Below are 144179 nucleotides of genomic sequence, written 5' to 3' on the forward strand. Positions count from 1 at the left end.
TTAAATCTACTGTACCCTTGTTGATCTTGTGTCCTATTGATCTGTCTATTTCTGAGAGTGGAGTATTGAAGTCCCCCAGTACTATTGTATTGGGGTCTAAGTCTCCCTTTAAGTCCCTTAACAAATCTTTTAGATAAACTGGTGCCCTGTAGTTAGGTGCATATACATTGATAATTGTTATATCTTCTTGTTTTATTGATCCCTTAATCATTATATAGTGTCCGTCTTTGTCACTCTTAATAGTTTTTGTGGTAAAGTTTATGTTGTCCAATATTAAGATGGCTATGCCCGCTCTTTTTTCATTTCTGTTGGCATGGTATATCTTTTTCCAGCCTTTCACTTTCAGTCTGTATGGATCTTTGTTGGAAAGATGTGTTTCTTGTAAGCAACAAATAGATGGGTTTTGTTCCTTAACCCAATCAGCCAATCGGTGTCTTTTAACTGGACAGTTCAGTCCATTAACGTTCAATGTGACTAATGAAAAGTGGTAACTTTGCCCTGCCATTTGCCAAAGATAAGTTCTAATATATGCTTTGAATTCCCTGTGATCTTTTGCCGTGAGCTTTCCTTCCTTTACCTTCTTTCATATTGATGACCGTGTTTCTGTGTTTCTGTGTGTAATACATCTTTAAGCATCTGTTGCAGGGCTGGATGAGTGGCGACAAATTCTTTCAATTTCTGTTTGCTATGAAAAGTCTTTATTTCACCTTCATTCACAAATGATAGCTTTGCAGGATATAATATTCTGGGCTGGCAGTTGTTCTCTCTTAGTACCTGGGCTATATCTCGCCATTCCCTCCTAGCTTATAGAGTTTCTGATGAGAAGTCAGCTGTGAGTCTGATTGGAGATCCTCTGAGAGTAATCTGACGTTTCTCTCTTGCATATTTTAGGATCTTTTCTTTATGTTTCACTGTGGAGAGTTTAATTACAATGTGTCGTGGTGAGGATCTCTTTTGGTCGTGTTTATTAGGGGTTCTGTGAGCTTCCTGTACTAGGATTTCTCTGTCCTTCTCCAAACCTGGGAAATTTTCTGCTAGTATCTCACTAGAAAGGCCTTCTAAACCTTTCTCTCTCTCCATGCCTTCAGGAACTCCTAGAACCCGAATGTTGGGTTTTTTAATAGTATCCTGTAGATTCCTGACAATATGTTTTAGATTTCTAATTTCCTCTTCTTTTCTTTGGTCTGACTGTATCCTTTCCTGTTCTCTGTCTTCTAAGTCCGATATTCTCTCTTCTGCTTCACCCATTCTGTTTTTAAGGCTCTCTATTGTGTTTTTCATTTGATCTATTGAATTCTTCACTTCAGTCACTATCCCAGTTTCCTGTTGTACTAGTTGTTTCGTTTCATTTTGATTCCTCCTTAATATTTCGTTTTCACGAGAGAGATTTTCTATCTTGTCCATTAAGGATTTCTGTAGTTCAAGAATTTGTTTTTGAGAACTTCTTAATGTTCTTATCAATTTTTTTGAGATCTGCTTCTTGCATTTCTTCTATGTCATCATCTTCATAATCTTGAATTGGGGTGTCTTTTTCATTTGAGGGCGTCATGGTGACTTCCTTGTTTTTATTACCTCGGTTTTTGCGTTTGTTATTTGTCATATTGGAGATATTTGGTTTCTTCACTGTGGTGCTTTTTCTTGTTATACTATGACTCTAGATTAAGTGGACTATCTGTTTTTGATGGAGCCTTAGGGCTTGAGATGGGTGGCCTGAGAGCTCTGTTGTGCCAAAGTTGACACTCCCAGGTTAGGTGTGGTAAATCTCTCTCTCTCTCTCTCTTTCTTTTTTTTTTTGATTCAAAAGGGAAGTAATTCTGCACAGCTGAACGAAGTTGGAGGTAGTTAGCAGGCAAATGATATACCCACAGGAGCCAGAGATCGGAAGCTCTTTCCCAAGGACCACACAGGGAATCTGTTTGGCCCTCAGAGTGGGCTCAAATTCTCCTTCAGTCTCCCACTGGGTTGCCAAAGTTACGGAATTGTAGCATCTCTGGAGAGTGCTCACATGAATTCCGTGAGTTCTCTCCCCCACCATCTCTTTTTTCACAGTCTCAGTTCAGTAGCACCACAAATTCACTAAGTCCTAATCTCCTGTTAATTCGCTCCACCCAGAGTCAGGTTTTTCTGCTAGGCTCAGGGCCGGTGCAGACCTGAGGTCACCCTGCTTATGACGTATGTCCAAGATGGCGCCTGCTCCTTTTCTTGCTCGCCCTTGAGAGGTGAGCGGAGAGAGAGAAACCCGTGTCCGTACCAGTCACTTTTTTTTTCTCTCTCTCTCTTCCAGTTAGCCTGGTGAACTTTGCCCCCCAGGGGGTCGTTCCCTCTAGTCTCCTCTCTCCACTTGCCTGCCGGTGTCTTGGGCTATTGAGGTTCGGTTCACCTCGCGTTCCAGCGCTGGTGTGTTGAGTCTGCCGCTGGTGTCCCGAACTCTGGGCTCCCACGCTCTCCACGCAGGTCCGCTGTGAATCACGCCTTCCAAAAGAGTTTCTTCTGCTGTTTCCTCCCCTACTCTTCCTTGAACCTGCAGTATCTCCACTTTTATTCAACTATCTCTCCCCGGACTATCAGTGTGCTCCCTTCCTATTCCGCCATCTTGCCTCCACCTCGCAAATTCACATTCTATTCAATGGCCATTGTCTTATATATGTCAATATGTCAACAGTTGCAATAATTGTTTTGAATCTGATGAAAAACACATACTTTAAGTTGTATTTATTCAATTTCTAAATGAATTAAACATCTTACTGAGTTTGCTGATAATTATATATATTATACATAGTTATTTATATTATATTATATTTAAGATATATATAGTCCAATGTGATATATTCTAACATATAATTATATGTTATTATAAATTATATAATTATGTTTATTATATATGTTATGTAACTATATAACTATGTTATATATTATATAACTATATAATATATAATATAATATATGCTTATATGTGTGTATATCTATACACACACACACACACACTCATAGATTTGTTTATTTATTTTTTTGACAGGCAGAGTTAGACAGTGAGAGAGAGAGAGAGAGAGAGACAGAGAGAAAGGTCTTCCTTCCATTGCTTCAACCCCTAAATGGCCACCATGGCCGGCCCGCTGAGCCGATTTGAAGTCAGGAGCCAGGTGCTTCCTCCTGATCTCCCATGTGCATGCAGGGCCCAAGCATTTGGGCCATCCTCCACTGCCTTCCTGGGCCACAGCAGAGAGCTGGACTGGAAGAGGAGCAACCGGGACAGATTTTGGTGCCCCAACAGGGACTAGAACCCAGGGTGCCTGCGCTGCAGGCAGAGGATTAGCCTAGTGAGCCATGGCACTGGCCACAGAGATTTATTGTATTTGAAAGGCAGAGTTACAGAGAGAAGAGATCTTCCATTCACTGGTTCACTTCCTAAATGGTGGCAACAGCCAGGGCCATGACCAAGCCAGGAGCCAGGGTATTCTTCTGAGTCTCCACATGGATGCAGGGGCCCAAGCACTTGGCCATCCTCTGCTGCTTTCCCAGGTGCATTAGCAGGGAGCTGGATGGGAAATGCAGCAGCAGGGTCTCCAACAGTGTCTCAAGTGGAGGCTTAACCAGCTACTCCACAAAGCTGCCCCCAGTGCTAAGCATTTTACAGTCACAAACTACAGTTCCATGAAGGCCCATTCTTCAGGCAGCAGCTCAACCCACTAAGCCACAGTGCTGACCTCTGATAATTTATTTTAAATTTAAAAAAAAAAATTTTTCTTTATTTATTTTGACAGGCAGAGTGGACAGTGAGAGAGAGAGACAGAGAGAAAGGTCTTCCTTTTTTTTTCCGTTGGTTCACTCCCCATTGGCCGCTATGGCCCGTGTGCTGCACCGATCCAAAGCCAGGAGCCAGGTGCTTCTCCTGGTCTCCCATGTGGGTGCAGGGCCCAAGCACTTGGGCCATCCTCCACTGCCTTCCTGGCCACAGCAGAGAGCTGGACTGGAAGAGGAGCAACCAGAATAGAATCCAGTGCCCCAACCGGGACTAGAACCCGGTGTGCCAGCACCAGAGGTGGAGGATTAGCCTATTGAGCCGCAGAGCAGGCTGATAATTGTATTTTAAACATCATTGATCATATCCCTAATTTTTTTTCAGTAGTGATGTTCAGATTTCTTAGATAAGAAATTTTAAAATATCACATATATTTACTATTTACTTGTTATATATTACACATTTGTAAAATTATAATGTTAAAAATGATCAACTTTCTACTTTGACAAAAAAACTAGGAAAGTACTTAGTTGCATTTTTGTTTAGACAGATAACAGGTCATTGAAAAGTCCACAAAAAATGCTGATTTTTTTTACTTTTATTTAGTAAATATAAATTTCCAAAGTACAGTTTATGGATTACAATGGCTTCCCCCCCCATAACTTCCCTCCCACCCGCACCCCTCCCCTTATCCACACCCTCTCCCATTCCATTCACATCAAGATTCATTTTCAATTATCTTTATATACAGAAGATCAATTCAGTATATATTAAGTAAAGATTTCATCTGTTTGCACCCACACAGAACATAAAGTGTAAAATACTCTTTCAATACTAGTTATAGCATTAATTCACATTGGACAACACATTAAGGACAGAGATCCTACACAAGGAGTAAGTACACAGTACTCCTGTTGTTGACTTAACAATTTGACACTCTTGTTTATGGCGTCAGTAATCTCCCTAGGCTCTAGTCATGAGTTGCCAAGGCTATGGAAGCCTTTTGATTTCGCCGACTTTGATCTTATTTAGACAAGGTCATAGTCAAAGTGGAAGTTCTCTCCTGCCTTCAGAGAAAGGTACCTCCTTCTTTGATGGCCTGTTCTTTCTACTGGGATCTTATTCACAGAGATCTTTCATTTAGGTCCTCTTTTTTTTTTTTTTTTTTTTTTGTCAAAGGGATCACATAAATAAGACTAGTTAATACTAACTGATAGGATAAAAAAGGGAGAAAATGGTCCAACATGGGAAGCAGGATACACAGCAGACTCATAGAAGGGCAGATGTCCTAAACAGCACTCTGGCCTCAGAATCAGTCCTTAAGGCATTCGTATCTGGCTGAAGAGGCCATGCGAGGATTTTAGGCATGGAAAGCCAAGACACTCTGGCAAAAAAAAAAAAAAAAGACCTAAATGATTATCTTTTTTATAAAAAAGTAACCATGCTACAGTTATTTACAGTAGTATATAAACACATGTTTATTATCCTATTATGTGAAATATTACTAGATAGATAATACATTGTCTCTTATAAATAATTTTAAGCAATTTGAGTTGTCTGTATTAATCTTTCTAACCAATAATACAATTAATAATTTAATAATGACTTAAGTACTCTCAATTTTTTTTTTTTATTTGAGAGAAGACAGAGAGAGGGAGGGAGAAATTAACCATCTGCTGGTGTACTCTCCAAATTCCTCAACACTCAGAGTTGGTCCAGGCTGAAGGCGGGAGTCAGATCTCAGTCTGGGTCTCCCATATGGTTGACAAGGTCCCAAGAGATGGGCTATTACCTGCTGACTTCCAGGGTGCAAATTGGCAGGGAGCTGGAATCTGGATCCACAGCCAGAAATTAAATATGAATTGAACTGAATTAAGACACACCTTAACTGGGGTATTAAGTGCTAGGCTAAATGCTCACCCTTGTCCAAGATAATTTTTAATGAAGATGTTCAAAATTAAAGGAAGGTCTTCTGGAGCTGCCATCATAATGCAGTGTGTTAAGCTGCCACTTGCATGCTAGCAACCCATGGAAGACTGCCTGCTGGAGTCCTGGCTGCTCTGCTTTGGATCCATCTTCCTGCCAATGTGCCTGGGAAGGCAGCAGGGCATGGATCTAAGTACAATGGACCTTACCAACCAAGTGGGAGACCAAGATGAGTTCCTGGCTCCTGGCCTTGGACTGGCCATGCCCTCGATTTTGTGGCCATTTGGGGAGTAAACTAGCATATAGAAGATCTCTTTGTTTCTCCCCGTTGACCCCATCCCATTCTGTCTAAAGCTCAACCTTTCAAATAAACATGGAAACCTTTAAATAAAAGAGAAAGCTTGTCTTCAGTTTAAAAAACAAAGTACAAATAAATCTGTATGGACCAGAACTGGAGTTTCTATGGGGATACTTGGGCAGGAGGACACAGGAACCCTGTGGCCCTGGATTAACCTTTAGGGAAAACCAGAGAAGCCAGCTGTTTCTCCTGCTCTCCAGGCCTCTCTTGCAGTGTGTAGTCAGTCCTTCACAATGCAGCCAGAGTGGATCTCTAGATGCAAACCACATTATTAAGTACCTTGTGGTGACTTTAGCAAATTTAAAATTTACACATTTGTGCCTGTGCCATGGCCCAATAAGCTAATCCTCCACCTGCGGCATGGGCACACCTGGTTCTAGTCCTGGTTGGGGCATCAGATTCTATCCCGGTTGCTCCTCTTCCTGTCCAGCTCTCTGCTGTGGCCTGGGAGTACAGTGGATGATGGCCCAAGTACTTGGGCCCTGAACCCACATGGGAGACCAGGAGAAGCACCTGGTTCCTGGCTTCAGATCAGCACAGTGCGCTGGTTGCAGCACACTGGCCACAGTGGCCATTGGGGAGTGAACCAATGACAAAGGAAGACCTTTCTCTCTGTCTCTCTCTCTCACTATCCACTCTGCCTGTCATTTGTTCACCTGTTGGCCAAGACAGAGCATTTCATGGCCCTTCCTTTGCAGAGAAATCCCAATAGTGTAGAATAATCTCCAGATGTTGACCTGGGCTTCAAGATGCTATCAAATGGTTACACCCTGGTCACACATCTTTTCTACACAAAAGTTTTGAAAGCCATATGTAGAAGGATCTCCAAGAAGTTCATGGAGAATGTATGCAATGCACAAACTGCATGGATTTCAACTTTTTTTTCTCCAAAGCAGTCACTTCTTAATTGCTTTTTCTATGAACTTTTTGAAGTGCCCTAGTGCAACCATTGACTGTACCTGAGAGTTTGCAGTGATCAGTAAACATTTTTGAATAAATACATGAATGAAAAGATGTGAGATCATCTAAGGAAATTATTTTAAATCCCTGTTAATATAGTTGAAAAATGGAGTGCTACAACATTTTAAATTGGCAGTGTTATAGGCATCACTAAATTTAAACAAAAATGTGGTTATGAGCACAAATTGCAGTAATAATGCACTAAGAAGAGAAGAAATAAAAAAGTGAAGAACAGGTTTTAACATACGTTCATATACAATTTGGAAGAGAAGGAACATTTTCCTTCCACTCCGATGTCTGTCTTGATTTTCTCACAATTTTTGCGGATGATTTGGTTGGTTTCCAACTCCATCATTGCTTGTCTGGTATGAAGAATGCCATCTGTGCCATGTGGATGTGCCTTTGTAAAAATGCACTACTAATTATGCTCTGGGAAGGCACTGTTTAAGTGAAATCAGGTGTCAAGCTTACAATTGCCTAAAATGACTATGCTGTGCTGAGAAAGAATGACACACCATATTGTAAAATGGAATTTAAGCATGGTGTGCAAACATTCCATTTTTGGTGAGCTGCAAAGGTCAGATTGAAGAGGAAAGTTGTAAAGATTGCAAATGACTTTTCACCATCAACAGTGTAAGCAAGCTTTACTTTCAAGCAAGGATAGACACAAGATCAATGTTGTACTTCCCTCATTAAAAAATCTTTCCAAGAATGGGCCATCAAAGAATGAGGTACCATTCTCTGAAGGGAGAACTTCCATTTCTGACTATGCCCTTGTCTAAATAAGATCGGAGTTGGCAAACTCAAGAGGTTTCCATAGCCTTGGCAGCTCATGACAAGAGCCTTGGGTGAATACTGATGTCATAAATAAGAGGGTCAATTGTTAAATCAACAATAGGAGTCACTGTGCACCTGCTCCCCATGTAGGATCTCTGTCCTTAATGTGTTGTACTATGTGAATTAATGGTAAAACTACTACTCAAACAGTACTTTATACTTTGTGTGTCTGTGTGGGTGCAGTCTGTTGAAATCTTTACTTAGTATATACTAAGTTTGATATTCTGTATATAAAGATAATTGAAAATGAATCTTGATGTGAATGGAATGGGAGAGGGAGTGGGAGATGGGATGGTTGTGGGTGGGAGGCAGATGATGGGGGAAAGCCACTATAATCCAAAAGTTGTACCTTGGAAATTTATATTTATTAAATAAAAGTTGAAAAAAATCTTTTCAATTATATGTATATTTTTTCTGAAAATGTGAAGGAGAAATAGTGAGCTGAAAAGCATGGCAAAGAATTCCAAAATTCATGAATCAATTTTGAAAAAAGTCAAAATCAGTCCCATTGTTACCAATTTGAATTCATTATATAATTTTAGTATATAGGCTTCAATGGACCAAGAATATTTAGTTCCTTTCAGGACAATATGAACAAGTTACTTTCTTTAAGTACATTTATTAGCAGTATTGCAGATTTTGCCATGATGATTCATTTGACACTGTTCTTATTCATATAAAGGTACATAAAGTTTAATTATAAATATTGCCACAATGATAAATCACTCATTATCATTATATGTATTTAACTTTGCTACTGCAAAGTTATGTTTGATCTATTGCTATTTGTATTTTGAGTAATGCATTAATCACTTGATCCTTACAGAAGCTGTGCTAGTTAGATCTGCTAGCTAGGTCTTCAGGTCATCCCAGGCTTGTAAGTTAAAGGATGTTCCATGCTAGTAATCAACAGAGTTGGGACATAAGTCTGCACTGGTGAATCTTGAATCCTGTGTTTAACTATTCCAAAGTTGACCTCTTCTCATAACAAGTATATTAGGTGGAGGCTTTCTCCTCATTAGTCATATAACATTAAGAGTGTATAAAATAATGAAAACTGGAGCACAGAGAAGATAGAACATTCTACATGTAAGTCATGAAGTTGGATATAGGAGAGCATTTCAGGCAAAGTGAAAACATTGCCAGGACTTATGAGAGAGAGAAGGATAGGGGTGGACATTTGGCCTGGCAGTTATGAAACCTTGAACCATATTCCAGTACCTGGGTTGGATAACTGCCTTCTGACTCCAGGTTCTCACTAATTTAGATCTGGAGAGGCAGTGTTGATGGTTCAAATAATTGAGTTCTTGATACCTATTGTATGCGAACTGAATTGAATTCCCAGATCCCTGCTGGCTGGCTCTGGGGCAGTAAACCACAGAATGAGACATCACCTATATCTTTCAAGTAAATTGCTGATTTTATCTTAAAATATTCAACTAGGTTGGAATTAGTCTTAACTGTTAAGACAACCACATCCCATACTGGGTGTACCTGTTTGTGCTCTGAATTACAGATTCCTGCTAATGCAGGTAACTGGGTGCAGCAGTGATGAACCAGGTAGTTCAGTTCCTGTTTCCCAAATGGGGTATGTGGATTGAGTTCTTGATTCCTAGTTTCAGCATCAGTTGAGGACCGAAATGCAGGCATTTTTGAAATGAACTAGCAGATAGGAGTTTTCTTTTTCTCACTCTCAAACTCACTCTCTCTTCTTCTATCCCTATCAAGTAAGTATATATTAAAACTCAATTAAAAGGCTGGCACCATGGCTCAATAGGCTAATCCTCCACCTTCAGCACCAGCACCCCAGATTCTAGTCCCAGTGGGGCATCAGATTCTGTCCTGGTCACTCCTCTTCCTGTCCAGCTCTCTGCTGTGGCCCTGGAGTACAGTGGAGGATGGCCCAAGTGCTTGGGCCCTGCACCCCATGGGAGACCAGGAGAAGCACCTGGCTCCTGGCTTTGGATCAGTGTAGTGCACCAGCCACAGCATGCTGGCTACAGCGGGTCCATTGGGGGTGAACCAACAGAAAAGGAAGACCTTTCTCTTTGTCTCTATCTCTCACTGTCCACTCTGCCTGTTAAAAATAAAAAAAAACTCAATTAAAAGATGAAGCATTTCCAAGATAAATAAATATTTATTTATTTTAAGTGAATTTTCTTTTATTTTATAAAATACTGATATTCATGTTTGCATATAATAGGTTGATATAATTATTTATAGTCATTTTCTAATCACAAATATATTATGCTTATTTTACCACTGTTAATATAGTATTACTACACTATCCTTCAGCAGAGGAGATAGTATATTTTTACACTTAAAATAGTGTATTTGTTATCCTTTTACATATTTGAGTTTGCTAAAAAATTCAGTAGTTTATTTTTTGGTATAGGTAACTAAAGGATTAATTTTCCAAGAAATTTGCCTTTATTCTTGTTTAAAATTGAGGTTGCTCAAGAATTCAAAAATTTATCTGTGATAGTATCTAAATAAATTTTCAATAATTTTTACTTTATTTTTTAAAAAGAAGCTGAACACTTATAGGTATATATTTGTTTAGTAAAAAACAAAAAAAAGCAAAAAGTAATAACTATACATAAGAAATATTGACCAACACACAAACCAGTAAATATAACTGTTGATGGGCATAAAGCATGTTTCCTTTCTTCCTAGTGCAGATTGAGATTAAATTAAATCAATGCAATTTAATGACTATCATTTTAAAGTTTCATTGTGGTTTTTGAAATATTTATTTATTTATTTGAAAGGCAGAGTTACACAGAGGCAGAGGCAGAGAGAGAGAGAGAGAGAGGTCTTCCATCCACTGGTTCACTCCCCATTGGCCGCAATGACCAGAGCTGCACGGATCCGAAGCCAGGAGCCAAGTGCTTCTTCCCTGTCTCCTATGTGGGTGCAGGGGCCCAAGGACTTGGGCCATCTTCTACTACTTTCCCAGGCCATAGCTTAGAGTTGGGTCAAAATTGGGCAGATGGGAATTGAATTGGCACCCACCTGGGATGCTGGCACTGCAGGAAGCAGCTTTACTCGCTATGCCACAGCACTGACCCCAATTACTATCATATTTTGTCTTAGAATTTTTGTCTGATTATAGAAGAAATAGGTATAGGTGTATTTTTGTAACAATTTTCATGTAATGTAATTATAGCACACATTTTGTTAACATATTTTCAACAAGTGAATCATAGCAGATAAAATGTACATTTAAACAATCATCAGAACTCAAAATATCCATTTCACTCCAAGACATTAGATTTTAGGTTCTCTATTAGATTGTTTACAACCATTGTCTCTACTGGTGAGGAACAATTTTTTCTTTCTTCATTCTATTTGTTGAATTCAGTGTAGGGTTAATCTTATGAATAAAAAGTAAACTGAAAATAGATTTTTGCAAAAATTGAGAGTGGGAATATGAGAGGGAGGAGTAAGTGTTGGAGCATGGTCAGGAGGGAGGCTAGTGTGTGAATTATCACTGTATTCCTAAATCTATATATATGAAGCACATGAAATCTGTATACCTTAAAAATGTAAATTTAATTTTTTATAATGTGACTTTTATTACATGTCATGTAGAATTCATGTATCTATATTTGGTTTTCATTGTATCTGAAGATCCCTTGTTTGTTTTTTAAGGATTTACTTACTTAAAGGTATAATAACAAGAAAGTAGAGACAGAAGCAGATATATATTTTATGTGCTGTTTCACTCCCTGAAATGCCTGTGACAACTATGGCTGTGTGAGGCTGAAGCCAGGAGCCAGAAACTCCATTCAAATCTGAGTAGGTAGGGAGGAACCCAAAAATATGAGCTACTCTCTGTTGCCTTTCATGTCCATTTGCAGGAAACCATCAGAGAAATGGCATCTCTAGGACTGAAATCAGGCACAAGGATATATGATACAGGTGTCCCAAGCACTAGCTTAAAACATTGCACCATCATGCCCACCCCATGAGGATCACTTAATCTTAATGCATAACTTAATATATTCAGGATTATAAGCTTATTTCTTTGTATACTTTGTTTTATTTGAGTTACTTTTGTTCCCTATTTTTTGATGAATTACAGTTCTCTCCTATTTTCTTCCTGTATTTTTGCTTTGTTTACATTATTTCAAGCTATGATCCTCTATTGAATTATTATATTCATTGTTTTTTTATTAAAAAGAAAATACGGTAATGACATATTTTACACATTTATTAAATTATAAGTTCAAGAATGATACACTTTAATACTAATGCTGCTCTGTTAGTTTACACTGGTATTTATTTATTACAACTCATGTATATTTTTTAGCATTTACATTTTTCTTCATCTTTCTCTTCATGAATTTTGTCTTATATTTTTTCCTTTCCTCTACCATAAAAATTATTGACATTAATAATGGAAAATTAGGCTGGCGCCGCGGCTCACTAGGCTAATCCTCCGCCTAGTGGCGCCGGCACACCGGGTTCTAGTCCCGGTCGGGGCGCCGGATTCTGTCCCGGTTGCCCCTCTTCCAGGCCAGCCCTCTGCTGTGGCCAGGGAGTGCAGTGGAGGATGGCCCAGGTGCTTGGGCCCTGCACCCCATGGGAGACCAGGAAAAGCACCTGGCTCCTGGCTCCTGGCTCCTGCCATCGGATCAGCGTGGTGCACCGGCCGCAGTGGCCATTGGAGAGTGAACCAACGGTAAAGGAAGACCTTTCCCTCTGTCTCTCTCTCTCACTGTCCACTCTGCCTGTCAAAAAAAAAATGGAAAATTAGCCTCTGAAATTCATTCCTTACATTTATTGAGTTTCCAATATGTTCTTTTAGATGTTGACATATATATATATATATATATATATATATATATATAGCTTCCTTTAAGTTGAATATTTTCAGAAGCTCTATAAGAAGTACAACCCTAGTTTTTCATAATTCTTATATTAAACTTTCTTTTGATATGGATGATTGTTCCTATGAACCTCCTTCCTGGACCTGATTTTACCATTCTGAATTTCCAATCTTACGTCTTAAGATGGTTTTGAATATCTTTTTATATGGTTGGCCTGGTCATTGGGAACACTGGTGGTATTGGTTCACCTTGGGTGACTAGCCTATACAGCATCATTCCTGAGCTCTATTTGCCTACAAAACATCTTGGAGATGGGTCTTCCATGGGACTCTGTAGTTGCTATGGGCATTTGGAGGTCTTCTGTCCAAAAGTATTCAGCTCTGAAAAGTCTGGATTATTTCATCAGGGAAACAGCCGTAAGTATGATAGGAGCCTTCTGAAGACAAAGGGAATAACAGACTGGAGAGTGGAATAAGGGAATTATGAATATGAGTCATTTCTCCAGTTGCAGAAATGCAATTGAAATTATATAAGTATTTCCAAACTTTGGATATTAAATTTATATGTATGCTTATATACATGTGTTTATATGTTGATATATAAATATATGAATGTTTACAAGAGTATACACACACATATATATTTGTTTTCTTATGTACTATTCTCTTATGTAACACAAATTACATCAAATTTAAATGTCTTTAAATGTTACTAACTTAGGGAGTCGGCGCCAGGGCTCACTTGGTTAATCCTCCGCCTGCGGTGCTGGCATCCCATATGGGCACCAGGTTCCAGTCCTGGTTGCTCCTCTTCCAGTCCAGCTCTCTGCAGTGGCCCGGGAGGGCAGTGGAGGATGGTCCAATTCCTTGGGCTCCTGCACCTGCGTGGGAGACCAAGCAGAAGCACCTGGCTCCTGGTTTCGGATCAGTGCAGCACCAGCCATAGCAGCCATTTGAGGAGTAAACCAACAGAAGGAAGACCTTTCTCTCGCTCTCGCTCTTGCTCTCTCTCTCTCTCTCTCTCTCTAACTCTACCTGTCAAATAATAATAAAAATGTTACTAACTTAAAACAACTATACATATTTATATTGCACCATGTTTTTTCCTAAAGTATCAATCTCTTCAAATATTTGTGATTTCTTATGAGCAAAACATGTAGACTCTATTTTTTAAGAAAAAATAGATGGTCCATTATCATCACCATAGTCACCCTACTCTATCATTCAAAGGAACACCAGAACTTCTTCCTCTTACATATAGCTGTTTCTTAAGATGTATTTATTTATTTGAAAGGCAAAGTTACAGATATAGAGGGAGAGAAAGAGAGAGAGAGGTCTTCCATTTCCTGGTCCACTCCCCAAATGGTAGCAACAGCAGGGGGTTGGAGCTTCCTTTAGGTATCCCAAGTGGGAAGAGGGGCTCAAACACTTGGGTCATCTGCTGCTGCTTTCCCAGGCACATTAGCATGTGGAGCATGCAGGACATGAACCTGCACTCATATGGGATGCTGGTGCTGCAACTGGTGGCTTTACCTGCTACCCTACAGTGCTGGCCCACCTAGTACCTGTTAAACAACTTTTCCCAAGCAATTTCTCATTCCTACTCTTCCCTGTTTCTGTTAGCCACCATCATACTCTGAGCATCTATGAGAAGCACTTTGTTAGAGTCCACATATGACTGAGACTATGTTGCTCATGTCTTTTTGGGTTTGGCATATTTTTCATATGATGAGTCTCACATCCATCCATACTGTTGTAAATGAACGTGTCCTCCATTTCCATCAAATAGCTTTCCTTTGTGTGCATGCACATTTTCTTTTTCCATTCATCATTTTGTAGATACTTAGTTTTTTTTCCATTTCTTGAATATAAAGATGGTATGCCAAATTAATTTTCTTTAGATATATATACGCAGGAGTGGGACTGCTAGATTGTATAATCTTTCTATTGCAGGGGTAGTAAGGGGTATAAAGGAGCAAAAAGAAATTATAAATTATAAAAATCGATTTCTAAGTCATAAAATATGACTATATTGGATGATTATATACAGAGGTAATCAATAAAAACAAATACAACTGGTAAAAGACATTACTATTAATACCAATCATATACATATATATATATATTCATAGTCTTAATCACTAAGTACAAGCAAGAAACAAAGAAAATATTAAAGCACAGTAGTCAGACTAGAAAAAAATTTGCAAGAGAAATGGGAAAAAAAGGATTAAATTATGTGATATCTTTATACATTCTTTAAATTCATAATAAAAAATAACACAGAGGACTCAACATAAAAATGTGTTCCACATATGAATAAGAATGGCTCTGAGCCAATAAACAGCCATTAAATTGTAACTGACCTGAAGGAGGTTCCTGCAACACCCAATAGGGTCTTTTCCAGAAAGAGGTGGGAGGGAGTCCAGCAGTTGGCAGGACCAGGGAGGAGAAACTCCCTCCCACTACAGGGAGGCTGGAGCCAAAGAGGATGCAGTTTTGGAAATGAACCTGACTCCTCTTATTTTTTCCATCTGGCACGACCTGAACTCGTGTGTCAGCACTGTGAAGGATTCTGATTGGCTGCGTCTTTTAGACGTTGTGCACACACACGGCAATGCAAGCTGTTCAGTCAGATGTGGTGGTGTAAATGCTACGTAATCCCGCAGGATCTTGATGCCACAGTAGTCTTCCAGTTCTGAGGTGGAGGGAGGTTCTAGGAGTGGGCTCCGTTGTTGGGAATCTCTAAAGGCAGTCAGCGTTTGCTGCTCTCTGTCCGCTGTTTTCTGACCATCTTCCATTGAAGAACGCCACCCACCTCGGACACTGGAAATGGTGAGTGTGTGGGGCGGGGCTTGAGGAGAGGGGAAGGCAGACTTCGTGGAAGTTGTCAGAAAAGGCTGACAGGTTGCCGGCTTCACAGAGGTCATCTCTAGTCCGTAGGCCCCATCTTGCTGCTGGAATGACACTTCCCTTGGCCCTCTCTGGTCTGCAGTGTGGGGACTTCAGGTGTCCTGTCCGTTTCTTGCTCACAGCCTAGGGGCCATCTCTGGGCAGCTGCTGGCAGCAGCCCCCTGCCTTCCCCATTTATGCAGAGGGGACGGGTGGTCATTATGGGGAACGTGGGCTGTGTGTGGAGTGTTCATGAAGTGAGGAGCTGTTGTTTAAGGGGTCCTCAGTTGCTCTTTTTACTCCAGGGGTGACATGAATCCACAAGTTTTCTGAATATGTCAGAAGCCGGTCGTAATTCACGGACCCTGATCTGTCAGCATAGCCCATTCTGGAGGTCTGACCTCATTTTCTGTTGGAAATAACAGTGTCATAGACAGTAAGTTAAAAACAAAGTAGTTTTATTTCACTCAGTGTTTTGGTTCAGGTTTTAGGGGGACAGGAGCACACTGTAATTTGGTACTCGGGTGTCATCTTTGCCCTTACACGTTCCCTTGATAGGCTGTTGGCTGTCTTTGACCTTTCAAATAGAAAGTTTAGCTCGTTACATTTCTGGGTGTTTTAAAAACTATTTCTCTTCCATGACAACCTTCCCAACCCCAAAAATATAAGCCTAGATTTCTAAGTTTTAATTTTTATTTTGATATAGGGTGATTTTTCAAGGTTATTGGGATAAAATTGACAAAATTTGTGTATATTCAAGGCCTGCAATCTGATGTTATTTGAGGTGCTTTTAAGTCTACGGGAAATTCACTTTATCATTTAATCTAGTTTTTCACTAAATTTTTGGAATCCCCTTTTACATATGTATTATGAGATGATTAAGACAACTAACATATCCATATCACCTTGCATAGTCTTTAAAATAATACTTAAGATCTTAATAAGTTGTGAGTATTGAATAGTGTATTGATATTATTTCTGTGCTGTATATTAGGTCTCAAGGAGTTAATTTATCTCCTAACATCTTCACACTTCCTCCACTCTCAGCCCCTAGAAACCACTATTCTGTTCTGTGATTAAGTTTGATTTTCTTAATTCCACAAATTCAGGAGATTATGTGGTATTTATCTTTCTGTGTCATACTTCATGCAGCCTGATGTCCACATTAATTTATTTGGATCCATGTTGTGATAAAATGCTAGAATTTCTCTTTTGTTGTTGGATGTGATTCCATTGTGTGCATGTGTATCATGTTTTTCTCTATTCATCTATTGACCATGTTATTTCCATTTCTTGTTCTTGTGAATAATGCTCATATGAACATGGATGTGCCAGTGTACCTTTGAGATAGTGATTTTATTTCCTTTGGATACACATCCAGTAGTGGGATTACTTTGTCACGTGTTCCATTTTTAATTTTATTTGGGATACTTCCATAGTGCTTTTATGTTTTTTTCTTTCTTTTTTTTTTCTTTTTTTGACAGAATGGACAGTGAGAGAGAGAGACAGAGAGAAAGGTCTTCCTTTGCCGTTGGTTCATCTTCCAATGGCCGCTGCAGCCGGCACACTGCGGCCGGCCGCACCACGCTGATCTGAAGGCAGGAGCCAGGTGCTTATCCTGGTCTCCCATGGGGTGCAGGGCCCAAGAACTTGGGCCATCCTCCACTGCACTCCCTGGCCAGAGCAGAGAGCTGGCCTGGAAAAGGGGAAACCCGGACAGAATCCGGCGCCCCGACCAGGACTAGAACCTGGTGTGCCGGTGCCGCTAGGCGGAGGATTAGCCTGTTGAGCTGTGGCGCTGGCCCCATAGTGTTTTCCATAGTGAATTTACCAATTTACATTTCCTCAGACAATTTATGTGTTATTTTTTCTAAAGATCTGATTCAGTACTTGTTATATTTTTAGTTTTTGATAATAGCCATTTCTACATATGTGAGGTGATAATATTGTGGTATTGGTTAGCAGTGCGGCCCCTTTTAAAATACCTGTTGGGTGCTTTCATATCTTGATTGGAAAAACTATCTGATTCTTTGTCCAATTTTATTTATAGTTATGAGTGTATTTCTTCGTATTACTCCCTTAATCATACTATGTTTGCCAACTTTTTCTCCCATTCTTTGTTTTCTCTGTTTAGTTTTCCTTTTAGTACACAGATTTTTTTTTGTCTTTTAGTTTTTTTGCAGTCTTACTTCCTTTTGTCACCTGTGCATTTCATGTCATATCTGAATCATTGTTGAGATACAATATATCCAAAGCTGTTTTAGGCATTTGTGATGGGAATATTCTCAGTGGAAGGGAATATTCTCTTTCCCTGTCTGTGTGTATGTGCGTTTGTCTTTTTTTCTTTCAATCTAATTAATTAAGAAGCTTGTAAAAACTACTTGGAGCGCTTTGTACCAAATCAGAGTTAGATTATAGGATTAAGGTCTTAGTATTACATAAAATAGTGGGGTGACCATAGTTTACAGTAATACATTCATTATTTTATGAGCAAATAGAAGGAAGATATTCCAAGGCTCTGATTATGAGGTGTAATGTCATAGAAGGGAAAATGTATCTTGATTTGATCATTACACATTGTATATGTGATTAAAATTTCACACTGTTACCTGTAGATATGTCTAATTATTGTCAACAAATTATGAACCCAGAACAGCATCTTACTGGGTGTATAGTATTAAGGGATGTCAAAATATTTAAATTAGTGTCATAACTACTATTAGTATCTTTGGAAATATTTTATTAAGACAAAGATAATCTGAAAATAACTGAATTGGTATTTTCCCAGGAAAAGTGGAGCAATTAGGAGGCAGTATTTTAGCTTAAATTTGCAATTAATAACCTTTGAATTGTTTCTCATAAGCAAAATGAAGTGGTTCTCTAAGTGTGTATGGTATTAATTTGAATTAGGACAATATCAAACAAGAAATAATGAACTAAATAGCAGATTAATTTTGGGGAAAAATTCCTTGAAACATGCATATTATTTCATTCTAAACATTGTCTATGAATTGTAAGGCTCCTCATATTTATGGTTTTAAGTAGTTTTGAACCAAAGTGAGTATATTAATTTCATGTTCCACAAAATAGGTGAAACTCTCCCATATTTGTTGGTATTCAGTTTCTTCTGTGAAGCCCAAACTTAAGAGTTTATCTGCTCAGTCCTAACTGTCCCTTGATTTAGGTGAATGTTCTTTGCTTTGTACTGTACTGGCAGTATACATAATCATAACCATATTATAATATTAACATGTTTTCATTAATCCCGCAATTCTTCATATTACTTACAGTAAAGTTTCATTTACCATCAGCCCCAGACAGGCACTAATCTAAAATCTATCTCCATAGATTGGCCTTTTATGGACATATCCTATAATTGAAATTTGTACAATGTTGCAGTATGTGGGGTTTTGCTTCTAATTTCTTCTCTTGAGTTTTTACTTTTGTAGTTGGTAATTTGTTAATTAATTTTTATTGCCAAATAGTGTACCATTATAAAAGATATATTACACACTGTTATTCTTACATTCAGTATTTGAGTTGATTTCACATTTGGCTTTCATAAATACTGCTGCAGTGAGCAGACGTGAGCAAGTGGATTTTTTATCTTTTGGCATACAGGAGAGAAACTGCTGAGTTAAGAAATAATCCTATGTAGAACTTGCTAAGAAACTGCAAATTATTTTTCACAATGGTTGCACTACTGAAAGTGTATGAGGGTTCCATGTTGTCCATCTATCTCAGTCAGCATTTATCTGTGGCTGAATCAGAATCATCCTACTGAATATTAAGTGATATCTTTAGGTTTTGTTTGCATTTACCCAATGACTAATAGTAATCATATCTTTTTGCATTATTAAATGTCTTATTGAAGTAACTGATTTTAAAAATTATATGTTCCTATATTTTTTATTTTTCCATTACAAAATTCAGTGTTTTTATTTTTAAATTTCTTAGTGGAATTTTCACTTTGATGCTATCTTGAATGTTAATTATATTTCATAATGTTCATTGCTACTATACAGAAATGTAATTATATTTGTATCTTTATCCTATATTCTGCTACATTGTGAATTTTTTTTTGTGAATTCCTCAGGATATGTTTCAATTACAATATTATGCTTTTTTTCAAATAAAAACACTTTGTTCTTCAAAATTTAAAAAAAATTAAAGACTTTTTAAAATTTATTTGAAAGGCAGAGTTACAGAGAGAGAGAGCGAGAGAGCGAGCGAGCGAGAGAGAAACTTTGCATGCATTGGTTCAATGCTCAAATGGCCTCAATGGCTGGGGCTATGCCAGGCTAAAGCCAGGAATCAGGAGCTTGGAGCTGCTTAGGTTTTTCAAGTGTATCTGTTTTTATGCTAATACTACAGTTTTTGATTACTTTTGCTTTTCAATTAAGGGAATGTGAAACATCCCACTTTGATCTTATTTTTAATAATATTTTGGATATTTGGATCTTTGACATGCCATAGAGTTTTCCGTATATTCTATTTTATTTTCTACAAAAATAACTATTGGAGTGTTATAAAGAATCATTTCAATCTCTAAATCACTTAGGATCATATTGATTTATTTTATATACTTTATAATCCATGAACACAGTATTTATTTCCATTTATTTGTATGAGCATTGATTCCTTTCAGTAATCCTTTATTGTTCTCAGATTTTAGATATTTTATTCCCTTGGTTATGTTTTTTCTAAGTGCTTTATTCTTTTTGTTTCTATTTAAAATCCAATTATTCTATAAAATTTTTCATAAGGTGAACCAATTTCATGTGTTTCATATATACAGGCTTAGGAGCATGATACTTCTCACCCTACCATTCACCTATCCATAGTCCCAACATTTTACCCTCTATCCTTTTTCATGTTCCTTTTAACTTTTACAATAACATACTTTCAGTTTATGTTATAATCACAAGTTTAATCACAAGTTTCCACCAAGTAAAAATTCAACAATTGATAAATAGAAAAAAATACCATAAAAATACTATTCCTCAAGACCATAGACAAGGGCTGTAACAATAATCAAATCTCAAAATGTCAGTTTTATTCATATATATTTTATTTTTGTACTCTGTATATTAGTTACCAGAAATCAGGGAAAACATAGATATGTGTATTTTTTGGGAGTAGCTTATTTCATTGAGTATAATGATTTGTAGTTCCATGCATTTTATTGCCAAAGATAGGATTTCATTATTTTTTTAAGGTCCAGTACTGTTCAACAGTGTATATATAACTTATTTTCTTATCACATGATCAGTTGATTGACATCTAGTTTGATTCCACATATTAGCTTTTGTAAAGAGAGCTGCAATAAACATGTGGATACAGATAACACTTTCATGGCTGATTTCATTTCCCTTGCTTAAATTTCCAGGAGTGGATATCAGTGTCATAAGGTAGATATATTGTCAGATTGCTGAGGAATCTCCGTATTGTCTCCAATAATGGTTGTGCTACTTTACATTCCCATAAATAGTGTATTATTGTGTATTTTCCTCTACATACTCATCAGCACTTACCTTTTCTTGATTTTTGGATGATATAGTCTCAAACTACGATGAGGCAATTCCTCATTGTTCTTTTTTAAAAATATTTATTTATTTGAAAGTCAGAATTACAGAGAGGCAGAGGCAGAGGCAGAGAGAGAGAGAGAGAGAGAGAAAGTCTTCCATTCACTAGTTCACTTTCCAGAGAGAGAGAGAAAGAAAGAAGTCTTCTTCTACTAGTTCACTTTCCAGATGGCCACAATGGCCAGAGCTGCACCAATCTGAAACCATGATCCAGGAGCTTCTTCCAGGTCTCCCACATGGGTGAAGGGGCTCAAGGACTTGGGCCATCTTCTGCTGCTTCCCCAGGCCATAACAGACAGCTGGATCAGAAGTGGAGCTTCTGAGACTCGAACTGGTGCCCATATAGGATGCTAGCACTGCAAGTGGCAGCTCTACCTACTATGTCACAGCACTGGCTCCCTATTGTAGTTATTTTTAAAGATTTATTTGAAAGTCAGAATTACATTGAAGGAAGAGCAGAAGCAGAGGGAGAGTCTTCCATCTATTTGTTCACTCCCCAAATAGTTCCAATGGTCAGGACTGAGACAGGTCAAAGGCAGGAGCCAGGGGCTTCATGTGGACCTTCCACATAATATAGAGGTTCAAGGACATAAGAGAGCTTCCATTGCTTTCCCAGGTACATTAGCAGGGAGCTGGATCAGAAATGCACCAACAGGGACTCAAAGTGGTGACCATAGGGATGCTCACTTTGCAGGCAGTGGCTTTACACACTATGTTACAGTGCTACCCTTTCATTGTGGTTTTTATTTGCATTTCCCTGATGGCTAGTGATCCTGAGCATTTTTTCATCATTGGCCATTTCGTCCTTGGAAAAGTAACTGTTTATGTCCTTTGGCCATTTCTTATCTGGATTTTTTGTTTTGTTGTTGAGTTTCTTGGGTTCTTAATAAATTCTGGATATTGGTCTTTTATTGCATAATTTCAAAAAATTTTTCCCATTCTGTCAGTTGTCTTTCATGTTTTTGAGTGTTTCCTTTGCAGTGCAGAAACTTCCTAGCTTAACATAATCTCAATTTTTTATATTTTTGCTTTTACTGACTGTGCTTCTGAGGCTTTTTTAATGAAGTTTTTGCTTATGCCAATGCATTGAAGAGTTTAACCAATATTTTCCTCTAGTAATGTGGTGGTATCAGGTCTTAGATTTAGGTCTTTGGTCCATTTTGAGTTAATTTTTGTATAAGGTGTAAGGTAGGGTCTTGCTTCACACTTCTATATGTGTAGATCTAATGTTTTCAGCACCATTTGGTGAAGAGACTGTCTTTTCTCCAGGGGCTAATTTTAGCTCATTTGTGAAAGATTAGTTGGTTGTAGATGTGTGAGTTAGTTTCTTGTATTTTTATTCTTTTTCATTTGTCAACATTTCTATTTTTGTTCTAGTACCAGGCTGTTTTGGTTATAACTACCCTGTATATTCTGTATTGAAATCTGGTATTTTGATGCCACCAGTCTTGTTTTAGTTGTTTAGGCTATCCAGTGATTCATAAAATTTCCTTTCTCCTATTTACATTGTGTTTAATTTGTTTTCTTCTTTATATTTTAAGGTTGATGGACACATTTTCAATTTTAAAACATTGATTTTTCAAATGATTGAATTGAAAATTTTATCTTTAGTCAAAGATCCCTTCAACAAAGGGTTTTACCCAAAAACCTTTTATTTAAGGAATAAAAACTTCATTTCATAAATCCAACTTTAGGAACATAGTGATTCTTATCACCCTGCTGGCCCTCCCACCCATTTTTTTACCTTTCTTTTTCCTCCTCCCTCTCCTATTCCCATTCTTATTGTTTTAATAACATTCATTTTCAATTAACTTAATGCACATAAGATTAACTCTATACTAAGTAAGGAGTTCAATAAATAGTATGAAGAAAAAAATCTTCCTCAACAGTTGAGACAAGGACTCTTCAAAGTGATCACATCTTAAAGTGTAAATTTCACTTCTAAAGATTAACTTTTAGGTGCTCTACTTGTTACCACAAATCAGGGAAAACATTCGCTATTTGTCCTTTTGAGAGTGGCTTATTTCATTAAGTATAATGTTTTCCAATTTCATCCATTGTTGCAAATGACAGGATTTCATTTTTTTACTGCTCTGTAATACTCTGTGGTGTACAGGTTGAATGGGTAAAAGTTCAAAGCATTCCCACTAAGATCTGGAACCAGACAAGGATGCTCACTCTCACCATTGCTATTCAGGATGAGGGTCAAGGTTAGTTAAGAGTTCATTCTGGAATTAATGTAAAGATTAGGATTAGTGCTAGGATGAAAGCTAGGAAGAGGGTAAGGATTTGTTTTAGAATAAGAGTTATAGGGGCTGGCATTGTGGCTCATTTGGCTAATCCTCTGCCTACGGTGCTGGCAGCCCATATGGGTGCCGGGTTCTAATCCTTGTTGCTCCTCTTCCAGTCCAGCTCTCTGCTGTGGCCCAGGAAGGTAGTGGAGGATGGCCCAAGTGCTTGGGTGCCTGCACCCATGTGGGAGACCAGGAGGAAGCACCTGGCTCCTGGCTTTGGATCAGCATAGCTCCTGCTGTAGCAGCCATGTGGGGCTGAACCACTAGAAGGAAGACCTTTCTCTCTGTCTCTCTCTCACTGTCTAACTTTCCTGTCAAATAAAAAAAAAGAATAAGAGTTATGAATATGGTTATGGTTAGGGATAGGGACAGAGCAGGATCAGGGTTAAAATTAGGTTTTGGTCTGTGGTTAAGATAGATGTTAGGCCAGCACCATGGCTCACTAGGCTAATCCTCCACCTTGTGGCACCGGCACACTGGGTTCTAGTCCCGGTCGGGGCGCCGGATTCTGTCCCGGTAGCCCCTCTTCCAGGCCAGCTCTCTGCTGTGGCCAGGGAGTGCAGTGGAGGATGGCCCAAGTGCTTGGGTCCTGCACCCCATGGGAGACCAGGATAAGTACCTGACTCCTGCCATTGGATCAGCACGGTGTGCTGGCTGCAGCATGCCAGCCGCGGCGGCCATTGGAGGGTGAACCAACAGCAAAGGAATACCTTTCTCTCTGTCTCTCTCTCTCACTGTCCACTCTGCCTGTCAAAAAAAGAGAGAGAGAGAGAGAGAGAGAGAGAGAGAGAGAGAGAGAGAGAGATGTTAAAGTTATTAACATTTGGATTAAGTTTAGGATGAGTATTAGTGCTAGGTTTTTAGTTTAGTTTTAGCATTATGGGTTAGATTTATTACTGTGGTAGCCTGGGCCAGGTTTGAATGAGATTTTGGTTTCTAGATAGATCTAGGGTAGGTGCTATGGTTTGGGTTAGGGTTAAACCTAACACTAATGCTAGGGTTTGCTTATATTTAGGGTTAGGGTTATAAGTAGGACTAGATTTATGCATAGTACTGGGGTTAGGGTTAGAGCTCGGTTTAGGTTGAATATGAGGGTTATGGCTAGAACTAGGTTTTGTCGGAGGCTAGGGAAATGACTGTCTTTAGTGTTAGGGTTAGTGTTAGTATCACATTAGGTATAAATTTAGATTTGGGCTTAATGCTATGGCTATGGCTAGACCTAGTACTAGGTTTAGAGTCATTGTGAAAGCTAGGTCTAAGGTTAGGTCTAGGCTTTAGGATGAGGATTATTACTGGAAATAGGGTAGACTTTAGAGTTGTGTATAGGGCTAGGACTGGGGTAAAGCTTAGGGATCAAGATAGGGTTAGCATTACTCCTAGGATTAGATTTACAACTATGGTTAGGACTGGTGATAGTTGTAGGCATCAAGCTAGGGTCAGAGGGCTAGGGTTAGTTTTATTAGCATTATGGGTAGAGGGAAGATAAATATTACTATTGGGTTTAGGATTTGGTTTAGTGTTGGCATTATGGCTAAGGTTAGGATTATGCCTACTATAACCCTATGAGTAGGTTTAGGAGTTGGGTTAAAGCCACTGATAAGGTTAGGTTTATGCTTTGCAACAGGTGTAGCATTGAAATTGAATCCATGATTATAATTAGGGCTAAGGCTACAGTTAGGGTTAGGGTTACTGTTCAAGCTATTGTAAATTCAAAACTAGTGATTAGAGTTAGGGTTGGGGCTAGAAATTAGCACTATGCTATGACTTTGGTGAGGTTCTGGGCTAGAGACAATGTTATGATTATGGTTAGAATTACAGTTAGGGTCATTATTTGAAATGCAATTCAGATTATGTTTTGGGTCAGTGCTAAGGCTGTGGATAGGGGGCTGGCACTGTGGCGTGGCAGGTAAAGCCATCACCTGCAGTGCTGGCATCCCATATGGGCACTGGTTCTAGTCCTGGCTGCTCCATTTATGATCCAGCTCTCTGCTCTGGTCTGGGAAAGCAGTAGAAGATGGCCCAAGTACTTAGGCCCCTGCACCCATGTAGGAGAGAGACCTGAAAGAAGCTCCTGGCTCCTGGCTTCAGATTGCCACATCTCTGGCCATTGCAGCCAATTTGGGAGTGAACCAGTGGATGGAAGACCTCTCTCTTTCTCTCTGCACCTCCTTCTCTCTCTGTGTATCTCTGACTTTCAAATAAGTAAATAAGAATCTTTTCTTTAAAAAAAGGCTGTGGTTAGGGTTTGGGTAAAGGTTAAGTATACATTTAGGGTTAGAGCTAGAGATCTGATTACACCTAGAGTTGGGGTTGCAATTGAAATACAATTTGAAATACATTTAGTTTTAGAGTTAGGAATAGGTTAACACTGTGGTAAGTAATAGGATTACAATTGCAGTTAGGTTAAGGTAGGGCTAGTGTTAGATTAATGACTAGTGCTAGGGTTAGGTTAGGGAGTAGGATTAGTTTTATGGATAGTAGGTTGGATAGAGTTCTGTTATATATTATAACCTGTTATTGCTAGGATTTGGCCTACAACTAAGATTATATCTATTGCTATGGTGGTGTTAGAGTTAGTATTAGGTTTGGAGATAGGATTGGAGTTAAGATTAGAGTTAGGTGGCAACACTGTCGTGTAGCGGGTAAAAGCTGTTGCCTGCAGTGCTGACAGCTCATATAGGCACTGTTTTGCATCCCAGCTGCTCCACTTTCTGATCCAGCTCTCTGTTGTGGTCTAGGAAAGCAGTAGAAAATGGTCCAGGTCCTTTGGCCCCTGCACTCATGTGGAAGACCCAGAATTGAAGAAGCTCATGCCTCCTGGCTTCAGATTGGCCCAGCTCTGACCATTGCAGCCATTCAGGGAGTGAGCCAGCATATGGAATATTTCTCTCTCTCTCTCTCTCTCTCTCTCCCCCCTGCCCCTGCTTCCCTGTAACTCTGTCTTTCAAATAAATAGATAATTAAAGAAAAATTACAGTGGTGCCGGCGCTATGGCTCACTTGGCTAATCCTCTGCCTGCAGCACTGGCATCCCATATGGGCACCAGGTTCTAGTCCCGGTTGCTCCTCTTCCAGTCTAGCTCTCTGCAGTGGCCTGGGAAGGCAGTGGAGGATGGCCCAAGTGCTTGGGTACCTGTACCCACATGGGAGACCAGGGAGAAGCACCTGGCTCCTGGCTTCGAATTGGCATAGCTCCAGGCGTAGCAGCCATTTGGGGCATGAACCAATGGAAGGAAGACCTTTCTCTCTCTGTCTAACTGTCAAATGAATTTAAAAAAATATTAGAGTAAGTATTTGGGTTAAGACTAGGTTTGGGCTAGGGATAGGCTTTGGCTTAGTGTTGTTGCTAGTGTTAGAGTTAGGGACATGATTCATGTCAAGGCTAGGGTAATGTCTAGGATAGAACTATTCTTTTTTTTTTTGCTTTCAAACTTTTATTTAATGAATATAAATTTCCAAAGTACAGCTTATGGATTACAATGGCTTCCCCCCCATGACATCCCTCCCACCCGCAACCCTCCCCTTTCCCACTCCCTCTCCCCTTCCACTCACATCAAGATTCATTTTCAGGATAGAACTATTCTTAACAATACCAGTGAAACTTGTGTTACAATTATTTATGTTTAGGGTTTACACTGCTTCAAACACCATAACTGTTGTGCTTTAAGTACTTTCAAAAAGTAGAGTTAGTTTCTCATTTAGATCAGCAATGCCACAATGAATTTTCTGTTGATTGATTGCTTTAGGTACTGAGGCCTTCACAGGCAACACTGTGCTTAGTATGTAGATGTTTAATGTTTCAAATGTCATGTACATGAGCCACATTACAAAACCTATTGTGACTGATGTCACTTCAAAGAATATTATTACTCAATAAGAACATTGTTGCTATACTGAGATTTCTGTATATGTTCATGGTTGCTTTAGGTATATAGGCTGCATTTAACAATACATATATCAACAATATGTATATGAATGTTTCTAAAAATGCTGATTTTGTTGAAGATATCTCTAGGTCTGGAGTTTATATCTAGTTTATTACAGGATTACAATATTAGTTTTCATTTTGTCTTAACACTAGCTGCACTGAGTAAGCAATGTGATTCCAGTGCTTCAAATAGCATAAACATAAATTGTAATATATATATATATAATATATATATATAATAGATATAGCTATTGTGCCTGAATTTATTTAAAGGAATAGAATTAACTACTCACATAGACTTTTATTGCTCCATTGATTTCTGTCTGTATTTGCTTTAGTTACACAGACCCTCAAATGCAGTAAGTTTATACAGTTAACCATAGAGGAGAATTGAATGCTAATGGAAAGGAGTGTTTTCCCTCAATTTTTGTCAAGGAATGGAATTTATGCCAGTGTAGTAGGAGGGTTCATTAATTTCCCTTGCCAACTCATGAGAAAGCTCAACAATAAATGTCCTTGGTAAGCACTGTGCTGTCCAGTAAAGAAATGTAATGTACATGTGTTATACCAGAAAGATATGCTAAGTTTAAAGGTACTACAAAGAATGCAGTTAAATATACATTATGCCAGGCTTACAATTTTTGTTTTCCTAAAAATATTAAATAAATTCCCTACTTTAAGTACATAGGCATCAATAATAAAACATTTTCAATGTTTCAAATGCAGAGTAGTTGAATCATACTTGAAAGAGTAGTGGTACCTGAAGTTACCAGAATTTATGTCTCAATTGGAACCCACTAGCAACACTGAGATTTCTTTGTAGGTTCTTTGTTATCTCTCTCTCTCTCTCTCTCCCTTCCTTCCTCCCCCTCTCCCTCCCTCCCTCCCTCTCTCCTTTCTCTCTATATTCATAAGCAATAATTGTACAAATGTCAGAATGTGGTTCATGTGAGTGTTGATTCAAAGGAGTGTTTTGCCTGAACTACTCTCAAGAAGTGGAGTGTATACCCTGTTTACACCTTGTTTAATATAAGCTTACAAGGTTTGGTTTCAATGCCAATTTAAGGGAATGCTTGCCTTAACCATATGAACACTTCAAATATGAAGACACACACACATGTGGAATACTTGAAAGATGTGGTGTGGATGAAATTGGCATCATAGATTTGCAGTGCACATCAGGACACACTTACAAAATCATTTTTCTTGAAAAAGATTAACTGAATTCTCTTCTTTCACTACACAGTGGTTAATAAATAACACGTTTTCCATTATTCAAACATTGGTTAAATAAATCATACTTGAAAGTTCTGTTTTGCCTTAAGTTATAATAGCAACAGGATTAGTTTCTCAATTTGAATACAGTAGGTATATTCATTATTTTTGAATATTCATTAATTGGCTTATAAATGAATATAAACTTTAATATGTGACAAGAACACAAAGAATTAAGAGGAAATGAGTATTACTGGAAAACAGTGTTTTGCTTGAAGTTATCTAAAGGAATGAAGATTCTCCCCAGTGTAATACAAGCTGACACCATTATAATACACCATTAGTATTTCACGCTGAAGTAAGGGAATGCTTAACACTGCATGCACTTAGACTTGGGCTTTCCATATGAAAATACACTGTATGTAATACATTAAAGACACATTATATGAACTTGGCACTGGAAGGCAGTTGCAATACACACCCAAGAAAGTTGCCTTTCCTGGATAAGATAACTTTAATCTCTGTTATCTGCACAGGCCTTCATATTCAAAATATTTTAATGTGTTTTTAATGATTGAAACATAAAGTAGATGAATTGTACATAAAAGAGTTATTGTGCCTGCAGTTATAAAAGAAACAGAGTTGATTTCTCAAATAGAGCATCGTTGCTGCATTGTGTTTTCTCTGTTCCTTGTGTGCTTTACTTACAGATACCTTCATAAGCAAATACACCCACTAATATGAGAATGTAAGCAAAATGAATGTTACTGGAAAAGGCTATAATTCCTTGAATTTATCTGAAGAAAAGGGATTTGTACAGATTTTATTATATGCTTGCTTTATACTTCCAGGAAATCATAATTGAATTCCTGACTCAGCTCTAGTTTGCTTAATAATCACTGTTTTTCAAGAATGAGAATATCATATATTTGAGCACTACCTGAAGGAACTCTTACATTTGAATCTGGGTCAAGGAATGGATTTGAGATACACATTAGTACAGAATTACAATGCTGATCTTGCTAGGAATGTTAACTACATTCCTTTAATACTATATGTTGTAATCAGCAATCCATTTTTAATTCTTCAAACATGGAAGAATTATACTTCAAAGAACAGTGGTGCTAGAAGGTATCAACAGGACAAGACTTCATGTCTAAACCAGAATATTTGAATATTCTGTTTCTATATATATATATATATATATATATATATATAGTGTGTGTGTGTATATATGTATGTGTATATATGTATATATACATACATATATATATATTCAGGATATACAAATTTCATGTTTTTCATATATACAGACTTAGAAACATGCTACTTGTCACCCTATGTCTCTTCTTACCATGCTGTCACGCTTGTTCTTCATCCCTCTCCTATTCCCACTCTTAATATTTACAAAGATCTATTTTCAATTTACTTTATTCTCATAAGATTAACCCTACACTAAGTAAAGAATTCAACAAAGTATGATGAAAAAAGCACTGTTCCTCAACAGTAGAGACAAAGGATACAAATAGTCCTTAAATCTCAAAATGTGCATTTCTCTGCAATACATTACATTTTAGATAGCCTGTTAGTTACTACAGATCAGGCAAAACATATCATACCTGTCTTTTGGAGACTGGCTTATTTCACTAAGTATGATGGTTTCCAGTTGCATCCATTTTTTTTTTGGTAGCAGGATTGCATTGTTTTTATGGCTGATTAGTATTCCATAGTCTCTCATATGTATATATATGTATATATATAATTTATATATACATATATTTGTATGGTATATATGATATATATATATATAAATTTCATAATTTCTTTATCCATTCATCAACTGATGAATATCTGAGTTGATTCCATATCTTAGCTATTGTGAATTGTGCTACAATGAACATGCAGGAACAGATAATTCTTTCATATCCTGATTTCATTTTGTTTGGATAATTCCCAAGTGTGGAATTGCCAGGTCAAATGGTAGATCTACTTTCAGATTTCTGAGGTATCTCCATACTGTGTTTTACAATGGCTGCAGTAGTTTACATTCCCACCAATAGGGGATTATTGTACCTTCTCCCCACATTCTCTCCAGCATTTATGGTTTGTTAATAGATATATGAGAGTCATTCTTACTGTGGTGAGGTGGGACCTCTTGGTGGCTTTGATTTGCATTTCCTTGTTGGCTAGAATCCTGGGCATTTTTTTTAAATATATCTGTTGGCCATTTGAATTTCATCTCTTGAAAAATGCCTGTTCAAGTCTTTTGCCCATTCTGGTTTTTTTTTAAATATTTAATTATTTTTATTTGAAAGTCATAGTTATACAGAGAGAAAAGGAGAGGCCGAGAGAGAGAGAGAGAGAGGTCCTCCATCCACTGGTTCATTCCCCAATCAGCCACAACAACTGGAGCTGCACTGATCTAAAGCCAGGAGCTTCCTCCAGGTACCTCATGTGGGTTCAGGGGCCCAAGGACTTGGACCATTCTCCACTGCCATCCCAGGCCACAGCAAAGAGCTGTACCGAAAGTGGAGCAGCCAGAACCCAAACCGCACCAACATGGGGTGCTGGCACTGCAGGCAGTGGCCCCACCTGTCATGCCACAGTGCTTGCCCCTGCCCATTTCTTTACTATATAGTTTGTTTTGTTGTTGTGGAGTTTCTTGACTTCTTTATAGATTCTGGATAATAATCTTTTATTAGTTTCATAGTTTGCAATTATTTTCTTCCATTCTGTCAGTTGCATATTGACATTACTAAATGTTTCTTCTGCAGTTCAGAAGCCTCACAACTTGATGTAATCTCATTTGTCAATATTGGTTTTGATTGTCTGTGTTTCTTGGGTCTTTTCCAAGAAGCCCTTGCTTATGCAAATATCTTGCAGCAGTTCCCCAATGTTCTCCCATAATTTGATGGTTTTGGTTCATAGATTTAGGTCTTTGATCCATGTTGGGTTCATTCTGATCTAAGGTATAATGTAGTAGTCTTGTTTCATACTTCTACATGTGGAGATAGAGTTTTCCAGGCACCACTTATTGAGGACACTGTCCTTTCTCCAGGGACTGATTTTAATTCCTTTGTCAAAGGTTAGTTGGCTGTAGATCTTTTAATTGAGTTTCTATTCTGCCCTGTTGTTCTACATGTCTATTTCTTGCAAGTACCAGGCTGTCTAGATTATAAGTGTCTTGTAGTATGTCTTGAAATGTGGTATTGTGATACCTCCAGTTTTGTTTTCGTTATTTTGTGTCTAGTGTTTCCATATAAATTTCAGCTTTTTTTGTCTTAGAATAGTGTCATTGGTATTTTAATTAGGATAACATTGAATCTGCAATTTGATTTGGGTAGTATGAACATTTTGAAGATATGATATTAATTCTGCCAATTCATGAACATGGATGATTTTTTTCTATTTGTTTTGACTGCTGTATCTTTCTTTAGTGCTTTATAATTTTAATCATATAGATCTTTGAATTCCTTGGTTTAATTTATTTTGAGGTATTTAATGTTTTGCAGTTATTGTGAGTGGAATGGATCTTAGTTCATTTTCAGCCAAAACATTGTCCATGTAAACATAGGCTATTGCTTTTTGTGTGTCAATGTTATATCCTGTCAGTTTACCAAACTCCTTTATGAAGTCCAATAGTCTCATAGTGGAGTCTTTTGGTTTCCCTTAGGTAGCATCATGTCATCTGCAAATAGGGATAGTTTGATTTCCTCCATTCCAATTTGTAACATTTGATTTCTTTTTCTTGCCTAGTGACTCTGGCTAAACTTCTTGACTATAATGAATAGCAGTGGTGAGAGTGGCCATCCTTTTCTGGCTCTGGATCTTTGTTGGAATGCCTCCAACTTTCTGCATTCAATAAGATGCTATCTGTGGGTTTGAAATAAATTGCCGAGATTGATGAGAAATGTTGATTCTATAGCCAGTTTGCTTAAGGTTTTTATCATGAAAGGATGTTTTGTTTTATCAAATGCTTTCTTGCATATATTGAAATAATCATATGATTTTTATTCAGTTTGTTAATGATTTATCACATTTTTGATTTTCAAATTTTGAACCATTACTGCATACAGATACTTTCTCAAGGTGAATGCTATTTCTGATGTGTTGTTCTTAGCTGGTATTTTTGCTTCTATGTTCATCAGGGATACCAGACTATAGTTCTCTTTCTCTGTTGTATCTTTTCCTGGTTTAGGAATTAGGGTGATGTTGGCTTCATAGAAATAGTTTGAGATGATTCTCTCCCTTTTAATTGTTTTGAATAACTTGAGAAACTATTGTAATTAGTTCATTAAATGTCTGGTAGAATTCAGTATGGAAGCCATTCTTGGACTTTTCTTTGTTGCGAGAGCCTTTATGACTAATTCAATCTCTGTCTGGATATTGGCTTGTTTAGGTTTCCTAATTCTTCATGACTCAGTTTATTAGATTGTGTGTGTCCAGAAATCTGTTTATCCTAGATTTTCCAATTTGTTGGCATATAGTTCTTTATAAGTGATTCCTGATTATCATTTTTATTTCTGTGATATCTCTTGTTACATTTACTTTTTCATCTCTTAGTCCAATAGTCTCATAGTGGAGTCTTTTGGTTTCCCTTAGGGTAGCATCATGTCATCTGCAAATAGGGATAATTTGATTTGGGTCTATCCCTCCCCCCCATTTTGGTTAGTTTGCCCAATGATGCATCAACTTTATTTTTTTCAAGTAAATAACTCTTCATTTCATTGTTTTTATACTGCTTTTTGGTTTGAATTTTGATTACTTCTTCTCTAATTTTTATTTTTTCCTCCTATTAATTTTGGGTTTGGTTTGTTGTTTTTTTTTTACATCCTTAGATGCATTGATAGCTTATTTAATTAGTGCCTTCCCAATTTTGAGGTAGGCACCAATTGCTGTAATGTTTCCTCTTAACACTGCTTTTACTTTTACATATTGTTGATATGCTGTATTGCTATCCTCATTTGTTTATAGCATTTTTGTTTCTCTTTTATTTATTTTTTATTTTATATATTTTTAAAAGATTTATTTATTCACTTTTTTGAAAGGAAGAGTTACAGAGCAGCAGAGGCAGAGAGAGAGAGAGAGAGAGAGAGAGAGAGAGAGAGAGAGAAGGCTTTCATTCAATGGTTCACTCCCCCAAATGGCAACGATGGCCAGAGTTGGACTGGTGTGAAGCCAGGATCCATCCAGGAGCTTCTTCTGGGTCTTCCACATGGGTGCAGGGTCCCAAGCACTTCAACCATCCTCATTGATCTCCTTGGCTATTGTAGAGAGCTGGATCAGAAGTGGAAAAGCCAGGACTTGAACCAGCACCCACATAGGATGCTGACACTGCACACTATGCCATGGTGATGACCTGCTGTTTCTTTTTTGATTTCTTCTATGATCCACTGTTCTTTCCAGAGCGTCTTGTTCAGTCTTCATGTGTTTATGTATGTTCTTGATATTCTTGAGATTTTAATTTCCAGTTTCATTCAGTTGTGGTCAGAAAAGTTTCATGATTTGTTTGATCATTTTGAATTTGCTGAGATTTACTTTATGGCCTAGCATATGATCTATCCTGGAGAAAGTTGCATGCCCTGATGAATAGAAAGTATATTCTGTACTATCTATGACATTTTCTATAGATACCAGTTAGGTCTTTTGGTCTACAGTGTAGATTAGCTCTGCTGTTTTTGGTGATTTTCTGTCTAGTTGATCTGTACATTGAAGGAGGTGGGGTGTTGAATTTCCTCATTATTATTGTATTGGAGTCCATGTCTCCCTTTAGATCAATTAACATTTGTGGTAAATAGCCAGGTACCCTGTAATTGGGTAGATTTACATTTATTATACTCACATCTTCCTGTTGAATTGATTTCTTAATCATTACATATTGCCTTTTTCTCTTTTACCCATTTTTGTTAAGTCTATTTTAATTGATATTAAGATACCTACAGCTGTTTGTTTCTACTTTCCATTAACATGTGATATCTCTTTCCTTCCTTTCACTTTCAGTTTGTGTGTATCTTTGTGGGGCATGTTTCTTGTAGGCACAAAGCACATGGTTGTGTTAACACAATATGTACATAGTAAGCATTGTGCTTTCAAATACAAAAACACCCTGTACATGTAGAATACCTGAAAGGTATGTTATTGATGTAATTGGCAGAAAAAGAAGATATGCAGTACACAGTAGGACAGACTTAAAACCTTACTTTCCTGGGAAATATTACTTGAACTCTCTGATTTAGCTACAGAGGCCCAATTGAAAATATATTCCCAATGCTTCAAGCATCAATTGTGTGTATATATATATATATACACACACACACACACACACACACATTACTTTAAAGAGATACTGGGCTTGACATCATAATAAAAAAAGTTCTAGTGTGTCATTGAGACATGTTGCTATATACAGTTTTCCATGTATTTTCATGTGTTGGTTCATATACATAGGCCTTAGTATGCAAAAAGTATACAAACATGGTGTTGCTGCAGAAATGAACTACTGTAAAGGAGTATTTTGCATAAATTCTATATAGGAATGGAATTTCTATATAGTTTAGTGTGAATTTATAAAATTAGGTTTCCTTCCAAGGAATGTTTGTATTAAAACTCTGCACTTAGTAAGCATTGTGCTTTCCAATAAAGAAACACACTCTACATATATAATGAAAAATATATTATGTTTCAAGCTGGTACAGATTAGATTAGGCTGACAGCTTTTTCCTAAGAAATATTAATTGAATTTTATACTTTAACAACCAAGGCCATAATAAACAATGCATTCTCAATGTTTCAAATATCATGTTGGTGCCTGAAGTTATTTGAAGGAATTGAACTGGCTTCTCAATTAGAACACATTGGCTGCATTGAGTTTTCTCTGTGTGTACAACTGATTGCTTGATATACATAGGACTTAATACATTATAAGTATACAATATGAGAACGTAGTGAAAGAGTACTGTTTAAAAGGGATATTTTGTTTCAATTTCCCTCAAGAAAGTGAATTTATATCCAACTCAGTATGAGCTTAAGCATTAGGTTTCCTGGAAACTTAAGATGATGTTTCTTTTACACTGTATGCACTTAGTAAGCATTACACTATACATGTGTAATATCTGAAAGATATGATACACCTAAAGTTGGTGCACAGAACACAATTGTAGTACACACTAGGACCGGCTTAAAATGTTGCTTTTCCTGAGAGGATAATAATTTAATAAATGAATTCCTGGCTTTTCCTAATTTGCATAGCAAGCATTTTTATTTCAAGCATGAGAACACACTGTGCATTAGCAACCCTCAAAAGAGCTGCTAAATCTGAAGTTCAGAGAAGGAAGGGGATTCAGACTCAAATAAGTCCAGGCAGACAACATGGATTTTCCTCAGACAGTTAAGCATATTGTCTGCAATAACTACAATGCCCTTAAAAAGCAATGCAGCTTCAATGCTTCCAACATAGAAATTATTTGTACTTGAAACAGTAGGTGTGCCTGAAGTACCAGAAGAACTAGAGATAGAGTATCAAATAGAAGCCTCTTGCAGCATTTCATTTTCTAACCCTAACCATTACTCTAAACCTAACTCTAATCCTAAAGGCTATCCTCATTCCAAATTCTAACATTAACCCTAGCCTTATCCCTAACTCAAGTCTCAAAGACAGTGTTATCCATAGTCCAAGTACAAAACCTAGTGCTATCCCTAGCATAAAACTTGTCCATAGCCCTATTAATAGCTTGGAAAATAACCCTAGCCCCTCACCATCAACCTAAACTCAGCCCTAACCACAGTTGTAGCCCTAAGTCTAACCCAGTCACAAACCTAGCCCTAACCTAACTCCAACCATAACCTAGGCAAAGCCTTACTCATAAACCTAACACTAATCCCTTCCCTAACACTAATCTAATCTCTAACTCTAACCCTAACATTAATTGTAACCCTAAGCCTATCTTATCCCTAAATATAACCTAACCTGAAACTTAGGCTGGGCCCCAAACCTACTCAACATTATAACCCTAAATCTACACTCAATTTTAACCCTAGGTTTACCCAAGCCCAGGACCTAACCAAAAAATAACAAAAAACAAACACTGGCAAGAATTTTCTAATGTTTACTCTAGCCCTACCACTAATGCTACCCATTCTCATAAATATAACCATAGCCATAGCTCTACTCTAAACTTAACAATAGACTTGGTGATTTCAATAGTTCTAACCATAATTAGAAACAACCCTAATCCAAGCTCTAACTCTAGCCTTGGTCATGGCTCTAATGCTAAATATAGATCTAACACTAAACCTAGTCCTATCCTCATACTAACAGTACTATAAACAAAGCCCTAGACCAAAACCTATCCATAGTTTACACCCTATCCCTAAATGTAATGCTTGCTCTACCACTGATCCTAGTCTATGTCCTCTATGTAATTTAAGCCCTAAATTTAAGCCAACCATAGCCCTAAATGTAGCTATTGACCTAGCACTCAAACTAATCCAAGCCACAATAGAATACTAACCAAATTTAACTCTAACTCTAACCCTAGCCCAGGTCTTAATGTTAACACTAAGACAAATCCTGATTCTAATCTTTTTTTTTAATAAGTTGTAAGGGTTTCCATATTATTAGGTACAGTTATTTGTTCATCAAGGGCTTTTAAAAATTGAAATTGTTCATTTAACAAACATTTATTGAGTAGTTCATATGTTATTTTTTTTTAATTTTTTTAATCTTTTATTTAATGAATATAAATTTCCAAAGTACGACTCATGGGTTACAATGGCTTCCCCCCCATACCGTCCCTCCCACCCACAACCCTCCCCTTTCCCACTCCCTCTCCCCTTCCATTCACATCAAGATTCATTTTCGATTATCTTAATATACAGAAGATCAGCTTAGTATACCTTAAGTAAGGATTTCAACAGTTTGCTCCCACACAGAAACATAAAGTGAAAAATAATAGATGATTTTTTTTAAATGATGATGAAATCAGATCAGACCTATTGTCATGTTTAATCCCAGTGAGAGTCAAGTTGGGAATTGATAATTTCTTTTCTTTTTTTTTTTTTACAGAAGATCAGTTTAGTGTACATTAAGTAAAGATTTCAATCGTTTGCACCCCCATAGAAATACAAAGTGAAATATACTGTTTGAGTACTCATTATAGCATTAAGCCTCAGTGTATAGCACATTAAGGACAGAGATCCTACATGAGGAGTAAGTGCACAGTGACTCCTGTTATTGACTTTACAAATTGACACTCCTGTTTATGGCATCAGTAACCTCCCTATGCACCAGTCATGAGTTTCCAAGGCTATGGAAGCCCCTTGAGTTCTCCGACTCTTATCTTGTTTAGACACAGTCATAGTCAAAGTGGAGGTTCTCTCCTCCCTTCAGAGAAAGGCACCTCCCTCTTTGAAGACCTGTTCTTTCCACTGGGATCTCACTCACAGAGATCTTTTTGCCAGAGTGTCTTGGCTTTCCATGCCTGAAATACTCTCATGGGCTTTTCAGCCAGATCCGAGTGCCTTTAGGGCTGATTCTGAGGCCAGAGTGCTATTTAGGACATCCGCCATTCTATGAGTCTGCTGAGTATCTCACTTCCCATGTTGGATCACTCTCCCCTTTATTTATTCTATCGGTTAGTGTTAGCAGATACTAGACTTGTTTATGTGCTCCCTTTGACTCTTAGTCCTTTCATTATGATCAATTGTGAACTGAAATTGATCACTTGGAATAGTGAGATGGCATTGGCACATGCCACCTTGATGGGATTGAATTGGAATCCCCTGGTATGTTTCCAACTCTACCAATTGGGGCAAGTCAGCCCGAGCATGCCCCAAATTATACATCTCTTCCCTCTCTTATTCCCACTCTTATGTTTAACAGGGATCACATTTCAGTTAATTTTCAGCACTTAAGAATAACTGTGTGATAATTACAGAATTAAACCAGTCATATTAAGTAGAACAGACAAAAAAACTACTAAGAGGGATAATGTATTAAGTTGTCCATTAGCAGTCAGGGCTATGCTGATCAAGTCACCATTTCTCATAGTGTCCATTTCACTTCAGGAGGTTTCCTTTTTGGTGTTCAGTCAGTTGTCACCGATCAGGGAGAACATATGGTATTTCTTCTCAAACTATTCAGAACAATCGAAAAAGAGGGAATCCTCCCAAATTCTTTCTATGAAGCCAGCATCACCTTAATCCCTAAGCCAGAGAAAGATGCAGCACTGAAAGAAAATTACAGACCAATATCCCTGATTAACATAGACGCAAAAATCCTCAATAAAATTCTCACCAATAGAATACAACAACACATCAGGAAAATCATCCACCCAGACCAAGTGGGATTCATCCCTGGTATGCAGGGATGGTTCAACATTCGCAAATCAATCAATGTGATTCACCACATTAACAGACTGCAGAAGAAAAACCATATGATTATCTCAATTGATGCAGAGAAAGCATTTGATAAAATTCAACACCCTTTCATGATGAAAACTCTAAGCAAATTCCTCAATATAATCAAAGCAATTTATAAAAAACTCACAGCCAGCATCCTATTGAATGGGGAAAAGTTGGAAGCATTTCCACTGAAATCTGGCACCAGGCAGGGATGCCCACTCTCACCACTGCTATTTAACATAGTTCTGGAAGTTTTAGCCAGAGCCATCAGACAAGAAAAAGAAATCAAAGGAATACAAATTGAGAAGGAAAAAGTCAAAGTATCCCTCTTTGCAGACGATATGATTCTTTACTTAGAGGATCCAAAGAACTCTACTAAGAGACTATTGGAACTCATAGAGGAGTTTGGCAAAGTGGCAGGATTCTAATCTTTAACATAACCCTAACCCTAGTCATAACACTAACCATAAGCCTAAATGTAAACCTAGTACTACCCCAACCCTAACACTAAACCTAACTATAGCCCTAGCCCTAATCCTAACTGTAGCTCTAGACATGAGTCTAGCCCCAAATATCATCAATCTAACCCCAACACAATTTTGACCATAAAACTATAACCCTAACATTAAACCTAACAGAGCTTTGAACCTATCCCTCTGCCTAATCCTAACCATACCCAAATGCCATGCCTAGTTCAAAAACTAGACCTAACCATAACCCAACCCTAACCCTTACTCTAATCTTAGCACTTAAACCTAACCCTGGCTCTATCCCTATTCTAGCAATAAACCTAAACATAGCTTTAGGCAGAACCTTAGCAATGACAGGAAGAATACTCTTTTTTTAATTTTTTTTTAATTTTGAAAGGCAGAGTGGACAGTGAGAGAGAGAGAGACAGAGAGAAAGGTCTTCCTTTACCATTGGTTCACCCTGAAGCCAGTGCACTGCGCTGATCCGAAGCCAGGAGCCAGGTGCTTCTCCTGGTCTCCCATGCGGGTGCAGGACCCAAGGACTTGGGCCATCCTCCACTGCACTCCTGGGCCATAGCAGGGAGCTGGCCTGGAAGAGGAGAACCAGAACAGAATCCAGCACCCCGACCGGGACTAGAACCTGGGGTGCTGGCACCGCAGGGAGAGGATTAGCCTATTGAGCCATGGCGCCAGGTAGGAAGACTACTCTTACACCTTCCCTGGCCCTAACATTAAGCTTAACCCTACATAAAATTTTGACCCTAGTATTCTTCCTAATTTTAGTACTAACCCTAACCCTAATTTAAACATTAATTCTAGCAATAACTCTATCCCTAGCACCTAAACCTAAATATAAACATAGCTCTAAACCTCACTGTAATAAACACTATAACCCAAGATCTAGTCTGAGCTTTAACACTAAGCAGAGTCCAGCTATTACTCATAGATTTAGTCATAGTCCTATCACTAACCCAAAATGTAAATGTAACCATATTTTTATGCATGATGATATCCCTAATTAAGTCCATAATAATAAACTTTTCTGTAGCTTTAAACCACATAAAAGCCCTATATTTATGGTTTTTTCTAGCAATAGCCCTAACTGGAACCTAACCTTAGACCAGAACCTTGACCTAGCTCTAAAGTTAACCTTAGCCCTAGCCATCATACAATCTCTAAGCCTAACCCTTGCTGTGTTAGAGCCCAGTCCTTAATGATAGTATCAACACTAAACCTAGAGCTAAGTTTAACTATAAACCTAACCCTATTATAGTCCTAAGCATAATCTTTCAGTAATCCATAACTTAAGCCTAAGCTTAGAGCTTGTTCTAATCCTAACATTAGCCTGAATCCCAAACCCTTTAGCCAAACCATAGTCCTAGATGTAACACTAAACATAGATAAATACCTAAAATGAGCCCTGATGCAACCATAACATTATTCCTAAGAATAGCTCTAACCCTACCTCTAACTCTGTCTTTATTCATAACTCTAACCCTCACTCTAGAACTAATCCTCATCCTAACCCTAAACCTGATAGTAGCTCTATCCATTCCTTTAAGCATATATATATAAAAAAAACCTGAACGCTATCCCTATACCTAAATGTAAACCTAGACCTAACTCTAGGCCTAATCCTAACCGTAGGTCAAAATTGAAACCAAAATATAGCCTTAATCAAAATATAGTCCTGGCTCTACAGCTAACATTAGACCCTATCACAGCCCTGGCCCCAACTCTTAAACTAATAATCACCCTAACCTTACACATAATGGTAAAGTTAACCCTAGATGCAGCCCTAATCCTAGTCTTAAACCTAGATTCAACAATAATCATAGCCTTCACACTAACCCTAAAAATAAATCTAGTTATAGTTCTACCCATGTCCTAACACTAATTCTAACTATAACCATAAACATATCCCTAGCCTTAAACCTCACCAAAATTCAATCCATATTGCTAACCCTAGGCCTAACTCCAAGCATAACAATAATACAACACCAGGCCATAGACATAAACCTAAACCTAACACTAGCTCTGAGCCTCGCAAAATATCTAACTTAATAAACATTTACTCTAAACTTTACATAAGTCTTGTCCCAAATGTTAACACTAATTCTAACCCTATTCCTAAGTTTGCTTCTAACTGAAACCTAACCCCAAACCTAAGAGTAATTGTAACTCTAATCAGAAACCTAACTGTAAACCTAGCACTAGTTTTGACTCTAATTGTTGCCTAAATCCTGTGATAACACTAACTGTAGCTCTTGCACTACACCTAAACAGATCAAGCCCTAGCACTTGCCCTGATGCAAAGCATAAGTCTGAACTTAACAGTAATTCAAACCCTAGCTATCTGTAGCCATAACCCTAAAACTAGCCCTAATCTTAACTCTAAACCTGGTCCTCTACTAATTCCAACACTAAACCAAACAGCAGCATTAAACCTACCCCTACATCTACACTTAGCCATTAAGATAATCTCAGCCATAACTCTAACCTAACTTGAGTATAACCCTAGCTCTAACCCAGAACTCAAATGTAGTTATAATTGTAACTCCAGCTCTACCCTTAAACCTAGTCCTAACCTGAGCCCTCTCCTACCTCTAAACACTGCTTGACCTTCAACCTATCTATAACTGTAAACATAACTCTAGGTACAATTCTACTCCCAACCATAGCCCTAGACCAAACCCTAGCACTAACCCTACACCTTGCTATCACCCTAGCCATAAACCTAATCCTAAGCCTAGCCCCAGCCATTTCACTACACCTAAGTCTAAATATAGACCTACCCAAGATCCTAACTCTAACCCTATAATGCTCTTCTAACTCTAACCCTAAACACAGGCTAAGAACAGGCCAGACCAACCTAGCCCAAAACCTCATTCCAGGCCTAGCTCTCACCCTCAATAACTTCAATTGAATCCTAACCCTAGCTCTAGGCATATCCCTATCCCTTCCCAATAAATATGTAACCATAAACCTAACTAGACTAGCTTCTGGCCCTAATCTTAACACTGCTACTTCCTCAGATCTAAAAGTAATTCTCACTCTAAAGCTACTTTAGGATCTACCATTAAATGTAACCCTAATCCTAATACTAAATTCTAACACTAGAAATAACCACAACCCTAGTCTTAACTCTATTACAAACTTAAATATAACACTATACCATGCCATATTACTAATCATGGTTATAGCAGTTATTTAAAAATTAACACTAACCCAATTCCTAATGCTAATGCAAAGCATAATTCTAACACTAAGTACAACAATGCCCTACTGCAATCCCCTCCCCCCAATAATCCTAGCCTGAGTCATAATACCAGTGCTAACATTAAACATAATCCTAACCCTAATCATAACAATAACAGTAACCAAAATCCTACCCATACCAAAAAAAAAAATCTATCCCTAAACCCAATCCTATCCATAACATTTACCCTAATCCTACCTCTAGGCCTAACTACTCTAATTGCATGATAGCAGTAAACCTAATCATAAACTTAGTTCAAACATTAGCAATAACAGAAGGACTAACTTTACCCTTCCTTTAGAACTAATTCTAACCCTAACCCTAGCCCTAAATATAAAGCTCTAGCACTAACCATAACTGAAAATCCCACTCTAGGGGCCAACATTGTTGTGTAGCCTCCACCTGTGTTGCTAGTATCCCATATGGGTACCAGTTCTAGTCCTGGCTGCTACTCTTCTGATCCAGCCCTCTGGTATGGTCTGGGAAAGTAGTAAAGATGGCCCAAGTCCTTGGGCTGCTATACTCACATGGGAGACCCACAGGAAGCTCCTAGCTTCTGGCTTTGGATCACCTCACCTCAAGGGTTGTGGCCATTTGGGGAATGAACCAGCAGATGGAAGACATTTGTCCCTCCATCTCTGTGTCTGTGACTCTACCTTTCAAATAAATTAATTAATTAATTAAACTTATAAAAAAATTCAACTCTATCCCCAGCAATAAACATAGTACTAAATTTAGGCCTTATCTTAAATCAAAATGTAGTAATAACACAGACCCTAATCATACTCCTAACCCTAAATTACTGACCCATGGTTTAGTCTAAAACCTAAAATAACCCTATGCCTATATCTAACACTAACCTAACCATGGCCCTAACACTAATCCTAATCATAGTTCTAAAATTTCCCCTAATTCTAGCCATAATTTTTTAAAAAAGAACCTAGCTTTAGCTTTATACCTCATCAAGGCCTAGGGCTAATTCTATAGACCTAGGGCTAATTCTACCCAAACCCTGACTCTAACAGCAATGCTAGGCAACTGCCTTGAAATTAGCCTAATCCTAACTGTAGTCCTAATCCGCACACAGTCCTTAAATCTATCATTTACTCTACACTTAACACAAGCCAGGGCCCTAATTCTAGCATTAATCCTAATCTCAGTCCTGTCCAACTGTGGCAGAAAATGTAGGCAAAACACAAACCACAGGGGATGGCACTGTGGTGCAGCAGGTTAACATCCTGGCCTGAAATGCTGGTATCCATATGGGCACTGGTTTGGGACCCGGCTACTCCTCTTCCAATCCAGCTCTCTGCTATGGCTTGAGAAGGCAGTAGAAGATGGTTCAAGTCCTTTGGCCCCTGTACCTACATGGGACACCTGGAAGAATCTCCTGGATCCTGGCTTCAGATCAGTGCAGCTTTGGCCATTGTGGCCAATTGGGCAGTGAACCATCAGATGGAAGACCTTCTCTCTCTCTCTGTCTCTCTCTCTCTCTCTCTCTCTGACTCTCCTCTTTCTGTGTAACTATGACTTCCAAATAACTAAATAAATATAAAAAACGCACAAACCACAGTAGTAACCCTAACCAGAAAACTAATCCTAACCTTAGCACGAGTCATCACCCTAACACTTAACCAAACCATAGCCCAAGCCCTAACCCTAATAAGTATAGCCCTAACCATAACATGGATGCAAACCGCATCCTAACATTAATAGTAGCTCTAACTCTACACCTTACCCTAAACTTAACCCTAACCCTAGCCTACACGTTAACCTAAGCTTAACCCTAAAACTAACAGTAGTTCTATTCTTTCCTCTATATCTCATCTCAACAACAAATCTAACTCTACCTCTAATTGTAATACTAATGGTAACCCAAGCTCTAGCCTGAAACTTAAAATTAGTCATAGCCCTATCACTAGCTCTAAACTTAACAATAGGCCTAGGGATAGAAGTAACGCTAAGCTTTACCCAATACTAGCCCAAAACATAGTGTGAATGATAACCTTAGAATAGCCTTAATCCTATTCATAATTCTAGCTCTAGCTCTTACCCTAATCCTAGACATAGCTTTCAACCTTCTTCTGTGGGAAAAGATACCCACAGAATCAAAGTGAAAGAATGGAAAAGATATTCCATGCTAAGAGAAATCAAAAACAGAAGATGTAACCACCTTATTATCAGAAAGAGATAGAATTTAATGAAAAAACTGCTAAAAGAAAAAAAGTATGTATTGATTAAATGATCAATTGTACAGGAAGATGTGGCTATGGAAAATGTATATGCACACAATTCCAGCATGCATTCCTATTTAAAACAAATGTTAATAGTTCTAAAGAGACACATAGGCTCCAATACAATAATAACGAGGGTCTTCAACATCTTATTTTCATCAATGTGCAGATCAACTAGAGATAAAATCAACAAATAGTCAACATAATTCATCTATACTATGGGTCAAATGGATATAAATGTATATACAGAATGTTTCACCCACATCTGCAGAACATGTATTCTTTTTGTCAGTGCATGAGAATTTCTTTAGGACAGAACATATACTAGGCCATAAGGCAAGTCTAAGCAAATTCAAAATAATTGAAATCATACTATTTATCTTTTTTAACACAATGTATTGGAGCTGAAAATCAACAATATAGAAAATATGCAATCATATGGAGACTGAACAACAAGCTTATAATATACAGTGGGGCATAGAAGAAATAAGAGAAAAATATCTTGGAAATGAATGAAGATGACAACACAACATATCAAAACTTATGGGATACAGCAAAAGCCATGTTAAGAAGGATGTTTATAGCAATTATTGACAACATCAAGAAATTTTAAAGGCATCAAATAAATGATCTAACAATACATGTCAAGGCCCTAGAGATATAATAACAAAACAAATCATAATTAGCAGGAAGAAAAGTAATTAAAATTGGAAATGAAATAAAGTAAAATAAAAAGAAATAAAATTGAAATTGCTCTATGCCAACAAATTGGAAAATCTCAAATAAATGGAAGGTATATATTTTTGGATATGCACAATCTACCAAAATTGATTAATGAAGAGATAGAAAACCTAAACATACAAGTATCCAAGACAGATTGAATCAGTAATAAAGATACTTCTAAAGGCCGGTGCCGCGGCTCACTAGGCTAATCCTCCGCCTTGTGGCGCCGGCACACCGGGTTCTAGTCCCACTCAGGGCGCCAGATTCTGTCCCGGTTGCCCCTCTTCCAGGCCAGCTCTCTGCTGTGGCCCGGAGTGCAGTGGATGATGGCCCAAGTGCTTGGGCCCTGCACCCCATGGGAGGCCAGGATAAGTACCTGGCTCCTGCCATCGGATCAGCATGGTGCGCTGACCGCAGCGTGCCAGCAATGGCAGCCATTGGAGGGTGAACCAATGGCAAAGGAAGACCTTTCTCTCTCTCTCTCTCCTCACTGTCCACTCTGCCTGTCAAAAAAAAGGAGATACTTCTAAGAAAGAAATGCCCAGGGGGCCAGTGCTGTGGTGCAGTGGGTTAATGCCCTGGCCTGAGGTGCCAGCATCCAATAAGGGTGCCAGTTCGAGACCCAGCTACTCCACTTCCAATCTAGCTCTCTGCTGTGGCCTGGGAAGGCAGTGGAAGATGGCCCAGGTCCTTGGGTTCATGCACCCATGTGGGAGGTCTGGAAGAGGCTCCTGGCTCCTGGCTTTGGATCAGTGCAGCACTGGCCATTGTAGCCATCTTGAGAGTAAAGCATTGGATGTAGGATCCCCCCCCTGCCTTTCCTCTCTCTAACTCTCAATTTCAAATAAGTAGATAAATCTTTAAAAAATTTTAAAAAAATAAGATTACGTCTTTGCAAAAGCTGATGTAAGAAGACAGGGGAAGGAGGGAGGAGTTTGATGGAAAACAGAAGGGAGGGCAGTGTGGTATTCTACTTTAACTTTACTTGAACATGGTAAATGTATGACATCTGTTTTCTTAATATCCAGAGAAAACACCATTGAATTGTCACAAGGCTTCAATTTTGATGTCATAAACCAATCATTATCTGTTCATAATCACTTGGGATATCCCCAGACACCATTGATGGCATAATACTTTGTGGTGTCAATCAATTGTCATGTCATAAAAAATATTATGATGTCATAAACCAAAATTTATATATCATGAGCCTACCCTTTTGTTGTATTTTGAGAACATTTGTGTTTTCCTAAACAATTTTTAAATCAACAATCTATTGGAATGTCCTTCATTCGTGTTGTAATGATCAATAGCAACATTATAAACCACCACTTTGGTGCCATCAATCATGGTGTTATTAAACTGTTGTGATTTTGTAACCAATTTTGATGTCATAAATATATATTTAGATGTCATAAACAAACATTGTGATGTCATGAAATATCTCTATGGTGTCATAATCAGTTATGATGCCATGAACCTTTGTTGTGGCGTCATGTTCAACTGTGATGTCATAGACCACATTGCAATGACAATAAATCGTGATGATAACAAAAAACATTGTGTTGTCATTAACCACCATTGTGATCTCATAAGACAACCATTAAGATGTCATAACCAAAACATTTTATTATTAGAAGCAGCTATTAAGTCATAAATCCACATCCTGTTACTATAAATCAAATAGTGCTGACATTATCAATTGTGATGATATTAACTACCATTATTATACTAACATTTTATCACTGTGATGTCAGAAACTGACTGCTGTGTTGTCATAGTCAATTATGATGTCCTAAACCACCATTGTATCATTATCATGTCAATTTTGACATCCTAAACCTAATGTGATATTATTGACCACCATTATGATGTTGTAAAGCTACTGTCATGTTATCTCAATCAACTGTGATGTCCAAAACATCCATTGTGATATCATAATGAATTATGATTCCTTAAAAGCAATTGTGATATCATTTTCAATGTGAGTGATAAAATCCATTGTGATGTCAAAGTTTATCATTGTTATATTCTAAATCTGGCATGGTTTTGACTTAATCAATTGTGATGACATAAAACATCATTGTGATAATATAACTGTCATGAATCTTCCATCATTATGACATGAAAACAATTATGATGTCACAATTGTGATATCCGGATAACCACTGTGATGTCTTAATTCTACCGTTTAATGGGCAAAATCAATTGTTAAGTAAAATGAAACCCATTGTAATATTTATAAAGCCGGCATTCTGATATTATGATCTAGTGTTTAAACTGGCATCATGATGTCATAATAAGTGATTGTGATGCTGTAAACCAATATTGTGATGCCATAAACTTACGTTGTGATTTCATACACCAACCATTGTGTTCTCACAATAAATTGTGAATATAAACAATGATTGAGATGCCATAAACCACCATAGTGAGTTACAATTAGTGTGATGTCATATACAAACCTGTTGTTTCTCATAATAAATGTTGATGTACTAAGCCATGGTTTTGATGTCATCAACCTACATTGTACATGACAATAAATTATTATGTAGAAAACCACCTTTGTGATGTCATAATCTGAAATAGTGATGTCATAGTCACTTGTGATATCAATAAGACCATTTTAGTATTACAAACAGAAATTTTAAGATCACAAATCTAGAAATGTGATGTCAACATCAATTGTGAAGTCATAAACTGAATTGTGATGCCATGAAGTAACCATTGTTGGGATAGAATCAGTTGTACAGACATATAATTCACTGTGATCTCATAAATCTACCATAGTTATATCACAATCATTTGGAATGTCATAAACAACTATTGTGGTTTCATAATTAATTATGATGCCATAAAACTTTTTGATGTCATACATAGACCTTTGAAATGTGATAAAACAATCTTTGTTTTCATAATTAATTGTGGTGTCATAAACTACAATTGTGATATTTAAGCAATTGTGAAACCTTAAAAATATCATGTCAAACCTTTTGTCATGTCAGTGAGCAATGATATGTTATAATCACCTGTGATGTCACAAAAGATTACAATGCCAAAATCTATTGTGATGCCATAAACTAACACTGTGGTGTCATAATCAATTGTGATTTCAAAAATATCCATTGTGATGTCATAAGCAACATGAAGTCATGAAATGTTATGTCATGGGGCTGGCGCTGTGGCTCACTTGGTTAATCCTCTGCCTCCAGTGCCAGCATCCCATATGGACACCGGATTCTAGTTCCAGTTGCTCCTCTTCCAGTCCAGCTCTCTGCTGTGGCCCAGGAAGGCAGTGGAGGATGGCCCAAGTGCTTGGGCGTCTGAACCCATGTGGGAGCCCAGGAAGAAGCACCTGGTTCCTGGCTTCAGATCGGTGTAGCTCCGGCCATAGCGGCCGTTTGGGGAGTGAACCAATGGAAGGAAGTCCTTTCTCTCTGTCTCTCTAAATGCCTAACTCTGTCAAATAAATAAATTAAAAAAAATAAGCAATGCAAAGTCATAAAATGTTATGTCATAAACCTAATATTGTTGTATATCCACCCGTATTTTGTCATATTCAATTTTGATGCCATTAACAAAATTGTGATATTATAAACTACCATTGTGATAACAGAACTTAATTTTTAGCTCCAAAATCCATTTTGATGTCATAAACAATTGGTTTATAACATGTCACCATCATGAAAACAAAAACCTATCTCTATCATGTTATAACCAATTCTGAGGTTATTGGTCTGCATTTGTGACTTCATGATCAATCACATAAAACAGCATCATGATGTCATAATCATGTGTCATGTCATGAAACATTTCTATGACATAAATCTACCATTTGATGTCATAAATCAATCATTTTGTCATCAATTGGCTTTTCATAACTAATATTATGGTGTCAGAAGCCACTACTGTGTTATAATAAATCATGATGTCCTAAAATCACTGTGATATTTTCATGCATTGTCATGTAAAATAAAACATACTGTTATTATAAACATCAATTATGTGGTCACAAAAACAATTTTGATGCCAGTATCAATTGTAACATCATGATAAACCAGTGTGATATAAAGCTAATATTGTGGTGTCAAAATCTATTTTAATTTCATAAAAATGTTTAATGTCATTATCAATTTGGATGTGATAAACAACCATTGTGATATTATAAATGTACCAAGTGATATACTCACTACTGATGTCATAAAGCATTATTGTGATGTCATAATCAATTGTGATAACATTCTGATAATCATCCAATTGCAATGTAATGAAATGGTGTTATAAACCAATTTTATGCCATAAACCTTCCATCATGATGTGAAGATCAATTGTGATGAATACAAAATTCACTCTGATGTCAAAATCAATTGTGATGTCATGAAAGCACTGTGATATGATAATCAATTGAGAATGCAAAAATCTATGTGACATAATATACTATCATTGTGATGACATAATCAATAGGGTATCAGTAAAAACTATTATGATGTCATAAACAACAACATTGAGAAGACATAAGCCTAAAAGTCCAATATAATAAACACCATGGTGTTTTCATAATCAATTTTGATGTTATGAAAACATTGTTATGTCATATACTAATAAGTGATCACATAAACCTATCACTGCGATATAATAAGCAAACCATGGTCATGATATATTTTTCTGTTGTAAATGTTTAGATGTCATCAAACCATTCTGATGTCATAAAACATCACTGTAATGTCACATCCAAGTGTATATCATAAACCACTATTGTGATATCATCATACATTTTGAGGTCATAAGTCACTATTATGATGTAATAATCAACTTTGATGCCATATACTATCATTGTTATGCCATAAAACCACACCACAATTATGATGTTGTAAATCAACCATTATGTCAACATAAAGAATTTTGATATCATAAACCACCTTTGTGTGGTCATAAAACAATATGATCATTTCACCATTCTGATATCAAATAGCTACCATCCTGATATACTCCTCTGTGATGTAATAAACTAATCATTATATCATCATTAGGAATGGTAATGTCATACACCAACCATTGTATTGTCACAAAAACATAGTGATGTCATAAACCTTTCTCATACTGTAAATATAACTTTATTATGTCAGTATCCCTCTGAGGTCATGAATGAAGCAATTTGCCATCAAAATCAATTTTGATGTCATATCATTATTTTGTTTTTATAATATCATTGTATTGTAGTATTGATTTTTGATAGTATTTGTGATAGTATTGATTTGTGATAAATCATCATCACCATACATTTGTGATAAATATATCATACTAAGAAGGGGCCATCAAAGAAGGAGGTACCTTTCTCTGGAGTGAGGAGAGAACTTCCACTTTGATTATGGCCCTGTCTAAATAATGTCAGTTTGTGGAATCTAAAGGCTTCCATAGCCTTAGCAGATCATGACAAAAGCCTCTGGTGATCACTGATGTCATAAATAAGTGTGTCAATTGTTAAATCAACAACAGGAATCACTGTGCACTTGTTCCCCATATAAGACCTCTGTCCTTAGTGAGTTGTACTATGAAAATTAATGGTAAAACTAGTTTTCAAACAGTACTTTATACTTTGTGTGTCTGTGTGGGTGCAAACTGTTGAAATGTTTACTAAGAGCTGATCTTCTATATAAAAAGGTAATTAAAGGGGCCAGCACGGTGGCATAGTGGGTAAAGCTGCCACCTGCAATGCCAGCATCCCACATGGACACCAGTTCAAGTCCCGGCTACTCTACTTCCAATCCAGCTCTCTGGTGTAGCCTGGGAAGGCAGTTAAAGACGCCCCAAGTCCTTGGGCCCCTGCACTCATGTGGGAGACCTGGAAGAGGCTCCTGGATCCTGGATCTAGATTGGTGCAGTTCTGGCCATCATGGTCAATTAGGGAGTGAACCAGTGGGTGGAAAACCTCTATCTCTCCCCCTCCCCCCATCTTCCTCTCCTCTCTGTGTAACTCTAACTTCCAAGTAAATAAATAAATCTTTAAAAAACAAAGAATTAAAAATGAATCATAATGGAGAATGGGAGGTGGGAGGGAGTGTGTGGGGGGAAGAACTGCTATAATCCAAAAGCTGTACCTATTAAATTTATATTAAATAAAAGCTTTATTAAAACAAAAATATATCATACTCCCATGGTAAGCTCCTAATGATACCATTGTGCAATCATTAAAATTGTGATGTCATAATACAACCATTGTAATTTCATAATAAATTTTGATGTCATAAATCAAAATTGTAATGCCATTTAATGCATTGTGATGTTGTAACTAATAGGTTTACTTTAAATCACAATTCTGATGTCACATACTACAAATACTGTGCTGCTATAATCAATGTTGATGTCATAAATAACTTTTTTTAAAAAAAGATTTGTTTTTTTTTAAAGTCAGAGTTACACAGAAAGGGAAGGAGAGGCAGAGTGAGAGAGAGAGAGAGGTCTTCCACCCGCTGATTCATTCCCTCAACTGGCTGCAACAGCCAGAGATGTGCGGATCCGAAGCCACATTGTACAACACATTAAGTACAGAGATCCTACATGAGGAGTAAGTGCACAGTGACTCCTGATGTTGATTTAGCAAATTGACACTCTTGTTTATGGCGTCAGTAATCACCAGAGGCTCTTGTCATGAGTTGCCAAGGCTATGGAAGCATTTTGAATTTGCCAACTCTGATCTTATTTAGGCAAGGTCATAGTCAAAGTGGAAGTTCTCTCTTCCCTTCAGAGAAAGGTACTTCCTTCTTTGATGCCCGTTCTTTCCACTGGGATCTCACTCACAGAGATTTTTTTTTTTTTGCCAGAGTGTCTTGGCTTTCCATGCCTAAAATACTCTCATAGGCTCTTCAGCCAGATCTGAATGCCTTAAGGGCTAATTCTGAGGCAAGAGTCTGTTTAGGCCATCTGCCATTCTATGAATCTGCTGTGTATCCCGCTTCCCATGTTGGATCTAAACTCCCTTTCTGATTTAAGCTTACCATTGTGCTATCATAATTAATTGTGATATCATACATCAAAATGTGCTATCATAATCAAAATTATATTGTCATAATACAACATTGTACTGCCATAATTACATAGTGATGACATTTTGGTATCACAAACCTACTATTGTGATGTCACAGTCAAGTGTGTTGTCAAAAACCATCTATTATGCCATCCTAACCAATTGTCCTGTCATAGACCACCATAAAATATTTCAGAAGTGTGATGTCCTAATCAATATATGCTATGCCACTATTGTGATATAATAAACTTACTGGTGTGCCATCACAAATAGTTATGATGACATAAAACTACTGTGTGCCATCATAATCAATTTTGATGTTATAAACTGACATTTAATATCATAACATTGAGATATCATAAACTATTTTCTGATAAACCACATTTTTATATCATAAACATACCATTGTGATGTCATTATCAATTGTGATGTCATACATAAACTATGTCATCATAACCAATTTTGATAAACAAACACAACCATTGTATTGTGATAAAAAACATAATATAATCTATGTTCTGTGATAAACTGCCATTCTGATACTATAATGCTATAACTGTGATGTCAAAACTAATTCTGATGTAATATACCAATTGTTAAGATGTCATCATAGGGACTGGCACTGTGGCGTAGCAGGTAAAGCTGCTGCCTGCAGTGCCAGCATCCCATATGGGCACTGGTTCAAGTCCTAGCTGCTCCACTTCCCATCCAGCTCTCTGCGATGGCCTGGGAAAGCAGTGGAAGTTGCCCCAAGTCCTCAGGCTCCTGCACCCATGGGGGAGACCTGGAAAAATCTCCTAGCTCCTGGCTTCAGATCAGTGCTACTCTGGCCATTGTGGCCAATTGGGAAGTGAACCAAAAGATGGAAGACCTCCCTCTTTCTCTCTCCCTCTCTGCCTCTCCTTCTTTCTCTGTGTAACTATGACTTTCAAATAAATCTATAAATAAATAAATAAACAACCAAACAAATCTTTAAAAAGAGATGTCATCATAAATGTTGGTGTTATAAGTCATCCAATGTGATATCATAATCAATTGTGATGTCAAAAATTAACTGTTTTGTCATAAAATTGTGATATCATAATCAATTGGTATCTGACAGCCATTCTGTAATTATAAATTTACCAATGTGATACCCTATAGTTTGTGATGTCATAAACTAAACAATGTCCCATCATAATCAATTTTAATAAAATAAAACATCATATTGACCTAGAAATCTGTTGTGAAAAGCATTTTGTGGAGCTGGCACTGTGTTGTAGTGGGTAAATTTGCCTCTTGAAGTGTTGGCATTCTGTATGGGTGCCAGTTTGAGTCCTGGTTGCTCCACTTCTGATCCAGCTCTCTGTTATGGCCTGGGAAAGCAGTAAAAGGTGACCCAAGTCCTTGGGCCCTTGCACCTACATCAGAGACCTGGAAGAAGCTCTTGGTTCCTGGATTTGAGTTGGCCCAGCTCTGGCAGTTGCAGCCATTTGGGGAGTGAACCAGTGGATGGAAGATCCCCTCTGGTAACTCTGCCTTTCAAATAATAAATAAATGAATCTTTTTTTAAAAAAATCAATTGATCAGCCCTTGTCCTGACTGTCAAGGAACAACTTAATACTTTATTCTTTTTAGTATTTTTTTTGTTTTACTTAATACCATTGGTTGAACTCTTTAATTAACACAAAATTATTCTTAGGTATTTAAATTTAACTGAAAAGTGATTCCTGTTAAATATAAGAGTGGGAACAAGAGGAGGAGATGTACAGTTCAGCACATGCTAAATCGTACTTGCCCCTAATACTAATGGTAGAGTTAGAAACGTGCAAGGGATTCCAATTCAATCCTATCAAGGTGGCATGTACCAATGCCATGTCACTAGTCAAAAGGATCAGTTTCAGTTCATAATTGATCATAATAATAGGATTAAAAGTCAAAGGGACCACATAAACAAGGCTAGTGTCTGCTAATACTGATAGAATTAAAAAGGAGAGAACAATCCAACATGGGATGCGGGATACACAGCAGACTCATAGAATGGCAGATGTCCTAAACAACACTCTGGCCTCAGAATCAGCCCTTAAGGCATTGAGAGCTAGCTAGAAAGCCGATGAGAGTATTTCAGACATGGAAAGCCAAGGCACTATGGCAAAAGAAATGACCTAAATGAAAGATCTCTGTGAGTGAGATTGCAGAGGAAAGAACGGGCCATCAAAGAAGGAGGTACTTTTCTCTGGAGGGAGGAGAGAACTTCCACTTTGTGCACTTGTCTAAATAAATTGGAGTTGCTGAACTCAAGAGGCTTCCCTAGCCTTGGCAGCTCATGACAAGAGCCTCGGGTGATTACTGACATCATAAATAAGTGTGTCAATTGTTAAATCAACAACAGGAGTCACTGTGCACTTACTCCTCATGTAGGATCTCTGTCCTTAATGTGTTGTACTATGTGAATTAGTGGTATAACTAGTACTCAAACAGTACTTTATACTTTGTGTTTCTGTGTGGGTGAAAATTGTTGAAATCTTTACTTAGTATATACTAAGTTGATCTTCTGTATATAAAGATAATTAAAAATGAATCTTGAGGAAGAATGGGATGGGAGAGGGAGTCAGAGATGGGATGGTTTGTGGGTGGGAGGGTGGTTATGGGGGGGAAGCAGCTATAATCCAAAAGTTCACTTTGAAAATTTATATTCATTAAATAAAAGTTAATAAAAAGCAATTGGTATGTGATAAATGATTCTGGTATTATAGATGAGCATTGTGCTGTCATAATCAATTGTGATATCATAGTCCTACCATTGTGCCATCATAACCCGTCATCATACTGTCATAAAACACACTATGATATCATAATAAATTTTCAAATGATGAACCACCATTCTGATAACATAAGAATTCCCTTTTGCCAATATAATCAATTCTGATGTAAAAGCCTGCTGTTGCTGTAATAAAGTACCATGATGCAATCAGCCAGAGCATTATGGCATCAAAATTAATTTTGATGCTGTTAATCACAATTGTTATCATAAGAAATTTTGATGTTATAATCAATTGCTATGTGGTAAACCATGATTCTGATATAAAATACCATTGTGATGTCAATTACTATGCCATTAAACTACCATTGTGCCATCATAAAAATTGTGATGTTATAAACCAATCATCTTGCTACATCTACCAATTTTGATGTCATAAACCACTGTTGTATTTTCATTTAACACATTGGAAGATTATGTTTGTTATGTTAAACCTCATTTCTGTTATCATGATCCTGTCATTGATATCATAATCAATGGTGTTATCATAATGAAAACAATATGCCATCATAAGAAATTGTGATGTCATAGATCAACATTATATTGTCATAATAACATTGTAGTATAATCAAATGATCTGAGTAAAAAACCATTCTGATATCATAAACCTACATTTGTGATATCATCATCAAAAGTGATATAATCTTTTCTGCCTTCATACCAATATTGATGTCATGTACCACCTTTATTGTCATAAAACATCATGATATAATCTATTGGTTTGTGATAAGCTGTCATTCTGATACCATAATTTTGCATTTGTGATTGTGATGTCAACAAATCTGTTGTCATATCTCATATATTGTGATGTCATAATTAATGAATTCATAAATTTACTACTGTGATATGATACCAATTTTGATATGGTCGTGATGTCATAATAAATTTTGATATTATAAACTTACCATTTTGGTGTCCTAAATGATTGTGATTCAATAATCCACATTGTGAAATCATAGTTAATTTTGATGTTATAATTGATTGACTTCTGATAAACATTCATTCTGATATCATAAACCTACCATTGTGAAGTCCTAATAATTTGTGATGTCATAATCCAAATTTTATGACATCATAATGAATTTTGAAATCATAAACTGCCATTGTATTATCAAAAAACATTATGTTGTCATAACCAGTTGATACATGATCAATTATAGTTCTGATAGTATAAACATACCAATGTGCTATTGTAACAAATTGTGATATCATAAACCTACCATTGTTCTTTCATAAACTTTGGTGTCATCATGATATTGTCATAAGACACATTGTGAAACTGTTATCAATTTTTATGTTATTATCTACCATTCTGATATCAACCTAACATTCTATCATAATCAATTCTGATATTAAAAATGTTTCTGATGCCATAATTAGTTGTGATGTCATAAACATTATACCATATAATCAATTTGAATGTAATAAACCCCTTTATATTGCCATAATAATATAGTATCATACATTCTGATATCAGAAACATACCCTTAATATGTCATTGTCATAACATTGTTTTGTCATAATCAATTTTGATGTAATAAAGCTACCATTTTTCTTTCATAAAATTTTTTGTTAAATCATCACACATTGTGTCATAATAAAATTTGATGTCACAAATACCCTTGCTTTGTCAAAAAAAGTAATGTTGAAATAAAATGTTAAGTGATAAAACACCACTCTGAGGACTGGCGCTATGACACAGTGTGTTAATCATCTTCCTGTGGTGCCGGCATCCCATATGGGTGCCCATTAGAATCCTGGCTGCTCCTCTTCCAATCCAGCTCTCTGCTATGGCCTGGGAAGGCAGTGGAAGATGGCTCAAGTCCTTGGGCCCCTACAACCACATGGGAGACTGGAAGAAGCTCCTGGCTTCTGGCTTCAGATCAGCTGGAATTGCAGTCATTTGGGGAGTGACCCAGTGGATGGAAGACCTTTCTCTCTGTCTCTCCCTCTCACTGTCTATAACTCTACCTCTCAAATAATTAAAATCTTTAAAAAAGCCCACCATTCTTCTATCATAAAACTGTCTTTGTGAATCAGTTGTGATTTTATCAAGTGTTCCATAATAACTAATTTTGATGGCATATACTTTCTTTGCATTATCATAGAAAAAATTGTGGAGGCAGGCATTGTAGCATAATGGATTAAATTGCCATGTGGCAAGACAACGTTTCATATGGGCACTGGTTCAAATCCTGGTTGCCCCAGTTCCAATCTGTCTCTCTGCTAATGAGCTTGGGAAGGCAGCAGAGGACAGTCCAAGTCCTCAGTCCCTGTTCCCATGTGAGAGACCAGGATAAAGCTCCTGGCTCCTGTCTTCAAACTCATACAGCTTTGGCCATTTTAGCCACTTGAGGGAATGAATATCCTTCTCTACTTCTGCCTTTCAAAAAATTAAATAAATATTTTTTAACTTTTATTTAATGAATATAAATTTCCAAAGTACAGCTTATGGATTACAATGGCGTCACCCCCCCCTATAAATTCCCTCCTACCAGCAACCCTCCCCTTTCCCACTCCCTCTCCCCTTCCATTCACATCAAGATTCATTTTCGATTCTCTTTATATACAGAAGATCAGTTTAGCATATATTAAGTAAAGATTTCAACAGTTTGCACCCACATAGAAACACAAAGTGAAAACTACTGTTTGAGTACTAGTTATAGCATTAAATCACAATGTAATACCGCACGGCATGGCTGTGCAGAATTCAACATGGGAAGTGAGATATTCAGCAACTCATAGAATGGCAGATGTCCTAAATAGCACTCTGGCCTCAGAATCAGCCCTAAAGCACTCGGATCTGGCTGAAAAGCCCATGAGAGTATTTCAGGCATGGAAAGCCAAGACACTCTGGCAAAAAGATCTCTGTGAGTGAGATCCCAGTGGAAAGAACAGGTCTTCAAAGAAGGAGGTACCTTTCTCTGAAGGGAGGAGAGAACCTCCACTTTGACTATGACCTTGTATAAACAAGATAAGAGTCGGAGAACTCAGAGGGCTTCCATAGCCTTGGAAACTCATGACTGGAGCATAGGGAGATATCTGATGCCATAGACAGGAGTGTCAATTGGTAAAGTCAACAACAGGAGTCACTGTGCACTTACTCCTCATGTAGGATCTCTGTCCTTAATGTGCTGTGCATTGAGATTTAATGCTATAACGAGTACTCAAACAATATATTTCACTTTGTGTTTCTATGGGGGTGCAAACTGTTGAAATCTTTACTTAATGCATACTAAACTGATCCTCTGTAAAAAAAAAAAAGAAATTATCAATTCCCAACTTGACTCTCACTGGGATTAAACATGACAATAAGTCTGATCTGATTTCATCATCATTTAAAAAATCATCTATTATTTTTCACTTTATGTTTCTGTGTGGGAGCAAACTGTTGAATTCCTTACTTAATGTATACTAAGCTGATCTTCTGTATATTAAGATATTTGAAAATGAATCTTGATGTGAATGGAAGGGGAGAGGGAGTGGGAAAGGGGAGGGTTGTGGGTGGGAGGGACGGTATGGTGGGGAAGCCATTGTAATACATAAGTCGTACTTTGGAAATTCATATTCTTTAAATAAAAGTTAAAAAAATCACAATGTACAGCACATTAAGGACAGAGATTCTACATGAGGAGTAAGTGCACAGTGACTCCTGTTGTTGACTTAACAAATTGACACTCTTGTTTATGGCATCAGTAATCACCGTAGACAAGAGTGTCAAAATAAATATTTTTTTTAAAATTGTTATATCAGTCTATTAGTTTGGATAAGCCACCCTTCTAATATCATAAAGCTACGTTTTTGTTGCCATAGTCAAATTGTGATGACATAAAGCTACCTCATGCCATCATAATCAATTTTGATGTCATAAATGACCATTTTATTGTCATAAAACACTGTAATGTGATTCTTACAACCTTACCCTCCACCCTCCCTCACACCCACATTCCCACACTTCTTCCTCCTCTCTCTCCTATTCTTATTCTTATTTTTTGCAAAGATCTATTTGTTTTTTTTAAATTTGTATTTATTTGAGAGATAGAGTTACAAACAGTTTGTGGGAGAAACAGAGAGAAAGGTCTTCTGTCCACTGGTTCACTCCCCAAATGGCTGCAGTGATCAGAGCTGGACCAATCCGAAGCCCCAGGCCATAGCCATAGCAGAGACACTGGATTGGAAAAAGGAGCAGCTGGGACTAGAACTGGTGCCCATAGGGGATGCTGGTGCTGCAGGTGGAGGATTAGCATACTGCACCACAGCACCAGCCCCTCAACTTTATACTCATAAGATTAACCCTACAATATATAAGAGTTCTACAAATAGTATGAAAAAATTATCTCCAAACAATTGTGACAAGAGCTGTTTAAAACCATTGCATCTAAAAGTGGCAACTTCACTTCTATAGATTACCTTTTAGGTACTCTATTAGTTTCCACAGATCAGGGAGAAAATATGGTATTTGTCCTCTTGTGGCTGGCTTATTTCATTAAGTATAATGGTTTCCAGTTTCATCCATTTTGTTGCATTATTTTAAATCACTGTGTAGTATTCCATAGTGTATATAAAAATAATTTATTTATATAGTCTTTAGTTGATGGACACCTGTGTTTATTCCATATCTTAGCTATTATGAACTGAGCTACAATGACCAAACACTGCCATCACAATCAATGTGGTTGTCATAAACCATGATAGTCTGTGTAGCCATAATCAGTTGTTATGTGATAAAACAACATTATCATATCATAAACCATTGTGCCATCTTTGTCAATTGTGCTGCCATAAAAATAATATCATGCCCTATTGTGCCATCACAATATGTTGCGATGTCATAAACCAAGGAACCATCGTGAAATCATCAATATTGATATCATTAAACACCATTGGATTATAATAAAAATTTTGATGTGAAAATCATTTTGTGATAAACCACCATTCTGATGACATAAAACTACCTCTATGATGTCATAATGTATTGTGTTGTTATAAAAACCATTTTGGCATCATAATCAATTTTGATACCATAACCATCATTGCAATATCAAAGTCAATTGTGGTGCCATAATACCATTGTGATGCCCTATTCAATTGTGATGTCATAGTACATTGTAGTCATAAACTAATGTTGAGATGCCACAAATTATCATTGTCATAAACCAACCATTGTAATATCATAATCAAATTTGAAGTAAAAAAATGATGACATCAATTTTGATGTATTAACCATCATTGTGATATTTTAGCCAATTGTGATGATAGAAAACCATTGTGATACCATAATGTGAAGTCATAAAAACATTTTTGATGTCATAAACTAAGTTAGATGCAATATGCAAAACTTTGTCATATAATAAACCATTTATAATGAACACACAAAAGAACTGAACTCATAAACTTATCATTGACATAAACTGAGCACTGTGATGACCTAAACCTTAAACGACACTACACCCCAAATGGATCTAACAGATATCTATGGAACTTTTCATCCTACACTTAAAGAATTTACATTCTTCTCAGCAGTACATGGAACCTTCTCTAGGATTGATCACATACTAGGCCATAAAGCAAGTCTCAGCAAATTCAAAAGAATTAGAATCATACCATGAAGCTTCTCAGACCATAGGGGAATGAAGTTGGAAATTAGCAACTCAGGAATCCCTAGGGCATATGCAAACACATGAAGATTTAACAACATGCTCCTGAATGAACGCTGGGTCATAGAATAAATCAAAAGAGAAATCAAAAATCTTCTGGAAGTAAATGAGTATAACAGCACAACATACCAAAACAAATGGGATACAGCAAAAACAGTTAAGAGGAAAGTTTATAGCAATAGGTGCCTACATCAAGAAATTGGAAAGGCACCAAATAGATGAGCTTTCAGTTCATCTCAAGGATCTAGAAAATCTGCAGCAAACCAGACCCAAATCTAGTAGGAGAAGAAAAATAATTAAAATCAGAGAAGAAATCAACAGGATTGAATCCAAAAAACATTACAAAAAATCAGCCAAACAAGGAGCTGGTGTCTTGAAAAAATAAACAAAATTGACACCCCATTGGCCCAACTAACTAAAAAAAGAAGAGAAAAAACCCAAATCAATAAAATCAGAGATGAAAAAGGAAATGTAAAAACAGACACCACAGAAATAAAAAGAATCATCAGAAATTACTACAAGGACTTGTATGCCAGCAAACAGGGAAACCTATCAGAAATGGATAGATTCCTGGACACATGCAACCTTCCTAAATTGAGCCAGGAAGACATAGAAAACCTAAACAGACCCATAACTGATACAGAAATTGAAACAGTAATAAAGGCCCTCCCAACAAAGAAACGCCCAGGACCAGATGGATTCACTGCTGAATTCTACCAGACATTTAAAGAAGAACTAACTCAAATTCTTCTCAAACTATTCAAAACAATCGAAAAAAGAGGGAATCCTCCCAAATTCTTTCTATGAAGTCAGCATCACCTTAATTCCTAAGCCTGAAAAAGATGCAGCATTGAAAGAGAATTAGAGACCAATATCCCTGATGAACATAGACGCAAAAATCCTCAATAAAATTCTGGACAATAGAATGCAACAACACATCAGTAAGATCATCCTCCCAGAGCAATTGTGATTTATCCCTGGTATGCAGAGATGGATCAATGTTCACATTAACAGACTGCAGAAGAAAAACCATATGATTATCTCAATAGACGCCGAGAAAGCATTCGATAAAATATAACACCCTTTCATGATGAAAACTCTAAGCAAACTGGGTTTGGAAGGAACATTCCTCAATACAATCAAAGCAATCTATGAAAAACCCACAGCCAACATCCTATTGAATGGGGAAAAGCTGGAAGCATTTCCACTGAGATCTGGTACCAGACAGGGATGCCCACTCTCACCACTGCTAATCCATATAGTTCTGGAAGTTCTAGCCAGAGCTGTTAGGCAAGAAAAATAAATTAAAGGGATACAAATTGGGAAGGAAGAACTCATACTATCCCTCTTTGCAGATGCTATGATTCTTTATTTAGGGGACCCAAAGAACTCTACTAAGAGATTATTGGAACTCATAGAAGATTTTGGCAAAGTAGCAGGGTATAAAATCAATGCACAAAAATCAACAGCCTTTGTATACACAGGCAATGCCATGGCTGAGGAAGAACTTCTAAGATCAATCCCATTTACAATAGCTACAAAAACGATCAAATGCCTTGGAATAAACTTAACCAAGGATGTTCAAGATCTCTATGATGAAAATTACAAAACCTTAAAGAAAGAAATAGAAGAGGATACCAAGAAATGAAAAATCTTCCATGCTCATGGATTGGAAGATCAATATCATCAAAATGTCCATTCTCCCAAAAGCAATTTATAGATTCAATGCAATACCAATCAAGATACCGAAGACCTTCTTCTCAGATCTAGAAAAAATGATGCTGAAATTCATATGGAGTCACAGGAGACCTAGAATAGTTAAAGCATTCTTGTACAACAAAAACAAAGCCAGAGGCATCACAATACCAGATTTGAGGATATACTACAGGGCAGTTGTTATCAAAACAGCACGGTACTGGTACAGAAACAGATGGATAGATCAATGGAACAGAATAGAAACACCAGAAATCAACCCAAACATCTACAGCCAACTTATATTTGATCAAGGATCCAAAACCAATCCCTGGAGTAAGGACAGTCTATTCAATAAATGGTGCTGGGAAAACTGGATTTCCACGTGCAGAATCATGAAGCGAGACCCCTTCCTTTCACCTTACACAAAAATTCAATCAACCTGGATTAAAGACTTAAATCTATGACCTGACACCATCAAATTATTAGAGAGCATTGGAAAAACCCTGCAAGATATAGGTACCGGCAATGACTTCTTGGAAAACACCCCAGAAGCACAGGCAGTCAAAGCCAAAATCAACTATTGGGATTGCATCAAATTGAGAAGTTTCTGTACAGCAAAAGAAACAGTCAGGAGAGTGAAGAGACAACTGACAGAATGGGAAAAAATATTTGCAAACTATGCAACAGATAAAGGGTTAATAACCAGAATCTACAAAGAGATCAAGAAACTCCACAACATGAAAACAAACAACCCACTTAAGAGATGGGCCAAGGACCTCAATAGACATTTTTCAAAAGAGGAAATCCAAATGGCCAACAGGCACATGAAAAAATGTTCAAGATCACTAGCAATCAGGGAAATGCAAATCAAAAGCACAATGAGGTTTCACCTCACCCCGGTTAGAATGGCTCACATGCAGAAATCTACCAACAACAGATGCTGGTGAGGATGTGGGGAAAAAGGGACACTAACCCACTGTTGGTGGGAATGCAAACTGGTAAAGCCACTATGGAAGTCATTCTGGACATTCCTCAGAAATCTGAAGATAACCCTACCATACAACCCAGTCATCCCACTCCTTGGAATTTACCCAAAGGAAATGAAATTGGCAAACAAACAAGCTGTCTGCACCTTAATGTTTATTGCAGCTCAATTCACAATAGCTAAGACCTGGAACCAACCCAAATTCCCATCAAGAGTAGACTGGATAAAGAAATTATGGAACATGTACTCCATAGAATACTATACAGCAGTCAAAAACAATGAAACCCTGTCATTTTCAACAAGATGGAGGAATTTGGAAAACATCATGCTGAGTGAATTGAGCCAGTCGCAAAGGGACAAATATCATATGTTCTCCCTGATCGGCGACTACTAACTGAGCACCAAGGGGGAAACTTGTTGAAATGAAATGGACACTATGAGAAACAGTGACTTGATCAGCTCTTGTCCTGACTGTTGACGTACAATGTAATACTTTATCCATTTTAGTATTTTTTTTTGTTCTAGTACCATTGGTTGAACTCTGTAATTAACACACAATTATTTTAGGTGTTTAAATTTTAACTGAAAAGTGCTCCCTGTTAGGAATTTGGAAAACATTATGCTGAGTGTAATAAGCCAATCCCAAAGGGACAAATACCACTTGTTCTCCTTGATAGGTGACAACTAACTGAGCACCAAAAAGGAAACCTGTTAAAGTGAAATGAACACTAGGAGAAATGGTGACTTGATCAGCCCTCACCCTGACTGTTGATGAGCAACTTGATATGTTATCCCTCTTAGTATTTTTTTTTTGTTTGTTCTACTTAATACTTTTGGTTGAATACTATAATCAATACACAATTCTTCTTAAGTGCTGAAACTTAACTGAAAAGTGATCACTGTGAAATATAAGAGTGGGAATAAGAGAGGGAAGAGATGTGCAATTCGGGACATGCTCAAGCTGACTTACCTCAAATGGTAGAGTTAGAAACATACCAGGGGATTCCAATTCAGTCCCATCAAGGTGGCATGTACCAATGCCATCTCACTAGTCCCAGTGATCAAGTTCTGTTCACAATTGATCATAATGATAGGACTAAGAACCAAAGGGATCACATAAACAAGAATAGTGTCTGCAAATACTAGCTGATAGAATAAAAAAGGGAGAGAATGGTCCAACATGGGAAGTGAGATACACAGCAGACCCATAGAATGGCAAATGTCCTAAACAACACTCTGGCCTCAGAATCAGCCCTTAAGGCATGCGGATCCGGCTGAAATGCCCATGAGAGTATTTCAGGCATGGAAAGCCAAGACACTCTGGGGGAAAAAAAAAGAAGACCTAAATGAAAGATCTCTGTGAGATCCCAGTGGAAAGAATGGGTCATCAAAGAAGGAGGTACCTTTCTCTGAAGGGAAGAGAGAACTTCCACTTTGACCATGGCCTTGTCTAAATATGATGAGAGTCAGTGAACTCAGGGGGCTTCCATAGCCTTGGCAGCTCATGACAAGAGCCTAGGGTGATTACTGAGGCCATAAACAAGAGTGTCAATTTGTTAAGTCAGCAACAGGAGTCACTGTGCACTTACTCCTCATGTAGGATCTTTGTCCTTAGTGTGCTGTACATTGAGATTTAATGCTCTAACTAGTACTCAAACAGTATTTTTCACTTTATGTTTCTGTGTGGGAGCAAACTGTTGAAATCTTTACTTAATGTATGCTAAACTGATCTCTATATAAAGAGAAATGAAAATGAATCTTGATGTGAATGGAAGGGGAGAGGGAGTGGGAAAGGGGAGGGTTGCGGGTAGGAGGGACGTTATGGGGGGGAAGCCATTGTAATCCATAAGCTGTGCTTTGGAAATTTATATTCATTAAATAAAAGTTTGAAAGTAAAAAAAATATATATATATATTCTGATGTAATAAATAAACCTAACATTGTGATGTCATATTCAGTTGTGATGTAATAAAATAATTGTGGTGTCATAAGCTTTCCATTGTTTATTCATAATTATGGTGTCCTAAACCATGATAGTGATGTATAAAACCACTATTGTGATATCATATCAATTCTGATATCATGAACCATCATTGAATTATAATCAAAAAATCTCTGCGGTCATAATATATTGTGATAAACTTTCATTGCAGTGTCATAATACAAACCATGGTAATGTTAAAATCAATTGTGATATTATAAATCTACAGGAAAAATGATGCTTGAATTCATGTAAACATGAGACCCCAAATATATGAAACAATTTTAAACAACAAGGATAATACCATATTTCAAGACATACCACAGGGTGGTTATATATTATATATAAAAAGCCTGGTACTGGCACAATAAACATATCCTGGCTGGCTTTGAGGAGCTTGGACTGGAAGAGCTTCCCATCAAAATACATCCGTGGACAATAGTGCTCCCAGGGGATGGGCTGTCCACACGCGTCATTTATGAATAGCACCATGTCCACCCCACTCATGAAGAGAGCTGACAGTTGAATCCCTTGGGGGTCAAGGTTCTCAATCTTGAGCTCCTGTAGCTGATCTGGCTCATAGAGCTTGGGGAACAGCGACTGGGCCAGGAAGGCATTTAGTTCCTGATGCTGCAGTATTCAAGCTCCTGGCCACTGCACCATATACTGCAAGACACAGCAGAGCACCATGAGGTGGGTGGGCACTTTGGCAGGGTTCAGCATGGCAGGAGTGTTTGACCGCATGCAGGCAGGAAGGCCCTCATCCTGCGGTTCTTGTCCTCCACTGCCTTGCCCAGCCAAAGCCTCTTCAAGTAGGGCAGGTACATTCCCTGAAGGCCAGGGCTTCCATCAGTTCTGGAGTTTGAGGAGACTTCCCTTTCTAAGCTGCCCATCCCTTAATGATCACCGGTGAGAATTCTGATGGAAGTCTGTTCTTTCTAAAAGCAAGTCTCTCAGTTTTTTTTTCTGCTTTCTGCCAAGCTTAACAGGACTCTGTAAACATACTGATGAACTGGCCTATAGAGAAGGGTGGCCAGAGGCAGGTCTTTGTTGGCTTCATTTTCAATAGAAACAGCAATTTTGATTTCACCCTTGGTCATGACATGGAAGATGCAGGGGTACATCAGCCCCTTCTTGTGCCTGTGCTCAGCCACTCTTAGCACCTCAGGTGCAATAGGGGCAGGGGAGGGGTAGTGATGTCCATGTGGTTCCTGGTGGGCATCAACAGGAGCCACAGGTTCAGCTGGACTGTGCCCATCTGACTCCCTTTGCATTACACTGTCTGGCTTCCTGAAGAGGCAGTGGGTGAACTTTCTGCCTTTGGTCTCCTGCATCCCCCCATGCCTGAGGCTCTGCATGGCTTCCTGTCTTCTCCCAGCCAATCTTATTCCCGCTGATGTGGTTTGTTGCCCCTGCACTGCCCTCATCACTGTCTGAAGACGATGAAGTGGAAGAACTAGGGAAGTAGGTAGAATCCACATGGTTGGGGCTGCCACCCTGGGCTGGATTAATGGGTGAGGAGCACTCATACAGCAGCATATGCTTCCCCTCATGCAGAATGTTGCTGTAGCTGTTCTGTTCCACCAGGGCCTTCCCGCTCCTGTCCAGACCATAGGGGTATGATCCCTGGCCCGGGGTGCCCCCTGGGCCAGGCACCTGTGGGGCCATGGGCTTCACTTGCATAGAGGTCTGTGGAATGTTGAGCATCTGAGGGGAACATAGGGCAGCAGCATCACAAGAAATTTTGGATTTGGTCCGTCTAAGTAATGTGGTGGGTGAAATGACACAGGCTTAGTAGTTGCTGAGTAATATCTAATTGCTCTCTTAAATCAAGTAACTTTGTCACCTGCTCTAGACTATTAGTGCTGGAAAACATCTTTAGCTATGGCATCCAGGTCAGAGCTGTCCTGAATGTTGTGGATGTAGTCGGAGACAGCTGTGCTCACTACGTCACAGGGTGGCAAGACCAGCTGCTGGGCCTGGACCTTTAGTGAGGCTAGTGGATGTTCAGGACCTAGCAGATTCCAATGAAATGATGCCAGATCCTCATCAGGTAGAATGTGATTTCCTAGCAGAGAAGCAAAAACACAAAACGGTTTGGATTCAGGTCTAGCTGCTTGGCAATATCGTACATCAGGTACTGGCTCATGGTAAGGCTCTTTCCCTTGCAGCTCAGTTTGAGAGCATGGGCGCTGAAGTAACAAGGGATGTTGCACAGGGCATAGTGAGAGTCTTATGCCACCAGGCCATGGAAGCCATTCTCTCTGCAGAAGCCAATCACCTCCTGATGGTTATCCTCAATGCTCTGTGCGACCTTGACATGGAAGCGGATGAGCACCAGGCAGATGCAGTGGGCCATGCAGAGGGGCAGCAGGAACCAGACCTTGGGTGGCAGCTTATGATCTGCTGCACCATCTGGCACTCATTTCCCTGCCACTTGATCCACTCCTGCAGCTGCATCTTCTCCAGCATGCCATTGAAGAACACCAGCAGCTCGATGTTGCCCCTAGAGTAGGCCTTGGCCAGCACCTCTAGGTAGCTGAGCATGTGGCTCCACTGGCTGCCGCTAACCCAGTCAGTGTAGAAGCGCTGTATAGGCAATTCAGGCAGTCATTCGCATTCACAGGCAAGCAAAGCAGGGTCTGTGGGGGCTGCTGCCACCCACCGCCCACCAAGCTGCCCTGGGCCAGCTTCTGCAGCTCCACTGGCACCACAGCGCTCTGGCAGTGCTTGTCGATGTAGTCCTGGAAGCCCTGCATGCCCGTGGCAGCAGGGCCCTGGCACAGTGGTGGCAGCCTCTAGGCCGGGCTGGGGTAGGTTGGGGTGTGCTCATGGCTGCCATGGCAGCCATGTGTTACCGCCTCCCTGGGCCAAGTCTGGGAGGGACCTGCTGCTACCGCTGCTGCCACACTGATAGGCCAGGCAGGCAGGCAGGAGGGGACTATTATAGACTTGATCTTCTGTGCATAAAGGTAATTGAAAGTAGATCTTTGGATAAAATAAAATGGGAGTGAGGGAGAGGGGAAAGGTAGAATGGTAAGTATCACTATAGTCTTAAAGCTGAATATATGAAGTACATGAAATCTGTGCCTTTTAGTTTTTTAAAAAGTAAAAAAGTAGAATAAATCAATCAATCTCAACAATCAGTCCCCAGTTCAAATCATTGGACGAGTGAATTTAATTATAACTCATAGACTCTCAATAAAGCTTTGTTTATTCTTTCTAATTGAGACTGACAGGGGGCAAATTGCTGGAACAATCAAATTAGGATACAAGAGATGTTTGTGTCTCTAGAACGACAATGCAATATAAAAGTCATGTTAACATTTCTTTTTTTTTAAAGAATTTTTTTATTTTTTTATTTTTATTTATTTATTTTTTTGACAGGCAGAGTGGACAGTGAGAGAGAGAGACAGAGAGAAAGGTCTTCCTTTGCCGTTGGTTCACCCTCCAATGGCCGCCGCGGCCAGTGTGCTGCGGCCGGCACACCGCGCTGATCCGATGGCAGGAGCCAGGTACTTCTGGTCTCCCATGGGGTGCAGGGCCCAAGCACTTGGGCCATCCCCCACTGCACTCCCTGGCCACAGCAGAGAGCTGGCCTGGATGAGGAGCAACCGGGACAGAATCTGGCGCCCCGACAGGGACTAGAACCCGGTGTGCCGGCGCCGCAAGGCAGAGGATTAGCCTAGTGAGCCGCGGCACCGGCCTAAAAGTCATGTTAACATTTCACCATGGATGGACTTACAGTCAAATCACATGCTTTTCTTGCATGAAACAAGAAGGGTTTTGCTGATCATTTATTATTCATTGTGGATACAAATTTAAGGCTGATAATGTGGGACCAACATTGTAGTGCAGTAAATAAAGCCACCACCTGCAATGCCAGCATAAAATATGAGCACCAGTTTGAGTACTGGATGCTTCACTTCTGATCCAGCTCCCTGCAAATGTACCCAGGAAATCAGTGGAAGATAGGCTCCTGCACCCAAGTGAGAGAATCAGAAGAATCCCCTGGCTCTTGGCCTTGGTCTGCCCCAGCCCTGGCTGTTACAGCCATTTGGGGAGTGAACCAGTAGATGGAAGATATTCTCTCTCTCTCTCTCTCTCTCTCTCTCACACACACACACACACACACACACGCACGCACTGCCTTTAAAATAAATAAAAATAGCTTAAAACACTTACGATGCAGAACATTAACTGGGGGGAAATAAGCAAAAATGCACCTAAGTGGGTCCCAGTTTGTAACTGTAAAATAGACTCATAAAAATCATATGAAAGTACCCTCAAAAATTTGTTGAAAATGGAATTCAAAGATAAGTTCATTTTGGTAAAAATATTTTTAAATATATACATAGTTTTTTTTTAATAATATGCACTTCCATAAACTTTTTACAGACCCTTCATACACAAGAAAAAGAAAAGGAAACAAATATTTATGTAGAATAGTGGGCCTAAAAAACTTGAGTGTAGAGCTGAGGTTTCAACTTCTTTAGAGAGGTTTTCAACACTGACAGGAGAAGCCCAAATGGACAATTTTCCTTATTATCTCCTTTCAGTGTCAGGTGAAATTTCCTCATACACACTTTCACTGAGGATGTAGCCATTTGATGGTGTTGGCTTTAGCAGCTGTCTCATTTCTGTAGCCCAGAAGCTACAGGGATGTATTTTACCTCCATATGGCTGGTAAAATCCAGTCCTCTGAGTAATGGAAGACAACAAAGAAAAAGAAGACTGTCTCTCCCTGCAGCTTCCTGTTCTTATTTTTATTTAAAATTTTTATTTATTTATTTTCATTGTATTTGAAAAGCAGATTGACTGAGAGATGAGGGGAGGAGATCGTCCATATGCTGGTTCACTTCCCAGGTGCCTGCAACAGCTGGGACTAGACCAGGCTAAAGCCAGGAGCCCCGAACTCAACCCAAGTCACCAAATGGTTGACAGGGACCCAGGTAGTTGAGGCATCAGCTGTTGCTTCCCTGGGTGTGCATTAGCAAGAAGCTAGAATCAGAACCAGAGCTAGTACTCAAAGTCAGGCACTCAGATATAGGATGCAGGTGCCCCAAGTAGCAGCTTACCTGCTTTTCCAAATGCCCTCATTCCTCTTCTCTGACTCCAGAGAAACCCTTTAAACTCAGCAATGCTTTTAAAAGGATATTTGATATACTTAACTCCAATGCACTAAATGAATTGTAATTGAAACTGTTTCAGATTATCTAAATTATTAAATTGCTAGAAAGGTAAGTACTCCCCCAAAAATATTAAATATAAGATTACTTAATAAATATACATGTTAGCTCTTCATTTAAAATAACAGAAATGAATCTGTATAGTCTCATTTGTTCATGTGATGAATATAAATATATCTAAATATCTGTGTGTCAGGGGCTGATGCTATGGTGTAGTAGGCTGGGCCTCAGCCTGCAATACCTGCATCCCATTTGTGCACTGGTTTTTGTCCTGGCCACTCTTCCAATTTAGCTCTTTGCTATGGCCTGGAAAGGCAGCTGAAGATGGTCCAGGTGCTTGGCCCTCTGCACCTGTGTGGGGGACCCGAAAGAAGCCCCCTGGCTCCTGGCTTTAGATCGATCCAGTTCTGACTGTTGCAGCCATTCAGGAAGTGAGCCAGTGGATGCAGTATATCTCTGTCTCTCCATCTCTTTCAAATATATAAATCTTAAAAAAACTTAGAAGTGTGAATACTCAAGCCAAAGCCCAGGATTCTCACTGTAATGTGTGTATGTATGGTTCTGTATGTGTGCATGTGTCTTTGTAAATGTTTGTGTATGTGTCTGTGCATGTTTATGCATGTGTGTTTGTGTGTATGTTTATTACATATCCACATATAGTTATTGCAATAAAATTTACTGCATAATTCAAAAAATAAATAAATAAAATAGTTGGAAATGGAGGCATTTCCAATGATAGCTTTTCGTTCTTCTAAGTATGCAAGATAATATCCTTTTCTAATAATTCATGAATGTATAGACCTGTTCCAAATTAAGAAAGTTAATACAGTTATACCTCACATATCAACTAAAAGTGCTATACATTATTTTTCTATTTGAATTGATTTTGAAAATGACATTTAAGAGTTTGGTAGAAATAAGAGATCCACAGATGGCATTTAACAACCAGCATTAAACTTACTTATTCACTAACTCCTGCTTTACACAAGTGCAGATGAGATAGTGCCAGATAAACAGTAAGTATTTGATACTAGGCATGGTGCTGGTCATGAGTGAGGAGTAAGACTGCTGTTGTTATGCCTTCCAGATGGGCAGTCAGTATCAATAAGCACATGAGGGTGTGAGCACAAGTGATAGGTGGTTTGAAAGGTAGAGTTCATATGCAAGGGCACTGAATAATGCGAGAAGCTGTCCTGTATCAAGAGGGTAAAAAAAGACTACAGAAAAGAGTTATGCTCCACTTCAAAGTGAATAAGAGTTATTACAGGAAGAAAGGGGTGTAAGTGTGTTCTTCTAAAGGAAACAGAATGGGCAAAAGCTCTGAGGTAGAAGAAATCCATGGTATCATCCTATCAGATATTGTCAGCCAGACTCTAGAGGTTGTTAGGATTTAAATTTTAACTGAAAAGTGGTCCCTGTTAGGAATTTGGAAAACATTATGCTGAGTGAAATAAGCCAATCCCAAAGGGACAAATACCACTTGTTCTCCTTGATAGGTGACAACTAACTGAGCACCAAAAAGGAAACCTGTTAAAGTAAAATGAACACTATGAGAAACGGTGACTTGATCAGCCCTCACCCTGACTGTTGATGAGCAGTTTAATATGTTATCCCTCTTAGTATTTTTTTTGTTTGTTCTACTTAATACTTTTGGTTGAATACTGTAATCAATACACAATTCTTCTTAAGTGCTGAAACTTAACTGAAAAGTGATCGCTGTTAAATATAAGAGTGGGAATAAGAGAGGGAAGAGATGTGCAATTCGGGACATGCTCAAGCTGACTTACCTCAAACGGTAGAGTTAGAAACATACCAGGGGATTCGAATTCAATCCCATCGAGGTGGCACGTACCAATGCCATCTCACTAGTCCCAGTGATCAAGTTCTGTTCACAATTGATCATAATGATAGGACTAAGAACCAAAGGGATCACATAAACAAGAATAGTGTCTGCAAATACTAGCTGATAGAATAAAAAAGGGAGAGAATGGTCCAACATGGGAAGTGAGATACACAGCAGACCCATAGAATGGCAAATGTCCTAAACAACACTCTGGCCTCAGAATCAGCCCTTAAGGCATGCAGATCCGGCTGAAATGCCCATGAGAGTATTTCAGGCATGGAAAGCCAAGACACTCTGGGGGAAAAAAAAAAACCTAAATGAAAGATCTCCACGAGTAAGATCCTAGTGGAAAGAAAGGGTCATCAAAGAAGGAGGTACCTTTCTCTGAAGGGAGAAGAGAACTTCCACTTTGACCATGGCCTTGTCTAAAAATGATGATTGTCAGTGAACTCAGGGGGCTTCCATAGCCTTGGCAACTCATGACAAGAGCCTAGGGTGATTACTGAGGCCATAAACAAGAGTGTCAATTTGTTAAGTCAGCAACAGGAGTCACTGTGCACTTACTCCTCATGTAGGATCTTTGTCCTTAGTGTGCTGTACATTGAGATTTAATGCTCTAACTAGTACTCAAACAGTATTTTTCACTTTATGTTTCTGTGTGGGAGCAAACTGTTGAAATCTTTACTTAATGTATGCTAAACTGATCTTCTGTATATAAAGAGAATCGAAAATGAATCTTGACATGAATGGAAGGGGAGAGGGAGTGGATAAGGGGAAGGTTGCGGGTTGGAGGGACGTTATGGGGGGGGAAGTCATTGTAATCAATATTCTGTACTTTGGAAATTTATATTCATTAAATAAAAGTAAAAAAAAAAACACAATAAATTGGTGTTTCATGCTTAGAAATTTACAGGCAAAAAAAAAAAAAAGGATTCAAATTCTACCTCTACCGGCTGACACCGTGGCTCAATTGGCTAATCCTCTGCCTGCAGTGCTGGCATCCCAGGTTCTAGTCTGGTTGGGGTGCCAGCTACTAGCCCCAGTTGCTCCTCTTCCAGTCCAGCTCTCTGCTGTGGCCTGGGAGGGTACTGGAGGATGGCCCAAGTGCTTGGGTCCCTGCACCTGCATGGGAGACCAGGAAGAAGCACCCAGCTCCTGGCTTTGGATTGGCACAGCACCGGCCATACTGGCCATTTGGGGAGTGAACCAATGGAAGGAAGAGCTTTCTCTCTGTCTATCTCTCTCACTGTCTAACACTGCCTGTCAAAAAAATCAAATTGTACCTCTACCAACTACAATTTGTGTTACCTTAGGCAAAATATAAAACCATGATAACTGTCCTTCTTCTGTAAAATGAAGACGATTATTGTACTTCATAGGCAGGTTGGATCAAGCAAATTAACATATAGACAGCACATATCTAGTAGTAGTGTTAGTATTATTGTCAGATATTATTTATATATATTATATAATATGATTTGATATTTTATATTACTTGTCTAGATAGAATTAAAACATTGAATATTCTTTCTTCTGTTAAAGGTAAAAAGAGTGTGCATACATTTGCTTTAATTTTTAGATTGAAATTAAAGTTTGTGTATATCATATACATAAAATAATCATACATTCTAACAATACTGTTCAATGACTTTTGGTAAATGTATACAGGTGGGTAACCATTGCCACAATCCAGCTTTAGGAAAGTCCCATCACTCCAAAAGTTCTTACAAGCATTTTTGAAGTCTTTCTCCAATTTTACCAATTTTACCCAGCAGACCCATGTAAGTCATAAACTGCTATCTCTCCATATATATTTGCCATTTCTATACAAATGGAATTATAGAATATGTAAAAAAAAGACTTTGGTAGAATGAGGTGTGTGGTTGAAGAAGGCTTGGAGGGGCAATGGTTTTATGCTGTGCAGTGCTCCAATGAAGAGAAAAATCAGTAGAATTTCAACTTATTCTTTCCTCCATTTTGGAATCTCCCAAATCCACATTCAATAAAACCATGAGATTGCAACCATTATATTATTTTCACAGCAACATGTTGTAAGCAATGACCAGAATCACAAAACCATCTTTGAGAATTGTGGTGTTTACTTTGAAATATGAAAGGAAAATATTCCATAATGCAGTTCCAAGGATACAAAATAACAGTTAATGTCAATTAACTGACATGAAAGATCTAGAACATATTTTAAGTACAAAGGCCATCATACATTTTAAATAGAAATCTATTATGCTCCTTGATTCATTCAATAATCCTATAAACTCCTAAAGTACAGGACTGAATTCATAGACTACACTTGTTACACTACAGGTATGGATAGACACACATATTTTCAATAAATTCTTTCTGAGTTTATGAGTGAACTTTACAAAGAAGCTAAGAAAACACAGTTTTCTGATTATATCAAGCATTGAGAAATCTGATTGGGATGATTTGCGTGATGCACCTGGCCTTACATGTCAGTATTACTCTTTCTTGAGAGGTATAGAAATTTTCCATAGCAGCTCTCTAATGAAAATTGCAAGTGAGGTGGAATCCAGTGTTAATTCTAAGAAACAGTAAAACAGCTTTGTAGGATCAACATTAGAATAGAGTCCTATTGCCACAACACGTGTGTCACATTATATTTTGATTACCAAGAAAAACATAGAGAGTATACTCATTCTAAAACTAGTAAGAAAATATGTAAATGAGCTATTTAGCCAGCAAACTTTCCAATAATTCATTTTGCAAAAGTTTCTCCATTCCTTCTGGTTCCCATCTGCCTCTGGGTTTATGTTGCCACATATTCAGTCCATCCCAATCTTGCTTTACATGTGAAAATAGAATGAGGATCTTTCTAATGTAATTGGACCTAGATATTTACATATTAAAATATATTATTCATTAAACACTTACTGTTTACCTATTTTAAATCATCATTTGAGATATGTGGGATAGATGAATAAAACTGATACAAATCAGTGGATTTGTAAACCTTACATTGTATGAGAACCACAGTTTGTCAGACACTGAATTGTATGAGAACCAGTTTGTCAGACACAGAATCATTTTGTTTTTATTTATTTAAAAGGCAAAGTAAAAGATAAAGAAGGTGGTAAAGAGAGATGGGGAAGAGTGTGATGAGGGAGAACAGAGGGAGAAAGCATCCAACCACTGGATCAATCATCGAGTGCCCATCTTTAAGACTGAATCAGTCCAAAGTCAAGAGCCAGGAACTCCATCCAAGCCTCCCAGAGGTGTGGCAGGACACAAGCCCTTGGACCATCCTCTACCACTTTCCCAAGTACATCAATAGCTAGCTGAATGGTGGTTGCTAGCATTCAATGCAGCACTCCAATATGAGATGTGAGCATTCCAAGCTGTGGCTTAACCTGCTGAGATGCAATGCCTACCACACACTGAATTATTTTACACAAGTGTCACATCCCTCACAACAAGGAGGCAGGTGCCTTTATCATCCACACTTTATAATAAGTTGTAATAAATGTTTAAATGCATGGCTACATGTCCAGTTTTACACACACAGGAATGATTCCAATCCATGCATCTAACTCCAAAGCATACAGACTTAATCATGACAAAACCCCACACTTTATGAAATGCTGGTAGCACACAAATATGTAGAAAGAGAGGCATACTATACAATTATTCCCTAGCATGCTAATTTGTAATTGTCCCAATTATGTTTACTTCCCACAAGAAAGGATGCTTTATGAGCCAAGCAGGCCTTAGAATACAGGAGTTAAGGGAACACCTTACTGTTTGTTGTCCAGCTACTTGGCCTCTTTTGGCCTCAGTTTCCTTATGGATAAAAAAACCCACAATGTCCAACTCACAGAGTAACAGAGAGAATGAAAAACAAATGTGTGCAGAATGCTTGGCTCACAAGAAGCACAATAAATTGCTGCTGCTATCAGTATTCCTAGACACAGTACTGGCTCCCACAGCATGAAGCCAAAGCTGGGTATACAGTAAATCACTGAAAAAATATAGGTTTTTGGGTATTTCTCATATCTTCCAGGTTCCTTGGATATTTCTATCAATTCAACAAACATTTGAGCAGCTTCTATTCCATGTCAAGCTGTTCAAAGGGTTAAACCAAACAGAAAAGTTGTCTACTAATCATTACATAATGCTATGGTTGTCACCCCCTAACTTGCCTTCCTTCCTAATACAAAATTAGAAGGCAGGCACTCTCTCTAGGCAAATTTACCAACATATTAAACATCTAACCCTAATGTCACTAGAATTATTTTACCATATTCTTGCAAATCAGTGCAGTCCAAAAATGATTTCTTTTTTTAACCTGTAAAAATAGGCTGGTTGGAATTATGATTGTGAGGCAGAATGTTAAGCTTCCACCTGAAATAAGTTACAAATACAAATTTCAAAACACATATTTCCATTATGTGGTGATTAACTGAGGCAAATTCTACTATGGCCTTGCTTGAGTGTTGATGCTGCAGAGGTAATTGAGGAAATGCACAGGCCCTTTGTCAGCATACCCCATCTGTACAAAGCATTAGCCTTGGTGGAGAAGATATTCCAGACTGTCCATGCCAACCAAGGATGAGAAACCGTAAATGAGAAGTGGGGAGAAACAATACCAGGGTTCATGGTAAAAGGAAGAGTCCCGCCTTAATATGTTGACCATGCAGGTATACTAAGGACTTGTACTCCTTTTCGCCAATGACCCAGCAGGCTGGTTCACCACACTGATGAAGTAATACCTGATTCAGTGTCCAAGAGGTCACAATTATCTAGGCTATGAGCCCAGTAAACAGATGACTGTCACCCACAAAGGTGCCTGTGGGGTGCATGAACTACTGTGCCAAGGGACCTACTATGGAGACTATCTGGGGGGATGAGCCATATCAGTGCCAAGGAGTGTCTGAAGCAACATATGAAGTTTATCTGAAATGAGACAACTTGGGATCCCCCTTCAACACAGCATCTAATAGTGACCACTTTGATGTGGATGGCCAGATGTGGTATCAGCTTGTGGAAAGTGGATGAAGAGGTGTCAGGCAGAACAGCACCTGACGGCACACCTTTAGCTTCATAGTTCTGAGTGACAAGCACAGCAGGAAGCTGCTGCTGTGAACACTCCATTGCGTGGATGTACTTGGGTTTTTCTAGAGTGTTGAGGGTCTGCACAGCTTAACTTCAGGGACTATGACCATCAGGGCCAGGAGAGTTGGTTTGGACTGTTGTAGGAGTCCTCAAAATAACAGAGGGGTGAGCATTGGGGAACAGCATGTAAGATGGCTCTTTCGAGACCCACATCCTATATTAGAGTGTGTAGGTTTGAGTCCCACTCCACTTCCAATCCAGCTTCCTACTAAAGTGCATCCTAGGAGGCAGCATATAATAGCTCAGATACTTGGGTCTGTGCCACCCACACCGAGTTCTGGGATTTTCACTTCATAAAACCTGATGTTTTCACATCAAAACCTGGCTGAATTCCAGCTATTGTGAATATCTGGAGAGAACAGTGGATGAGAGATCGCTGTGCCTTTAATGTGAATAAAATTAATTTTCAAAATTTAAATAAACCTCCTGCATCCATGTGGTCAGACTGGGACTATTCCAGTTGGGCCCCTTCCCTGTGGGGATGGCAGCTGCATAGACTAATTGAAAAAAATGCCTGAATACCTCAGTGGCCTCCTTTTCTCAGTTGTGCATCATTGTTTGACATACAAAGTTCATGATGGAGTGTTATTTTCCAGATCACCAACACACATTGCAGCAAAGGAACACCTTATGTTCATCCACTCTGCATGGAGGACCCCATCAGCTCTGCTTCCCAGATGATACGAGTCTCTCATGTGGGTTACAGGGACCCACATACTTCAGCCATCACTCCCTCCAAAAGTGCATATTAGCATAAAGCTGGAATTGAGAGTTGTGACTGTAACCTAGGCATGCCAATATAGGATGTGGACATACTAAGCAGGGTTGTAACACATGCCAAATGTCAATCCCTCAGGGAATTTTTGAAGTGCCTCTGTATATCCAAGGCTTTCAGAGAAAGGAGACAGAGCCTTCTGGGCCCTGCCCCTTTACTACATAGTTTCTGCTTCTCCCCAACATTGCACACTGCTTCATGTGTCTCTCTCTGTGCATGCTCACTTCTGAGGTCTCTTCAGGCAGACAGGGAAGAGCAGCAGAGCACAGAAGAGTGGGTCTGGGAGACAAGGCAGATTAGGGAAAAACTGGACTGTGACAGTTTCTGCCTGGATCCTGCCACTTAGTGTTTAGTGACCACATCTGAAGCAGAGGAAAATTGGACATCTACATGGCAAAAACTGAAATATAATATCTTTATATTACCCCAGGCATGAAAGTCAAATCAAAATGAATTGAAGGCTTACATAAAAGGTCTGAGAATATAAAACCCCTTACAAATGGAAGCAAATTCATTGATATAAGTCTCAACAATGATTGTTTGATATGACACTAAGTGCATAGGTGACAAAAGCAAAGACTGAAAGAAATCTAAGAAATATTCTGCATATGATAGGAAAAACAAAACAGATAAAGCAAGGAATGAAGAAAACATTGGACAACCTGAGTTTGAACACAAACAACTCAAAAACAAATATTGTAATAAAAATTGCACAAAGGATTGATCAGTTTTCCATTGAATATATACAAGTAGCCAACAGGTAACTTAAAAGGGGTTCAGAAACAGCTAATGAAGACTACAATGCTAATTAAGACCACAGTGATTATCATCTCATATATGTTAAAATAATTATCCAAAAGTAAAAAGATAACATTGGCCCAGGGTGGAAAAAAGGAATATAAAAATTGTTGCTGAGAAAGTAAATTGTTACATCCAATACAGAAAACATTATGTAGGTCTTCAATCGAAATTAAACAAAGAACATGACAAAGCAATCTCACAACTGCGTGTATATCCAAAGGAAATCAAATCAGTATCTCAAATAGATACCTTTATCTCCACACTACTGGCAGCATTATCTACAAGAACAAGATATGGAAACAACCCCACTGTCAACATATGAATAAAGAAAATGTGATAAACACACATACACAGGAATCGCAGACAACCTTAATAAGGAAATTCTTCCATTTTGTCAGGATGTGGATCCAAAAATATGAATGTGGACATTAGGCTATTTGAAATAAGGCACAGAAAGATAAATGCCACACAATATCACTCATATGTGTAAGCTAAGAAAGTCGCACTTAATCACAGAATAGAATGGTGGTTGTCATGGGCTGAGAGTGAAGGACATGGGAAAATGTTAGCTGAACACACATTTGCAGCTATGAGGTAAATCAACAAAATTAACACCTCAAGACCTTAATATTCAACACAGTAAATAGTTGATTATGATATCACATACTCACAACTTGCTAATATCTTACATATTCTTTAATAACACAGGGATGTAATGTGATGGATATGTTAGATTGTCTCAATCATTTCATAATGTATATGTACAAGAGGATTCCAGAAAGTTTATGAAAAAATGTAATCAAAAGATAATGTGAATTGTCCATACTTTTTAACGTCCCTCACATAGCAAAATATCAGTTTTCATACCTTGAGGATACACAAATTGTGTCAGTCATACTCTGACAATCTTGAAAAAATTAAAACAAGCAAAACTAAACAGGCTCCTATATTAAAATATAAATCCAAAATAACTTAGTAAACTAGACATATCTACAGGATTTGGAAGACTTTCATGCAAGAAAAATCATTTTTAAAACACATAAATTTGAGTGGTCAAAATTTCTATTTTGAAAGTGCAAATAGAGATGGCACCCTGTACAGAGAAAGTGTAAGTGCTAAGACGATGCCCAAATACCAAATTACAGGGTCTTTCTGCTTCTCTAAAACCTGGGTGAAAACCCCAAGCCAAATAAAACTTCTGTCTCTACCTTACTCAGTCTATGTTACTGTGATATTGGAAACATATGAAGGAGTGAGACATCCTAGAAACAGCTGTGTAAAGAGGTCAATGCCCTGGAAAATACCCTGCAGGCCACATATTGAGAAAACTCGGGGGAACCAGGTGCCTGTGGGGAGGGAAGCAGGAACCAACAGCGCCTGTCCTGCATGAACCGCATACACACAGCCCACATTCTCCCTAGAGACCACCCAGTCCCCACTGCACAATCGGGGGAGACGTGGAGCTACTGCCACACAGCTGGCCTGCTATGACTCTGGGCTGAGGCTGAGAAGTCTCACCCAAGCAGGGAAGGGGCAGGACCTCGGGGGTGCTGGGTGCCAGTAAAGCCCCCAACCCACAGGTCTGAGGGGACCGAGGGGAAGCCCTGTGCCAGCGCCAATATGGAGCCCACAGATGCCGGAGGCCTGTGTCCTCCTGGCCTTCGGCTCCGTTTTCCCCTCTCGATACAACCAGGTCCACACACTCACCATGTCGCGGTTGTCAGCTTCCGAGGTGCCCAGCGTCCCTGGTGAGTGAAGATGGAGAGCTGCAGAGGTCGACTTCGCTTGGGAGCCTCCTGGCGGCGGAGCTGTCTCCCAGGAGTTCACTCTGCAGGCAAAACTCTGAGAAGATTGTGACGTCCAGGCCCCGCGTGCTGATGCACTGTGGACGTCACCTTGCCTGATTGGACAGTTTGCCAGCTTTGAGTGCACGGAACGTCACAAAGCACGGAGCCAATCAGCGTCCCCCATAGCAAGGACCCCTAACTTCAAGTTGTCCTGGATGGGAACAGCGAGAGACAGACCTGGGTTCAGGTCTGAAATGGCCGCCCCTGGGCTCTGCCTCCCCGCGGCTGGAGGGCTCTCACCTCCGAGCTCCTGCTACCCACTGGCCTCGCCCTGGGTCCCCGTCCTTCTCCCTGCGGATGCTGCCTGGAGTTGGAGGTAACCTGTTGCAGTGAGTTACAGTTCTGTTTATCCACTTTCGGCGCTTTCATTTTCCTTGTATTTCTGCTCATTCTGTTGGGTCGTTTCTATTACTTTTTAATATTGATTTGAATAACACTTAGATATAACATAATTTAATTTTTTTCTTTTCTTCTGTTTTCCACTCTGCCTATTGATCTTTTATATTTTCTAGTTATTTCTTGCTGGCACTTGGTAAGCTAATGGATTTTTAAAACATTGATCTTTCCCACAACATTAAATTCATTTATCAGTTTATTTGTTTTTAGATTTTATGGATTCTCCCTAAATAAATATCTCCAATATATTGGCAATTTATTGTTAAGAAATTGATCTTTACATCTTATTTCATTTCTTTTTGCTCTCCCCCTCGCCCCCAACTACTCCTCCAATAAGAAGTTGGCACTAGTGGAGACTTCCTGGTCTAGGTTTACTTCCAGGGTAAAAGCTGTCAATGATTCTGTATTAATCATGGTTTTTATTGTAGGATCCTTTTAAAAAATTTTGATCTGAATAAGAAAGCCATTGCTCTTTTTTACTATATTGCAAGCAGTTTTTAAAAATTACATGCTGATTTCTAAATGTTTTTGAACATTAAATTGTCATGTGATTTTCTCCTTGAATTTTTCACCTACCTGGAAAATTTACATGCCTTGTTAAGAAATGTTAACCACCTCTTGTATTTTTTATTATATGTGACTTGTTATTCATTATATTTTCATATGTGCTTTCATTTATTATAAAAATACTAAGGATTTATACATCTGTATATGAAAGAGAGGTTTATACTTAATTTATATTGAAAGTTCTAGTCAACCTGGCATCATTATAAATGTAATGCTGGCTTTCTAAAAGAAATCTGAAAATATGCTTTGCTTATTTATACTTTGGTACATCTGAGAAATATAGGTGTTTTATTTCTTAAATGTTTGAAATATTTTGTGTTTCTATAACTGAAGTTTTGCTTCTCTGTTTTATTGGTTGGTGGCCTTCAAATTGAGATTCAACTTGCTTGTTTTAATTTGGAGTTTTCCTATTTTATACTTCTTATATTGGGTTTTAGGAATTTATATTTGTGTTTGGGAATTTGATTTTCAAAGTATAGTGGATTTTTATCTCTAGTCAAGTTTTTACCCTAAGAGTTGTTTTTTTTTTTTTTTTTGACATGCAGTGTTAGGTGGTGAGAGAGACAGAGAGAAAGGTCTTCCTTCCATTGGTTCAACCCCCAAATGGCTGCGACAGCCGGAGATACACCAATCCGAAGCCAGGAGCCAGGTGCTTCCTCCTGGTCTTCCTTACGGGTGCAGGACCCCAGGACTTGGGCCATCCTCCCCTGCCTTCCCGGGCTACAGCAGAAAGCTGGACTGGAAGAGGAGCAACCGGGACAGAATCCGGTGCCCCAACCAGGATTAGAACTCTGGGTACTGGCACCACAGGTGGAGGATTAGCCTAGTGAGCTGCGGCACCGGCCTTACCCCTAAGAGTTTTACAATATTTTTTTCTGATCTTGACAAGGCTCTTCTCTCTGTAAACAATTGTTTTAATACATGAAAATGGACACTATTGTTACTTTCCCCTGTGTTTCCTCAATTACTTTTATTCATAGTTTATTAATTTTGTTAAAATTAAAAGGTATATCCTGGGGCTGATGCTATGGCATAGTTGGTAAAGCCACCACCTGCAGTGCTGGCATCCCATATGGGCCCCAGTTCAAGTCCCAGGTACGCCCCTTCATATCTAGCTCTTTGCTATGGCCTGGGAAAGCAGTAGAAGACGGCCCAAGTCCTTGGGCCTCTACAACCATGTGAGAGACCTAGAAGAAGCTCCTGAATTCAGATAAGGGCAGCTCTTGCTGTTGCAGCCATCTGGAGAGTGAACCAGTAGATGGAAGACCTTTTTCTCTCTCTGCCTCTGCCTCTCTGTAACTCTGCCTTTCAAATATATAAATAAATCTTAAAAAATATTTCCAGAAATGAATGATAAGATCCTCTAGGCACACCAGGGTTAGAACAAAGCATGTGTGAAGCATCCCAGATTGCAGAGATGCATACAAATTGAACTTGGTGAGTCATAACATCGATTGTGTTCACCTTTGAATAAAGGCATCTGTGAATGAAGGTTCACTACAACAATCATACCCAAGACCAAACATTCTCAGCTTTGGTGACTATTACAATCATCTAGGCAGCTTTTAAAACACATTTATCTCCAGGGTAAACCTGGGACCAATATAATCAGTCCCTGGAGGTGGGAAACTAGGCATAGTATTTTTAAAATCTGTCCTGTGTGATTCCAATATGTAGTCAGGGTTGAGAGCAGCTGATGATGACAGTCACACTGCTTCCTTTCCAGATGCATTTTAGATTTCCTATTATGCACATTCCAGATTTCCAAGATGATATACATTCTCAGATTTAAATCCCTGTGAAGGTCTCACATGTAACTGTTGAATATTGCTGCATAAGAGAAATGACAGTTCCTTATTCATATTGGTCAGAGTTTGGGGAGAGATGAGGGAGAACAGAAGAGATTGAACAATGAGAAGCAGAACTGAAATGCATTTTTGGCAGCGCATGGTTTGCCACCCTGAGGTTGAGCAGCTTTCCTGCCAGCCTCACTGATGCCCAGGAGAATGTGGTGCCAAGGAACTGAATTTCTGTATTTCCAGAGTGCACATTTCTCTCACCTGCAGATGGCTTGATTGTGCTCTATATTTGAGGGAAAGAGTGAATTACACAAAATTCAGTTGAAACAAGGACTTTTAATTCTTGCAAATCAGAAGTCAGGTTGGCCACACAGTTACAGAGCTCAGTAAATAGGCCCAGTAAATAGGCCCATTCAAGCCAATGTTGGGTGGTAAAATGGAACATGTACTCAACCAGCTGGGATTTCATTCTGTCTCTGTCAGTTTCTTATTCCTTAGCCAGATTATTTAATGAATCCCAGTTTTATTCTGTGAAAAATGGGAGTAACAAAAGCTGTGATTCCTCGGATTTATGTGAGAAATAAAGAAGTTAATCTTTCTAAAGTGCTTGAAAAGAGGCTAGCATGCACTTAGTTCTCAATAAGCTTTAAGAACACATTTAATTCACCTTATGTGGAACATATTATTGAACGTATATATTGAACTACCACCATTGGTGTTGGAATGGAGTGAGGGATGCTGCAAGATAAGAAAGGGTGCAAGTGGCTTCTTCTCTTACATAACTGGAAGTTATCTGGGGGAAGTCAATGCTTAAAAAATAACCAACACTGCTAGTAGATAAGTGGCATTTTAAGGAATGACAGTTTTAACAATTTTTTAAAAAACCCGCTGTACATTGTTTTTTTTTAAATAATTTTTAAATTTATTAAATGTGAATAAATTTCATGTATTTCATATATATGTAGATTTAGTTGTATTCTCATCATACCCACACTACCTTTCCTCATCATTCCTTACTTATTCTTTTAATTTTTACAATGATATATACTTCAGTTTATTTTATAATCATAAACTTAACCCTCTACTAAGAAAACAATTCAACAAGTAATAATAAGGAGAAAAAAAACCCAAAACACTGTTCTTCAACAGCAGAGACTTGTGTTGTAAACAATAATCAAATCACAAAATGTCAATTTCACTCATACATTAAATTTCGGTACTCTATTAGTTATTACAAATCAGGAAAAATATTTTTCTTACTGGAACTTGTTTATTTCACTAGGTATAATGCTTTCCAATTTTATCCATTTTGCTGCAAACAGCAGACTTTCAATGTTTTTATAGCTGAATAGTATTCCATAGTGTGCATATGCCACATTTTTTTAACTATTGGTCGATGGACATTTGCCTGGATTTCATTTCTTAGCTACAGTGAATTGAACTGGAGTAAACATAGAGGTACCAATAAGTCTTCCATATGCTGATTTCACTTTGTTTGAGTATATTCTAAGAAGTAGGATGGCTGGGTCATATGGTAGACATATTTCCAGATTCCTGAGCTATCTTTCACAGTTGCTGGACCAGTTTACATTTAAAGCAACAATGGATTGGGGAACCTTTTCCCTCACAACCTCACCAACATTTATTGTTTTTTGATATCTTATGAAAGCTGTTCTAATTGGGGTGAGGTGAAATCTCATTGTGCTTGTTGTTTGCGTTTACTTGATGGATAGTTATCTTGAGAATTTTTTCATGTGTCTATTGGTTATTTAGATTTCATCATTTGAAAAATGCCTCATCAAGTCCTTTACTCATTTCTTAACTGGGTTGTTTGTTTTCTTGTTGTTGAGTTCCTTGAGCTCTTTATAGATTCTGGATATTAATCCCTTTTAAGTTGCATAGTTTGCAAATAATTTCTTCCATTCTCTCAGTTGCTTCTTCACTTTGATGAGTATTCCCTTTGCAGTGCAGAAGATTCTTAGCGTGAGGTAATCCCATGTTTCTATTTTTTGCTTTTATTGCCTGTGATTCTGGGGTCTTTTCAAAGAAGTCTTTGCCTATGCCAGTGTGTTGCAGTTTCCCCATTTTCCCCTAGTAATCTGATTATATCAGTTTGTATATTTAGATCCATGATCTATTTTGAGCTGATTTTTGTATAAGTTGTTATATAGCCATTTTGTTTCATACTTCTGCATTTGGAGATACAATAATCTTACAACCCTTTGTTGAAGAGACTGTCCTTTCTCCAAGGATTAATGTTAGCTCCTTTGTCAAATATTAGTTGGTTTTAGAAGTGTGGATTTATTTATTGGGTTTCTATTCTGTTCCCTTCATCTTCATGTGTAGTTTTGTGCCCATACCAGGTGGTTTGATTGTAACTGCCCTGTAGGATGTTTTCAAATCTGGTATTGTGCTGGAACTAGCTTTGATTTTCTTGTGTAAAATTGTTGTAGCTATTCAGGGTCTCTTGTCTTCTCTAATAATTTTAGCATTGTTTCTTATTATTTGCATCATTTTGAATATGTAAATTGATATGCATAGTATGAGTACTTTGATTAAATTAATTATTCCTATCCATGAAAATAGAAGATTTTTTTGTGTATTCTTTGATTTCTTGCTTTAATATGTTGTAATTTTCATTGCAAAGATTTTTGACATCCTTGGTTAAATTTATTCCAAGGTACTTAAATATTTTGTTGCTGTTGTGAATGGTACTGACCTTACAAGTCCTTACTTAGCCATGGCATTTTCTGTGACTACAAAGGTATTGATTTTTTGCATGATGATTTTATATCTCAGTATAGAAATAAAGAGCTAAGTTCAAGAGTGCAAAGCCAAAGTGAGTTTATTGTGTAGAAAGCTGTACAGAGTCCTACGAGACAGGAGAGGCCCAGAGTTTGGAGACCATTATCAGTGAGGTGAACCTGTTGTTTGTGTCTTCAGTTTTAGTCTTTAATATTCTCCCATGGGACATGTTTTGTTGGGACATGCAGAGGTTCCTGTTTTAGAATGATTCTTGGAAAATCTCTATGCCTTCCTCTTAATTTTAATAGGATCTTAAGATGTCTCTAAAAATAAAAAGATCCATACAAAATTTTGATGGCATAACCCAAAAATGTAGTGAAGCAATAAATGAGTTCAGTAAAGTTAGAAAATACAAAATCTCAAAAGTACATGCATGGGGGAGCCAGAGCAGAGGGGGGTAGTCTTTGCCTCTGCCTATGGCGCTGCCATCCCATATGGGCACCAGCTTCTGTCTTGCTCCTCTTCCTATGCAAATCTCTGTTATGGCCTGGGAAAGCAGTAGAAGAAGGCCCAAGTGCTTATGCCCCTGCACTCATGTGGGAGACCCAAAATAAGATCCTGACCTCTGGTTTTGGATTACCCCAGATGAGGCTGTTGCTGCCATTTGGGGAGTGAACCAACTGATGGAAACTCTTTCTCCCTGTATCTCCCTTTGTGACTCTGCCTTTCAAAAAATAAAATATTAACAAAAAGTACATGCAGGTACCCCTAAGTGATGCACAACAACCCATTAGGTTGTGGAGAGAATTAAATAGAATTTGTGATTTTTTTTTTTACCTTTAAAGGTACAAGTATAACCTGCTATGTATGCTTTTAACTTAAATGTGTCTGTCTTTTATGTAAGTATGAGAATACTATACACATCTATAGAGCTTTGCATGCATGGCAGAGCAAGGCCTTATTGACAAGGGTGTTTAATCTCCACCTGGTATTGGGGCAACATCCTCAACCCTGATAATATCCTGGCCTATTTAGCCCTAACATGGTTTGCCTTTATTAATTTTTAAAAATATTTTTATTAATTTGTTAGAGCAGGAGAGAGGAAGGACGAAAGGAAGCCAGCAAGGGAATTGGGAGACAAACGAAAGAGAAAAGAGAGTGCTCCCACCTATTGGTTCACTTTCAAAATGCCTGCAACAGCTGGGAATGGACCAGGACAAAGCTAGGAGCCTGGAATTCCTTCTGGTTCTCTCAAAATCTCAATTTGAGGGAGAAGTCTTCATTCATGTCATTCATGGATTTCTTTAATTTTTGAACTTTTTTTCTTATTGCTTCTGAATAATCCTTAAATTAATTTTTTTGAGTTCCATTTCAGGCACTTCATAAATCTCTTCATCTTCAAAGTCTAATATTGGAATGTTTTTGTATTCCTTTGGGGAACTCGTGTTGTCTTCCTTATTCTTGTTTCTTGAATTTCTGAGTTTATTTTTAGGCATTTGTGGAGACACTTGTTGGATCTTTCCTCTGATGGCTTTTATTTTTCTGCTATGCCTGTGTGGCTTCTGCTCTATTAGTGAATACCCAGATGCTTGAGCTGGCTGTGGCCTGAGGGCTCTAGTCTGTGCTCCAGAGTGGGGTGAGTATCCAGGGTGACACCCATGTTGGATGCGGTATGTTTTCCTTATTGTCAGCAATGGGGAGTGGATGATCACCTATGCTGGCATCATCACACACCTCCCCCTCTTCTAAGGTGATCAGTGCCTGAGTATTAGGCCTCAGTGGATGCATCCTTCCACCATGCTGATTCATGAGCTGCACAAAGGATCTGTGCAGTCCTCAGGATGAGCACTGATCCTCTGGGATATCCCACCCCAATCAGGGAGCTCAGAATGTGTGGATCTGTAAACAATGATTGCCCAGAAACCCAGAAACACCTTGCACCCACTCAGTCACAGAGTTCACACAGTGTCAGCCCATGGGGCAGGCACAGACATGTTGTGCAGAGGATCCACTCTGCCCCACTAGCCTGGTCCTATTCATGGAGAGGTAGAGATGTTCCCAGAGCCAACTGCATGTGAATATTCTGCCTAGGCAATTTGAGCTTCAGAGCCAGTGATGTGTTGAGAGGCTAGGGGCACCTTGCACTTGTACATGGGAGCCCAGCCCCCTGTCAATCATCCCAACAGACTCAAAGTCTATTGAGAACATGTATTTTTCCCTCTGGTAAAATACTGGATCCCAAACATGCACAATGCATGCTGGACACAGCCTTACTTGTTTCAAAATGATGACTTCTGCCCACCAGTTGTTGGGCACATGCAAGAGATTCTGCATCCAGTACTGATGTCATAATGTCACTGTATCTGCACCCATTGCTGGGAGCTGGCACAATGACATCTGTCCTTGCCAGTTGCTGGGCAAGTACAGACGAGCTGCTGTAGCTGATATGTACTTATGTACAAAATGACACCCACCCTCTTTCACCTGGTTGCCAGGCACTGTTGTGGGGAGGAAGTAGAGATGAATAGAAAGAATAATGCCCCCTTTTTTTCCTGGGTGGGTGTGCATCCTGTTTCCCTCAGGGCTCCAGGCCAGACACAAAGTGTAGGCCTCTAGGCTCTCACTCTGGCTTTATCACCAGTAGCATGGGGTGCTGCAGTCTGATCTAACCTCACTCTCCAAAGCTGATTCTTTCTCCAGCTCTCGACTTCTGGGGTTGTGTGTTATGTCTGTGATCACTGCTGCACATCTGCACCTTCCACACACAGATCCACAACATCTCCTCCTTCTGCAGAATCTCCACTGCAGCCAGGGGACGTTGCGCCCGCTGCCACCAAGGTGAGCAGAGAGGAAGGGGCAGTGGTGGCGGAAGCGACGTGGTGATGAGCAGAGCGGTGCCTGATTAGGTACAACTCCACTTGGAACTTCTGGGCCAACACCAAGCCTCTGCCGCTGTCTTCGCCACTGCTGCGGGCGCGAAGACCTCTCTCGCCTTCTCGCTAGACCATGTTCCCGATGTGTGTGAGGCGCTGCAGCAGGGGGCAACCTGGACCACCTGGCTAGGTTCCTGTGGCCACTGCCCCAGAGCAACCTGCTACATGGCAACGAGAGCCTGCTGAAGGGGCGGGCGCTCCTGACCTTCCACCAGGGCATCTTCCCAGATGCCTGGATAAGAAACAGCATCCTGGAGAGCCACAGCTTCAACTCAGCCAACCACCTGCTGCTGCAGCAGCTCTGGTACAAGGTGCGCTACACCGGGAAGGTGCACCAAGAAGGCGGCCTAGGCCGAGGGACCCTGCGGCTGTGTGCCATAGGCAACTACCAGCTGCACAGGACATTGCCCCTGCTCTGCACCATCTGGGACTGGGAGGAGATGGTGTATTGTTTCAAGGAAAAGTTGCACAACATGCTCAAGGAGCTCTACAAGCAGAATCACTACCCCTCGCCCTCCAAGAAGCAGCACCTGGCCAAGATCACCATCTTCTCCTTCACCCAGGTCAACAACTGATTCAAAAACCAACAGCACTGAGCCTGGAACCCGTTGGAGAGCCAGTCCAAAAGTGAGTCAGATGGCAATTCCAGCAATGAAGGTGAGTCCAGCAAAGGACAGGAGGATCTGTTTCCTTACCCTCTCCAGAGTTCCTCTTATGGTGTCACCAACCTCAGCTTGTCCAGTCACATGGAGCCCGCGAATTGGAAATAATGAGATATCCTTAAGTGGCTGGTGCTGTGGGCTCAGCAGATTAACGCCCTTGCCTGAAGCACTGGTATCCCATATGGGCACCAGTTCGAGACCTGGCTGCTCCACTTTTGATCCAGCTCTCTGCTATGATCTGGGAAAGGAGTAGAAGATGACCCAAGTCCTTGGGCCCCTGCACCCACGTGGGAGACCCAGAAGAAGCTCCTGGCTTCGGATTGATGCAGCTCCAGCTGTTTTGACCAATTGGGGAGTGAACCATCCATTGGATAGAAGACCTCTCTCTCTCTCTCTCTCTCTCTCTCCCCCTCTCTCTGTCTCTATCTCTATTCCTGTCTCTATCTATCTCTCTGCCTCTCCTCTCTCTGTGTAACTCTGACTTGCAATAAAGAAATAAATCTTTAAAAAAAAGATATCCTTAAGCTATTCTGGAGTTTTGTTGAATGGAAGCTTAGTACCTGCAATTACTTCGCCTGTTTTCCTTAATGGTAACTATTTCATTCAGAGACCCAGTGGAGTCATCCTAAATGGATTAAATGTGAGAAATACACAGTGTCCTTAGCCCACCAAAAATGTCAACCAACATTGTGAACAATGGTATCTCCATGATGGACATCCTGGGGCCTACCTCCCAGGATGTGAAGGATTTCAATGTGCTGCAGTGTTCTGCAGCCAACTCGGCATCCACCACCTCCTACAGCCCCAGTGTCCAAGTGTCATTCCCAGGGCTGATCCCCAGTGCTGAGATGAAAAGAGAAGACATTCAAACAGTGGCTTCCCTGGAGGGAAGCTCTGTGGTGACATTCACTACTCCAGTGCAAATCAACCAGTACGGCATTGTCCAGATCCCCAATTCCAGAGCCAAGGGCCAGTTTCTTAATTGGAGCATTGAATTCTCTCCACTTCAGATGCTGCCTGTCTCAGTGGCAGCTTCACCAAGTAACAGTTCCATAAATTCAAGCACTTCAGACTGGAGCACATTCATCAGCAAGTCCACCCCAGTGCAGCAAGGCAAGGTTTTCTTGAGCTGTCTCACTCCAAGTGCAGTGGTATACACTGTTGGTATTTCTGGCCAGACACTGGGATCTGTGAAACAGGAAGGCTTAGAAAGGAGCCTGGTGTTTTCTCAGTTGATGGCCGTCCATCAGAATGCTCAGGAAATGCAAACCTGCCATCTGAAAATCCCTCAAGGAGTGGCCTTCACCCTCTGGCCTCTTTGTTGGTGAATGTGTCCCTAACTCAGTTTTTCCCTGACTCCACCTGCACTGCTAACTTCCACTGAGCTCAACCCTGACATCACTGATAACCAGCCAATGCCTGCACCTGTGGCAGGCAAATCCGCAGGGGTGGCGGTCAGCAGTGCTAACTATGCAACTCTTCAGAACTGCTCCCTCATTACTGGCCAGGACCTGTTGTCCATGCCCTGGGGGAAATTGTTCCTACCTCTGAAGACCAGATGGGCCATGCCTCCATAGCAGTGCACCAGAATTTTGTCAGAGAACACCATTTGGTTCTGCAATCAGTAGCTAACCTAAAAGAGAACCTCTTATCAGATTCTGAGAACAAAGCAACAAGCAGCCTAATTATGCTGGACACCAAATCTAAATATGTCCTAGATGGCATGATTGAGACTGTGTGTGAAGACCTGGAAACAGACAAAATAGAGCTTGCTATGCTCCAAACTGTCCAGTTGGATGAAGATATACAAGGCTTATAAACTTCGTGTGCCCCTCCTCTCCCTTTTTGGCATCAGAGGCAGATGTTGTCCTGAAGCCCTGAGAACACAAAGAATTTTCCCATTCAAAGGAAAACTCTGCTTTTACAAGCATATGCATTCAAGAGACTTTAGATCTGCACAAAGATCACAGTTAATTATATAGAGTAGAACTGCATTACTGCAGCCTTTTTGTTCAGATACAATGATCTCTTTTAAATTGATGGAGACAAAAGAATCAGATGAAATATCTCAAGGCAAAGTTTTACCCTTTATTGACAATATCATTCTAAAGTGAAAATGGAATTTAATAATTTTTTAAATTAAAAATGTTTACATGTAACACAGAAAACTAAATACAGCTGCAGACCATTAGAAACAATGCAATTATTTTTGTTTACCTTTATACCATGGCCATTGATAAAATTAAGCATAAATTGTACTCCAAACTGTTCTAAGGGTGTCTTTTTAAAGTTCAGTGGATTAATTATATATTTGTGTGTAGGTAGAGAGAGACACACTTCTCTTTTTCAGCATTTTTGGCTTAGGTCTCTGCACATTTGCAAATGTGATTGCTTATAGCTCAGTGTAGCTGAGCAAGTTGGAAACTCCAAGAAAAACTCAAACTTCACTGTGAATGTAAATATATGAGTTCTACATGCAGGCTTTGAGTAATTGCAGTGAATTTTATTTATATTATATATTTTCCTCTTACACTTCAGGCACTATGAATTGAAAAGAGAAATGTTTTCTTACTGTTTATTGTTATTGTTTGAACAGGAAGTGAACATAGTTGCTTCCAACAAAGTTTTACTTTTTATAGGATTTTAAAAGCAATGACTTTTTTATCAGGAGTCTCTTAAGGTCAATATTAATAACATTGAAATCAGAAATCTAACATCTAATGTTGGAATTTTGGTAATTTTTTCAAATCTTTGTTCTTTAGTTAGCAACTCTGATTCATTTAAATATGTTTTCTATAGAATTCTGCGTTCCTTGTTACTTTGTGGCCTTTAAATAGTAGTAACATATGGAACTGTCCATGGAAGCACTGATGGTTCTTTTCTACTGTCTAACAGGGTTAATTTCATCACAGAATTTTTCACTAAATTTTAAGTATAAAGTTTATAATGCAAATTGATGAACAGCTAATTATTGTTGCTACTTTCTGTTCCATTTAAAATAAGAACAGCATTATAGATACCACATAAAAGCAATTCTTCAGGCTATGAAAACACCATTATAGAGTTAAGAAAGAATTTGTAAATTCTCTTGAGCAAAATCCTGTTGAAACTTCATTCTAAATGTTTTTGAAACAGTTGTTAAGCAATGATACATGACTCTTGTTTGCACTATATTATCATGTCTTCTTTAAAAGTAAATATTTTTTTGTTTCTGTAAAAAATGAATAGAGGAAATCTGTTTCAAACAATAAATATGGTATATAAAATGTAAAATCATGTGACATTTAAACAGGTACAAAAGCACTTTATAGAATTATAATCTGTCTCTCTCTCTCTCTCTCTCTCTCTCTATATATATATATATATATATATCAATTGGATACAGTAACAAAATGGAGACAAGTAACTATTATTCTGTTGTTGGTTCTGAAACAATGAAGTATAAACTCATTTATTTGATGTGTGGAATATCTCTGAAAGAGTGGAGATTGAAGTGTTATGCACTGCCTTTAAGGGTGAAGATATACATAATTGAACAGCAAGGAATACTGTTTTTCTTTTTTTTTTTTTGAGAGAGAGAGAGAGAGTGAGTGAGAGAGAGAGAGAGAGACAGAGAGAAAGGTCTTCCTTGTGTTGGTTTACCTCCCAAATGACCACTACAGCTGGCACTGCACTGATCTGAAGCCAGGAACCAGGTGCTTCCTCCTGGTCTCCCTCATGGGTGCAGGGGCCCAAGCACTTGGGCCATCCTCCACTACCTTCCCTGGCCACAGCAGAGAACTGGACTGGAAAAGGAGCAGCTGGGACTAGAACTTGGTGCTCATATGGGATGCCTGTGCCGCAGGTGGAGGATTAACCAAGTGAGCTACGGCACCAGCCCCAGGAATACTGTTTTTCATTATGTTGATATCTTACAAAATAAATAAAAATATTTAAATCATTAAAGTTAGAGCATCTTATCAACACCATCACACCACACTCCTTATCAATCTCCCAAATTCATCATCTATATATAGGAAAATGATTTTTACCTAAAATCATGCACACTATAGGTAATCTTCTTTATTTTTTTTTATTTTTTTTTTGACAGGCAGAGTGGACAGTGAGAGAGAGAGACAGAGAGAAAGGTCTTCCTTTGCCGTTGGTTCACCCTCCAATGGCCGCCGCGGCCAGCGCGCTGCGGCCGGCGCACCGCGCTGATCCGATGGCAGGAGCCAGGAGCCAGGTGCTTTTCCTGGTCTCCCATGGGGCGCAGGGCCCAAGCACCTGGGCCATCCTCCACTGCACTCCCTGGCCACAGCAGAGAGCTGGCCTGGAAGAGGGGCAACCGGGACAGAATCCGGCGCCCCAACCGGGACTAGAACCCGGTGTGCCGGTGCTGCTAGGCGGAGGATTAGCCTAGTGAGCCGCGGCGCGGCCAATCTTCTTTATTTTTAACATCTATTTTGATCTTCTGCTTTGTTTCATGTTGTCTGTTTTCAAATACACTTATTTTTCATTTAGAGTCATATTTTTGGCCCTATGCTTTAATGTTAATTTTCCATGTTATACCTTCAAATGTATTAATATTTGATTATTTTCAATTCATTTTTGCCTTTTTAATTTTATTTTTAAATAGAGAACACAGTGAACTTTGAACATTTTGCTATATTTTTTCATGTGTATCAACATGACATGTAAAATCTGTTAGCATATCTTGCTTAATAACTTACAATTCATATGAAAAAATATCTATTGTGATGTATTCTCTTGAAAAATAAGATGAAATAATTGAGATAATTTTGTTGGAATGCTCATTATAAAGGAAAAAACTTTGGCTGCAAAATCATTTTCCTTATTCCTTCCTGAAACATACTATGCTAGTCATAAAGCAGCTATTATGTAGCCATGAGGTAAGATTATGGAGAATATAAGCCACATTGTCAGGATCATGTCAATGTTACATTCTCAGACTACTATATTAGTCCCAAATCATATAATTTGGGGAGCTTGTTACACAGAAAAATAAAATGATTTAGAAAAGCCTATGACTTCAATTATCTATTATGTTCAATCAAGTTTATTATTATTATTATGATTTTTGACAGGCAGAGTGGACAGTGAGAGAGAGAGACAGAGAGAAAGGTCTTCCTTTGCCATTGGTTCACCCTCCAATGGCCACTGTGGCTGGTACGCTGCGGCTGGCACACCGCGCTGATCCGATGGCAGGAGCCAGGTGCTTATCCTGGTCTCCCAAGGGGTGCAGGGCCCAAGTACCTGGGCCATCCTCCACTGCACTCCCTGGCCACAGCAGAGAGCTGGCCTGGAAGAGGGGCAACCGGGACAGAATCTGGCACCCCGACAGGGACTAGAACCCGGTGTGCTGGAGCCGCAAGGCGGAGGATTAGCCTAGTGATCCATGGCCCCAGGCAAGTTTATTCTTAACTGAATGGAAAGAGTATTATTTTATTTTATTTATTATTTAATTATAATTATTATAAATCATCCTCCTTATCTCTTACCCAGGTTGCCCCTTACAATACTTTAGTCTCCAACAAATGAAGCATTAAGTCCCTCTGGTATTGAGGAAAAGATTTCCCAGTGGCTGTCCCCTCTCAGTTTCAACATAATCCTAGCATTACTTCAGGAGTAAAACTTTGAGAAAGATCTACCAAGTCATATAGATATCTTGCAGACTATAATATCTTTTTAAAATCTAAAATGACACTTGTTCCTCTTATCTGTTCTATTAAAAGACACTATTGGTTATAATTAATCTAAACCAAAAACAGCAGTATTATTTTTACTTCAGTATCAGTTCACTTATGTGCTTTTTTTCTTTTTCTACAATAAAGAAAAGTATAGAGAAAGCAATTTTCTTTTTTTTAAAGTTTTTTATTTATTTATTTTTTGACAGGCAGAGTGGACAGTGAGAGAGAGAGACAGAGAGAAAGGTCTTCCTTTGCCATTGGTTCACCCTGCAATGGCCGCCGTGGCCGGTGCACTGCAGCCGGCGCACCGCGCTGATGCGATGGCAGGAGCCAGGTGCTTTTCCTGGTCTCCCATGGGGTGCAGGACCCAAGTACTTGGGCCAACCTCCACTGCACTCCCTGGCCACAGCAGAGAGCTGGCCTGGAAGAGGGGCAACCGGGACAGAATCCGGGCGCCTCGACTGGGACTAGAACCCGGTGTGCCGGCGCCGCAAGGCGGAGGATTAGCCTAGTGAGCCGCAGCGCCGGCCCGAGAAAGCAATTTTCAAGACATTTCTTACAATTTTCCCTTTAGATTAATAAACAGATGGCAGTGAGAGAGCAGGATAAATTAAGAAAAGATATTATAATTTAAATAAGTAGCTATGAAGGGGCATGCTAACACTTGCCTGTTAGTTACACATGTTCAATTCCTGCTAGTAATGCCTAGCTCATTTTTATCACTTATTTATCCACAAAATAATTGTTATCTTAGGGTAACTGCTGTAGCGCATCAGGTTAGGCTGACACTTAGAATGTACACGTCAATCCACCTTCCTGATATTTATTTGTGAGGAAGCAGATATTGGCTCAACTAGATGGGTTCCTGCCACAGATATAGGAAACCTGGGTGGAGTTTATGCCTCCTGGCTTTGACCTAGCCCAGCTGAAGCTACTGAGGGAATTTGGGGAGTAGAACTGAAAATAAGATTCATTCTCAATCTCATTCTCATTCTCATTCCCATTCATTTCTCTCTCTCTCTTTCTCTCTCCCCCCCATCTCTACCATTCTGCTCTTCCAAAAAATAAATGCATTTTTTAAAGATTTGTTTATTTGAAAGGCAGAGTTACAGAGAGGCAGAGGCAGAGAGAGAAAAGTCTTCCATCTGCTGGTTCACTCTGCAAATGTCTGCAAGGGCTGGAGCTGGGCTGATCCAAAGCCAGTAGCAAGGAGCTCCTTCCAGATCCCCTATGTGGCTGCAGAGGCCCATGGACTTGCATCATCTTCCACTCCTTTCCCAGGCCAGAGCAGAGAGCTGGGCTGTAAGTGGAGCATCCTGGACTCAAACTGGTGCCCACAGGGAATTTGGGCACTGCAGGCCACAGCTTTACCCACTATGCCACAGAGCCAGCCCCAATGAATACATTTTTAAAAGAATACATTTTTAAAAGGCAGCGGTGTTGTGGTGGTAGTGGCAGCCAGCTGCCAGGGTCTCAGGAGCCTGGCCCTGCACATTGCTGCTGTGGGCTGGACCAACAGCCATGCCACAGGTCTTTTGGAACAAATCATGGGATGCAGCTTCATTCAGATGTGGTAGAATATGCCAAGGAAAAATTTGAGCGCTTTATAAAAATAGTGATAGCTTTGATAAATTTGAGTTCTGTGAACCTTCATTGGTGGTTGGTAATTGCCTCCAGAGATCATCTGACAGACATCAGTATGATCAGATTTATTGTGATTCTAGAGTCCAGAAAAAACTACATGAACATTTTACTGAATGTGGGAGGCATACTAGTCATGCTTACAGAAAATCAGTTAACACAGATTATGCTAACTGGAGAAACCACTTGGGAAAGTAAAAATAACCTTGCTATTTCATTTGCTCCACTTGTGCACCAAAGTGAGAATGATTATGGCAAGCTTGCCATTGTTGGACTGCCTCCCTGACCTGTAAGAAAACTGCAGGACTTGTCCAGTATTTACATTTGCTGCAAACTTAGAACTTTCATAAATGATAAGATGCAGGCCAAAGGGATTTCCCAAAAGGAAAAGAAAGAGAGTGAAACAGAATTAATAGGCAAGTCATTGTAGGTAATAAGCTTATTCCTCAACCTCTAGACAGTGAGGAGGATGAGAAAATGGAAGATTAGATAAAAGAGAAAGACCACAGTGAAGCCATGAAGCCAGAAGAGCCTCCTCAGAATTCACTGAGACAGCAAACATGAAGCTGCCCCTCGTTGAGTCTTTAAAAATTTACTTGACATATTTTAGAAATAAATTACAGATTGATAAGAAAGAATGACTCCTGATAATTCCTGTAGTCTCAAACCTGTAGCATTTGCTAGAAGTTAAGAGAATTATTTCTTTCATAAGAGTGAATTATAGTGGGGCAAAAAGTATAACCTGTTTCTCTCAGTAGCAAAAATGAATCTCTTTTATAAAGTCTATTTTTTTAAATCTTGGAAAAATGCTATTTATCTCAGACTGATTTGAAAGTGGAATACAACCATAGTCAAGACTTGTGACCTATAAATCCTTTTTCTGACTCCTTATGGATTCATAATAGTGAAGCTTAGATGTAATTTTATGTAAGGTTTAAATCATTGTTAAGCATATAAATCTGGTTTGAACAGTAGTTATTTTATTTCCTCTACAAAAACTTTCTTATAAGGAAAACAAATGCTTTATAGACCTATTTGCCTTACTTTGTTGCAATCATTATTTCTGTGTTGCTGTAGATATATTCCAAGCAATATATGTGTGCACCAATAATGCAACATCACACTAGGACCACAAGGAGTCATAACTTTTATGTAATTTTTAGAACTTTCATATGAGTAACATACCTGTATAGACACAATTAAAATTAGGCAACCTGTGCAAACCCAGCAATGCATTCTACACAATCCAAACAACCTAAATAACTATTGCATCTCCAAGATGAGGCTTATGTCCTTTGACAGCTCCAGGAATCCAACTGAAAACATCAAAGTCAAAAGAATTAATTTACAGCTCTGAATCTAAAAACAAGTCTATCAAAGATATCAGAGGTTTAAAACATTTGGTCAAAAGAGGATCCCAGACCATTCTGAAAAATAACAATCATCTATCCAGACAAGGTGTTTCAGCCAGAGCTATATATAAACTAGATTTAATCAGTCACAAAGTGATCAATCAAATATTTCAGAATGAGTAGATACTCCAGAAAAATCTTAACTCTTTTAAGACTCAGGTATTTTAATTTTAGATTATTTGTTTTTATTGTCACACAATAGTTGTACATTTTATAGGGTACAATGTAACATTTTGATATATGCAAACATTGTATTGATCAAATTAGAATAATTAGCATCTATTGCTTCATATATTCAAGATTTCTTTGTAGTATGAACATTCAAATGTCTTTCTTCTAGCTATTTAGAAATATACAATATGTTATTGTTAACTATTTTTACCCTACTGTGCAAGAGAACACCAAGATTTTTTTTACAATAAGAAAAAATAACTTTAATTCAATAAATTACATCTGAGGTTTTTTTTTTTTACTTTTTTTGAGAAACTTAACTTACTTTAAAGAAGAACCCAAGAATAATACATCTGTTGCGAGTACTTAGATATAACTATAGCTTATGAGACATAAGAATAAATTCCACTTAATACACTTAAAAGAAGTAAATCTTTGAAAACAAGTTTTACTACTAACTCTCATAATACAACTCTCGGAGGACAGAAGTCCTCCATGGGAAGTTAGTGCACAGTGACACTTGTTAATTTAACGATTAACACTCTTACATATGATGTCAGTGATCACATGAGGCCCTTGACATGGACTGCCTAGGTTATGGGAGCCCTTTGAATCCACAAACTACTTCAGTATTAGACAAGGCTATAAGCAAAGTGGAAGTTCTCTCCTTCCATCAGAGAAAAGCACATCCTTCTTTGGAGGCCATGTCTTTCCATTGGGATCTCACCCACAGAAGTCCTTCATGTAGGACAGTTTTTGCCACAGTATCTTGGCTTTCCATCACTAAAATGCTCTCATGGGCTTTTCAGCCACACCAGAAAGCCATAAGGGCTTATTCTGAGAACAGAGTGCTACTTCAAGCAATTGTCATTCTATTAGTAAGACTTAGGTATTTTCAAGCAATCAGAGCTTAACAACAATAGCAGAAAATCCAAGACTCAATACACATGAAATCCTCATTTCCTAGCTCAGTTACTAAAACAGCAAAGAAAAAAACCCTTGAATAGGAGAATTAGCACACATACTCACCCTACTACTTGAAGCAGTTTAAATGTATTGAGAAAAGTAAAGGTCAAGAATCAAATCTCTAAACTTTTTTTGGGGGGATTTTTTTTCTTTTTTTTTAAACTTTTATTTAGTAAATATAAATTTTCAAAGTACAGTTTATGGATTACAATGGCTTTCCCCCCATAACTTCCCTGCCACCCGAAACCCTCCCATCTCCAGCTCCCTCTCCCATTCCATTCACATCAAGATTCATTTTCAATTATCTTTATATACGGAAGATTGATTTAGTATATATTAAGTAAAGATTTCATCAGTTTGCATCCAAACAGAACATAAAGTGTAAAATACTGTTTGAGTACTAGTTATAGCATTAATTCACATTGGACAACACATTAAGGACAGAGATCCCACATGAGGAGTAAGTACACAGTGACTCCTGTTGTTGACTTAACAATTTTTTTTTATTTTTTTTTATCTTTTATTTAATGAATATAAATTTCCAAAGTACAACTCATGGGTTACAATGGCTTCCCCCCCATACCGTCCCTCCCACCCACCACCCTCCCCTTTCCCACTCCCTCTCCCCTTCCATTCACATCAAGATTCATTTTCGATTATCTTAATATACAGAAGATCAGCTTAGTATACCTTAAGAAAGGATTTCAACAGTTTGCTCCCACACAGAAACATAAAGTGAAAAATAATAGATGATTTTTTTTAAATGATGAGGAAATCAGATCAGACCTATTGTCATGTTTAATCCCAGTGAGGGTCAAGTTGGGAATTGATAATTTCTTTTTTTTTTTTTACAGAAGATCAGTTTAGTGTACATTAAGTAAAGATTTCAATCGTTTGCACCCCCATAGAAACACAAAGTGAAATATACTGTTTGAGTACTCGTTATAGCATTAAGCCTCAATGTACAGCACATTAAGGACAGAGATCCTACATGAGGAGTAAGTGCACAGTGACTCCTGTTGTTGACTTTACAAATTGACACTCCTGTTTATGGCATCAGTAATCTCCCTATGCACCAGTCATGAGTTTCCAAGGCTATGGAAACCCCTTGAGTTCTCCAACTCTTATCTTGTTTAGACAAGGTCATAGTCAAAGTGGAGGTTCTCTCCTCCCTTCAGAGAAAGGCACCTCCCTCTTTGAAGACCTGTTCTTTCCACTGGGATCTCACTCACAGAGATCTTTTTGCCAGAGTGTCTTGGCTTTCCATGCCTGAAATACTCTCATGGGCTTTTCAGCCAGATCCGAATGCCTTTAGGGCTGATTCTGAGGCCAGAGTGCTATTTAGGACATCCACCATTCTATGAGTCTGCTGAGTATCTCACTTCCCATGTTGGATCACTCTCCCCTTTATTTATTCTATCGGTTAGTGTTAGCAGGTACTAGACTTGTTTATGTGCTCCCTTTGACTCTTAGTCCTTTCATTATGATCAATTGTGAACTGAAATTGATCACTTGGAATAGTGAGATGGCATTGGCACATGCCACCTTGATGGGATTGAACTGGAATCCCCTGGTATGTTTCCAACTCTACCAATTGGGGCAAGTCAGCCCGAGCATGCCCCAAATTATACATCTCTTCCCTCTCTTATTCCCACTCTTATGTTTAACAGGGATCACATTTCAGTTAATTTTTGACACTTAAGAATAACCGTGTTATAAGTACAGAATTAAACCAGTCATATTAAGTAGAACAGACAAAAAATACTAAGAGGGATAATGTATTAAGTTGTCCATTAACAGTCAGGGCTATGCTGATCAAGTCACCATTTCCCATAGTGTCCATTTCACTTCAGGAGGTTTCCTTTTTGGTGTTCAGTCAGTTGTCACTGATCAGGGAGAACATATGGTATTTGTCCCTTTGGGACTGGCTTACTTCACTCAGCATGATGTGTTCCAGATTCCTCCATTTTGTTGCAAATGACTGGATTTCGTTGTTTCTTACTGCGGTATAGTATTCTAAAGAATACATATCCCATAATTTCTTTATCCAGTCTACCGTTGATGGGCATTTAGGTTGGTTCCAGGTCTTGGCTATTGTGAATTGTGCTGCAATAAACATTAGGGTGCAGACCGCTTTTTTGTTTGTTAATTTAAACTCCTTTGGGTAAATTCCAAGGAGTGGGATGGCTGGGTCGAACGCTAGGGTTATCTTCAGGTTTCTGAGGAATCTCCAGACTGACTTCCATAGTGGCTTAAATAGTTTGCATTCCCACCAACAGTGGGTTAGTGTCCCTTTTTCCCCACATCCTCGCCAGCATCTGTTGTTGGTAGATTTCTGTATGTGAGCCATTCTAACCGGGGTGAGGTGAAACCTCATTGTGCTTTTGATTTGCATTCCCCTGATTGCTAGTGATCTTGAACATTTTTTCATGTGCCTGTTGGCCATTTGGATTTCCTCTTTTGAAAAATGTCTATTGAGGTCCTTGGCCCATCTCTTAATTGGGTTGTTGGTTTTGTTTTTGTGGAGTTTCTTGATCTCTTTGTAGATTCTGGTTATTAACCCTTTATCTGTTGCATAGTTTGCAAATATTTTTTCCCATTCTGTCGGTTGTCTCTTCACTCTCCTGACTGTTTCTTTTGCAGTACAGAAACTTCTCAATTTGATGCAATCCCAATAGTTGATTTTGGCTTTGACTGCCTGTGCCTCCTGGGTCTTTTCCAGAAATTCTTTGCCTGTGCCAATATCTTGAAGGGTTTCTCCAATGTTCTCTAATAACTTAATGGTGTCAGGACGTAGATTTAGGTCTTTAATCCACGTTGAGTGGATTTTTGTGCAAGGTGTAAGGTAGGGGTCTTGCTTCATGCTTCTGCACGTGGAAATCCAGTTTTCCCAGCACCATTTATTGAATAGACTGTCCTTGCTCCAGGAATTAGTTTTAGATCCTTGATCCAATATAAGTTGGCTGTAGATGTTTGGGTTGATTTCTGGTGTTTCAATTCTGTTCCATTGGTCTATCCATCTGTTTCTGTACCAGTACCATGCTGTTTTGATTACAACTGCCCTGTAGTATGTCCTGAAATCTGGTATTTTGATGCCTCCGGCTTTGTTTTTGTTGTACAAGATTGCTTTAGCTATTCGAGGTCTCTTGTGCCTCCATATGAATTTCAGCATCATTTTTTCTAGATCTGAGAAGAATGTCTTTGGTATCTTGATTGGGATTGCATTGAATCTATAAATTGCTTTTGGGAGAATGGACATTTTGATGATGTTGATTCTTCCAATCCATGAGCATGGAAGATTTTTCCATTTCTTGCTATCCTCTTCTATTTCTTTCTTTAAGATTTTGTAATTTTCGTCGTAGAGATCTTTAACGTCCTTGGTTAGGTTTATTCCAAGGTATTTGATTGTTTTTGTAGCGATTGTGAATGGGATTGATCTTAGCAGTTCTTTCTCAGTGATGGCATTGCTTGTGTATACAAAGGCTGTTGATTTTTGTGCATTGATTTTATATCCTGCTACTTTGCCAAACTCCTATATGAGTTCCAATAGTCTCTTAGTAGAGTTCTTTGGATCCTCTAAGTACAGAATCATATCGTCTGCAAAGAGGGATAGTTTGACTTCTTCCTTCTTGATTTGTATTCCTTTGATTTCTTTTTCTTGTCTGACGGCTCTGGCTAAAACTTCCAGAACTATGTTAAATAGCAGTTGTGAGAGTGGGCATCCCTGTCTGGTACCAGATCTCAGTGGAAATGCTTCCAACTTTTCCCCATTCAATAGGATGCTGGCTGTGGGTTTTTTATAAATTGCTTTGATTATATTGAGGAATGTTCCTTCTATACCCAATTTGCTTAGAGTTTTCATCATGAAAGGGTGTTGAATTTTATCAAATGCTTTCTCTGCATCAATTGAGATAATCATATGGTTTTTCTACTGCAGTCTGTTAATGTGGTGAATCACATTGATTGATTTGCGAATGTTGAACCATCCCTGCATACCAGGGATGAATCCCACTTGGTCTTGGTGGATGATTTTCCTGATGTGTTGTTGTACTCTATTGGCCAGAATTTTATTGAGGATTTTTGCGTCTATGTTCATCAGGGATATTGGTCTATAATTTTCTTTCAGTGCTGCATCTTTCTCTGGCTTAGGGATTAAGGTGATGCTGGCTTCATAGAAAGAATTTGGGAGGATTCCCTCTTCTTCGATTGTTCTGAATAGTTTGAGAAGAATTGGAGTTAGTTCTTCTTTAAATGTCTGGTAGAATTCAGCAGTGAATCCATCTGGTCCTGGGCTTTTCTTTGTTGGGAGGGCCTTTATTACTGTTTCAATTTCTGTTTCACTTATGGGTCTATTTAGGTTTTCCATGTCTTCATGGTTCAATTTAGGTAGATTGCATGTGTCCAGGAATCTATCCATTTCTGATAGGTTTTCCTGTTTGCTGGCATACAGGTCCTTGTAGTAATTTCTGATGATTCTTTTTATTTCTGTGGTGTCTGTTGTTACGTTTCCTTTTTCATCTCTGATTTTATTGATTTGGGTCTTTTCTTTTTTTAGTTAGTTGGGCCAATGGGGTGTCAATTTTGTTTATTTTTTCAAAAAACCAGCTTCTCGCTTGGCTGATTTTTTGTAATTTTTTTTTGGATTCAATCCTGTTAATTTCTTCTCTGGTTTTAATTATTTCTCTTCTCCTACTAGATTTGGGTTTGGTTTGCTGCAGTTTTTCTAGGTCCTTGAGGTGCGCTGAAAGCTCATTTATTTGGTGCCTTTCCAATTTCTTGATATAGGCACTTATTGCTATAAATTTGCCTCTCAATACTGCTTTTGCTGTATCCCATAAGTTTTGATATGTTGTGTTGTTGTCTTCATTTACTTCCAGAAAGTTTCTGATTTCTCTTTTGATTTCTTGAATGACCCAGTGTTCATTCAGGAGCATGTTTTTCAGTCTCCATGTGTTTGCATACTTTCTGGGGTTTCCTGAGTTGCTAATTTCCAGCTTCATTCCGCTGTGGTCTGAGAAGCTGCATGGTATAATTCTAATTATTTTGAATTTGCTGAGACTTGCTTTATGGCCTAGTATGTGATCAATCCTAGAGAAGTTTCCATGCACTGCTGAGAAGAATGTGAAGTCTGTAGATGTAGGGTTGAATATTCTGTAGATATCTGTTAGATCCATTTGGGCAATAGTGTCAATTAAATCTGCTGTTTTCTTGTTGATCTTCTGTCCGGATGATCTGTCTATTTCTGAGAGTGGAGTATTGAAGTCCCCCAGTACTATTGTATTGGAATCTAAATCTCCCTTTAAGTCCCTTAACATATCTTTTAAATAGACCGGTGCCCTGTAATTAGGTGCATATTCATTTATAATAGTTACATCTTCCTGAACTTCCTGTTGAATTGAACCCTTAATCATTATATAGTGTCCCTCTTTGTCTCTCTTAACAGTTTTTGTATTAAAGTTTATTTTGTCTGATATTAATATGGCTACACCTGCTTTTTTTTGGTTTCTGTTGGCATGGAATATCTTTTTCCAACCTTTCACTTTCAGTCTGCGTGCCTCTTTGTTAGAGAGATGTGTTTCTTGTAGGCAACAAATAGTTGGGTGTTGTTCCTTAAGCCAGTCAGCCAGCCTGTGTCTTTTAACTGGACAGTTCAGGCCATTCACGTTCAATGTGACTATTGATACGTAGTGACTTTGCCCTGCCATTTTCCCGGAGATATTTTCTAGTATATGCTTTGAGCTTCCCATGCTCTTTTACTGGTAGGTGTTCTTCCTTTCCCTTCTTTCATATTGATGGCCGTGTTTCTGTGTTTCTGAGTGTAGCACATCTTTAAGCATCTTTTACAGGGCCGCACGAGTGGCCACAAAGTCTTTCAATTTCTGTTTGCTATGAAAGGTCTTTATTTCACCTTCATTCACAAATGAGAGCTTGGCAGGATATAATATTCTGGGCTGGCAATTTTTCTCTCTTAGCACCTGTGCTATGTCTCGCCATTCCCTCCTAGCCTGTAGTGTTTCTGATGAGAAGTCTGCTGTGAGTCTGATTGGAGATCCTCTGAGAGTAATCTGACGTTTCTCTCTTGCACATTTTAGGATCTTTTCTTTATGTTTCACTGTGGTAAGTTTCATTACCACGTGTCGTGGTGAGGATCTCTTTTGGTCATGTTTATTGGGGGTTCTATGAACTTCCTGTACTAGGATGTCTCTGTCCTTCTCCAAACCTGGAAAGTTCTCTGCTAGTATCTCACTAGAAAGGCCTTCTAATCCTTTCTCTCTCTCCATGCCTTCAGGAACTCCTAGAACTCGAATGTTGTTTTTTTTAATAGTATCCTGTAGATTCCCAACAATATTTTTTAGATTTCTAATTTCCTCTTCTTTTCTTTGGTTTCACTGTATGTTTTCCTGTGCTCTATCTTCTAAGTCCGATATTCTCTCTTCTGCTTCACCCATTCTGTTTGTAAGGCTCTCTAATGTGTTTGTCATTTGATATATTGAGCTCTTCATTTCATTTTGATTTCTCTTCACTATCACACTTTCCTGTTCTACTAGTTTCTGAGTTTCATTTTGATTCTTCCTTAAAATTTCATTTTTACGTCAGAGATTTTCAATCCTGTCCAATAAGGATTTCTGTAGTTCAAGGATTTGCTTTTGAAAACTTCTAAATGTTCTTATCATAAATTTTTTGAAATCCGTATCTTGCATTTCTTCTATCTCATCATCTTCATAATCTTGGTTTGGGGTGTTTTGTTTATTTGGAGGTATCATAGTGTCATCATTGATCTTGTTCCCTCGATTTCTGTGTTTGTTGCTTGGCACAGTTAATTCTTTCGTCACTGTGCGTTTTTTTTTTTATTTTATACTATGTCCGTGTTAAGTGGACTGCCTGCTGTTGGAGGAGCCTTGGAGGCTTGAGATGGGTGCGGCCTGAGAGCTCTGCTTGGTTCTTCCTGGTTAAGGGTGTCCAAAGGTGACACCCTCAGGTTATGCATGGTAAATCTCTCTCCTTTTTTATTTATTTATTTATTTATTTATTTATTTATTTATTTATTTTATTTATTCAGGGGGTAAGTAACACTGCATGGCAGGGCTTCTCCCCAGAGTCTGTTTAGGCTCCTCTGGACTCCCACTGGGTTGCCTAGGCTACTGAATTGTAGTGACTCAGTTCCTTAGCTCTCCTCTGTTGATATGTAAATCCAGAGAGGGGGCCTGCTCTTTGTCTCTTGTGAATTCTTCGAGCCTTGAGAGAGAAAGCCCCAAGCTCTTTTTTTTTTCCTTCTTTCAGGTAGTGAGTTTGCTGCACTTTCCGGCCCCCCTCTAGATTCTGACCCCCGTTCCCCCACCAATGTCTCGGGTTATTGAGCTCACCTTCCCTTCCAGCGCCGATGTGTGGACTCCGAGCCCTGGATGTCGGAACTCTCCCCGCTGTTGTCTGTGTTTTTTCATGCACTCCCCTTCCCGCACTGGCGTGCAGACCCTGCGGCTTCCACAGCACCCGCGGCTCGGCTTCCACGCATGGTGGGCGACCTTGTTCTCCCAGTAGGTCCTCCGATTCACAGCCACTCGATCCAGAAATGTTTACTCTGCAATATTTTCCTGGTTCTTTTTTCTGAGGCTACCGTAACTCCCCTTTTATTAAACTAAATTTTCCCGGACTATCCAAGACCTGTGTATTGGGTCATTTAATAGTAATCCATAAATCTCTAACACTGTTTATAATTTTTCTATTTTCCTCTTCCATTTGTGTGTGTGTGTGTATGTGACTGAAACATTTCCAAAGTTTTGTCTTTTAGATAATATTTTTTTCTACCTCACAAAGTCTGTTTTTAAGGCTTTCCACTGTATTTTAATTGACATATTGAATTCTATATTTGTTGTATTTCATTTTGAATTCTAAATCTTAATTTCATGGGCAAATTTTTCATTCATGTCATTTACAGATTTCTTTAATTTGTGAATTTGCTTCTCATTGCTTCTGAGTAATCCTATGATTAATTGTTTGTATTCTGTTTCAGGCATTTCATCAATCTCTTCATCTTAACATTCTAATATTGAAGTTTCATGTTTCTTTTAGGGAAGTCATTTTGTCTTCCTTATTTTTTTAAAGATTTTTATTTATTTGAGATATACAGCTACAAATATAGAGGGAAAAGACATATTGAAAGGTTTTTGTCGATTGGTTCACTACCCAAATGGAAATGATGGCCAGTACTGAGCTGAGTCAAAGCCAGGAGACAGGATCCTTGTCCAGGCTTCCCATGCAGGTGCAGGGGTCCAAGCTTTTGGGCCATCTTACATTGGTTTTCCAGGCCACAAGCAGAGAGTTGAATCAGAAGAGGAACAACTGGGAAACAAACTGTTGCCCATATGGGATGTTGGGCCACTGGCAGAGCATTAGCCTACTATGCCAAAACACTGCCTCCAACTTCCTTATTCTTGGTTCTTGAATTTCTGTACTTATTTTTATGCATTTGTGGAGATACTTGTTGATTTTTTCCCTCTTACTCTTCTTACCTTTGAACTATGCCTCTGTGGTTTAATAGGGTGTCTGCTGTTTCAATGAATACCCAGAGGTGTGTGCTGAGTGTTTCCAGGGAGCTCTGATCAGTGCTAAAGGGTAGGCCAAGTATCCAGGTGACTACCAATTTGGGCATGGTAGATCTCTTGTTAACAGAAAGGGAGGTATTGTCATCTCTCTAACCACACCCTCACTTCCTCTCTAAAAATGTGATCAATGCTTAGGTATTAGCCATCAGTGAATGTGATACTCATCTGAGATTCCACATGAACTGCACAAGGAATCTGTGCAGTTCTGAATGTGAGCATGGTTCCCACTCCAGTGACCCACCACAGGTAATCAGGGAGCTCTGAGGGTGTGAAGCTGCACACAGTGATTTCCTTGAGATCCAGCTACACGTCACACCCTCTTATGCAGTCACAAAGTTCCTTCTGTCTCAGCACACAAGGCTCCAACATTCATGACATGTGCACAAAAGAGCTATGACAGCTGCTACCTACTTTTGTCTAAAATGGTGCCCTCCCTTTCTCATCTGGTTTCTGGGCAGCATTGTAGGGGATAGGGAAAAAGAAAAGTGTCCCTTTCTTGATTGAGTGAGTAGGCATCCTGATCCTCTCAGGGCTCTTGGCTAGAATCAAAGACAGTGTAGTCTTCTAGGATCTCCCTCAGGCTAAATCTCCAGTGTCATGTGTCGCTCCCCGTCTTCATGGAGGAACGACACAGGACCCTGTGCTGTTCTTTCGTCTGCTCGGCCCTCCCCGGGTTTGCTGCTGGTTCTTCCCGGGTTGGCTACCGACCCTTCCACCTCCGTGGAAGGGCGGTTCCCCCTAGCCACTTTCCCCACTTCCGCGGGGGAGAGGCATACCGCCGGCCAGCTCTCTCGGGGGCTGCACAGGTGTTCCCTCAGATGTTCCTCTTAGATGTTCCTCTTAGATGTTCCTGGTGCATGTTGTCTCTCTCCTCCTTTATAGTCCTCTTCCGCCAATCCCAACTCGGCTGCCCACACACCGAGTACGCTGCTCTCCTCCAATCAGGAGCATGATCAGCTCCTGGAGGTCATCACTCAAGTTGGCAAGAGGCAGCTGCATAGAAGCTGTTTTCTCCTCTCACAGCGCCATATTGTGGGAGAGCAGATACATAGAATAAGTCTTAATTCCAGTAACTCAGTCCAGTCCGAGTTGCTCCCCACAGTCATGGGCAATTACAGTCTGATCTCACCTTCCTCTCCAAGCTGGCACTTTTTTGGCTCTGTGCTGTTGAGGTTTTGTGCTGTGTCTGTGCTCATTGCTGCACATTTGCACCTTCCACACAGTTCCATGATGTCTCTCCTCCTGCTGCAGAATCTCCAATGGAGATTTTCCTCTAACCCTCTCCTGAGAATGCACTTTCTCCACTTTTTAAAAACTATTTTCCCCTAGCCTACAGCAGCCCATCCTTTCCCTATTCTACTATCTTGCAACCCAGAATTTCTTGTAAGGCTAATTTGGTAATGGTGAAGTCTTTTTTTTCTTTTTTGCTTATCTTGGAGATACTTTATTTCACATTTAGTTTTTAAAGATAGCATCACTGCTTATAATATTATTGGCTGGAAGATGTTTTTTCAGACGTTGAATACAACCTTCACTCTCTTCTGGCCTATAGAGTTTCTAATAAAAAGTTTTCTGTTAGGGTGTTTTTTCTTTTTAAGTAATTTGACACTTTCATTATCTTTAACATTCTCTATTTGTCTTTTTTTTTTGACAACTTTTCTACAATATACCTTGGAGAAGATTTTTTTGGTTGAGTCTTATTGGGGTATTTTGTGTTCCTTGTATCCTGATGGCCCTGTCTTTTTCAAGACCAGGGAAATTTATGACTACTATTTCATTTAATAGCTTTTCTTTTTTTTATCTTTTATTTAATGAATATAAGTTTCCAAAGTACGACTTATGGATTACAATGGCTTCCCCCCCATACCGTCCCTCCCACCCACAACCCTCCCCTTTCCCACTCCCTCTCCCCTTCCATTCACATCAAGATTCCATTTAATAGCTTTTCAATATATTTTACTCACCTTCTTATTAAGAAATCAATGTCATATGAATATTTGTCCATTTAAATCATTAAACCCATACTTCACATAAACTTTGTTCATTCTTTGAAATAACTTTCTATTTGTTTTTTTTTCTACTTATTTATTTTTCTTTTTTAAAGATTTATTTATTTATTTGAAAGTCAGAGTTACAGAGAGGCAAAAGCAGAAACAGAGAGAGGTCTTCCAACTACTGTTTCACTCCCCAGATGGCCACATCAGCTAGAGCTGCACTGATTCAAAGCCAGGAGCCAGGAGCCAGGATCTTCTTCCAGGTCTTCCATATGGGTGTGGGGGTCCAAGGTCTTGGGCCACCTTCCACTGATTTTCCCAGACCAGAGCAGGAGAGGTGCTGTGATCAGAAGTGGAGCAGCAAGGACTCAAACCATTGCCCATATGGGATGCTGGCACTGCATGCAATGGCTCTAACCACTACATCACAGCACTGGGTGGTTGGGCTATTTCAAAAGTTTTGTCCAGTGCTGACATCATAAATAAGAATGCCAATTGTTAAATCAATAACGGGAGTCACTGGGTACATGCTCCCCACGTAGGATCTCTGTCCTTAATGTGTTCTACTTTGAAACTTAAAAACAACACTATTAGTCAAAAAATACCCTATACCTTGTGCGGTTGTGTGAGTGCAGCCTGTTGAAATCCTTGCTTAGTATATACTAAGTTGACCTTCAGTATATAAAGGTAATTGAAAATGAAACTTGTTGAAGGGCAGGATGGGAGAGGGAGTGGGAGATGGGAGGGCCATGGGAGGGAGGGAGGTTGGGGGGGAAGCCACAATAATACAAAAGCTGCACTTTGTAAATTCACATTTATTAAATAAAAAAATAACTATATAGCAAACAAAAAACAGAAAAAAAGAACTTAATACTTTACCCTTTTAGTATTTTTTATGTTCTACTTAAAACTATTGGTTAAACTCTGTAATTAATACACAATTACTCTTAGGTGTTTAATTAATGCTATAACTAGTACTCAAATAATATTTTACACTTTGTGTTTCTGTGTGGGTGCCAACTGTTGAAATCTTTACTTAAAATATGCTAAATTGATCTTCTGTATATAAAGATAATTGAAAATTAATCTTGATGTGAATGGAAGGGGAGAGGGAGTGGGAAAGGGGAGGGTTGTGGGTGGGAGGGACGGTATGGGGGGGGAAGCCATTGTAATCCATAAGCTGTACTTTGGAAATTTATGTTCATTAAATAAAATAAAATATAAAAAAAGTTTTGTCCAGATAAGAAATCCTTTCTTCCACTTGATGTATTCTGCTTTTGAAACTATTAATTATATTTTTACTTCACTAACTGAAGTTTTCACTTCCAGTATTTCTACTTTGTTATACTTAATGATTTGTATCTCTCTGGTGAAATTTTCATTCATTTCAACATTGCTCTTTCCATTTCTCTTGTATCTCATTAAGTTTCCTCACAATAATTATTTTGAATTCTAGTTCTGCTATTTCATTGATTTTGTTTAGAAGATGATCTAATTATGGAGAAATCCTGTGTGCTTTTGGTGGTGTCTTGCTACATTGCTTCAGTTTTACTTGGTCCCCATGTTGATGTCTTTGCTTCTGGTGTACTAATCCCTTCTATATGGAGCAAGTTTTATTAGAAAAGATTTTATGGTTTAGATGGAATGTAGAGTAGCATTTGACTTGTTGCTTTGTCTTTGATTCTAGGTAAGCCCATAAGGGTAGCCTTTGAGTGATTTCTTTTTATTCAGTGTCAGATGTGTCTATAAGTGACACAGTGGTCTATTCTGATGTAGTTCATAGGATAGAAGTGTGACTTGGAAGTGAATGTGGACTTTCAAGTTGTGTATATTTAGTCCCCAGAGTTTGGTGCATTACACTAGGGATTGTGATTACCAGGGTCTAATTTTTGTTCATATTGACAAAAAGCTGACTGTCCCATTGTCTCACTAGAGAGCTTGGGAGATTTGGGGGGCATTTGGCACCAATATCTGGGGATCTATCACTGTATGGTGTGACTGGTTCCTTCTTCAGGTCTTGCTGAGAAAGTGGCAATGGTGCTCAGGCTGGTAGCACCAACATTCCTAGTCCCTGGACTGAGAGATGTGAACTGAATCATGTCCAGTCCTACAGAATGAGTATAAGGTATACAGAATATTTTGCAATGGCAGATATGGGTTTAGAATAGAATGCAGACAGATCTTCCTTGGGGTCCACAGAGCCAATTCTAGTTGAGTGGAGCAAATTAGTACTGATTTTTACAGTGCTAGAGTAGCCAGGAACCATGGAATCATTATTTAGATCTTTCAGAGTATGAGTCAGGTTTGGGGGATAGTGATAGCCACCTATCTGAAGCAAAGTGATGTAGATAGAGCACTCCAGATATCACATGTGCAAATAACACCAAAGTTTATAATATAAATGTCAACAGTCCCAGTTCTGCAAGGCAAAGAAACTGCCCCCAGTTCTCACAAAACATACATGGATTTTTTTTTTTTTTTGCTTTGTGCCCATGGCTCCTAGCACTATTGTCTAGGAAGTAATGTGGGAACTTCCTCATGTCAGATTCAGATATTTTGGGGGCTACTGTTCTTGCTATTCCCAAGTAGCAGAAGAGAACTCCCCTGAATCATATAGAGTCGATGGATACAGCTTTTGGGATTATGCCCAAAACTCCTACTGTTGCAGGAGGCAAGACATCTGTTCTATACGGTGTGAGATGCTCTGACTCTGGTTCTTGTCACTTCTAATAGCAGCAGAACAGATATCAGCTGCATGACCCTGGAAAGTTGAGTCTGATGTTCTGCAGATGTAGGGGAAGGGAGGGAAGCTAGGTGGCTTCATTTTTCAGAGCCAAATTGTTGCTCAGACACAGTTGGCTTCCAGATAGCATGAGTTAGGGACTGTAAGATTCTCCCTCAGGCTGGTGCTGTAGCTCACTTGGCTAATCCTCTGCCTGCAGCACTGGCACCCCAGGTTCTAGTCCTTGTTGGGGCACCAGATTCTGTCCCGGTTGCTCCTCTTCCAGGCCAGCTCTCTGCTGTGGCCCGGGCGGGCAGTGGAGGATAGCCCAAGTGCTTGGGCCCTACACCTGCATGGAGACCAGGAGGAAGCACCTGGCTCCTGGCTTCAGATCGGCACAGTGCGCTGGCCACAACAGCCATTTAGGTGGTGAACCAATGGAAAAAGGAAGGAAGACCTTTCTCTTTGTGTCTCTCTCTCTCTCTCTAACTCTGCCTGTCCAAAAAAAAAAAAAAAAAAAAAAAAAGATTCTCCCTCAAGTGAAACTGCCACCAATGGGGCACAAAGAAACAACTTTTCACAGAAAGAAACAACTTTTTACAGTGGGAAGATGGTAATTCCCAGCTGGCAGCTGGCTGTGCCACACAGCTGGCTGCAGACATCTCTCTGTCCTCAATCCTTATAATGCTTGATGGAATCTCTTTTATGTTTTATCATTTCTTCACTGGTGATATATGTCACAGATGTGTCTACTCTACACAGCTTCATGAGGAGCTATACTAGTGGAACTTCCTTATAGTGACTATGGTGCTGGGATGGGCACCCTGATTAAACCATCCTTTGAAATCTGGGTGGAAGTCTCTGTCTTCATGGATTTGTGGGTCTTCACTAAATAGGTGTACTCTGAGGCTGCATGCTGATATTGTTGTCCAGACTACAGTGACACACTTGTAGATTTCCTCAGCATATGTTTCACCTTGCTGGCACCTATGCTGTTTTGTAAATTCCTCTGCAATTCATTTCTTTTTTTTCCATATCTAGACTAATTCTAATGAAATATTAGAGAAAGTCATTTCTTATAAACTCATCACAAATTTTTCTTTAAATGTTTTAAGGAGGTTGATTCTAATTTTTTTTAATTTTGAATTTAATTGACTTTTTCTTTTTACTTATAAAAAGAAAATAGATTTCATGTATTTCTTGTATACAATTTTAAGACCATAATGATACTTCCCACTCTCCCTCTTCCTTCCTTCCTCTCTTTTTTTTCTTTTAACATTTATAATGACTTAAAATAATTTTTTAACTTTTATTTAATGAATATAAATTTCCAAAGTACAGCTTATGGATTACAATGGCTTCCCCCCCATAATGTCCCTCCCACCCGCAACCCTCCCCTTTCCCACTCCCTCTCCCCTTCCATTCACATCAAGATTCATTTTTGATTCTCTTTATATACAGAAGATCAGTTTAGTATACATTAAGTAAAGATTTCAACAGTTTGCTCCCACACAGAAACATAAAGTGAAAAATACTGTTTGAGTACTAGTTATAGCATTAAATCACAATGTACAGCACACTAAGGACAGAGATCCTACATGAGGAGTAAGTGCACAGTGAATTTTTTGTTGACTTAACAAATTGACACTCTTGTTTATGGCCTCAGTAATTACCCTAGGCTCTTGTCATGAGCTGCCAAGGCTATGGAAGCCTTTTGGATTTGCCAGCACTGATCTTATTTCAACAAGGTCATAGTCAAAGTGGAAGTTCTCTCCTTCCTTCAGAGAAAGGTACCTCCTTCTTTGATGACCCGTTCTTTCCACTGGGATCTCACTCGCGGAGATCTTTCATTTAGGTTTTTTTTTCCCCCAGAGTGTCTTGGCTTTCCATGCCTGAAATAGTCTCATGGGCTTTTCAGCCAGATCCGAATGCCTTAAGGGCTGATTCTGAGGCCAGAGTGCTATTTAGGACATTTGCCATTCTATGGGTCTGCTGTGTATCTCACTTCCCATGTTGGACCATTCTCTCCCTTTTTTATTCTATCAGCTAGTATTTGCAGACACTATTCTTGTTTACGTGATCCCTTTGGTTCTTAGTCCTATCATTATGATAATTGTGAACAGAAAGTGATCACTGGGACTAGTGAGATGGCATTGGTACATGCCACCTTGATGGGATTGAATTCGAATCCCCTGGTATGTTTCTAACTCTACAGTTTGAGGTAAGTCAGTAAAAGCATGATTTCTTCAGAAATTCACCACATAATAGGGACAATAAAGAAGAAAGGCATCTTAGGAATATTTCAAAATGGCAGAATATGGAATGAATAACATTGTACTAGGCTAGGGAAAAACAGTCAAAAAAAAAAAAAAAGGAAGTACACTCTCAGGGTAAAAATGGAGAGAAAACCACACTAGAAATTCTACAAAGAAAGGGGAATACTGTATACCTATGTAGAAAGTGCAAATTCACAGCACAAACACAGACACAACACATGACTGCATCAGCTGAGAGAAGCAAGCAGAGGCTTGGAGACAGAGGTGAGACCAGATTGCAGTATTTCGTAGTGATATAGCCAGAGGGAGAGCATTGCATGAGTTAGACTGGAGCCTAGAAGCAAGAGATTATCAGTGGCAGACCCAGTGGAAGTAAAAGAGCCACATTTATCTCACCTTATTCTGCCCGCAATAGCACCTGCTTCCTGCTGAGAAAGTGAGAACACCATTTTGGGCTTCAGTGGTAGCTGCATGGCCTTTTTATATGCAGAGCAACTGACTGAGATAAGATGTCATCTTCTCAGCAGTACTGGTGGCAGTGGCAGGGAGAGGGCAACATTTGGTGAGCGGCTCTTGTATATGAATGTGATCCAGAGATTCTAGCAGAGGGAAAAATCCACAGTCTCCATAGACTTTGAGCCTGGCTGGGAGGATTGACAGGTGGAGGTGAACCCACTCTGTGCTCCCAGCCCTCCAACATACCATAGGATCCAGGGCACAAGCCACCTAGACAGAGGTGGCTCAGGAAACATCTGCCTCTCTTTTGACTAGAGAGGCTGGCAGAGAAGAGCCAAACCTCTGCATCCAATGACTGAGGGAGCCTTGTGAGCTGAGACTGTGGGGACTTGGTGTCTACATGAGAGGGTACAGGATATAGCTGTGTCTCTGGGCATCACTGGAAGTGGCCCCAAATGATCAGTGCTCCACATGATCAGTGGTTGCCTGGAGTGGGTCATGGCTGTAGGAACCATACTCAGGGTGAGGACTGTGCAGACAATTTCTGTGGTTCATACAGCAGTGCAGATAAGTGTTGAACACACTGGTAACTAACAAGTGGGCATCACTCAGCTTGAGGAGAAGAGGTGAAGGGGTGATCACATCAACAGAGGTGAAAAATTCCTCTTCTTTTAAAAAGAATGGCTCTTCTAAGCCCAACATGGGTCTTACCCTAGATAATTGCCCCAGCCTATAGTACTGACCAGACCTCCTGGGCCATGCCCAGCACACTTCTTGGTATTCCCTGAAAGTGCAGACATTCTACTAAGCCATAGATGAATAGCTCAGAGATAAAAGACATCAAAGGAAAAAAACCAAACTACAGAAAACAACCCCAATTTAGAGAACCAAAGGGACATCTAATAACAGGAAACACAGACAACTCCTAATAGACATGACCAGACATGACTTCACCATGACACACTGTAGTCAAACTAAAAGACATCAAAGGAAAAAAACCAAACTACAGAAAACAACCCCAATTTAGAGAACCAAAGGGACATCTAATAACAGGAAACACAGACAACTCCTAATAGACATGACCAGACATGACTTCACCATGACACACTGTAGTCAAACTTTCAAGAGAAAAACAAAGAAAAGGTTTTAAAATGTGCAGAAGAGAAATGTGACTACTATCAGAGGATCTAAAATTATAATCACAGCTAACTTCTCATCAGAAACCATATAGGTTAGAAAAGAATGGGGAGATATAGCCCAAGTCTTAAGAGAAGAAAACTTCAACCCAGAATACTGTACCCTGTCAAGCTCTCATTTATGAATGAAAGTGAAATAAACACCTTCCATAACAAACAGAAATTAAAATAATATGTCAATAATTCATCCAGCTTTACAAAACATGCTTAAGGATGTTACACCCAGAAGCACATAAAGATAGCCATGATTATGAAAGAATAGGAAGGCGGAAAACACTCAATAAAAGTATAAAAGTAGGCCAGTGCCACAGCTCAATAGGCTAATCCTCTGCCTTGTAGCGCTGGCACACCGGGTTCTAGTCCCGGTCGGGGTGCTGGATTCTGTCCCAGTTACCCCTCTTCCAGTCCAGCTCTCTGCTGTGGCCCGGGGGTGCAGTGGAGGTTGGCCCAAGTCCTTGGGTCCTGCACCTGCATGGGAGACCAGGAGAGGCACCTGGCTCCTGGCTTTGGATCAGCGTGGTGTGCCAGCTGCAGTGCACTGGCTGTGGTGGCCATTGGAGGGTGAACCAATGGCAAAAGGAAGACCTTTCTCTCTCTGTCTCTCTCTCTCATTTTCTACTTTTCCTGTCAAAAATAAATAAATAAAAATTTTTTAAGAAGTACAAAAGTAATCCAGAGTAAACAATATAAATATTTATGAAAAAATGGCAGAGTCAAATCATTATTTGTCAATAGTCACATTGAATGTAAATGGCCTCAACTCTCCAGAAAAAAGATACGCACTGGCTGACTGTATTAAAAAAAAACATAATCTATTGTTTGTGTAAATGTAAGCTGGTAAAGCCACCATGGAAGACAGTATGGAGATACCTCAGAAATTTGAGTATAGACCTAGCATATGACCCAGTCATCCCACTCCTGGGAATTTATCCAAGGGAAATGAAATCAGCAAGTGAAAGAGTGATCTGTACTCCCATGTTTATTGCAGCTCAAATCACAATAGGTAAGATATGGAATAAACCCAAATGCCCATCAGTTGAAGACTGGATAAAAAATTATGGGATATACACAGTGAAATACTACACAGCAGTAATAAAAAAACTAACTTCAGTCATTTGCAACAGAATGGATGGAACTGGAAAACATCATACTTACTGAAATAAGCCAGTGACAAAAAGACAAATATCATATGTTCTCCCTGAACTATGACAATTACTAGAGCACTTAAAATGTAATCTATAGAAGTGAAATTGACTCTTTGAGAAGCAATTACTTTCAACACCCCTTGCCTTGGCTACTGAAGAATAGTTTCTTTTCCATACAATTTGTTGAACACTTTACTTCTCAGAGTTAATAATATGTGTATAAAGTTAATTGAAAATTAAACAAGAATGGAAATAGGAGAGGGAGGAGGAAGTGGGTAGGAGATTATATGGTGGGAAGGATCACCATGTTCCTAAAGATGTAATTATGAAATGTATGCAATTTGTATTCCTTAAATAAAAAGTGTATAGGGGAAAAATAAAGGAACTTTAAGGGCCAATGAATGGAACAGCAGATTAGTCTGCAGCCTGGAGTGAGGGCATCCCATAAAACTCACAGTACAATTGCAACCACTCTCCATGCAGTCATCCATTCTTTTAAGTTGGACACATGCTACAATTTTGAATCGATATTTTTGTTACCATACTCCATAGAGTGCTAAGATTAAAAATCATTTGAAGTTTCTGTTTCCTTTTATAGTTATCAATTTGAATATATAGCACTGCTTCTTTTAATATTTTAAAAGTATATGGAATAATAGAAAAACTCTAATATCAATGAACCTTTTCACATAAGAAATATAACTAGAAGTCATTTTGAATATTAAATTCCCTACTAATTTTTATATAAAATATTGCTATATGCTCATAAGATATATACATATAAAGGAAAAATCATAAGAAAAACTGTTTATGTGCATACACATGTGTATCAGCAATTACTCTTCATGCTACCACTCATTTAATTATTTTGTACTGTTTCTTTCAAGCTTTGTCTGAAGTATGCATCTATGCATATTTAAACTCTTATAGCCCATACAACTTGGAACCATGAGATTTTAATTATTTTCATGTTGAATGATACTATTTATGCCCAGAGAAACATATCTATTTATCACATATCTCAATAAAGAGAACATTAAGAGCACTTATGAATTACTATATACTTACATTTTATGTTTACTACACTTGTGTTTATTCTTAGACAACTTTGTACAAACGTGTCATCCAGAATAGATTTGTCTGCACTTGTTTCTTTTAATCTGACATTAAATATATAAGCTTCATAAATGTAGTTGCTGTAGTTTGGTAATTAGCAATTCTGTATAGTATACAAGAATATGAATAAGCCATATGTAAATTAGCCATTTCCTATTAATGAACATTAACATAGTTTACCTTTGTTCTTGTTAATAATGGTATCACTGTATAAACATCTCTATTCACTTCTCCAGGTGTACATAAGCAATATAGTTTCTGTGATATCATGTCCTAGAATTAAATGCTGATTGTAGGGTATATACTTCATTTTCCTGGATAATGCAAACTATTTTGGAAAAGAGCTGTACTAATTACCCCTCAACCAGTAGAAGTCACTGTTGCTCTGTAATTTGTCAATGCTGGTATTGTCAGATATAAATAATTTAAATTCTGATGAGAATTAAATGCTATTTATTTTGAATACAATTTATGTTTCTCTCTATAAGGGGGAATGTTTTTTTTAATATTTATTTATCTGAAAATCTGAAAGTAAGAGTTACAAAGAAAGAATGAAAGAGACAGCAAGAGAGATCTTCTATCACTGGTTCATAACCCAGATGCAACAATGACCAAGGCTACGCCAAGCAGAAACCAGCAGCCAGGAGGTCTCCCACGTGGGTAGCAGGTCTCCCACATGGGTAGCAGGTCTCTCACATGGGTAGCAGGTCTCTCACATGGGTAGCAGGTCCCAAATACCTTGGCCACCTTCCACTACTTTTTCCAGGCCATCATCAGGGAGCTTGATCAGAAGTATGGCAGCTGGGACATAAACTGGCATCCATATGGAATGCTGGATTTCCAGGTGGCATCATTACCCACACCGCAATGCAGGTTCTCTGAATGTTTTTCTATGGTTGGTGATTGTTCTAGTTTCTTAGTCTATAAAGTGTGTATTCATGTCTTTTGTCTATTCTTCTATGGTTATCTTTTTCTTGCAGCATTAGCAGTTCTTTATATATTATGGATATTAATCTCATTAGTAAACATAATATAAGTATCTTGTCTTTCAGGATTGCATTTTCATTCTTTTTATGGTAATTTCAGCAGGACACACATTCCTAATATTACTGAAGTGGTATTTGTCTTTTTTTTTTCTTAAATTCTTTACGTATCTTTTTTCTATTTTTTATTTTTATTTTTAATTTATTTAAGGAATACAAATTTCATGCATTTCATATATACAAACTTAGCAACATAGTGATTCTTCACACACTATCCTCACCCCGTCCATCTACCCACACTTCTTCCTACTCCCTCTCCGATTCCCATTCTTATTTTTTACAAAGATCGATTTTCATTCAACTTTATACTCATAAGATTAACCCTACACTAGGAGTTCAACAAATAATATGAAGTAAAACAAAACAAAACAAAAACACTGCTTCTCAATAGGTGAGATACAGGCTGTTCAAAATCATCGCATCTCAAAGTGTCAATTCTACTCCTATAGACTGCCTTTTAGATGCCTTTTTGATATGCTGGCCTGACTTTAATATAAAGCATAAATAGTACTTCTGAGTTTCTGAAGGCTTAGTAACTCCATACATAACAATGTTAAGAATACTAACCTGTGCTTGCTAGATTTGTGTAGGTCATACACAAGAGTGTAGCTATGATTCATTGACAAGGTTGGATGCACAAATATTTCATGATAAATTGGATAATCTTGACTTGGGCCAAATATATTGTTATGCTATGCCACCCTCACATGTTTTACTTAATGTTTCTAATATTGTTTTGTCATTATTTTCTAATGGATAAACTAATTTTCCTGAGTAAGATTATGAAAAAGTTGCTCAGTCTATCAATGGTATAAAAACAAAAAATCAGCACCCTGGTAGACTTTTTTTTACATAGCAATGCTGTTTCAGACATAATGACTGCTGTTCACTCATTCATTGTGACTGGCCAATGGAATGAACCAAAACATGGAAACTTTCTCTTTTTTTCTGTGTCTCTCTTTCCTACTCAAGAAATATATTTCTAAAAATCAATTAAAAGGTTAAGTACCTCAAATGTTAGTAAATAGTGGTATTTAGTGAGTTTAAATATAATCTTGAGTTATAAAATGATATCTATACATGTACTATAGATATACCATGTTCATTCTCCCACCAATTGTACACTATTCTTAAGCACTTTCATAGAACACGATCTACCATTCTTTTATATTAAAAAACAATGAGATGGTGATCATTTTGCTAATATGTCTTTGCTGTGATTTAAATACTTTTGTAGGATAAATATCTAAAGGATTATTTTTCCCAATAATTTTTGTCTTCATTGTTGTTTACAATTGTGGAAAATATTTAGATGTATATATTTTTTTAGTAAAACAAAGTACAGAATAATAATATGACAAGGAACTTTGACTAATAAACATCCTAATATATTATATATGGTGTGACAATTGAAAGAAATAAAGTATATTTTCTACCTTTCTACTGCAGTTGAAAAGTTCAATAAAATAAATATAATTCAAAAAGTGTGATAGTTTTAAACACTTAAAATTTTTGTCTGTGCAAAAAAGATATAGCTGGCCGGCGCCGCAGCTCACTAGGCTAATCCTCCGCCTAGCGGCGCCGGCACACCGGGTTCTAGTCCCGGTCGGGGCGCCGGATTCTGTCCCGGTTGCCCCTCTTCCAGGCCAGCCCTCTGCTGTGGCCAGGGAGTGCAGTGGAGGATGGCCCAGGTGCTTGGGCCCTGCACCCCATGGGAGACCAGGAAAAGCACCTGGCTCCTGGCTCCTGCCATCGGATCAGCGCGGTGCGCCGGCTGCAGCGCGCTGGCTGTGGCGGCCATTGGAGGGTGAACCAACGGCAAAGGAAGACCTTTCTCTCTGTCTCTCTCTCTCTCACTGTCCACTCTGCCTGTCAAAAAAAAAAAATTAAAAAAAAAAGATATAGCTGTGTTTTGTTAGCAGTTTTCATGTGAGAATGATGGCAGAGATTTTGTTTATGTATTTTCAGTAAATCATAACAATTAACATAACAGTGTACATTTACTCTTTCACACTGTAATATTTATTAGAAACCATGTAGAATGTATATAAATACGTTCTACAAGACACCCTACTCTTATGTGTCCCTCACTAATTATCCAGATTCCCTCTTGGTTATAGACTTACCAAGACCGGCTACAAGTAAAGCCTGAGGAAGAAAACATGATCCGAACTGTGGATACTGTAGTGACACATCCCACATCTCATCTCATGGATTGGGCCATTTTCAGAAACATCTCCCTTGAGAAAGCACTTCTCCCCAAATGCAAGTACAATATTGACTCTGGTCAGTATCAGCCAGAATCACATGACCCAAAAATCAGCTCAAGTGCTGACAGGGACAGTAGTAGATATGGGACAGGCACTTGTGCACTCAGAACTGAGGCCTTTGCTTCTGCATTTGGGGAGGGTGCAGTCTGAGGCCCCTGCAACTTTCCTGGTGTTGTATGCTTTGGTCAGCAGCATTCCAAAGTGACCACAGGCTTAGTGTCACAAGTGCCCAGCAGGTCACTAATTTTCAGGACTAAGTTAAAGACCTCTTAAAAAATATCTTAAGTATCTGCCAGGGATGTGAGCTCAGGACCTAAGAAACTACCAAGTGACTCATTCATTCTGAACCATGGCACAGCAGGTTTGCAACCAACTGTGACCAGCCCTAGATCAGTACTGGAGAATTAGACCCTTGTGTGCAGTAACAAGGTCTTTAGTTTGTTCTCACAGTTCTACCTAGACAGGAGGGAAAGGCAGGGACTGGGAAGGTGGCCATAGAGCACCAGATATGGCAGTGGTTTGGGGAATTTTCTGAATGTATCTTACCAAAACTACGTGAAACAAGGATGAAGTAAGTGTTATGAACAAGGAAGTGAGCTTGGGCTCAGGATTTATAGGCTGACTGCACACAGGAAAAGGATGGGCCAGTGTGACTAGGGTGACCATCACGTCCTCTGGGCCTGACAGGTGTTAGATGGGGGAATCAGGTGTTGCATGCAGTCAGTGAATAGGAGAGACAGATGGACAAGTGGACACCTTTTTAGGGTTGTGGCAATGCCACTCTTGATGGCACCAAGCTGCACGATCCCAACAATAACCAATTCTTAGGTCATAACTGCACATCAGTCAGTTCCTGTGGATGGTTACTGTGGGTAAGCAGATCACCCAACCATGGGCAGTCCATCTGTTCTCATGAGAAGCCTCTCTCAGTTCCTAACAACAATAATGTATTCTGCCTGGAAAGGACAGCCTGAAATCAAAGCCAGTATCTCCCATGGACACCAAGGAACTTTGCCTAGCCTTGTGCTCTCTGTGTTCTCTGCCCATACTGGATGATCCTTAAGGGCCCCCTTGTCCCTTTCCTCCTCAGTCTCCTGGCTGAATCATGGGGCCTGATGGGAACAATGCTGCTACTTCTGTGATCCTCCACAGGAGGTGGATGGCACATACCTCTGCCTTGCTTTACAGTTAGAAGAAGCTGCCATATGACAAGGTTATGTGGACTGTGGGCAATCTCAGCAGTTAGCTGAGCCCAGGTACATTTCTCCCCCCGCCCCGCCTTCTGCCAGTCAGGTAAACTACTGGGTGTGGCCAGGCACATTACACCCACCTGGGAAGCCAATTGACCTTCAATCTGATTCAATAGGTATATTGGTGCCAGTGTCCATTCTGTCCAATGGTTAGTGTTCCTCAGAGTTGGTTACACCCCTTTCACCTGCCCTTTATAATGTACGTGCCTGTGAATAAACACAGACATGTTCACAGAAGTCTGTCACCCATGTCTTTGTGGAGGAAAAAGGTACCACCACCCTGCTCATCCTCAAGTGTGGCTTAGCAGGATGAAGCAGCATCTGGCAATCAAACATGGACCTCAATGCATAAGGTATATGACGAGCAAAGACATCTCCTCCCAGGTGGAGAGGCATATCCCATTGGCTGGGTGCCCATTACCACCTCCACTAGATGAAGAGAAAACTCCTATATGTCTCATTATAGAGACCTGCCTCACAGGCTTCTGGGCCTCTCTGCCAGGAGAGAGGAAATCGCATCTGGTCATAGAGGCTACTCCCATGACTGGCCCCAAAGACTTCCGTCTGCTACTGCCACAAGCTTCTCATGTGGGAAAGCAACTCAGCAACATGGTGAAAAATAGCCACCCACATCTTTAAGCTCTGCTTCTCTTCCTACGCTCATCCTGCTCCACACCCCCTGCCCAGACCGCAGGTGGGGGAGGGGGAAAATGGAGATTGGGTGTGCTTGCAATGTACAGCGTGCTCTTGCAGATCTGCCCCAGGCTTGTATTGGCTTCCCACCAGTGGGCAAATTCTACAGGGGGAGGGAACCTCACTCATGGCCATGGTGGCATCCACAGGTGCCATAGCAACCTGCATTCTGGCAGCTCAGACATGTGCCCCAGCCCCAGGACACCATGAGGGATGAGGGCAGTACCCACTCCAGCAAGCCCAACCTGGGCTCCCATGGCTCTGCAGCTCCTTTGTCAACCTGCTGCTGACACAGGTAAGAAAGATCTTTCAATTAACCCTATAATTACCATCACAGGTTGTCCCCACCTTGTAACTGAATACCAAGAAGAAATTTCTCTCTTTGAATCCAGGTGAATTGCTGCCTTCAAAAATATTGCTTTGGGCCTGTGCTGTGGGTCACTTGGCTAATCTTTTGCCTGCGGCACTGGCACCCCAGGTTCTAGTCCCAGTTGGGGTGCCGTATTCTGTCCCAGTTGCTCCTCTTCCAGTCCAGCTCTCTGCTGTGGCCCAGGAAGGCAGTGGAAGATGGCCCAAGTGCTTGGGCCCTGCACTCACATGGGAGACCGGGAGGAAGCACCTGGCTCCTGGCTTCAGATTGGCACAGCACACTGGCCATAGTGGCCATCTGGGTGCTGAACCAACGGAAAGGAAGACCTGTCTCTCTGTCTCTCTCTCACTGTCTAGCTATGTCTGTCAAAAAATTGCTTTGTAACTCACTGAATTTACTTTGCAATCTATATTTTAACAGGTTTCCAATGCTATAGCAACATGCAATCAATCAGTGTTCAATGAAAACAGCAATGAGTAATCAATGCTAATTATAGAAAAATGGAATTTTAGTTTTGAGTAAGTTCAGATACTGATATAATATCAGAATCTTAAGTCATTTAGGTTAAGTGCTAAATGTAAAATAGTTCCATACCGCTTTGAATTAACTAAGCTCAAAATCTGATGTTACCTTATTTTTTAAAAAGTCTTAATTTGGAGATTTCTAAAGGGATATTTCAAAATGTAAATCAAGGAAATTGGTAGATGAAAAACAAGCTATTAGTCTAGTCTAGTTTTAGTTCTATTTGACATAGAACTAAAATCTGTTAAAACAACAAGGTTTTTACAATACATATATTAATAAATATCCAAACTAGTGTCAAAAATCTATGCAAAATCCCACAGCAACTTCTTTTGATAGCTTTGTTTAATTAATGACTCTGCTTAGTTTTCAAGCCAGCTCCAGTAAGCTATTCTGTCTTCCCTAGTTCTGATTGTGTTAAAACTTCCAAATTATGGGATTTGATTCAGTACACCAGCTCTTAAATTTAAGGTTTTATATAATTCTTGGCTCAACTAAAAAATACGGATTTTGTATTATGTTAAAGTAATCTATTATGTTTTCTTAATAGCTAAAATAGTTGAGTTTTTATTGGAGTTATGATTTGTTTAAATATATGCTTATTCTAAAACATGTGAGTAATCACTTTATAACCATAATCAGATTTGGTCTATATGATGTCATGTGTAAAAGGATTCTATTTCAACCTGATATTTTAGATTTTGAGCCTTCTTGACATCCTTTACAGGAATTAAAAAATCAAAATTCCAAAAATATTGGGCTTTGAAATTTCCACATGGGCCCATGGAAATGACAAAGACACATGTCTGTCATCTTGTAGAGATACCAACTAATCAGGCTATTTGAATTATATTAGAAGTACTGTCAAGATGTGAAGTGGTGCTAAATTTTAAGTTTTGATAATATAAGGTACTGCTAATACAAATGTCTAAATGTTAAAAATTCTAGTGACCTTGTATTACTAGATGTGATGATTATCTTAATGAGAAAGGCCCAGAGGAATGAAAGGGTTATTTCTCTTAGAAGATCCTACAGATGCTTTGAAAAATACTATATGGAGTAAGTGAGTACCTCTTGTTAGTTAATGAGTTTATAGTTTTAAACATGGCTATTTGAATTCTTGTCATCCACAGTTCTGTATACCAGACCTGCTGCTCATAAAACATAAAACATTATTGTTTCTGTGTTTAAATGTGTCATTTTAGGTTTCAAAGGACCTCTTTTTCCCGACTGCTATTGTGTTCAATATTCTGGCACAGTCCTATGAGCAGATAAAGCCAATAATGTACTAGGTTCCAATTTCAAGAAGTTCGATATATTTAGATTAATAAGAAGGGAAAGTAATTCTCATTGGTTTTTGGTAATAAAATACAGCTGAAGTTTTTGGGAAACTATTACCAAAGCTGCTTCATTATTCTATCTTATATGCTTTGTTATGCATATGTACATATTGTACATCTAAATAGGAAAATTTATTCAAAGCTCCATCTTAATTGGCTTATAAATTAAAAATTGCTCATAAATTTAAACTGACAAAATTGATCAAAGAAATATTTGATTCATTTGACCTAAATATCTTTGTCAGATGTTTAAAATCTATTGGTAATATGAAACTAAAAATGCTTCATATGTGTGTGCTTAAGTTTGCTGGTTAAGCAAGGTACACTGTGTTAGATATTTATCCAAAGACATGCATTCTTAAAATTTATAAAATACATTGGACCTTCTAGTAAATATTTTCATAAGTTGTTATTTAATGGTTGAAACTGCTGTTCCCTCATTTCTCTATTCGCTTTAATTTGGGAAACATACTCTGTGCTTAGGGATTCTGCAAGATGTACAGACTGATTTTCAGATCTTATGAAAGGAGTGGCTAACATTTTTTACATAATAGCATGACCAAAATGAGAGCTTAACTTGTAACTTTACAACTTTCACCGTGGGATCTCAAATCCCTTTGGGCTAGATGGTGAAAGTGGTGTGTTAAGCTTTAATGTGATTATGCAAATTAGATTGTTTTGAAATGACCATATGAGATTGGATTTTTTAAAGCTTTCATATAGATAGGACTAATTGTTATAGTGATCATATCAATAAATTAATAAAATTATAGAGGAGTGAATGCTCTGACATGGAAAGCAGTTCTTGCAGCAGATTCATGGAGTGGCAATCACTTTAAGTAGCACTCAGTGACCTCAGAATTAGCCCTAAAGGTGTTCTAGTCTGGGGAAAGGCTCACAAGAGTATTTCAGGTGTGAAAATCCAGGACACTTGAGGGAAAATGTGTCCCTGCATGGAGAACTTCCCTAGGTGAAATCCCAGTGGAAAAAAATGGTCATCAAAGAAGGGTGTACTTTTCTCCAAAGGGAGGAGAGGACTTTCACTTTGTTTATGGCCTTGTCTGAATACTGACAGAGTCTGTGGATTCAGAAGGCTTCCACAACCTAGGCAGCTCATGTCAAGAGCCACAGGTGATCACAGATATCACACATAAGAGTGTTAGTTGTTAAATTAACAATAGGAGTCACTGTGTATTAACTTCCCATGCAGGACCTTAATACTACGCTTAAAAAAAAAAAAAGAGGGAGGAGTATGGCACCCATCCACCAGCATGTTAACTTTGCTCCTTTCACCTTAAAGATAATCTTTAGTACAGCAGAGTTACATTTTGTAATGGTCCTGGCAAAGAAGCCCTCATAGTGCACAGAAAGGACCCAAAGTTCCCCGGGTCCAAAGAAATCCTGGGACTCCTTTATTGTCCTGTTACGAAAGAAGGCAATATCCTTGTGTTCCCTCACAATGAGCTGAAAAAATAACCCCCCAAATTAAAACCCATGAGCAGATCTACAGTAAAGATGGAGTTCAGGCCGCCACTGTGGCTCACTAGGGTAATCCTCCGCCTTGCGGCGCCGGCACACCAGGTTCTAGTCCCGGTTGGGGCGCCGGATTCTGCCCCGGTTGCCCCTCTTCCAGGCCAGCTCTCTGATGTGGCCAGGGAGTGCAGTGGCGGATGGCACAAGCACTTGGGCCCTACACCCCATGGGAGACCAGGATAAGTACCTGGCTCCTGCCATCGGATCAGCGCAGTGCGCCGGCCACTGCACACTGGCTGCAGCAGCCATTGGAGGGTGAACCAATGGCAAAGAAAGACCTTTCTCTCTGTCTCTCTCTCTCACTGTCCACTCTGCCTGTAAAAAAAAAAAAAAGATGGAGTTCAGGCAAAGCTGTAGAATTATGCCTTCCTGTTGACTGAGCTGTGACAGTGCTCCTGTCTTACAAGCAGGGATGGCGCTGTGGCACAGTGGGTTAACACCCTGGCCTGAAGCACCAGCATCCCATATGGGTGCTGGTTCAAGACCTGGCTGCTCCACTTCTGATCCAGCTCTCTGCTATGGCCTGGGATAGCAGTAGAAGATGGCCCAAGTCCTTGGGCCCCTGCACCCAAGTGGGAGACTCGGAAGAAGTTCCTGGCTCCTGGCTTGGATTGGTGCAGCAGCTCCAGCCATTGTGGCCATCTGGGGAGTGAATCAGCAGATGGAAGACCTCTCTCTCTCTCTCTCTCTCTCTGTCTCTACCTCTCTAACTCTGTCTTTCAAATAAATAAAAAATAAATCTTTAAAAAAAAGAAAATGAAATATTCAAAACACATATAGAGTCATGTATTTCCTAACACTTTCTAAAGCATTTGTTTTCAATGCCAAGATAAGAAACTATTTACTATAGAGAAGAAAAATTCCTCATCCAAAATCCAAAATATAGAAATCTGTACAACTTTGCAACAATCTGTGCAAACTTACACTGGTTCTTAATTTACCCAATAAAACATGACTAACAAAGTTAATGAAATAGATAGTAGTTTTTGGAAAAGACTTTTACATAATTAAGTCCAAGGAGAGTTACAAACCAGACCTCTACTTTCTAAAATTAAGCTGTTTACTCAGTCTTAGAAAACTGCAAACTAAGAAATGTACAGAAAGCTGGCTGGTGCCTCGTGTCTTCTCAAGAGCCTTTTTTTTAAAGCCTGCTGACATGGAAGATTCTGGTCACTTGCTACTTTAAAGGCCAAAAAAACAGCATACAAGAGCTGACCATTTCCCCAGGTCATGCTTACTAGTTTGTCTTTATGTACATTTATAGATATTCAAGTGCTAGGTAAAAGTCTTGTCATAAAATTTCCAGTACTACTATTCTAAATATTAAAAATTTCCAGTACTACTATTTTTATCTTTCCTAGTGAACTACCAAAAATTATGATAATTTTCAAGCATTAATAGTGAAAATTTATCTGGAAGGCTTAAATGCAGAGAACAAGTCATTGAAATATTGATTTTCATTAAAGAGAAGGATTTAAAATTTTAGGTATAATGCCTGGGAGAAACTGAAACATAGGACTTCACTCCCTAGGAAATAAAGTGATCATTTACTTGGTCTAAAAGACTACCAAGTCATTGAAAAGGACTGTACAACCCATGGCTTTTGGCACTTAAAAATTATTTTATCATTCTATCTTGTGTAAGGTCTTCACAGCTATGACGTGCTTTAAGTTCCATAATGTATCCTCAAGAGGAGCTCACCCAAAATGAAAGTCAAATTGTCCATCCATTATAAGATGTCTTTCCAGACTATCTTAACCTAATAGTCATCATATTGTAGTTTTTGAAAGGGTTTTTTTCTACTCAAGAGAACCATCCTTTTTTAAGATTTATTTATTTATTTATTTGAAAGATTTACACAGAGAGAGGAGAGGCAGAGAGAGAGAGAGAGGTCTTCCATTTGCTGGTTCGCTCCTCAATTGGGCACAACAGCTGAAGCTGGGCCAATCCGAAGCCAGGAGCCAGGAACTTCTTCTGGGTCTCCCATGTGGGTGCAGGGGCCCACAGTCTTAGGCTTTCCTCCACTGCTTTCCCAGGCCCAGAGAGCTGGATCAGAAGTAAAGCAACTGGGACTAGAACCAGCACCCATATGGGATGCCGGCAATACAGGCAGCAGCTTTACCCACTACCCCACAGCACCGGCCCCGAGAACTCTCCTTTGAGCTGATTCTTCTGCCTACCATTTGCACTTTGGTGCTGTTTTGACTGGGGCTGCCTGCTGGCTAGGCTTCCTACAGTACTCTGATGGGGCTGTACTGTCTGACTCTGTAGAACACTTCATGGGGATCAACCCAGAGTGTAAGTTAGTGTTCAGAGAGTATCCTGAATAGCTCCTGACTGGCTCAGTGCAAGCAGAGTATCCAGTTTGTGGTTGATGCCAATAGAAATATGATGGTAACCTGATCCCTTGCACAACTTCTGTGGGAGCCATTGGAGTGTGTAATGCTCTGCCCACCTCTCCTGCAGGTTCTGGAGGACCTTTATCTCTCTCTCTTTGCCTCTCCTTCTCTCTGTGTAGCTCTGACTTTCAAATAAATAAATAAATCTTTTAAAAAAAAAGATCATTCCCATTCACAGTATTTACAAAAATATTTAAATGCCTTGGATTAAAGTTAACCAAGGAGATTAGCAATTCTATCATGAAAAAATTTTAAAAATAGAAAAAACAGAAGACACAAAAAATGAAAATATCTTCCATGTTCATGGATTGGAAGAATCAATATAATCAGAATGTCTATTCTACCAAAAGCAATTTACAGATTCAGTGTGATCCCAATGAAAATGCCAAGGACATTCTTCTCTGATCTAGAAAAAATAACGCTAAAGTCATATGGAACACTACATACCCTGAATAGCTAAAGCAATCTTATAAATAAAACCAAAGCTGGAGGTGTCATGAAATCAGATTTCAAGACATACTACAGGATGGTTATAATCAAAACAACCTGGTACTGGCAAAAAAAAATATGTGTGTAGACCAATGGAACAAGATAGAAACTCCAGATTAATCTATGCATCTACAACCTACTTATTTTTGACAAAGGAGCTAAAATCAATCCCTGAAACAAGGACAGTCTTCATCAAATGGTGCTAGTAAAACTAGATCTCCACATGCATAAGAATGAAACTAGGACTCTATCTTACACCTTACACAAAAATCCACTCAAAATGGATCAAAGACATAAATCTATGACCCAATACCATCAAATTATTATAGAAAAAATTTGGATAAACTTTGCAAGACATTAACATAGGCAAAGACTTTTTGGAAAAGACCCCGGAAGCACAGGCAAACAAAAGCAAAATTGAAAATGGGATTACTTCAAGCTGAGAAGCTTCACATTGCAAAAGTAACACTCAGCAATGTGAAGAGGCAACTGACAGAATTGGAGAAAATATTTGATAACTATGCAACTGATAAGGGAAAGTGTTAATATCTAGGCTCTGTAAAGAGTGTAAGAAATTCAACAACAACAAAACAAAGAATCCAGTTAAGAAATAGGCAAAAGACTTGAGCAAGCATTCTTCAAGAGAGAAAATTCAAATGGCCAACAGACACTTGAAAACATGCTCAGGATTATTGGCCATTAGGGAAATGCAAATCAAAACCACAAAGAGGTTTCACATCACACCAGTTAGAATGGCTGTCATACAGAAATCAACAAATGACAAATGCTGGTGAGGATGTGGAGAAAAAGGTACCCTGGTCCACTGTTGGTGAGAATGTAAATTGGTAAATCCATTATGGAAGACAGTATGGAGATATCTCAGAAATCTGAATATAGACCTACTATATGACCCAGACATCCCACTTCTGGGAATTTACCCAACCAAAAGAAACCAGAATATGAAAGAGTTATCTGTACCCCCATGTTCATTGCAGCTCAGTTCACAATAGCTAAGATATGGAATCAAATCAAATGTCCATTAACTGTTGACTGGATAAAGAAATCATTTTATGTATACACTATGGAATACTATGCAGCTATTTATGAAATCAAATTCTGCAACAAAATGGATGCAACTAGAAAATCATTATACTTAATGAAACAAGCCAATCCCAAAAAGAGAGACACCATATATTTTCCCTGATCTGAGGTAACTAATAGAGTACTTAAAATGTAATGTATTGGAGTGAAGTGGACATTGTAAGATTTGATGATTGTTTACATCCCTTATTTCTTCCATTGAGGAATTTTTTTTTTGGTTTCCATACCATTTGTCAAATTCTTTTACTTAGTGTTAACTTCATGATCATTTAACTAAAGTAGATATTTGTAAAAGATAATAGTGGGAATGGGAGAGGGAGGAAGAAGAAGGTTTGGAGCATGGCTGGGAGTGAGGGTGGTGTAGGAAGTATTACTATATTCCTAAACCTGTATATATAAATTCCATGAACCTTGTATAAGTTAAATAAAATTTGAAAATATATAAAAAATTAAAGAAAACCCAAAATAAATAAATCTTTAATATATATTATAGACTATGCAATATTTTACATATTTTGTTTTTCATTCAGTTAAATATTAATATGGGTTAGTTATTTTGCTGTATATATGTGGACAAATATTTAGCAAAATTGTATCGACTCTAACTTCTACTAGGCATCTTTGACACTTCTTTTTCCCTTAACCTTAAGCAAGCCTAATAGTTATGCCTCATAAATATTCCTCAAATACACTATTTATTTCTGTTTCTACCCACTACTATTAGCCAAAAATTATCTTTCCCTATAAATATTAGAAAAACCAAACTTATTTCTGGTGATGTGTAAAATTACTTTTCTAGCAAGTAGACTAAAGGAGAAGGGGACTTAGAATTGAAGGTAAATCATAATTTATAAGACATTGCTATGTATCACAAAAGATAAATTTTTCTAAGACATGAAAGGGACACTAGCATAAACTCTTTTTAAATGCCCATATATCAATATCAATACATCTGTTAAATCAATCTAACAGTAATTTGGTATTGTGTCATATGTTCTAAAGATAAAAGAAAACCTGACTACTTCAGCAAATTGCTTACTTTACTAATGATGATCTGACCCTGACAAAACAGTAGACTATGTCCCCCAAAGCCTCCAAATTTATTTTCCTGACATGTTGCTTCTGAAATGTTCTTGGTTCTTCAGGCTGCTTTCAACATTGTAAGAATGGAAAGCCAACCTTTGCTGTCAATGTGACTATTATCTTTCTTCCATGGTTTTTAACATATTTAGGGAGGTACCTACACAATTCAGCAACACCTTTAATACTAGGGACCAGGGCTCTTCACTTAGTAATTCTGATTAATTTTATGAGTAAGGGATGCTCAGGGATGTGGCGAAACATTATTTCCAGGTGTATACGAGGGTATTTCCAGAAGTGACTAACATTTGTACCAGTATGAGTGAAGATTCACTGTCATCATTGTTGGCCAGTGTTGTCCAAACCACAGAGGGTCCACACAGAACAAATTGGTGTAGGTAAAGCCAATTCTATCTCGTTACTCTTGTGCTGAGACATCCCTCTTCTGTCCACTGACACCAGAGCTCCTGGTCCTTGGGCCTTGGTAACTAGAATCCATTTCAATAGAGGATTTCATCCAGGATCTCAGGCCTTCACCTGGAACTAGGAGTTATATCATTGGTTTCCTGGTTCTCATCTTGCAATAACCATTTTTTTGCCACAATAATCACTTGAGCCAATTTCTACAGTAAATTTCTGCAAAACATATACTTATATATCAATATATTCTATTGGCTGTTTCTCTGGGTAACTCTGGCAAATACAGTAATAGTTTGTACATTTAAGAATACTTTAATTTTTATCCCTCAAGGCCACTATGCCTGTGATTATGAGGAATTACTATAATTAACTGTGAATATGAATTATGGTAATAAAAATAATGACTAATAATTTTTGAACACTTAATGAAGGGCAAATTTTGTTCTAGGGACTTGGCAGATATACTACCATTAATTTTTTTCAGTGACCCTGTAAGGTAGAAACTATAACTTTTTTATGTTTTGAAAACAGAAACTGAGGCTCAGTGAATTTAAGTAGCATGTGAAGGTCACAAATGCTTTTCTTTTATTCTACAAAGAGAAACTGTTCTGCATAATGCATTTGAGCATGGGGTTAAGGGACTTACAGATTTGGGATTATGCCTTATCCCTCTAAGTGCAGCCACAGTCATTTGTCATTGGTTTTCCACAAATGGTGGAGAAATACAAACTTAAAGAAGTATATTGCTCTTTTTAATCTACTCTGAAAATGTTTTGACTTACTGGAAGTTTAGGTAGCAATTAATGGATAGATATTGACACATGGGTGAGTGGATGAAGACCTTTAGGTTTGTTATTTTCTGCCACTGCATAGCACAAAAAATGCCTAAACAAGTTGAAAGACTCCTTTCTGGGAGTCACAAAACATATGCAATAATAAATAGTCACTAGACTTTAATACTAAGCACTGAAGATTAAAAGGGGATTTTACACTTTATAAACATGATGCAAAGACTACTTTGCTTTCTTATTGTTTTGTCTTTTTCTATGCATTCAATATAATTTTTTAAAATTACCTTCCTTGTTTTAAAATATTTTCTCAGTTCTTTTTAATTTTCATTAATATAAAGAACAGATTTAATATATTTCAGAGGTATGATTCTAGTGAGATAACCGGACTTCACTCCCTCCCTTTTCTCCATCAGCCAGTGCTCTTCTTTCCCTTCCTTTTTCCTTTAATCTTTGCAAAAACACAATTTCAATCCATTGTATAATCACAGATTTAATGCACCACTAACAATAATAAGTTAAAGGTAGAAAGACCACAGTTTCACAGAAGTATAAACGAGGGCTAAAAACATCAAATCACAAGATGTCCATTTCATTCCTATACATTTTTGTGCTTTATAATATCTATTACATATCAGAGAAAACATATAGTATTTGTCTTTGAGATACTGGCTGATTTCACTAAGCATAATTATTTCCAGTTGCATCCATTTATTTTCAAGACAGGGTTTCATTATTTTTTAAGGCTGAGTAGTAGTCAATCATGTATATATACTAAAAACTCTTTTTTGAGGATTTATTTATTTGAAAGTTAGAATTATAGAGAGTGAGGGAAGGAGAGAGAGAGAGAGAGAGAGAGAGAGAGAGAAAATATTTTCCTTTTGCCTTCTGCCAGTTCACTCCTCAAATGGCCACAGCAGCCAGGGCTGGGCCAGACTGGAGCTGGGAGCTTCTTCCCAAGTCTGCCACATGGGTTCTGGAGCCCAAGAACACAAGGCATTTTCCACTGTTTTCCCATGTGCATTAGCAAAGAGCTGGATTAGAAGTGGAGCATCCAGACCTTCAACAGGTGCCCACATGGGATGCCAGCACTGCAGATCTGGCTTAACTTGCTACAGCGCAGCTCTGGCCTCCACATATTCTTAATTGAGTCATCAATTGATGGACATTTGGATTGATTCCATGTGTTAACTATTTGTGGATTGATCTGAAATGAACATGAGGGTTCATTCATATGGTAGTCTCATTTTATTTGGGTAAATTCCCAGGAGATGGATGACTGGGTCATATGGTAGATCTATTTTCAGATTTCTGAAGAATCTCCCTATTGTCTTCCATAATGATTTTGCTAGTTTACCTTACCACCAACAGTGTTTAAGGTCACATTTTCACTAAATCCTCACCAGAATTTATTATTTTTCTGATTTTTAGATGATTACCATTGGAACTGGGTGAGGAAAAGCCTAATGTGGTTTTTATTTAAATTTCCCTGATGATTACTGATCCTGAGCATTGTTTCATTTGTCTGTTGGCATTTGTATTTCATCCTTTGAAAAAATGCCTGTTCATGTCCTTTACCCATTTCTTAACTAGATTATTTTGTTTTATTGTTTTTGAGATTCTGGAGCTCATTATAGGTTCTGGATATTAATTATTTATCAATTTCATAGTTCACAAATATTTTCTCTCTTTCTGTCAGTTGCTTCTTCAATGTGTTGAGTATTTTACAGTGAAAAAGCTTCTTAGCTTGATGTAATCCCATTTGTCTATTTGGACTTTGACTATACTTATGGGGTCTTTTCCAAGAGTTCTTTGCCTATGTCAGTGTCTTGCAGTTTCCCCATTGTTTTCCTCTACTAATTTGATCATATCAGGTCATAGATGTAGATCTTTGATCCACTTTGAGTTGACTTTTGGGTAAGTGTCATATTTCATACTTCTGCATGTGGAGATCCAATTTTCCCAGAACCATTTGTTGAAGAGACTGTCCTTTCTCTAGGGATTGATTTTATCTCCATTGTCAAAGATTTAGCTCCTTTGTCAAAATTGGGTGTACATGCATGGATGAATTTCTGGGTTTCTATTCTGTTCCATTGGTCTTCATGTCTTTTTTTTTTGCCAGCACCAAGCTATTTGATTGTAACTGTCTCATAGTATGTCTTGAAATCAGGTATGTGATGCCTCTGGTTTTGTTTTTGTTGTTCAAGAATGCATTAGTCTTTCCAGGTGTTTTGTGTTTCCATGTGAATTTTGGCATCATTTTTTTCTAGATATGAGAATATCATTGGCATTTTTATTAGGATTGCATTGAAATCTGTAAATTGCCTTGGGTAGTTTGGACATTTTGAGTATATTAATTCTTCCAATCCACAAACATGGATTTTTAAAAATATTTTTGTGCTTTCTCTTATTTCTTTCTTTAATGTTTTGTAATTTTGATTGTAGAGATATTTCAAACACTTGATTAAATTTATTCCAAAGTATTTAGATTTTTTGTAGTTATTGTGAGTTGTACTGAATTTACAAGTTGTTTCTCAGCCATGGCATTGTCTGAGTATATAAAGACTACTGATTTTTTGTGTTGCTTTTATATCCTGTAACTTCACCAAATTCTCTTATGAGTTCCAGTTTTCTTCAGTGGAATCTTTTGGTTCCTTTATATATAAGATCATGCTATCTACAAACAGGGAGAATTTGATTTCCTCCTTTCCAAATTGTATATCATTGATTTCTTTTATTTTTCTTTTTGCCTAGTGGCTCTGGTTAAAACTTCCAGGACTATATTGAATAGCACATGTGAAAGTGGGTATCCTTGTCTGGTTATGGATCCCACTGCTTCCAACTTTTCCTCATTCAGTATAATGCTGGCTGTAGGTTTGTCATATATGTCCTTGATTGTGTTGAGAAATGAATGTTTCTGTATCCAATTTGCTTAAGATTTTTATAATAATAAGATGTAGTTTATCAAATGCTTTCTTTGCACGTATTGAGATAATCATGATTTTTATTTTTCAGTTTGTCAATGTGATGTATCACACTTATTAACTTGCATATGTTGAAACATCCCTGTACACCAGAGATAAATACCACTTGTCCAGGTGGATGATCATTCTAATGTGTTGTTGGATTCAATTAGCTAATATGTTATAGAGGATTTTTGCATCTATGTTCATCAGGGATATTGGTCTATAGTTTTCTTTCTTTGTTGTATCTTTTTCTTGTCTTAGAGTTAAGGTGATGCTGGCCTCATTTCAATTGTTGTGAAGATTTAAGAATTAGAATTTGTTCTTCTTTAAACGTTTTGTGGAGTTCAGCAGTGAAATCATTTGGCCCTGGGCTTTTCTATGTTGGGAGGGTCTTTATTACTAATTCAGTCTCCATCTTGTTTATTGGCTGATTTAAGATTTTTGTCTTCATGACTCAATTTTGATAGATTGTATGCTTGTAGAAATCTATGCATTTCTTGTAGATTTTCTGATTTGTTGGCATATAGTTGTTTGCAGTAATTCCTGATGATTCTTTTTATTTCTGTGGTCTCTGTTTTAACATCTCTTTTATCTTTTTTTTAAAGATTTGTTTGTTTTAAATTCAGAATTACACAGATAGAAAAGGAGAAGCAGAGAGAGAGAGAGAGGGGGATTCCATATGTTGGTTCACTCCCCAAATGGCCACAATAGCTGGAGCTGGGCCAATCCAAAGCCAGGAGCCAAGAGCTTCTTCTGGGTCTCCCATGCATGTGCAGGGGCCCAAGGACTTGGGCCACCTTCTACTGGATCATAAGTGGAGCATCCGGGGCTCCAACCAGTGCCCACGTGGGATGCCAGCACTTCAGGCCACAACTTTACCTGCTGTGCCACAGTACCAGTCCCAACATCTCTTTTTTCATCTCTGATATTGTTAATGTTGTTCTTCTCCCTTTTGTGGTTATTTAAACCATGGATGTATCAATTTTGTTATTTTTCAAAACAGTACTTCTTCATTTCAGTGATCTTTTGCATTATTACATAATGACTTTATTTTTCTCTAAAATTCTATTCACAATAGATACAAAAATTTAAATATTAAGAAATAATTTTGGAAGGTGAAAGATATTTAAGATTATAAAACATCAGTGAAAGGTGTCATCAGGGTCACAGAAAAAAGGAAAGATTTTTGTTCATGAACTGGAAGTACTAATAGTGTTGAGATGTCCATACAATCTAAAGCAATATACAGATATAATGACTTTCCATCAAAATATCAATGACATTCTCTACAGAATTACAAAAAAAATCCTAAATTTATGTGGAATCACAAAAGATCCAGAATAGCCAAAGTGAACCCAAGTGAAAAGATAGAACTGGAGGCATCACAGTACCAGATTTCAAAGCTTCAATAATTGAAACAGCATCATACTGGCATAAAAACCAACACAAGGATAAATGGGACAGATTAGATAATGCTGAAATCAACCCATACACATGCATCCAATTTATGTTTGATGCAGGTGTCAAAAACAGACATTGGGAAAAGGATAATCCATTCAACAAATGATCTGTCAAAACTGGCTATACAGATGTAAAAAATAAAATAAAATGCATACTTCTCACCATATACAAAAATCAACTCACAATGAATAAAGACCTAAAGATAAAACATGAAACTATAAAATTACTAGAAGATAATTATGGGAACAAACTTCAAAATATTGATGTAGACAAAGAATATATGAACGATGACAAAATGGCACAGGCAAGGAATACAAATTCCTTGTATTAAATTAAAATATAATATAATATAATATAATATAATATAATATAATATAATATATAAATATAAATTAAATTATATTACATTCAGATACTACTTCATAGCAAAGGAAGTGACACATCTAACAAAATGGAAGAGAATATTTGCAAGCTACTTACCAAAGAAATGATTAAGAATATATGGGAAACAAAAACTCATGAGCAAAAATAATCCAGTGAAGAAATGGGCAAAGGACATGAGCAGACAGTTCTCAGGAGAAGATATACACATCCCCAAGAAACACATGAAAAATGCTCACTGGTCAAATATCACTGGTCAAAATAGAAATTCAAATGGAAACCACAATGAGATATCACCTCAACACTGTTCAAATGCTATCATTAAAGAGACAGAAAGTATAAATGCAAGCAAGGATGTGGTGAATTGGAAACTCACACATGTCTGTGGTAATGTAAATTATTTAGCAACTATGGAAAACTGTCAGAATTTCTTTTTGTTTTTAATTTAATAAGTATATTTTGGAGATAAGATTGTTAACTTACATCATAGTCAAAGGCTTAATGGTTCTACTAATTTGTAAAAGTTAAACAAATAAAAATTAAAAATACCATAATCCAGCAGAAAAATAGGCAAGCGCTATAAGCAATAATCAAATGAAAAGATATGCAACATCACTTACATAAATTAAATTTTAAAATAGTCACAAAATTATTAACACTATAGTAATATATAATTCCTATCTATGCATTTAGCAGAGATTCAGAATAAATTTTGACAATTTCTTTATAATTAGGATCCAGAAATCCCACTATTGGGTAAATATCTAAAAGACATAAAATAATTGTATCAGAGAGTTACAGTACTATTCACAGTAGCTAAATATGGAATCAATGGAGTTTCATTTTCAAGTGAATGGAAAAAGAACATATGGTACATAAACACACTGGAATACTACTCAGTCATAAAAGGGATGAAGTCTTGTCATTTGCAGCAAAATGCTGGAAACTGGAGTCCATTATGTTAAGTTAAATGCACCAACATGGATGGATACATGTAATGAAACATCATATGGTATCCCACAGATATGCATAGCTTTAAAAATCTGGGTGACATTTCCCCATACTGACTTTCCTCCTTACATTCAGTGTATCCACTATACAACTTCTGTAAGCAGTGAAATACATATTACTAAGCGTTTGTTTATTGATAATTATATGTGTATTAATAGGTACTAGAGTTACATTTCTAACATTACCAGAGAATGGGTAGGCTTTATGCCCTATCTGCATTACATAGGCCTGAATGGAGTTACAAGATATCTTGACCATATTCATTACCAAAACATATTTATATTGAATTTCTAAATACTGTTTCCAAATGGATTCCTTTGAAACACTAAGCATCTTTGTCTATATTTAAGTATACATTCTTAATGGAAATTTTGTAAGAATGCATGCAATTTAAGTGAGGCAAATTTGTTGTCTTTCCTGCTCTTCATTATCTGAGAGGCAAATGGAGAGACAGAGCCATGTAGAGAGAAGACGGAAGCAGAACTCCCTTACACTAGTTCATTTCCCATTTGTGCAAAAGAACTGGGAATGAACCTGTTGAAACCAGAAGTCAGGAACCCAATCCAGATCTCTTATATAGGTGGTATGAATCAAAATACTTGATCCAGAGGTGCCAATGAGCTCAGGAAGGGGTAGCTTGTGCTAAAATATGAGGGCAATTGACATTTTTTTGGTTCTGCCGGGAAGACAGCCTGCTACCCCTGTGACATGTGTGTTATGGGAGCGCCGCTTGTCATTTTTCTGTACCAGCTTTTCAGTCTGAAGAGAAAACATGTTTAGAGCCTCATAGTTGCAAAATCTCCAGGTGAAGCTGAGCCCAGACCTACCTAGTGTGCTCATCTTATCAAAATATGTGGAAGTAAAATAATCTGAAGAAAATTCAGGACCACAGAATTTACTGATTGAAATACACTGTATTTTGCACACCAAGAGTAAGAGTGGAGAAGAACCATTTTTTCCCTTCTGCAATCATGGTGGAGGTGGAGGAACAGCAACAGTCATGGAAGACAGACTTTTACTTGGAACTACCAAAAGTGGAACTTCATGCCCACTTGAATGGATCCATTAGTTCTAATACCATGAAGAAGTTAATAGCCAAGAAGCCAGACTTTAAAATCCACGATGAGATGACCATGATTGATAAAGGAAAGAAAAGAACTCTTGAAGAATGTTTCCAGATGTTTCAGATAATTCATCAGCTTACTACTAGTCCTGAAGATGTTCTAATGATCACAAAAGATGTCATTAAAGAATTTTCGGATGATGGTGTCAAATACCTGGAACTAAGGAGAACTCCCAGAAGAGAAAATGCTATTGGAATGACTAAAAAGAGTTATGTGGAATCTATACTTGAGGGTATAAAACAGTCCAAACAAGAAAACTTAGACATCGATGTTAGGTATTTGATAGCAATCGGCAGAAGAGGCGGCCCTTCAGTTGCCAAGGAGACTCTTAAACTTGCGGAGGAGTTCTTCCTTTCTACTGAGGATGTAGTTCTTGGCCTTGACCTTAGTGGAGACCCTACTATAGGACGAGCAGAAGACTTCTTGGAACCTCTTTTAGAAGCTAAAAATGCATGTCTGAAGTTGGCGTTGCATCTTTCAGAGATCCCAAACCAAGGAAAAGAAACCCAAATGTTCCCGGATCTACTTCCTGACAGAATTGGGCATGGAACTTTCCTCAACTCTTCTGAGGGAGGATCCCTGGATCTGGTGGAATTTGTGAGGCAACATCGGATAACTCTGCAACTGTGTTTGACCTCAAACATCAAAATTCAGACAGTTCCATCTTATGACCAGCATCATTTCAGATTCTGGTACAGCATTGCACATCCTTCTGTGATCTGTACCGATGATACAGGTGTTTTTGCAACATACCTTTCTCAAGAGTACTGGCTGGCAGTGGAAACATTTAATTTGACCCAGTCTCAGGTGTGGGATTTATTGTATGAATCCATCAACTACATCTTTGCTTCTGATAGCACCAGATCTGAACTGAGGAAGAAGTGGAATCATCTGAAGCCCAAAGTGCTACAATTTTAAGCTATAATGAAGTCAACTACCTTTGGGTTAGTGTTGCAACCAATCTTCTTGTTATATCCCATAAGCTGTCCACCACTGCTTTTAGGAAGCACAGCAGCCAAGTATCATGGGCTCCTTTACTGAACCATACCCATGGCTGGTGTTCAGTTAATATGTCTTAAACTGACTAAGGCCTTGAGATGTAGCTTACTTCCCTGCTACTTACTTGGAAAGACTTTAAGTGCTGTTGCTTCCTAAACTCCCTGTTCCACTAGTGATTTCTTTGATTTAGCAGTCCCTCCCCAATAGCTAGAGGAATAAAACTAGAGGAATCAAAGTAATTTCTTATCAAGAAAAGTTTTGGAATGATAGCCTACAGTAAAGCATAAAGGGGAAAATAAATTACCACCAAGACCCTTATAAGCCTGCTAGCTTGTGACGATAGCCCTGTATTTTGTTGTGCTTACTCTAATCAGACTCCTTTCACTTAAACTCTATCACTGTAGTTTTTTCCTTTTTCTTTCTTTCACTGGAGCTACCAAGATTTCTACTGCACTACTCATTTTCTTCATTTGCAAAGATCTCTCTAGTAGTGGCAAAACTGGAGTTACTGGGGTTCTGTGCATGACCAGTAACCACACTACTGGTCACACTATCAGACTACTGGAGCAGGCCTACATAAACTCACACTTGTAACATGTCTACTTCAGATGAAGACAAGGGACAAACTAAGATCAGTTCTGAATAGTAAGAAAAAGAATTTATTACATATCAAAGTATACTTGAATTGCTTTGCTCCTTAGAATATATATCCTTGATATCAGGAAGTTGGGCTAATACTAATTTCAGTTGCTAAGGGTTTCTGAAAAGCATTTGTTCTCTTTGGGAACAGGGTGAAGGAAGCTCTGAGGTTTTTGAAGTACTTAGATGTATGTTTGTAACTTCGTATAACATTATATTATTCTCTACTCCCATCTACTCATATAGAAATCACAAAGTAAAAAAGTAATGGTTTATCCATAAAACATGGATATTTTGCAGCCACTTAAAGTGTTAATGTATATATATGGAAGTTAGTGATGTGAGTGATTCTAGTTTATTAGCTTTATCATGAAATTCTTTTCACAGTATGAAAGTCATACTAGTTTTAATTGG

General features: G+C 38.6%; 4 pseudogenes; 3 read left to right on the top strand and 1 right to left on the bottom strand.

The window, feature by feature from the left end:
* Positions 1–16030: 16030 nt before the first annotated feature.
* On the bottom strand, positions 16031–68552 carry LOC149120436 (constitutive coactivator of PPAR-gamma-like protein 1 pseudogene; annotated as a pseudogene).
* Positions 68553–68624: 72 nt separating this feature from the next.
* Positions 68625–92317, top strand: LOC138846896 (homeobox protein SIX4 pseudogene; annotated as a pseudogene).
* A 3068-nt stretch (positions 92318–95385) lies between these two features.
* LOC149120437 (protein-L-isoaspartate O-methyltransferase domain-containing protein 1 pseudogene) lies at positions 95386–98470 on the top strand (annotated as a pseudogene).
* A 43421-nt stretch (positions 98471–141891) lies between these two features.
* Positions 141892–143101, top strand: LOC138847056 (N6-Methyl-AMP deaminase pseudogene; annotated as a pseudogene).
* Positions 143102–144179: the final 1078 nt, after the last annotated feature.

This window comes from Oryctolagus cuniculus, chromosome 19 (genome assembly GCF_051225735.1).
Source record: "Oryctolagus cuniculus isolate XC-2025 breed Fujian yellow rabbit chromosome 19, ASM5122573v1, whole genome shotgun sequence".
NCBI classification, from domain to species: Eukaryota; Metazoa; Chordata; class Mammalia; order Lagomorpha; family Leporidae; genus Oryctolagus; species Oryctolagus cuniculus.